This window comes from Zophobas morio, unplaced genomic scaffold, assembly GCF_036711695.1.
Source record: "Zophobas morio isolate AGI-343-1 ecotype UQ-CSIRO unplaced genomic scaffold, CSIRO_AGI_Zmor_V1 ptg000029l, whole genome shotgun sequence".
Taxonomy (NCBI): domain Eukaryota; kingdom Metazoa; phylum Arthropoda; class Insecta; order Coleoptera; family Tenebrionidae; genus Zophobas; species Zophobas morio.
Window position 1 is genome coordinate 8,569,309 of NW_026972134.1, and position 144,179 is coordinate 8,713,487.

General features: G+C 35.0%; 7 protein-coding genes and 1 long non-coding RNA gene across 12 annotated transcripts; 2 read left to right on the forward strand and 6 right to left on the reverse strand.

Annotated features, from left to right (window-relative positions):
* The first annotated feature begins 4,448 nt into the window (after nt 1-4,448).
* LOC135137560 (DNA repair protein RAD50-like) lies at nt 4,449-13,044 on the forward strand. The gene is made up of 4 exons (XM_064067253.1): nt 4,449-4,543; nt 10,251-10,541; nt 10,588-10,989; nt 11,039-13,044. Exons 2-4 carry the CDS (start codon nt 10,253-10,255, stop codon nt 12,925-12,927), a joined length of 2,580 nt encoding a protein of 859 aa, XP_063923323.1. The 5' UTR covers nt 4,449-4,543; nt 10,251-10,252; the 3' UTR covers nt 12,928-13,044.
* Nucleotides 13,045-20,722: 7,678 nt separating this feature from the next.
* On the forward strand, nt 20,723-25,729 carry LOC135137366 (protein tolkin-like). Its single transcript, XM_064066991.1, has 9 exons — nt 20,723-20,822; nt 22,597-22,748; nt 22,805-23,022; nt 23,072-23,250; nt 23,299-23,526; nt 23,580-24,365; nt 24,413-24,775; nt 24,824-25,542; nt 25,595-25,729. The coding sequence occupies exons 1-9, from the start codon at nt 20,723-20,725 to the stop codon at nt 25,727-25,729; spliced, it is 2,880 nt and encodes a 959-aa protein (XP_063923061.1).
* Nucleotides 25,730-30,557: 4,828 nt separating this feature from the next.
* LOC135137367 (odorant receptor 46a-like) lies at nt 30,558-34,019 on the reverse strand. Its single transcript, XM_064066992.1, has 6 exons — nt 33,864-34,019; nt 33,297-33,808; nt 33,144-33,243; nt 32,980-33,087; nt 32,775-32,930; nt 30,558-32,726 (listed from the first exon to the last, which is right to left on the reverse strand). Exons 1-6 carry the CDS (start codon nt 34,017-34,019, stop codon nt 32,658-32,660), a joined length of 1,101 nt encoding a protein of 366 aa, XP_063923062.1. The 3' UTR covers nt 30,558-32,657.
* Nucleotides 34,020-44,041: 10,022 nt separating this feature from the next.
* On the reverse strand, nt 44,042-46,349 carry LOC135137507 (uncharacterized). The gene is made up of 2 exons (XM_064067192.1): nt 46,171-46,349; nt 44,042-45,587 (listed from the first exon to the last, which is right to left on the reverse strand). The coding sequence occupies exon 2, from the start codon at nt 45,485-45,487 to the stop codon at nt 44,120-44,122; it is 1,368 nt and encodes a 455-aa protein (XP_063923262.1). The 5' UTR covers nt 45,488-45,587; nt 46,171-46,349; the 3' UTR covers nt 44,042-44,119.
* Nucleotides 46,350-49,659: 3,310 nt separating this feature from the next.
* On the reverse strand, nt 49,660-58,979 carry LOC135137470 (uncharacterized). Of its 2 annotated transcripts, XM_064067135.1 has the most exons (4): nt 58,880-58,979; nt 56,872-57,000; nt 49,864-54,698; nt 49,660-49,810 (listed from the first exon to the last, which is right to left on the reverse strand). In XM_064067135.1, the coding sequence occupies exons 1-3, from the start codon at nt 58,889-58,891 to the stop codon at nt 49,899-49,901; spliced, it is 4,941 nt and encodes a 1,646-aa protein (XP_063923205.1). In that variant the 5' UTR covers nt 58,892-58,979; the 3' UTR covers nt 49,660-49,810; nt 49,864-49,898. The 2 variants fall into 2 exon arrangements, with proteins under 2 accessions (XP_063923205.1, XP_063923206.1); XM_064067136.1 differs by lacking the exon at nt 56,872-57,000.
* A 1,631-nt stretch (nt 58,980-60,610) lies between these two features.
* LOC135137506 (uncharacterized) lies at nt 60,611-94,185 on the reverse strand. Of its 3 annotated transcripts, XR_010281825.1 has the most exons (4): nt 94,059-94,185; nt 61,349-61,432; nt 60,777-61,295; nt 60,615-60,713 (listed from the first exon to the last, which is right to left on the reverse strand). XR_010281825.1 is itself a non-coding variant. In XM_064067191.1 (3 exons), the coding sequence occupies exons 2-3, from the start codon at nt 61,397-61,399 to the stop codon at nt 60,891-60,893; spliced, it is 456 nt and encodes a 151-aa protein (XP_063923261.1). In that variant the 5' UTR covers nt 61,400-61,432; nt 94,073-94,181; the 3' UTR covers nt 60,611-60,890. The 3 variants fall into 3 exon arrangements, 2 of the variants coding, with proteins under 2 accessions (XP_063923261.1, XP_063923259.1); XM_064067191.1 differs by having other exon boundaries at nt 60,611-61,295; nt 94,073-94,181; XM_064067189.1 differs by having other exon boundaries at nt 60,612-61,295.
* LOC135137749 (uncharacterized) lies at nt 67,704-68,054 on the reverse strand. Its single transcript, XR_010281920.1, has 2 exons — nt 67,946-68,054; nt 67,704-67,876 (listed from the first exon to the last, which is right to left on the reverse strand). It is a non-coding gene; the product is annotated as an uncharacterized LOC135137749 (long non-coding RNA).
* A 14,541-nt stretch (nt 94,186-108,726) lies between the features above and the next one.
* Nucleotides 108,727-111,651, reverse strand: LOC135137547 (transient receptor potential cation channel protein painless-like). Of its 2 annotated transcripts, none has more exons than XM_064067241.1 (2): nt 111,394-111,651; nt 108,727-111,343 (listed from the first exon to the last, which is right to left on the reverse strand). In XM_064067241.1, exons 1-2 carry the CDS (start codon nt 111,446-111,448, stop codon nt 108,996-108,998), a joined length of 2,403 nt encoding a protein of 800 aa, XP_063923311.1. In that variant the 5' UTR covers nt 111,449-111,651; the 3' UTR covers nt 108,727-108,995. The 2 variants fall into 2 exon arrangements, with proteins under 2 accessions (XP_063923311.1, XP_063923310.1); XM_064067240.1 differs by having other exon boundaries at nt 108,727-111,346.
* Nucleotides 111,652-144,179: the final 32,528 nt, after the last annotated feature.

Consider the following 144,179-nt stretch of genomic DNA (forward strand, 5'->3'; position numbering starts at 1 on the left):
AATAATTATCTCATAAGTAGTCCGTATCATTGCAAAAGATCAAGAGGTACTCGAAGCAAGCCCTAACAAATTTATTAGCGGCGCCAGCGTAGTCTATCTCCGAGTGGCTACGGTATGACCATGGACACTCGCGTAACTTCCTCTCCGGAGTTGTCAAAATGACGCTGCCAAAAGTGCCAAAGTCAAAGCAATCATGGATTAGGCCTTTCATTTTAAATTCAGTTAGTATCAAGTGGTACACGTTATTAGTATTTTGGGTTGCCTAAAAATAATTTTCAGAAATAATTTTCTCGTGACTAACCCTGTATATATAATAATTTCGCGTACGATGGAGTTTGCCATGCCTTTGGCGGTCTATTTTTTTGTTTGTTGATACACTTTGTAAGTAAACTGGTAAAGCCACTTCGTCTCCATTACCCGCTCCACAGGATATCGAAATTGGCCCCCGGTATCCTATTTTCATTGCCATTGTTTCTTTGTGTTGTTTGTTCTTTTTTTAGTCGTTAACCTTTAATAATGAAATATCTTTCTGGCCCTGACGTTTTCGTCAGTTTGGTAACTTTTTCTGATAGGCCTTTAACTGTGATTGCTTTTTAGCTATAACCTACAACCATTTGTTTACATTTGTATCTGGCAATTTTAATCCACCCTCCCCTTTTGAGGTGAGTGAAGCGCAGACGTGAAACCTATTGGAGAGCCAAAAAACTTTTCGAGACTATTCTAGTGGCTTTTTCTTGCAGAGAGCTAGAGCGATAGTATCGTATCTCGTGCCGTGAATTTTTCTCTGTGCCATAGAGGCATCTTCTCATTATCTCGCTAATTACCTCTGGAAAGAAGATCTCTCTCCCTCTCGTACCTAGACGGTTGGCACAAACCTGATCTCCTCGTTTGACCACGCTATTTTCGATTTTCGAAATCCTATCAATTTTCTCTTCCACTCTCGCCTGCCTCGTAGTTACTTTCTAGGCCTAGTGGCTCGGAACCCTTAATTGTTAAGGGTTCTTCTTCCGGACGATTCTTCTTCCGGACGATACTTTTTCCGGACGGTTCTTCTTCAGGACGGCTCTTCTCCCGGAAGGGTCTTTTCCTTTTGGAAGGTATCCCTTCATGTTGCTTTGATTATCTTTGGATGTCCCTGGATCGACTTTAAACACCTCCATAGCACCGGACGTTGGAGTTTCCGGTAGATAAGTACCATCTTGCGTCGCATTGCGTCTTGCTATTTTTATTATACCACCTAAGTCGACGTTTTCTGCCAAACTCCGTAGCCTTGTACCAACCCTATAATCTATATTTATACAGGGTGACTGCGAAATACCATGTTCTGGCATCAACTCAGAGTAACTCTGTTCTTGCTAGTCAGTTAGTTGACAAATTTTTTACATTTTACAGTCCCAAACCATCTTAGACGCACAATAGGTTGCCTCTAAAGTTCTTAATACAACCTGGCTGTCCGACATTATATGAATTTTAGTGCTTTTGAAAGGCTCTTCAAGGCACTCGTTTAAAGAAAGATTTGTAGTAGAAATATCTGTTTATAGAATCGTGAAAGTGTTACCTAAGCGTGCAGACATCCTGCATTCCAATCCGCTGGTCTTATTTTCACTCCTCTATATGTATACCAAACGACTGCATGCTTTAGTAATTAGGTGAGAATCGGTTCGACCTCTTGGTGGAGTATTGAGCCACTTCAACTGGCATCGAATTTTATTCAGAAACTTAATGTGACCTACCATGTCTCCCAATTTTAACTGTTTTGTCTGTACAATACTGATTTCCTCCTAAAGCATCATACCGTTGATACATAGGTCTAACAACCGTCAAGTAGAACTAATAGATCATTTTTGGCTCTAGAACGTTGTTGGCGGCATGTCCACAATGCCGCTGTTATTTTTGTAAGAATTCTTTTACGTGAGTATCCCAAGTGAGTCGTTTATCCAGGAATATTCCTAGAAATTTGACTTCTTCAGAACACTGTAATATTTTTTCCTGCAAAAGTGGTGCTGTTAACTTGAGCTTCCTTTTTTTTCGTAAAGAAAGAAAGAATAGTTTTGCTCTGGTTCATGCTAATCGCTTCCTCTCTGAGCACCACTTTGTCTATCTCTAAGTTGAATTATCAGTTCGCCAACAACAAATGTCCACAGCAGAAGTGACAAAACTCCGCCTTGCGAACATTCAGCTACTTAACATGGATTTTGTCCTTTTAATTGTTAAGGTTGAACTATTTGTTTCCTTTGACAAACTTCCGATAAAGCAATTTCAAGGCTGATTTTAGATGTCAAAGGTTTGTCTGAAGGACCTTGACTTAGGTTTCGTAATGATGCTCTCCTTTAACGTTTTCTTAAGTACCTGTTTGCCTTTAGAGTTTGCTTTGGGTGGCGACGTGATTTTTAAAGTCTTGGTCTTAGGGAGTTAAGGCAGATTTTGCCGCCTTTAACTTTTCGCGTTCGGTATTGTCAACAGATGATGGTAGCATCTTGGATTTGTTGGAGGTCCCTACTGCAGGCTATTCAGTTTCCTCCACTTGGTGAACCCTTTTGGTTTTGCCACTCCTTGACCTTAATCGAACTTTGGGATTCGAGTGAGTTTTAAAATTTTCGCATTTGAGTAGTCTTGACCACCGGGTATGTATACCACTATGATTTTGGTGTGAGGTATTTCTGCCTTCTCCACCACTCATAGTGATGCCCATGATGTATTTTATACATATATTATAGGGGTTTATTTAATCCCACCCCTTATGTTTCTCAGCCACTGTACGGTGACTTGGTCTGCACAGACACTATATAGTCATTGTGGTCTGTGCATTCAAAAGTGGGCTTTACTTCAGATTCTTTTTCCAGCTCCTCTATTTTGTCCACAATCACCTCCTGTACGGTCTTAAATTGGTCCGCTGGCAGAGACTTCTGTGGAAAGGCATTGGGCATGATTTATACCTTGACGGCAACGAGGGCTTGGCTGAAAGAAGGCTTGAAGGATTTAGCCTCTGCCCTTTGTGTCTTCTTTGCTTCATAGCCTTCAGGAGTATCACCCCCAGATTAGAAGCTTTTCGATCCTTGATTGTCCTTGGGCTCTTTAGAGAAGTTGTTTTGCCTTCTTTAAGTTATCTTCTTTGGAAAACCGCTTGTTTGCTGAGAAAAAGTTTCAACCTTTTCCTAGCAGCGTCGCTTATTCGGGGCCTCTGGTGTTTTAATTTAAGGCCTTGGGGGCTGTTATCACTACAATTTTACAAACAGCAATAGTCGTGCGAAAAGAAGGAAATAAACAAGTAAGGCAGATCACTTTGTGTATTTGTTACCCTGTAAAATGTGCAACCTAAGAGGACGACCTCCAAAAGTATCTTCAAGCTTTTGGAAAAGGAATGGCTCTAGAAACATCTCAGTGACTCAAATCTTGTCCATTCTGTTTTTTCAGAATCTTAGGAAAAAGAAGAAAACCCTCCACTGGCTAAAGAGTGTGAAAAGCCTCCTTCAAAAATTTTGTGAGGCAAATTATAAATCGAAACCCAGAAAACTATGAAGTTAAATTTCTCAACATATGGTCATGAATCATTTTGATAACACTACCGACGTTGCCTTGACCAGATTTGAAGAGATAGGCCTAAAACTATTTTAACCTATGATTAAAAGCGGAAAAGATACAGCATCATGAAGTACTGTTGTAACAGTGTAAATTTTCTGAAATACCAATGAAATGTTTACTCTTTTTAGAATAAATGGAATTTGATGATTCCACAAAATAACCTAATTTCTGTTATAAGTAATGTTTGTAGTGTCCTAATTATCCCCAGGCTATGTTCGTTCTTACCTTATAATTGATGATGAATTGCATAAAAGAATTGCTTTACCAATGTTGTAACAATTTTTTTATGTGCTTGGTGGTTTTGTTTATTCATAAGAAAAGAGCCGTTATTGAATTTATGATATAGGTGTGTTTTTCTGCAAATGAACGTGTTTACAAATTATAAACTTGACTTAAAAATGTGGATATAATAAAGGCTAACTAACGGGTGTACACAAAAAAATATATTTCGATCGGGCCTTGGAATTATTAATTGCCGTTTATTTATAACAGGGTAATTATTTTAGGACCGACTGTAAAAAAAAATACAATTTAAATTATAAACATAGAAAGCAGTTACTTTGAAATTTTGCAAATGTGTCAAAGTATTCATGTGTTCAATCATTCCAAAAACTTGATGACGTAGTATTAAAATTTTATTAAGTAAATCTGGTTTGAAATTTATCCTGTGATACGATTTTTATTTATGCTTTAATTAGGTGCGTAGGTGGGTCATCTAGTGATCGATAATATAAACTAATTTTATAATCGAACTAAAGATGACACAAAACCATATTCTACCTGATTTATGTTGGTAGCACTGTTGTAAAATCCCGAAATACATTTAAGATAAGTAGATACTTAGATATGTCCTAATACGATATAAATTAAGATACACTACTCTTTGGCAAGCCATTGCAGGTAAAAAATTGAGTGGTGACTTTGTTCCTTCGAAACAGTTACGTTTAAATAGTTCTGTCAGGTATGTAAATATTTATATAAAATGTTTTTATGTTAAGTGGTTAAATCAGTATTTTAATCAGTTTTTTTTTTGGCATATTTGTGTCATTCTCTGTGAATTGATGACTCTGCAATAGAATTTCGGTCTACTTAACCCTTATTGCATTAGAAATTATATCGATATATAAATTATAGTTGCTCTTTTGATTTTGATAAAAAGTGACAAAAATATAAAATTTTTGATAAATGCAACATTTTGCTCCCAATTCTTCTGCAATTTTTTTAACAAAAGATTATGTAAAGTTGTATGAAAAACGCTGCAATTTAATATTCTCGTACAAGCTGTTCAGCTTTTTCTGTGGTATTTGTTAAGGCAAGCATCGATTTGCTTATCTAGAAATATCGGTGAATTCCAGGAAAATATTGATAGCATTTATTGTGTAAGCTGCAAAAGTTTCAAAATATGTTACACGTGTAATCAATGAGACTTAAAAAAGAATGTTTAACACACACATTGTTTTTGAATATCAATGGCATTTTAGATTATTTAAAAATATATATTTTACAAAATTACAGTGAACATTATTTTTATATTAACGTTATAATTATCTTCATTTATTTTTGCTAAGATCTCCACCATAAGCGCAAGAATTTAATGATTTAAACAATTTATTAATCTCAAGAATGTTAGCTACTTTTTTCGAATATAGGGTTGGTATCAATGTCGCAATCGAACCAAATGACGTACATCTGAGATAAGTAAGTTAATACGTCCCATTTAAACTGATAAAAATTTGACTATCTGTTTAATCTAAACAAAAAAATTCGACAGTCTTCACACTATCTTTAAACAGTTAGAGCAGAAATGTATTGAGAAACCTTCAAATATTTACCATAAAAAAACATATATATCTGTTTTGGTGAAACAATATTGATCTAATGCTGCCTTTTTAAAACTGACATTTCGGCAGAATTGTTGCAAACTAATGTGATTTTGATATATAATGTACGGTGAAGAAAAAATGCTCCTAATATTTCATCTTTGTGTAAATTACCCGTGTAGGGGACACACGAATGGGCTGTTGTTTTGAATTTCTCAGGTTCTGCTTTTAATCTAAAAAGTTTATTTTCAAATAATTAAAACCAAGCAGATAACTACATTTTCTTTAATTTATTCAACTCAACAAGTCTTGTAAGCTTTGGGCATTTTTTTTTATATTTATTTATTTTTGTTCATTGCCTTTTTTGTCCAAGTCTGGATCTGCAGACCTTTCAGATTGTCTTCTTTAATTAATTCTTTGGGCCTTTACAAATGCGATACAACTGGGCTTTCTCATTTCTCTAATGCTTCTTTTTTCGTTTTGTCCAGCAGTCAGATTTCGCAGGCATATGTTACTGTAGGTCTTATCAAGGACTTATAGTAGTAGTATTAATTTATTATTTGCCTTACGGGCTCAATAAGATTCCCAGTAGAGGTACAAATTAACTTAATCTACACAATACAAATAAATCAGTCAAAATAAATAAAATAAATATTTGAGTTTTATATGGTAATAATTGTTCTATTCTTTCTGCTTGCCCACTCCTTGCCTTAGTTCCCTTATCTTCCGTACTTTTTTCATCCAGTCCAGTCCTCTTTCATCTTCGTTTAGCACTTCTTCCCTACTTTCCTCCGATTCTCTTAATCCTTCACATCCTTCCAGCATATACTCTATTGTTTCTCCCTCTTTCCTACATATCCTACACCTTCTGTCAGTTTCATTCATCCAAAAGTTATTCTCTTTCTCTTCATTTCCACACCTAAATCTCGCCATCATTCTTTTCTACTTTATACTCTCTCTCTGTGTGTACGTTGGTACTTCATCCTTTACTATTTTTCTATACTCCACATTATATCTAGACTCCGATATTCTCGATCTGCTTTCTTACTTATCTATATCCTTATCTCTTACACACAGTTCTTCTTTCATACTCCTTTCCATTTCTCTCATTCTCTCTATTTCTTCACATGCATATCCCTTTCCTTCATAATACTTGTCTCTTTCGTTCCAAATATATTTTTCTTTTTTCTTTTCAACATTCTTGCAATATTTTACAATTACGTCTATCACTAAACTTCTTTTCAAATCCAACCGCCCTTTTACTCGCTTCCACTCTCATTTTCTCCGTTTTTGTTTCATCTGTCACTATATACCCCGGCGTATACTTTTCCAATCCCAGTGTCAATTTTAAATATTTTTCTTGCACTCTCTCTATTTTTTCATATTCCCTCCATCCCCAAATCTCAGCTCCGTACATAAATACACTTTTGATCAAAGTATCAAACATCATCATTCTACTCTTATAATCCCAATGTCCAAATTTTCTCTCTCCTATTCGCCATACTATTCCTATCACTTTGTTGGCTTTTTGGACCATTTCTTGAATATGCGTTCTATCTGAGTTATTGCTCTCTAATGTATATCTTAAATACTGGAATTCTTTCAGCTGTTCAATCTTATTCCCTCTCCATGCCCACTCTTCCTTCTCCTTTCTTACTTTCTTCCCACACACCGCTATTTTTTGTTTTTCCACATCCACTTCCAATTTCTTTCTTTGTACGTACTTTTAAACATTGTTTTCATTTCTTCTCCTTTCTTTGCCACAATCACCAAATCATCTGCGTACGTCAACGATCACACTTTCTCTTTGCCCACTACCGCCCCTCCTGTCTGAACATTTCATCTATATCTCTTAGATAAGCTGCAAACAATGCGGGGCTGAGTGGACATCTCTGTCTCACTCCTCTATTAGTATAAAAACTCTCGCTCTCTATTGCATTCACTCTCACCTTACTTACTATTTCTTCATATGTTTCTTTCATTTTCGTTACCAGGTACACATCTACTCCCTTTGCGTATATTTGTCCACCCTCTTTCCTTATTACTCTTCCCACTAAATGTCGCAAGATATACACATTGTCCATAATACCTCTTCCTTTCCTAAACCCTGCCCGACCGTCTGGTAACATACCCCTAGCTTCCATCTCCTTTCGTAACCTCTCATCTAGTACCATTGCGTATATCTTGTACGCCGTATTGAGCAAGGTGAGCCCTCGGTAGTTCTTCACATCACTTTTTTGCCCCTTTTTAAATAATGAGCTTATTATACCTTCTCTCCACTGCCGAGGAAACACTTTTTCCTTCCAAACTCCATCTACCGCTTACCATATCCTTTCTTTCACTCCTTCTGTCCCGAAGATCCATGCTTCATTCTGGATGCCATCCCCTCCTTGTGCCTTTCCTCTTTTCAGTCTTTCAATTTGTCTTCCTTTTTCATCCATTTTGTTATTTCCGAACCGCTCCACATTTCTTCCCTCGTTGTGATTCTTTTATTTATTTTGCAGCATGTTTCCTCACAACCTCCTAATAATTCCATAAAGTGTCTTTTCCATTCATGTATTTTGATTTTCCTACTGACTTTAGTCTTCCTTCTCTGTTCCTTGTTTATATATCTTCATACTTCTTCTGTTTTCAGGGACTTTATTGTCATATCTTCTTCTTCTCGTTTCTCTCTTTCTTTCTTCACATTTTCTACTATAATTCTCTCTTGCTTTTAAGTACTCTTCCTTTCTTCCCCTGTTGTTCTTCCATTTTCTTAATTGTCCCTTTGCTTTTTCTTCAACTCACTACATTCTCCGTTCCATCCATTATTCCTCCTTTGCCATATGTATATCTTTCTTTTTTCCGTAGCTTCTACAAATAAGTTGATCAGCCCTGCTATCATAGCTTCTATATCTATATTTTTATTTCCACCCTTTCCCCCACCTTGAAACTCTCTATTTATTCCCACGCCTTTTCGTTGACAATCCCATAGTCTATAATTGATTTTCCCCTAGCCCCTACGTACGTCCATTCTCCTTCTTCATCTCCTCCCTTGTTTCCATTCAAAATTTCCCATCTCATTTCTTCTATTATCTTCCACAATATTTTCCCTTCTTTGTTATTTGCTTTGTCTTTTGATCTTCATTTCTCTCCCTTTTCTTTATCTATTGCTCTTGTGCTCTTATAGCCCAATCTTGCGTTAAAATTCCCTCCTATAAGTATATTTCATTTCCATTTTCTTTTGTTTCCTTTTCTATGTTTATCTTGGTTTCCTCCATTTTCTTGCTGCAAACGGTTATTATTTCCCATCGATTGTTATCCAGCTGTATTACTTTCTTCATTAGCTATCACGGGCTAATAATAATTCTTATTTTTACTTACTTGAACACATATTCGGATTTTATTAAGGTTCGTAAACGTACCAACTTTATACATCCTTTCGCAATTCTTGCTTTTAGCTCATGCCGTTGGTGCCCAAAATACAAAAATTTTTCTACTTTTTCGAATTTGTACGTTCCTCCCTTATTTTGTTTGCTATTACCGTCTACCACCGATGTATACATATTTTCTTTTCCTACTTTTGCGTTGTAATCTCCCATAACCAAAATGTCCGTTTTGTAACTCTCTAACTCCCCTTTTAATGGGGTTTCCTAACTTTAATCTAGCCCTATTTATGCTTTTTTATGTATTTCCTTCTCATTTCTTTGTTCTTCGTTGTTTTCGTCATTAGTGTGTTTCCCTATCTTATTTTCAACTAGTCTTTTTGTCGTGTTTTTCCTGTAATTTTTCGTAAATTGTCGCTGAGGTCCTATCCTCCCAGGGATATTCCTAGTGTAGTTATTATAATTTATATATATTTTTTGTCTTACTACTTCTTTCATTTCGGGGACCAAAATTTTTCGTTCATCTCTTATTGACTCAATATGATCTTTTTCTATAAAAATTTTTTAGAATGTTGTGTCCTTGTTCTTTACTTTTGCATCTTTACCAGTATTGATTTTTCTTGTTTTTCGACTCTTGTGGTTTATCAATGCATTCATATTTCTTAGAATTGTTTATACAAGGTAACACAAAACATTTAATGAATACTTAATTAGTATTTTTTTATCAAATCAAGAGCGGGTCGCCCTATTGTACCGAAAATGTGAGCATTGGTATCTTTAATTTAACTTATAGGGGTTATTATTTAACATAAAATTTGCAGAATTAAATTTTATAATTTTTCGAAACCGTATTTTTTGACTGTACTTAGGCGAGGGAAGTTCTGTCAAAGACAACATCGACCAATTTTTGTAATATTAAATAACCACTTTGGAACAGATGTCCAGGGTGTTCTTTCACAGTAACCGTGTAAGTTCTAAAGATTAATTTTATTAGTGTTTAAAATTGTTGTCAATCAAGATTGCTCCGATAAAACCTTGCAAGGCTAGATAAGCGTTGTTTGTTAAACTTACATAAAACAAAATTACCCAAAAAAGATATAATAATCTCTTATCTGCGTCGTAGACTGGCGTCAATGTTCTGGTTTTCCCCGAACAGCGAATTTAGATATCTTAAAATTTGTTAACGTTTAATAGCCTTTACATAAAAACATACCCATATGTTTGATCCACAAAATAGTTATGCTGGAGCTCATTTTTGTGTATACATTGATCAAAACAGTGTTTTGTATTTTGCCACATAACGGACGCGCATATAAAGTTTTAGTTTTGATAAACAAAATTAAATATTACAGAAAGGATTATAGAAAGTAACAATCCATATCTACACTCTACCTATAATTTGCATCTGAAAAAAGTTGTGATTAAAAATAACCTGTCTGACTCACGTATTAAGTGACCAAAACTTATTTTTGCCTTTTTCCAGCTATGGGTGCAACATTTTCAAAACTTGATGCTGACCTCATCCAGGCCATTGAATCAAATGTAATCGATCTATTGATCAAGTTAAAAGAAGCGGAACTCTATATCGACAATTTCGTAAAATTTTATACCCTAAGAGGTCTCGACTTCTACATCGGGCTGATCGATAGCGAAAGACAAAAAGGACACATATCGCACCATAAAGCGTTCAAACTAAAGGATCTAATTCATAGAGCAATAGATAAATTGAAGGAGATGCAAACATGTCCAAGCGTCACTTGTAATATACAACCTGGTAAGAACAACAGTTTTCTGTATAACATTTTGACATACTGTTTCAGAAAAAGGACCGGAAGAACTGAAGAACGAATTCTTAAAAGTTCAGAAAGATATGGAAAGCCATCAAATTCCAAGCGACAAGTGCGAACAAAGTTTAAACATTGTTCGGACGTACGTTCAAAATTTGGAAAACTCTGAAAGCGTTTCTACCCACGAAGAACAAAACTGTATTTCTGTTTTGGTTTTGAGACTATATTTGAAGTCTCCACCAACGAAAATTTCAGACATTCTTCAAGAAAACCTAGACGTTCTAGGACGCGTTATTGAAACTTTTGGACTATTGAACTGGGACAACGTTAGTATTTCTGAAACGGAAAATGTAAATTTAAAAGTACAAGAATTTAAATCGAAACTGGACACCCTCAACAAATTAGCTAACCAAAAATTGAGAATAAATACTTCCGGTAGGTATCTCACTTAGTGAAAACTACTGTTATGTTTGAGTTATTTCAGAAAGCGATTCTTCCTTCAAAAAACTTACCGACGACATCAATGAATACGAATTTCTCATCAACAAACTAGGATCGCCTTGTGGAGAAAATGCTTTAAATTGTATCCAAAACAAACTTAAGTTTTTGATAGATTGTCAACTTAGCGCGTTACCAACGATGAAAAAAGAAACAGAAACGAAAAAGAAATTTCTTTTGAACAAAAGAATACGGGTTTTACACAAAATAAACCGAATCAAGAAACGAAATGAAGAAGTAAACGAAAGTTTGAGGATTCTTGAAGAAATTGAGAGAAAGTTTCTAACTTCAGTCAATACGAATGAAGATTTTATCTCTAAGAAGGCTATCATAGAACAGTTTCAACAACAAGTTGACGACTTGAAAATTCGTAGTAATGAATTTCGTATACGAAAAATCGAAATTTCCAACAAATTAGACGGTTTTCTTATTCTGGAGGTGACACATGTGTTAAGAAACATCAAACAATTTATAGACACTTTTAAAGTGTATGCACAACAATTTAGTTTTATTAAAAATGTCGATGTGTACGAATTTAGAAAAAATGAAATCAAATCTGCTTTGAAACTCTTAGACGATCTCCCTCGAAGTATAGAATTTATAGATTTAAGGGTTCAGTCGATGCAAGATGAAATCCAAAATAATTTAGACATTTTGGAAAGAAAAGCCATCGATAATCAAAATTTCTTTACCATATTGGATCAGTTGGACCACATTAAGAACCACATTGAATTTATAAACTCGATTCCAAATTCGCTGTTATGGAAACTAAAAGAAATGAACAAAATCCGAAAAAGACTACTTATTATTGACAATTTTAACAATAGAATAACGACAAAGAAAGTTGAGATCTTTTTGCAACTCCACGAAGCTGAGGAGAAAATTTATTCGTCGGAAAGCTGTCAAAACCTACAAGACATTAAAGTGCTTTTGGATGGCTACGAAAAAAAAGTACAAGAATTTTCTGGGCAAATTGCCGACGAAGATTATTATAAACACAAAAATGAACTTGCGGCTGCTTTAAACGATATTCAGAAGTTATCCGACGCCAAAACGGAGAATCAAGAAGTTGCCTCCGTTTTAAAAAATACAGCAGATTTAATCTTGAACTTGTTGGACAAAGTTTCAACGGAAAACAAAGATCAAGATGATTGCCTTCGCAGTTTAAACAATATCGAAGAAAATATAGCAAGGGCAACCGATCTTACACCAGAACAAAGAAAGGAGACATTAGAAGAATATGAGGAGATTCTGCAACCAATTAAATGTAGTTCAAAGGAGCTAAAAACTCTAAACAAATTATGGAACGTTGAAAGACGCATTAAAATAGAAAAGGCTAAATTAGAGTTGCACGACTTGGACAAGCAGCTTGAAATTGTGAAGGAAGATTTGGTTCAAGTTCATCTCCCGTTAAAGTCCTCACTTTTTAAAGAATGTTTGGGCAAACTTCTGCTTTTGAAAGAAACGGCTGAGGACATGCCGGAAGGAGACTCGAAACTGGATTCTGAAAAAACCCTGTTTGTTCAAAAAGTGCTGGGTACGATTCAATCTTTAGATAAAAATTTCACAGAAAAGTTACGTGCGAAAAGGGCAGAGAAGATGTGTGAAATGAAACGCTTCTATGACGAAGTGGAATATGTGTCAGAAGACTCTAACGAAGTTATTCAAACAATTTTGAACAGAGCTAAAAATTGTGAAAATCACATTACATATTATTTGGGAGATGATAGTTCTTCTGATTATTGCGCTCTTCGTCAAAATTTGAAAGGGCTGTTGCATGAATTAGAAGGGTTAGATTGTGACGATGAAGAACTCTTACATCAAGTTAAGGAAGGAAAGAATTATATTAATGGGTTAATGCGTCGACTGGATTAAAAATCAAAGTGGGTTTAAACAAACAAATATAAATTATATTATGGTGTATTATGGGTAAATTGTTGACATAATGAATGTTGTGCTATTTTACTTGATTAATAAATGTTCTTAGAAGGACGAAGCACCCAGTTCTTTGTTTGTTAGGCGCAAAATACACACCAAAACTTCGTGAGGTACGCTTCACCACCACGCGCAACTTTTCTATTTTAGCGCTTAGAATATTTCGTTGCTTTTTCATATATTTGGTATTATTTTTTAGTTCCGTTAATTTGGACAAGTAATTGCGAATAATATAATTTTTACATTCAATTTTTGGATATGAAATTGTGGGCTATACGGAGATAATGACAGTAATTTATGGTAGACACCACTGTCTCCGTCGGCTATTATTTTGCCATAAATTAGGCTATACATAGCAACTGATTTTCTAAACCCTTCTAAAATAATGTCTGCTTCCATAGCGGTGGAACTTTTTAGACGAAACATTTAGTAAATAACTCTTATCTTAGAGTTTTCAGTTTGACAGAATCGCCATTAGGTTCGGCAGAATGTATACAGGCTGATTCATTCAAAAAGGTTGCGTGAAAATTCTATAGCGCGCTCTACAAGTAAAAATAAATAAAATAAACAAGCAATAATGCTTACTTTAAAAGTTACAGCTAAGTATTTATTGACAAAGTCAGTATTTATTGACAAAGTTAGCTTATCCCCTCCAATAATTGTTCGAAATGTCTTCCACAGGTTTCAATCATTTATACTCACAATCATTTGTGCTTATGTCACTTATTGCAGACGATTTTTTCAACATTTCGGTGAATTTTAATCCCATTTGACCTTTTGGCAATAAATTCTTTTTCCGTTAAACGAGCCATTATTATGCGACTTTGATAGAAGTATAGACAAACAAAAAACATATTTGTCTAAAATTCACGAACTACCGGATTACATACAGCCAAAAATTATTCTTGATTTTATTAAACCAACAAAAACTGATAAAAGCGATTGTCTTTGACAGATTTTTGTTTTAATTTTTAGATACTAGAAACAAAAAAAATAGACACTTCTTGAAACTTTGGCGAATAAGACAACTGATAACAAGTTTTTATTTATTTTTTAATAAATCTTTAGAATAAATTTTTCGAATGTGTTTCGCCTAAATTAATTTTGGATTATGGTTTATGGTTATGGTTATGGTATCAGATTTATTAGATTATTATCAGAGTTTTGGTAAGCAGATGATTGACTTGGTATTAGTCACAGAACACTACTAATGGGCTTTTTCTCTGTATTTTTGTATATGGAACCACCATCACCAACATGAAATTACAATCACAATAACTAAACTGCCAACTACTAAAGAAACGTAAAATAAAAAAGATGTATCTGTATCTGTGGCATGTATTTTTTATCTAGATACAGACATTTTGTGTTTAACTTTGACTTTGTCTATACTGTTACGAAATAAACCCATACGCCACCCCGGTCCGACGCCTATGGTTTCCCGAGTTTTCTGGCAATAATGACGCATCGTGGATGACGTCACCCAGACAAAGCTCGCACAAAGACAGGCCTCAAGCGGATTACCGGAAGTCTCGATTGCGGCGTCCACAAAAACTCTCGAAGCGGCGTTCGTTAAAGAAAGGCCTAGAAACGGAAGTCGCGATGAATTCCAGAAGGATTTCGATTGGGAAATATCGAGAAGGGAATACGAGTTTCATTAGAGCCAACCGTCGAGAGCGATTCATTTATTCAGCTAGGTAGTTGAGTCAAGAGCGTCCAGTGAAATTCGCCGGGATAATTTCTGTGCATAATCGTTGCAATAGTTAATCGTATAAGTTCGAGTAAGAAATAAATTGTTGAGTTTTAACCTAGGCTAATTTTAATCACCCGCCAAACGTAACAATATACACATAATAGATAAGCACTGATCATAACCCTGTATATATTTTTTGACTTGTATAGTACGAGTACCCCGTAGGATTTTTGCCAAACTTTTTACAATCATCCTGTATATTCATAATCCACACAATTATAATTTATATCCATCTAAATTTAAAATTATTCATTAAAACTCAAAACCCTAATACCATTTCGTTCTGTATATCACCGATCGTATCAAATCCTTCTTATCTAAATAACAAGAAAACGGTATTAATAACACATTTAAGCGAAGAAATTAATAGACGGGCTTGATAAGCCTCGTTTGCTCTACAGTGTCCAAATTGTGTTTGAATATAATAATAATCTTGATATTTTAAAAGTATACCGGAAATGATTATTCTGGGCTGAAGGAATGTTGTGGACAGCCGGTCATAAATTATCATTATTGTTCATTATCGGCTTACGATGTTTTTATGACCCATGTCCGGTAATCGTCTATCCCAGCGCGTCAGGTAGATTTAAAGAAGAATTGCTGCTTGCGTTTAAGGCAACAAATGGCGCCCATTTCAAACTTTTAAGTGTTATGTAAAATATTTCGAATACGCTCTGTTGTAATCCTTACTGATTCAGCTACACTTTCACTCTGCGGTCAGCCAAGACGATTTTATGATCTTTTTCTGTAATTTCTGGAGTGGTCACCTCAACACTCCACTCCGTGATTCATTATTTGGGGTGATTCGGCCCATTTTAAATTTAGCAACCCATCAATTAATTGTTGTATACGATGAAGAGGAGTTCCCAAAGTTGTATCCAACTCTTTTTTGATCTCTTTAAGCCCTTCAAAAAAAAAAAAATCACTGCCCGAAGTTCCACTTTTTCGAATTTGTTAAAATTGATGCATCTGATGGAGGATGAAATTATGGAATGCCATCATTATACTAATCTTATTACTTCCACATCTATGTGAGGCCCGGTACTTGTCACGCCACCCTCGTAACATAAGAGAGAAAGCCTTTTTTGGGGAGGCGCATCGCTAAAAAATGAAATTATAGTTATAGGGGAACAATTCCATCATACATGATTTTTACGTAACTTTAACTGCCCATTCACAATGGACATAAGGCATAACAAGTACATAAAGCTTACATAAATACGTAAAGTTGAAACGATGGAAAACGTGTACCCCTGTTCACAGTGGACGAACGTAATTCTTATGCTTATGAACGTTTTATGTAATCCTTGTGTGCGTACACAAAGTTGAAATAAGTTCAACTTTGTGCACGAATTATGTCAAAATTATGTTAAAATCTCGGGACTTTTGAATGCTGCTATTGAATTCCCTTTGACAGTTGGCGCTTGGCACTTCACACCTTTGATTATATTATATAAATTATAATCAAAGCTTCACACTGCGAGTCTGTTCTGTACTGTGAATTGTCAAGTTCGAATATCGTATGAAATTGTAGGTTAGATATTTTTTTTGAGTCAGTTTGAGGTTAGCCGTTTCTATGTTTAGCCGGGAGTTATTCCGTTCTGCGTTTGCGCAGTTTAACAATTCTTACAGAATTCACTCTGTCCACTGTGAACGTAGATAAGCATAAGCCAGACACAAACCAAAAACGTAAATTATGTTATGCGCTCGTTCTTATGTCTTATGTCCATTGTGAATGGGCAGTAAACGTTTAAGCAGCGTAAGCAACGCAAGCTGTCAAAGGAGGAATAATTTTCCCGTTTTTCCGATCTTTATATAGCCTATGGCCTTCCTCGATAAATGGACTATCCAACACAAACAGATTTTTTAAATTCCAACCAGTAGTTTCTGAGATTAGCGCGTTCAACCAAAGAAACTCTTCAGCTTTGTAATATCAGTACAGATTAACATAACAGACTTTGTATGAAATAATATACTTCTGTATTTGTGGTTTACGAACCTATCTTGATTTTGTTGTCATTATATGTATTGTTTATCCGCCTTGTTCTTTAGGAATATAGTATGCAATCGAGTTACAGCTGGCGTGTATCACTAGTAAAGTTTCTATTTCACACACCCAGGGTCAGCTGGTTGAAAATACCTGGCGGCATATCTGTTTTCTTTTTCTTCATAAAATAAAATAAATTTAATAAAATTAATTACTCTCTAATTTTTGTTGATCAAATTAAGAACCATTTTCTCGAAAATATGAGAATATGCACGTGTTTATTTCATAGTGGTTAAATAAGGATTATAATAATAATCAGAACATTTTGTTCGATTGTGGTTTAATTAATAATTTCTAAGTGACATTCTTCCGACATATAAAAGACATAAACACTTTAAGTTGTTCTTAATGCTGAGAGGCCATTATTTCTCGTTAGTTTTCTGCTTTCAATAAACAGGGTAGAAATAGAAAAAAATCAAAGACCAAAGTTGTGCGGTTCTTTGAGGAATATATTCTAAAATCATTTTTAACTATGTATATAGAGTGTTCCATTTTTAACGCAGCCACAAATTAGTTTTTTTAAGTGAAACATGCTATACATTTTTTATTTTTACATATTTTGATTGGCCTCTTCTTAGAGATTCACAATCACAGTTTCTTTTTGAAATTTCGATTCAACGTTGCCACGTTATTACAGTTTTCTTAAAACCACTGGAAGGATTCACAAAAAAGCGCAGTAGATATATTTTTACAGTCGGTCTTGCAATATTTTGCGGAGAAATAAAGAAAAGCACGCGCTTTGTTGTGTTATAAATGAGATTAAATTTTCGTATACAGGTGTTTATAAAAAAATGTTTTAATTATTATAATTTTCAAATATCGATATTTCAGTTTTTTTCAAATAGAACACACACTCTCTTTTACAACCGCATCTTATTGTATTTTTCGTTCTCTTCTTTTTTGCCGAATGTTAAAGTCGATAGTTACTGTGATTTTTATCTTTTTTAAGAGATGCATCATATATTAGAAAAATAAGGACAAAAAAAAGAAAACTTGAATGCAGTAATAAAATGCAGGATGGTCCTGAAATATTAATATTTGAAATTTGTAAAATTTTATATTTTTTATGAACACTTGTATACGAAAATTTGATTTAGTTGTTACCACAACAAAATTCGTACCTTTATTTATCCTTGCACAAAATATTCTAAATTTTAAAAATAGCCCTATGAAGTTTAGATAATAAAATTAAGTGATCAAGACAATCAAAAGCTTTCGCAAAATCTGTATACATGACCTCTACTTAGGACCCATTGTCAATAACTTCTGTCAGAAATTTGGAAAAACAAGCTAAATTGGTTATTGTTGAGCGCCCATGAACAAATCCATGCTGCTGCGGAGAGATATATTTTCGGACATGAGGATAGATAAACGAATACAGAACAATTTCAAAAACTTTTGAAATTTATGTATTTATTATTGAAACAGGACGGTATTTATCTATTTCAGCATTACTGCCTGATTTGAAGATTGGCGTGACTTTCGAAGTCTTCCACTTTTTGGCAATGTACCAGTAGTAAGGGCAACATTAAAAATTGCCAACAAAGGTTGAACAAAAATACTTTCACAATCGTGTATCACAAAACCTGGGATTTGGTCAGACCCAGCAGTAAAAGAATTTTTAATTTTATTCAGAGCAACTAAAATGCCATTCTGAGTAATGCTGGATATAGATAAAGAAAGATAATCAGACGAAGGCACTGAAAAATCTGTTGAATTCTGAGAGGAAACATAGGACGACTGAAAAAATTTGGCGAACGCGTTGACGATGTCTTCTGGAGAATTTAAAGAAATGTTATTAAAAGTCATTTTTCCGGGTATGCGTGTTTGACCTTTCATTGATTTTACATAGGACCAGAATTTTTTTAGGTCCTGGGATAGATTATTTTGAATGGAATTCAGATATTCTTGATAAGCTAGAGATATTTGATTTTTAGTGATAGTACGATAATGTATAAATTTGACGTAATAGAAGCTATCATTAGTAAACCTTTTAATTTAATGTTATTGATAATCACAGAATTGAACCATGGCGGAAATTGCATTTTATTCAATTTATTTTCATCAATTGGGACATGCTTATCAAAAATATGATACAGAGCGTAATAAAATTGATCTACCATGCTATCGACATCAACACAATTAAGTTAGAAAGAACCAATGTGTATTTAATAATTCCTGATATAAGGAAGGATAATCAGCTCTCTTAAAATTGTATAGTTTTACACCATTTGGTCTAGTGGAAGGGAAGTTACTAAATGGGTGTCTTCCGCAACCCCAGGACTGCAATCATGTACAACCCGACAATGGACATTGGAAAATACAAGATCCAGTCATTTGTTTGAGGCGTTTTTCACACAATTATATTGAATAAAATTCATAAGACTACAAAAATTATTGAGGGTATGTATGTACCAAGACATTATCATTATTTTGAATAAATTGTAGGATGTTAAAGTCTTATAAGACCAAAATATTACCTCCTTTTTTGAAAAACTCCTCAAAAAAGTTACAAAATATCAGAAAATCATCACATGTTGGAGTTCTTGAGAAATGTACAACAAATACATAAAATATCGAATTTTTAAGCCAACATTTACATCATATAATTTCAATTATGTCTAAATTATTACGTAATTGAGATAAGTCAACAACTTCGGCAATTATGTGAGATCGCAGTGCTAAAAGGACACCACCACCTCTAGATATATTTAACTCTTGACAATTACGACCGTTTCTAAAGATATTATACAGTTCGGAATAAACAATTTCAGAGTTTGAGATAGAACTATGTCATAACTTAAATCTAACGTGGCATTAAAACATTTATTTGATTTATTTCTTATACTACGCGCATTTTGGTAATATAATGATATAGACAAGTTGGACCCCATTTGTTTAAATTATTTGAATAATTATCTGTGTCACTGGAACCTTTGTTCACTAGTATAACAGACGGAATTCCCCTATTCGATTGCATTTTTAAGAAATAATATCTGAGTTTTAAGTTTCACCAAATTGAAGTAAGAAATTGTTTACGTAGTTCTCATCACTAACTTTTTTGTCTGCAGAGGACATATTAGAAGCCTGTTCAGGAACTCCAAACATAATCAAATTGGTTTTTCGAATTTGGCGGTGACTTCTTCAAATTTGATAGCAGATGACGTTTCTTTCACTTGCGATAGCTGTTTTTTTAATAATTCCACGGACTGTGATAACTTATCGATTATAATCTTTAATTGTGGGATAATTTCAGAACATTTGCATTTGGATGCATTGCTAGTAGTAGAGATGAGTCGACGACACTCCCGACATTTCGAGTCCAAGCCTGATATGGTTTTCATTAATTCAAACTGAGCCTTTGATATATCCAGGCATTTAATATGATTATGCACCTACATAACACAAATACAACATTTCAAGCTCGGAACTGTAGGCGTAATTGCTGTGTTAACTTTGCGCACGAGGACGGCATCTTTACAATTTATAATAATTAAATGCTTGTGCAAAAAGTCACTAATAAATGAGAAGCGAAGTGAATACGTCTGTCATTCTCGACTGTTCTTCTTTAACTAGATATGAAAAAAAAAAAGTACTTGGGAAACTATAACTAGATATAGGAACAGGTTACATTAATTACCTGTCTCTTTTATCGTATTAAATCACAGTCGTAATAAATAATTTTATTACAATAATATATAGTGGGTGCATTTACAAAGAAAATTTTAAAATCCGGAGAAAGTATCTTCTACATGTGATTTTATTTTGGTTGGTCGAAAGCTTTCCCCCAGAGTTTAGGCCTTGTTGGCTAATCCCTACAACTACCTGCTACTCATTATCATTCGGCAGTTTTTGTACATGGTTTGTTCTTTCTTGTAACGTTTCTTATTTTGTGTGCATGCAGCCACTCAAAATTGAACTTAACACTTGACAAGATGTTCTTTCTGATTTCTTTTACTTGTTGCTCCGTGCTTTTGAGTGTTGTGATTGGTGAGATATATCCTGGTGCTGTAAATCAAAATTTTTATTCAAATGGTGAGTAATAAATCAATGGATAATAGAAAATAGAAAACATTTTTCAAGTAGAATTTGTTGGGTACCAAGAATTAGGGTTGCATTCCCTCCTTACTCAGGTAGCGAAATTAGTCAGTAACTTGTAAGCATTCATCCACATACTGCATACAGTTCTAACAAAATACATTCTGTTACTCATCCAAATAAAACCATCCTGACCTATAACACTCAACAGAATAAAATTGTTGCCGCTTCTTTTTTCAATTTCCAGCAGTTTCAAAGATAGTTTACAATAGATATGTTGACTGAACCCAATTATTTTTTAGTTTTAGTTTAGTTACATTTTTTCTAGTTTAGTTAATAGTTTTTATTTTATTAAAATTAGAGTGATTTAGAACACTTCTTTGAAAAACAACACTAATTTCGTGCAGCAAACACACATTCGGTTTTATCTTATATGCTCGAAAGCGAGTTTGAAGTAGTTTTTTCACTTCCTGGGATTGAATTTTCATTCTTTGAACTCAAAAATTATTTTATTTGAGTTATAGTCTGTTAATAGTACAGTAGAAATCACTTGAAAACAGCATGCCGAGTCATCAAAAGCTGCGTGGAGAAATCGACCAGTGGCGTCGAGATTTTTGTTCTTTTAGGGGTCAATGAAAAATATTGTTGCGGACGTAAATGTTGAAAATTATAAAAAAAATATTCCAGTAGTTATTTACTGCACCTGCAAGTACAGTTGTTAGCGTGAAATATTTCAGAGCCTTATAAATTCCAATGAAATTTATATATATAACCTCACTTTTAAAATGTAAATATTTGACAATTTATGCTATTTTAAGATTTTCAGCAGATAATTAGCAATAGCAGTATTAAATTGTCTGTTCTGTGGTGTTTACAATGTCAAAGTGGTGAATAAATGCGAGAAAAACGAATTTTATTTGTTTATTTTATTATATATTTTTATTTTGAATACATTGTTTACAACTTACAACAAATATTTAATTATAAAGACATGGAAAAACTAATAGAGAATAAATAGTAAAATACAATACGAAAAAATTGAAACAGTACGGTTATGTTTAAAATATCAAAACTGAAATGTATTTTTAAATATTTCATCGAAAATAATGATTGATTCACTTACTCGCAAGTTATTCACTTACCTGTAGTGTAAATACGCAAAGAAACACAGTTTTATGATAATAATTTATTATTGTTAAATATATAGTGTCAAAATTTTTATCTTAATCATCACAATGTGTTGAAGAAATCCCCAACGAAATCGAAAACAGCAACGGCAAGCACACCACTGTAAAACAGCTGACATTTGAAAGTGGACTCGCCCGAACCAGAATTGGTCGTCTGCGCCACTTTATTAGTGTATTTACCTACTGTTTTCAAATGATTTGTACTATACCTAAAAGAATTATAAAATTTCGGAATATTAAATTGATCACAAAATTACAATTTTATTTAGAATTTCTTCATATACCGATAATATTATTATTATTATTAATGATATTATAATTAAACAAGTGTATAAATTTATTACAACAATTTTGTTGTCTCCAACGTAAATAACACCTAAAAACTTGTCGGTTATTTCTGATTAGTAAAATATTCAATATCCAGAGCAATTATGACACCTTGCTTATTGAGAGCCAAGTTGGGGACAAATTTAGACAATAAAGGAAAACAGTTAGTTCTTAGATTTTCTTAATATCACGGAAGAAGGAAACAATTTTGAAGCTTCCAATTTTTAACACGTACACCATTGAAAACACTTTTTTAGGAATAACGACCACCCCTCTCTTTCAACTGCACGAAACAAAAGATGTATTTATTCCGAAAAAAACTTCGGAATTTGGAAAAACGATTCACGAACATCAACCTCCTTATAAAAACCAACAGTTCAAACAAATCAAGAGACGAAACCAAAGGAAAGTGAGTCACGTTTCGTTCAATCACCACCAACAAAACAAACAAAAAGAAAATTTTAGATAAAAAAAAGAAGATTCAGACGAGCTGTCACCGCTCACGATGACAAGCTATGGGATTACGGAGTCATCCCTTACGAAATAGACGAAACGTTTACAGGCCGCAAGGACGTTCTAAAACAGGCAATGCGTCATTGGGAAAACTTCACTTGCATTAAGTTTGTTGAAAGAAACAACCAAGAACATCCTGATTACATTTACTTCGCGGAAATGTCCTGCGGGTATATTTCAATCTATAATTTGTTAGCAAAATCTGGAGTTTCGTTCCAGGTGTTGTTCATCCTACGTCGGGAGGAAAGGAGATGGAGGTCAAGCTATGAGTATCGGCCCTAATTGTAATTTTGGAAACATTTTACACGAGCTTGGCCATGCGATAGGTTTTTGGCATGAACATAGTAGACCAGATAGGGATAACCACGTCAAAATTATAAAAGAGAACATTAGAAGAGGTAAGTAGGCAACAAACTATACGAAAGAAAGTTTCAGTGTGGTTTCAGGTTGGGAGAACAATTTTAATAAACTGAAAGAAGAAGAAGTTACAACTCTGGGTTCTCTCTATGATTACGACTCGATTATGCACTACTCAAGAAACGGCTTTTCTAAAGGAGTCTATCTGGATACCATTCAACCCGTTGATTTGGAAAATGTAGTACACGATATTGGTCAAAGAATTCGACTGAGTGAAGGCGACATACAACAAACAAACCGTCTCTACAAGTGTCCAAGTAAGTTAAACACTGAAAAATCACTCCGAATATTTAATTTTCTAAAAATGTAGAATGTGGACAAACCTTTCAACAAAACTCGGGAACATTTTCTTCCACCAACAACAAAGAACAAAATTGCGAGTGGAGAATTACAACAACTAACGGTGAAAAAATTGTATTGACGATCCTTAAGCTAGATATAGGACAATCTCCTGATTGTAACAACTACATAGAAATAAGAGATGGTTACTGGTACAAGTCACCCCTACTGAAAAAACTCTGTGGCGGTAACAAAACTAAAACAGTTATTTCAACCGGAAGCAGGATGTTGATTAGTTCTTTCACAAAAGACCCAAAAAAATATTATAGTTTCACGTTGAAATATGAAGTTATATGTGGTGGGCAAATTTTCATCGAAAACGAAGAACATATTGAAAGTCCTAACTATCCAGATGATTACGAAGCAAATAAAAAGTGTACGTGGAAAATTACCGTCCCAAAGAATTATAAAGTCGCTTTAGAATTTTCTTTTTTCGAAATGGAAAATCACGGTGGTTGCTTATATGATTACGTAGAAATCAGAGATGGGTTTTCTACTGATAGTAAACTTTTGGGTTTATATTGTGGGCATACTTTACCACCGAATATTATATCAACTACTGAAAATTTACTTTTGAAATTTGTTTCTGATGCATCTATTCATAAGGGTGGTTTTGCGGCCACCGTTTTCAAAGAGTATGACAAATGTGCCATATTGGATCATGGTTGTGCCCACAATTGTGTCAATACTCTCGAAGGCTACGAGTGTGTTTGTAAAATCGGTTTTGAATTACAACCAGATGGAAAGAGTTGTAAAAGTAAGTTGTCTCTTCTTAAATGTGTGAGGTTTTATTGGAAATTTTAGGTACCTGCGGTGGAATATTGGAAGCTTCTTCCGGTAGTATTTCGTCACCTTCATTTCCTGAAACCTACCCTCCTAGTAAAAAATGTTTCTGGGAAATAGTTACCCAGAAAGACCATCGTGTCGTGCTAAATTTCACCCATTTTAATCTGGAGGGAAATAGTATAGACTATGTTCACCACATGTGCGACTATGACAAATTGGAAGTTTACAGTAAATTAAATGAAGGTGAAATCAAGAAACATGGCACGTTTTGTGGGTCTAAAATACCTCAACCAATCACATCAGAAAGTAATATTTTAAAAATAATCTTCAGCTCAGACGACAGCATGCAAAAGAGTGGCTTTTCTGCTTCTTTCTTCACTGGTGAGTAAAAAAATATGCAAAGACCTACCTTATAAACGAAAATTTTAGATTTAGATGAATGTTCTACCAACAACGGCAATTGCCAACACGGTTGCACCAACACTATAGGTTCCTACAGGTGTATATGTCCCGAAGGTTACACTCTCCACAAAAACAACCACAACTGTACCAAAGGCGACTGCTTTTACGAAATTTCATCCCCTTTCGGTAGGATACAAAGCCCCAAATATCCCGACGTGTACCCCAACAGGAAAACTTGCGTTTGGAAATTTACAACGCTTCCGGGTCACAGAGTTTGTGTGTCGTTTTTATTTTTTAGAGTGGAGTATCAAGAAGAATGTTTCTATGACCGTGTTGAACTCTATGATGGTCTTTCGTCAGGTGATCGTACTTTGGGCAAGTTTTGCGGAGACAGGTTACCTGAACCTTTAACTTCTTCCGGTACAGACCTGTATATGACTTTTAAAACTGACGCTTCCACTCAACGAAAAGGTTTCTGGGGTACTTACTCGACGGTGTGTGGTGGGGTCCTGCAGGCTGAAACGAGGGAAAAGTATATTTATTCGCATGTACAATTCGGTGTGGGTAATTATGGCAACGATATCGACTGCACTTGGATTGTTAAAGCTGACTATGGGTTTGGTGTAAGATTGGCGTTTTCAAGTTTTGATATAGAGGACGATGTGGATTGTCTGTATGATTATGTGGAGATATTTAGTGAAAAGAAGTCAAACAGTTTTGCGCGTGGGCGTTATTGCGGTAATGTGGTAAGTTAGTTTGTTTTGGTGGATTTCAGTAAATGTATATATTGTTTCGTAGAAGCCAACGGATTTGCTGTTCAATGATGTGGTTGTGCTGCGTTTTAGAACTGATGACTCCTTTGGAAGAACAGGGTTTAAATTAATTTATCAAAGTGATAAATCTGTTATGAAACACATTTTAAAGAAACAATAATTCTGTTCTGTGTAACAAGGAAGTAAAAAACTAAAAAACGATCTTCGCTCAATATGTCTAACAAATTAACTACCGTCATATGAATCACTTTTGCTTCAAAAGTACTAAATTGGCTTTAATCCATCTTAAACTTTATTGTTTATACGAGAGCAGTAAAATGGGATCTTTTACTTCACGGGAGAAATGATTTCATTGGATTAAATATTTTCGTTAAAAAAAATAATAAACACCGAAAAACAATGTTTTTCTTTTTAAGACAAAACTATAGCGTATTTTGCAATCTAAAAAGCCGACAGTGTGTGGAATAATAATAATAACTATTATTGCCCAACAGTGTAAAATACATCAATTACAGGTACAACTTATTTATGTAAAAATGCACAATTATAAATGAAAATTAAAATGCTAAATAACATAATAATGTCTAAACTTACTTAAAATAAAATCAGTTGGTGATATGATATCAATCACTCAAAAAATTAATAATAAAGCATTTGAAAATACTTGAGCAGTAAATTAATATTACTTATTTAAAAGCAATCTCAAGACAAATTTTTTAAATAACAAGTACCTATTCTAGATGGAGTATCTCAACGTCATCCCAAACTTCATTGTATAAAGATGACATCAGGTATAGCGTCGATCTTATAATTATATTTGTGCTGAGTACATTGCAGCTGAAATCTAAATGATGCCTGGCATCTACACGTGGAACCAGAAAGTTCATTTTTTCAAGCATTTGAGGTAGATTCAAGTGTGAGTGAAGCAATTTATACAGTAACATTCATTTGACGCCTAGTGAGGCGTCTTCTAGTAAGAAGAAGATTAAAATTAATACTCGTATATTCTCGAAAATTTTAGAAAAATTATGTGCTTGCAAATCAATTTTCGGCTTATTTTGAGCATAATGTTGTTCCTAGAATTATTATAATATCGTTTAGTTGTATTTTTATGTATAACTAAATTCTTATTTCCTTTAGCACTTCGATATTTGACGATAGGTCTTTTATCACTCTGGGAGGTCCCTTTTAAAATGGCACTGAACTTATTATTGGTTTCTTTTTTATTAAAATTAAATCGTCTTTCTCATATTTCACTGCAGATATGAATCTAAATTTAATTTTGATCAAAACTTTAGTAACTTATTCATCCCTTACATTGTGAAGGTCAGAACGAAAGACTGCAGTTTATCATAAATTTATAAATTTCCGCTAAGAATATGCTGTTTGTAGTTTGACAGTAAATCGCATTGGAAATCTTTAAAACCTGGTTTATATAAAGCGAATTAAAGTTAATTCGCGATTAACGTTTAACTGAGGTCCATTGCTAATCAACATGCATGTTTTAACCAATCACGGGCTCATATTCTATATTTTAGTCCTCTGTTCAATTAATCGAGGATTAAATATATAATTGGCTTTCTATCAACCGGCGTTAAATGTTGGTAATATTTTTCAGCACGTACTAATCTTTAAAAATTAATATTTCAATTATTATTTGCGGAAATTTTTGTACGCATTTATCACCAGTGTTTTCAGTTTATAAAACTATAAATACTCCAATAAACTTGATCGACTTTTTTAGTGCACAACAAATATTTGGAGCAGGCTTTGGAAATTTTACTTGTAGTTTATTTATAACACAGTAGATTGACAATCAAAACGAAAAGGGCCATCACATGGTTTGCGTAGTAAAACAAGTTAAGTTGGTTGAGTCTATTCATGGCTCTCGAGCATGGAAACATAAGGCAGTAGCGCCGTTAATTTATCTTACTTTTGTACTGCCTTCGTGTGTATGGTGTCAGCGTCTCGTGTTTCTTGTTTTTTTTTAAGTTATTATTAGTTATTTTGTCACTTTGTGTTTATTAGCATTAAGAATTTTTTTTAATAAAATCTTCAGAGCATTTATTATTTTAAGGACCTTTTGGATAAGTCAGTTACGCCACTGGTAACGGATAGGCGCGCATCTGAAGCTCCGCCCATGTCACCTTTCGTCCTGCTTGCCACACACGTAAAATAAGTTGCCTACGCAGAAATATTCAGGTGTGAACAAATAAAATGAACATCCTGTATATTTGAAACAAACATTTAATAATTTCTGAAGGCTAAGTAGGCAACCAAATATACTTCAGAGAATGGATGCATCGTCGCTATCCTGAATGTAGACGGGTTGACAGATAATTGACTTGACAATGGGAAAGGCTCAACAGCTCTTCTATTGTAAAAACTGTAAGAGCATTAAGTAATACTCCCTCTGACCCAAATTAAGTGTCCGATTTGGAAATTAATTTTTCACATACATATTTATTCCGTTATTCTGATTTCTAAACCATATAAATGCAACAATCACGAAAGAGACTTTTTTGAATTGTCATCTATGATAAATTGGATTAACAATTTTCATTAAAATCGAGTATTCTATAGCCCCAGATTGCACGGTTTCGAGTTTAATCTTTTCAGTTTACACTTACTTCAAGAAGAAACTGGTAGTTGACCCGACGAAGTTCTTCTATTGTTAAATTAGGCTTTTTTCTTTGAATTGGGGGCAACTGGATTTATTTCCATGCTGCCTCCACACCAGTTTGTTAAACAAAGTCTCTTTAAATTCGTTTAGAAACAAAGGACTATTCTTACCAAAGCGAACACATTCAATGTTTTTTTACACATTAAAATGTTGCATTTGACATATATGAAATAGTAACTTAATCTACATACTTAATACAAATAAATGTTTGTACAGTATTGGAAAAAGATGGCCGACAGTGCAAGTGTCGCTGAGACATTGTGCTCTGTGTGCACATATCTACTTGTTCATAATACGAAAATCTTCATGGAAATAGTTTTTATACTGCATTAAAAGCCTTCGTTTTTTTAATAAAAAATAAAAACAGAAAAACTTATTTTTCTTTTTTAAGCCAAAGCTATAACGTATTTTGGCTTAAAAAAATCTGACAATGTAGATAATATTATTGCTCACCTGGGAATAAAAATTATTTTTTCGTTAAACTATCCATTTTTTAGTTATTGTTGATTAAAGCAAGACCTAAAAAGGGCATTTTTTGTAAATGTAGGCAACCAAACATCTTCTTTCGTCAATAACGAGCCAAGAAAGTGTATGATTTACGATAGGGGTTGGCCACTATTGAGAGATTAGACTTAGATTTAAAACCCTTGTTGGGAAAGTATGCAAATGAGGTGACCGTAGTGTGTTCAACATGAAAGTTGTGGAATCGTATAATTATGTATTAGTATTATATTAATCCAATTTCAGAATAACAAATAAATGATCGAGTGTGAATTTTTTACAAAACTGCCTAACTTGTTTCAACAGCTATAATTATTGCTGATCCCAAATGTGATTTTAAAATTATCAATCACTGAAAAAGAAAAGAATAGAACAACTTTTTCCAAAGCACACTATCAAGATTCGATTATATGTGACACTAATAATCGAGTGTATGTGTTGACATGGCCGACTAGTATAAAGATTATGGCCTGTCCAAGAGGTACCATACGTGTTGCCATCTGTTAATAATTACACTTAATAATTTAGCAAAATTTTAATTTGATTTGACATTATGAGACTTCAAAACGTGTAATGGTGGTTTGTTTCGGTATGAATGCCTTTGTGCCTTTCAAAAAGTGTTAATAATTCTTTTGTCGTTTTTGAATTATTAATAGATGGCAGCACGTATGGTACCTCTTGGATAGGTCATAATCTTTATACTAGTGGGCCATGGTGTTGAATTACTTACATATCTTTATACATATTATAGCCTCTTCTAAATTTAAAAATGTATGTAAATTTTTTTGACTGAGATAGAATATAATAAATATAATGATATAAAAATAAATAATGGTCTGTAAATCATAAATCTTTTTTTATTATAAGACAAAGTTGCTGATTTGCCAAATAACTATTTTATCTTCATAATTTGCTTTGGATAAGTTTATTCTATTCTATTCATATTCATTGATTCATGATGATTTTGAAATTTGTCTAACTTGGGATCAGCAGTAATTATAGCTGTTGAAGCAGGTTAGTCAGTTTTATAAAATATCCAAACTCGCTTATTTATTTGTTATTCCGGAATTGGATTAATATAATACTCCTACATAATTGTACCATTCCACAACCTTCAGGTAGAACACACTACGATCACCTCATTAGCATACTTTCTCAACAAGGGTTTTAAATCCATCTAATCTCTCAATAGTGGCCAACCCTTATCGTAAATCATACACTTTCTTGGCTTGTTCTTGACGAAAGAAGATATTTGGTTGCCTACATTTACAAAAAATGCCCTTTTTAGGTCTTGCTCTAATCAACAATAACTAAAAAATGGATAGTTTAACGAAAAAATAATTTTTATTCCCAGGTGAGCAATAATATTATCTACATTGTCAGATTTTTTTAAGCCAAAATACGTTATAGCTTTGGCTCAAAAAAGAAAAATAAGTTTTTCTGTTTTTATTTTTTATTAAAAAAACGAAAGCTTTTAATGCAGTATAAAAACTATTTCCATGAAGATTTTCGTATTACGAACAAGTAGATATGTCGCACAAGTCTTCAAGTGCTATAGTAAGGATGATATTGGAAGTGGCGTTTTGCCGTATTTCGGCAGATTTTAATGACTGTAAGGAGGAGCCTTAAGAGACAATAATAGCTTACGATTGCCATTCTCAAGATTAGAAATCGGTAAACAACATCCAGATTATATGGGAATTTTATGCTACAATAAAATTAGGAAAATTATAGTAAATTGTGATAGGTTAAGCGTAGGTTTATTTAAGAGTAAGGTTAAGATGCACGTAAACCAAAATGCCTATTATAATATTGAGGAATTTTTTAATTCATAAATTTTATGTTGACGTTATTATTATTAATCAATAAATATAAATAAAATAAATATTCGAGCTTTATATACTAATAATTGTTCTATTATTTCTGCTTGTCTACACCGTGCCTTAGTTCCCTTATCTTCCGTACTTATTTCTTCCAGTCCAGTCCTCTTCCATCCTCGTTTAGCACTTCTTCTCTACTTTCCTCCGATTCTCTTAATCCTTCACATCCTTCCATCTTATGCTCCATTGTTTCTCCCTCGCTCCAACATATCCTACACCTTCTGTCAGTTTCATCCATCCAAAAATTATTCTCTTTCTCTTCGTTTCCACATCTAAATCTCGTCATCATTCTTTTCTCCTTTCTCTCTCTCTCTCCCCTAGCCCCCATGTACGTCTATTCTCCTTCTTCATCTCCTTCCTTGTTTCCATTCAAAATTTCACATTTGATCTCTTCTATTATCTTCCACAATATTTTCGCTTCTTTGTTATTTGCTTTGTCTTTTGATCCTCTTTTCTCTCCCTTTTCTTTATCTACTATTCTTGTCCCCTTATCGCCCAGTCTTGCGTTAAAATCCCCTCCTAAAAATATTGTTTCATCTCCTTTTTCTTTTGTTTCCTTTTCTATTTTTATCTTGGTTTCCTCCATTTTCTTGCTGTAAACGATTATTATTTCCCATCGATTGTTATCCAGCTGTATTATTTTCTTCATTAGTCCGTTTTTATTATTACTTCCCTTTTTCAGTTCTTGCATTTCCTTTCGAATTCCCATTACTATTCCCCCGCTTGCTCTCCCCTTTTTCTTTTGCTTTGTCGCCCCCAGTTTTCTCTTTGTACCCTACTTTGTCTCTACTAGCCCCACCACATCAAATTTTCTCACGTAGTCCCAGACGTTCTTTTCCTTTTTTCGCAACCTTTGGACATTTCAAAACAGTAGCTTCACCCCTTTTTCTCCTAATTTTGAACCAGTTTCCCTTTTTCCGATTTCTCTATCTGCATCCTTTATTCCTTTTCCTTTTCCTTCTTCCATTATTTCTCCATTTCTTCCTTTTCTTTTGGCTCATTACTAAAAATTTTCTACCTTCTTGAGTCTGCCTTCTTCTTCACTCCATTTAAAATTTCTGCCATCTACAGTTAACTTCTTATATCCCATTCTAACCATTTTTCCCTTATTTCTCTCTTTTGTTGCCTCTTCTTTTATTTTGATTTGAATTTTTCTTTCCGTTTTCGTCAGATCATAATTTATCTATGTAAATTGACGACCCTTTTAAGTTGCTCTTGCTTTTCGTTACGTTTATTTTTTTTTATCTATTTTCGAATTCACCACATATTTAGGTAAACTTTCTCTGCAATTTTGAATACACTTTTAATTTTACACCCTACTTTGGCTTTCTCTTCTAAAAATTTTGTCACCTTTTCAATTATTTGCTTCTGCTCTCCTGTTTTTATTTCCAATCGCATCATCACTACTTTGTTTCTTCTCTTGTCTCTCTCTATTCGGTCTAGTTGACTTTTTACTTCACCCTCTCTCTTTCCCGTTTCCTTCTTAGCTCGCTGACATACATGCAATACATATATATATATATGGTAAACAAAACCTTTTCATCTTTAAAAATAAAGGTGATATTTAGCAAAATACAGAAATCGGACAATTATTCTGGAACAGAGGGAGTAGTATATTGCAAACCCAGGTGGAAAGTGCTTCATTATTTTCGAGAGAAAAGATGACCGAGGGATGCCGAGAAAGGAATGAAATTTTCCCGAAATTTTATAAGTCCTATTTTGTTCACAGTTGACACATAACTTATCTACAAGCACTATAAATGTTTACGTTCTATAGTGGAAAGTATCATTCACTTCCATCTCATGAGCGGCAAGTGACATAGTGTTACTGCTCATTCATTTTCCACCTTTGAGGTGGAAGTGTAGGGTGAAATATCTCCCTTAATTATTCTTGTGCGCGTTTCTAACACAACTCTATACTAGTAGAAATGTTTAGACTTTTAAATTGGTGGGTGCAAATTAAAAAATATTGTTTGAATACTCATTTAAACAATAATTGTTACTGAAATAATCAATGTGCATTCCTATTTGTTTTCAGTAAAATCGCTCATTCGCCCCATTACGGCGGCAAACGAATATAGATTTCTGTAAATCTACAAATACTGCATATTAAACTTTATAGAAAAATGTACATAACTTACCTTCATCCCCAATTCGTAATTGCAAGCAACGTTGTCAGTAAACTGTAACTTTAGCGGATTCTGAACATTAACCAAAGTCACCAAGATAATTTTTCTGTTGCTTTTGTTAAACGAAACCCAACGGACCCCATAGATAGCATCGAAAATCAATTCAGTCTAAAAAAGTATGAAAATTTTACTAAACAAAAATTGTTTGTTCATGTACCTCATCTTCAATTTGCTGACCATAATAAACGTACACTACCAAGGTACTAAGAGAGGTAATGCACCACATAAAATTCTGGAGATAACAATAGTAACCGAAAAATTCCCCCTAAAACAGACGAAGCTTTAAGTTACTTCTGAAGAATTGTTGAAAAAAAAAATCACAAGATAAACAAAACTCATAACTCCAAGTCCCATCAAGACCCCAGACAAAGCCATTGTTGGTATGAAGTGTCCAGCTAAATCGCTGCCCATGTTTGTCAGTCTGCAATAAAAATGCTTTAACAAAAAAGGAAAAACCAACTTTAGTTTAAGTACTTTATCAACATAGTAATTCGGGTCACCATCTCTTGCAGTCTTTCCTTAACCACATTTTGATATGCTTCAGAGTTAAGTAATTCGCTGTCGTCGTTGTCGCTGTAATCATCGACTATACCTCTGATAAACTCGAGCAACATATAAATTTGAAATTTTGCGTGAGAAACAAAGTACATGATTGTGTAAGCTAAACGCACTGAGACGTAGGCAACTATTGGAAAACTCATGTAATAAAGTGCCTCTAGGACGTACAGGGGATAGTATTTTTCAAAAAGTAGTACAGCGAATTGCATTTCTCTTTCTTTACCGACGGGGATAAGCACGGCTCCGGTTATTAAAGTGAGCACTAAATGAAGTTTGACAAAATTTGTTTCGTATTTGCACTCTTTTAAAATGCGATCTTTGGAATTTGGTGTAATGTTGTGGAGACCGACCAAGTAAGACCGATTTGTCTTGACGAATTCTCGTACCGCAGATCTTTTCCACAATATAGTGGCAAAGTTAATATTTACCTAAAACACGAAAAACATACGGGATTTTTTTAAATCAGCGAGTTACAAAACTTACGGCGACTATGACCAAATATGTTGAGACATACTGAGTCAAAGATTCCACACTGAATTCCGTTATGAAGAAGTATGTATTAAACAGCATCAAAATTACATGCAGAACGAGTATAAAAACTTGAATGACCACAAATATCTTATTTTCAAATATTTCCATTCCTAGGAAACGTATGACCGACAAAACGTCATCTAAAAATGCAATTTATTATTGTATGTTGACGGAAGAAATTTCGTGTACATAACTTGATAATGTTAGTTGGAACAAAAACAGAACACAGATTTTGTGGAGTGTATTTTTCAAAAATCGATCAATATAGTGAATGGTAAGCATTTTTGTAACAATTTATAAACAGTATGGATAATAATGAAGAATTCTGTTCAGATTAATTCCAACAGATTATCTGCAACAATCTTATTTGAAGATTGTATTGTATGTCTGCCAATTCATCTAGAATTTTCGTTATTGACTATTTAAACAATAGTCAGTACAGAAAAAATACCAAATGAAATTAGACGTTGCTGTCGTCAACCCATAACATAAAAAAGTAAAGTAAAAAGAGAACGTATTTTTTAAAAATACACAAAAATTGACAGAATTTTTGGTAGAAATTTTCCCAATGTGGTAACTTGAGCAAGGATTTGTTACGCCTAAGTGAAGAACAACACATTTTTCTCTGTTAATTCTCGATTACTGTTAGGGTTGACATTTGTCAACCCTAACAGGCGACCTTAAAATATTTATTTTAAGGTCGCCAGCGTATGAAGGATAATCAGACCTTAAAAGAGTGTTTAGGTCCGATATGTGCAATACAAATAGAACAGGGCCGATAACGACCACACCAAATATGACGGGATAGATATTAGAAAAGGATTTTCCAGCTATGTCAAAAAAATATCGATCTGATAGAAATGTAGTCACTTCACTGGTTATACACAACTAACATCATTTTCACAACCGTAAATCAATACTTAGAATCAAATTTTATACCGTCTACATGACTCAAACTGAAATGTGCATTTTAAAATGAGAAAATTTGATCACATTCTAATAAATTTCCTGTTAAGAAAGTTAAAAGCAAAAAATGAAAAAGCATACTTACATACACATAAAATAGTGAAACTGAATGCAACTGGAGATATTTTATTATGCACTGAAAATCTTACCTGATGGGTTAACAGAAGTATGAAAAAGAAATTTGAACATGACTGCGTATAATGGGAAACGTTCGTTTAGTTACAGTAGCTAAAAGAGAAGTAAATCATTTTGAGTACGCACGCTATTGATCTGCGATTAAAAGAAGAAAAACCAGAAACTAATGATGATTATTCAAGTATCAAGTTTTACTCAAGTTGTGTATGAAATCAATGACGTGTACCAAATATCAACGAAAGTTTGTTTGTTATCTATTTGTTGATATTAATTATTCAGTTGATGTACCAAGTTTGTTTAGAAATCAAGCATTTTTACTGTGGACAAGTGACGTCAAAGCCAGTATGTATTTTATCCAGATTCTGATATACATTATTAAGCCCAAATACTACTTGAAGTTTTGCTTAACACTTTGTTAAAATTCGTTAATGGTGTTACGAGTTAAGGGTATTTAAAATGGATAAAATTTAAAACTCAACAATTTATTTCCCAATAGTGCTAATTTACACGAGTAACTATGCGGTAATTATGTACGGAATAATTCCGACTCTAATATTCTCCAGTTGACTGGACTAAAAAAACTGTCTTGTTTCCGACGGTGGTCCCTATTTAAATTATGTGTTCCTCTGGATGGTTTCCGAGCGCTGTTTCGAGGTTTTTGGTAATGCGGGAAGATATGGAAGGTATCGATAGCTCTGCCTCTACAAGTGTCGAAGCTTCAGTGCCTCAATGTACTGAAAGTTTGTTACACAAGTTTATTGTTTATTTGAAATTTATGCATTATGTTTCAGTGATGGACGGAAGTCAGGCAGAAAGTTCAAGTGTTGTTTGTCCAAGTGATCCTGACGTAAACATTGGAGAAGACATTACTGATACATCTAGCTTGGAGTTCACACTCAACACATCAACTCCTTCCAACAGAAAAAAAGTGGATCGCTCTTTAAAGAAAGGAACTTGGTTGGAGATGATTTAATTTATTAATAAACAATAATGGGAAAAAATCGAAAATTTTACAGGGTGTGCTAGTTATGCTAGAAATATGTCGGAGTATACTGAGAAAATTTTGGAAGACCAAAACAAAGTGTTTATGAATAATATTTCGACGCAATGGGAGATTCAAAGAGAATATGAAGAAGAACCCTTGCGACGTGAACAGGAATTCCAGAGTCGTATGATGCAAGGTATTATGTCGACATTTTTACAAGGTTTGCACCTTTCAATTTCACAAATGTTGGTACTTCAAGCGGAATGTTTGCACCCTACACTGCGGCCCAAACGTGTCCACCATTTCCCTCAACATCAACTGCTGATAACAGTGAAGAAAATAAACGTAATGAAAAAATTAGATGTATGAAATATGAATGGGTACCAAATAAAAAGCTTATAATCTAGTTTTATTTATATCTATAATCATTAACACAAATAAGTACTAAATAATAACAAAAAGATTAAACTTTATAACAAGTTTGTCGTAAAGAAAAATTAGAGATTAAATAATTAGAAAGGTTGTTTCTGATTTGAGTTCTTGTCAAGTCATCTCTTCTTCGATGACCAAGCTTTTCAGGCTGTGGAAAAATATGTTCCGCGACTTGTACCTCTTCTAATCATTAAAGGATTCTTGTTCTGCCATTACACCACCTGAGTAACCTTTCATCAACCATGACATGAGTGGGTAGGCGGGATCTCCTACAATCAGGAATGGTATGTTCGCTCCATGTATTTAATCAATGCCCCATGGAAAGGAAGACATTTTTGTGGAATAATTTTGTCGACATTTTTATATAATGATGACTCTTTAAGTACGGTTGCGTCATATGTATTTCGAGGATATTTTACAAATATGTCTCTGAATCTGAAAAACAAAATGTATGTCCAGGTTGTGGACTGCGTCTTCCCTAAATTCCCCGTGGAAAAGCCCTCGATCTTGCCCGTCTTCTTCCCGAGCTCCTCATTCGCCCTCGGCCCCGCTATCTTTCCCGTTCTTATCTCCTCTGTTTTCCGATAGCTCCCACCAACACTACGCGTGATAGACGCGTTCTTTCATTTCATGTGAAAGAATTTAAAATTAAATAAAAACCCGTTATAAACATACACCATAAAGTCCTTATGTTCAATCTGAAAAAAAAACCACATCAATGTATTAGAAGTCTGCAACCAATATCACATCAAACCTACGCGATTAATAAAAAAAAATTAAACTCGTTAACTTGTCATAATATAGTCTGGAAATTTGAGAAATGTGTACAACAAAATAAAAAGTACAAAAAATATTAAAAATGATACTATCCCCATGCAAGCATTCGAATTGTAGGTACGGCGTGCTATTTTTTGGGTCAATTGTTCTAAAAATTTCGTTTAAATAATGTAGTCCTGTAGTTTCCGATATTATGTTTCTAAAAAACAAAAATCGACACAGACGCGGTCCGACGGCAAACGGCAGACAGATACCTAGTTTTTCGTACTCTAGGGGTCTTGCACTGTCGAGAACACGTGAAAGTCGCCAGTTGCCCGATGGACAATATTTCCTTAGCTTACGTTCGGGAAGTAAAAAGTATCAGTCTATCTATTTACCACTTTCCGCAATTGTTTAAAGGCTACGATGAAGAAAGATTTTAAAACTCTGTATCTTGTTGTTTATAACGCATTATTTTTTTAAGTCAAGTGACCTAAGTTTTAATTAATTAACTTATTTATTTAATAAATTCTTAAAAGATTTGTTACTTATGATTTAACTGTCAAATATCTAGCTTTTGTAAATTAATTATTTCAAAAATTGCTAAGTATTTCTATATCAAAATTATATATTATTTGTATTATATTATTATATTTTGCCTTTTTTCTTAATATACGTAGTATTCTTTGAACAACACGATATTCAAAAACATATTTTTAACTTTTTGTAAAGAAATAATTATTTTGCAGTTAAGCTACACCTTCTTGGTTCAGGGCGAATAAAGAAAAATCATTACAATTAAGATAGGGCGGGTGGGCGGGTTTACATTTTGCCTTTTAGTTTTAATATGTGTGAACTTCTTTTCACAACATGAAACTTAAAACATGGTCAAAATGGAAAATTTGTATAAGGAAACATGGATTTTGCAATTAAGCTCCGCTATAACTATTTTAACCATGTTTTAAGTTTCTTGTTGTGAAAAGATGGCTATGTATACTAAGAAAAAAAACGCAAAACATAAGCCCCGCCCACCCACCCTATCTCAAATCTGATGATTTTGTTTATTCGTCGTAAGCCGAGGGGCGGAACTTAATTGTAAAATACTTATTTTTACTAATAGTATGTATATTAAGAAAAAAACAAGCCAAAAATTAAGGCTCACCCATATCCATCCCAAGCTCAATTGTGATGAATTTTTCATTCGTTGTGAGATTGAGGGGCGGAGCTTAATTGCAAAAGAAGGCTACGTATATTAAGAAAAAAATGCAAAATATAAAATAATATATGTGTTCTGTTTATTGGTACTGCTATGTTAGCAAAATTTTCTAAAGTTTTTTCTTTTCTTCGTTCCCTATTTTTTCTCACAACAATACGATGATTCCTTGTAGAGAAATATGGACTTTGCGGTTAAGCTCCACTCCTCGGTCTCACGACGAATAAAAAAAATTCATCACAATTGAAATGGGACGGGTGGGTGGGGCTTATCTATTTCTATAAGAAAATACTTAAAATATTAAATAATGAATTTGAAGTTATGTTTTAAGTATTATGTTATTAAAAACAAACTCTATACATTGAGGAAAAGAAGCCAACGATTAATAAATATAATTTATATTATTACTTTCCGAGCCTGAGCTAAGGAAGTACCTATTATAAAAGGGTCCATCCGACGAACTGCTACTTTCATGTTATCTATGATGTCCATGTTTGATACGTTACTATAATTTGAGAAATAAGCATCTGAAATAAAAAATATTCGTAAACTTCAATTCTTTTAGACTCAATTTTTGATAGAATATTTTGACCCTCTAATATTTGTGACTCTAGACGACGTTCGTTTTGTACCAAAATGCGGGTGTTGTTTTCGAATTTTTGAATAGAATCGTGCAAAAGTGTAATTTGTTCTTTAATAAGTGTTTTGAATTTTCGTTGATTGTCAGAGAGAGTAGTAATTGCCTTATCGTATCTTTCTGCGTCGACCTGCTGATCCAAATTTCCGGTTATGGATTTTATAATGGATCCTAATCCATCGATCAAGCCCCGTTTTGTCCGTTTATTAAATGTGGGATTAAGTTGATTAATTTTGAGTATTATTTTATCTTCGAGTAGTTTTATTAAGTGGTATGAATTATAACTTTCATTTTTATGTAAATTAAGTTTTTCGATTTCAGGCTTTAAAAGTTTAAATTGTTGGTGTAGCTTCGAAAACTCTTCTACTATTATCGTTATATCAAAAATTTGAATAAATGACCAAGAATCAATCATATTTTGGGCGTTGCCAATTTTAAGGGTAGCAATCTGGGATTTTCATTAAGGCTATGAAATTTGTGTGGTTCGAACCCATGACAGACGATTAATCTGAAAGAAGAGGAATTTTAAGTTCTTTAATATGTATAATTTCCGATTTGCCGGTTGATTCGTTCTGAATTTTCACTTTGTTGTGTTCCAAAATTTCTATTATTGTATAAGGACCTTTAAATTTATTTTCATTTTTATTTCTTTTTTCATTAATTTTATATACCGTCTGACCTAATTTAAACTGATATTGTTCTGGACCTCGGTAGTTTCTAGAGTCTAGAACGTTTTGTTTTTTTGTTTTATAACCTCTTATCTTCTTTTTACGCCGGTGCTACTTTCGGAGAGCGGGTTCTTCTCGTGGTGTTTGCACTTACCTTGGATTCAACTTCGTTGCTAAACTCTTCCTAACCAAAAATAATAGGGCGCCACTCAGTGGTTATGGTGGAAAGGAGGGTTGGGGGGACTGAGACCACCCAACTTCACCAATGCTCTTTTTATTTAATATAAAATAAATTAAATCGACTAATTAGGTACATTATGAAAAAACTATGACTTGAAATCAAAAAAATGTGGTGGGCAGGAGTTCGGTTGGTTGTAGCGTTTAGCAGTCCTTGAACGCGGTTAATTCACCTCCAGGTTGGCGGTTCGACAGACTTACCAGGATGACAGGATGACACCTCTCCTTGACACTAACTCTTCATCCCTTTTTAGTGAACAACGACACCCCAAAACTTCCGTGTCTTTTTCTCTCGACCTTCTCTCGTCGCCGTCTCAAAACCGAAAGCCACGCTCTTCTCGAACCTTCCATCTCCTACCCCCCTACTCTCTAAATGCGCGCGTTATTTAAATCGTGGTAACATTTTCATGTTACACTACCCCCCTCCTAAAAGAAAAAAATATATGGCGTGCAACGAATATATTTTTTAACAAAAAGAAAATTCCGGAAAAACCTCTAATGAAACAAAATTGCAACACCTTATTACAAAAAAAAATGTTGTCGGGAACACTTTCGCTTTCGTCTTTATAATTGGGTAACTGCGCGTACCGAACGGTTAATAACATAGAACGGGTATTAACTGAAAGTCATATGAATGACGCGGTAAGATGAAATGTCACAGCCGGGAAAAGTCACAAATTGGGTAAATCGCAAATCGGGTTTCGAAAATCATTCCAACAACAATGAAAACAAAAAGGGAAGAAAGAGAAGAAAAAAAAAACTAAACTGAAAAATGAAAGTTAACAAACCGAAACTAAAACTACTAACCTTGGGACTCGACATCGGAATCTTCGGCCGAAATAAAGGGCTTCAAGTTCTTTATGTGCCAAACACCTATATTTGCGTTGGATTCATCCACCAGCTCATAAGCAAGCTTAGACAACTTTCTCCGTACCGTACACGGAACATAACGCGGTGCTAGTTTCTGGGCGAACGCTTTGGATGCGTTGGACAGTACTTTATTCCGTTTCCACACTCGATCACCGACAAAGAATTCAACATCGCGCTTCCGTAAATTGTACGTTCTGCTGTTCCTAACATAAGCCTTATTCAAGCGCTTCATGACCCCCTGAAAAATACTTTGAAGACTCTCCAAGTCCCTAGCGTACTTCTCTCGGTCGTATGCTGTAAGAATATCGGGATTGGTACAGACTTTCCCGTAAAATTCTCCGGTACACGGGACCACGCGTCCGAAATTTAAAAACGCTGGACTGAAACCAGTAATTTCACTAACAGCGGTTCTAATGGCATATCCGATCTTCGCTATCTCGGCATCCCAGTTTTCGTGGTTACCCTTAATATAGCATCGAATCGCCGTCCCTATCACACGGTTGTAGCGCTCCACAGGGTTTGCTTGTGGATGATACTTGGCTGTAAACCAGATTTTTTGGACTTTATACTCCTTACAAACTCTAATAAAATTCTCTCCGATAAACTGCTTACCGTTATCTACCAATATGAATTGTGGTACTCCATATACTAAAAAGACTTCGTTTTCTAAAAAATTCACAATGCTAGGACTATTAGCTTTTCTAAGAGGACACATGACGACGTATTTAGAGAACCAATCCACTATTACGAACAAGTACGTGAATCCTTTCTTCGATCTTGGAAGTGGTCCAATTAAATCGACTGAGATAATTTGCCAAGGAAACTGAACGATCTTTTCTTTCCCCATAATCCCCGGACGACTTACATTTGGAGCTTTCTGAGCGCTGCAAACTTGACAACTCAAAACGTACTTACGCACGTCTCTATTGACTTTCGGCCAATAATAATGGATCTTAAGTCTCGATAGGGTCTTAAAATAGCCTAAATGAGAAGAAGTGGGCTCATCGTGACATAATCGCAATACCTTAACGCGTTGACTTTCTGGAACGAATAATTTTCACTCTGGGACATTGCTTGTCAGATTGATTTTGTTTGGAAAATATTTAAAAATAAATTTACCCTCGACTTTCCATGATAAGTATTTCTGCGGATCGCCAAGAATGGTCTTTCGGATAGTGGCGTACGCTTCTTCAGTATCATCCACGGTCACATCTAAATAGGTATCGGTATCGACAGAACTAATTTCGGCGGGAAGACGCGATAACGCATCCGGAACAACATTCAAACATCCTTTCCGGTGTACTAAGTCAAACGAGAACTGGTTTAGCCTAACGCTCCACCGAGCTAGTTTACCGACGGGGTCCTTCATTTTTTTCAGCCATAACAAGGAATAGTGATCAGTTATCACGGTGAAATGTACTCCTTCAACATAAGGGCGGAATTTTTCTAACGCAAAAACCACGGCAAGACATTCACGTTCGGTCACGCTGTAATTGCGTTCCGTTTTACTCAATGATCGACTGGCGTAAGCTATAACCTTTTCTTGGTCTTCGATGGTTTGGGTAAGCAAACCGCCCAAACCCGTATCTGAAGCATCGGTATGGATCGTAAAAGGTTCAGAGAAATTTGGACTGGCTAAAACAGGAGCTGATACGAGCGCTTCTTTAAGCTTACGGAAAGAGAGGTCAGCGTCTTCATCCCACTCGACTTTTTGACGTTTGCGCTTTCCCTTTAATAAACGATTCAACGGCGCTATCAACGACGAAAAATGCGGCACGAAGCGGCGGTACCAGGAACACATTCCTACAAATCGCTTTATTTCAGTAGACGTTTTCGGCACCGGATAATTGGCCATACTCTCAACCTTTTCGGGATTTGTACGGAGCCCTTGCTGGTCCACTATAAAACCCAAATATTTTAAAGACGGACGAAAAAATTTACACTTGTCTAGGTTAATCGAAAGATTCGCCTTCGACAGACGTCTCGCTACGTCGCGTAGTACGGACAAGTGCTCGTCAAACGTTTTCGACAATATAATTAGGTCATCTAAGTATACGAAAACTTGCGGCTCTAGTTCTGGACCGAATAATTCATCCATTAGCCTTTGCAAAGCTTGAGCTGCATTAGTGAGCCCGAAAGGCATCACCGTAAAATGGAAAAGACCACGCCCTGGTACGGCGAATGCTGTTTTTGGTTTCGACGATTCTTCCAACGGTATTTGCCAAAACGCTTGTTTCAAATCTACCGAACTGATATATTTCGCGTCACCTAGCATGCTCAATATCCTATCTACTAAAGGCAAAGGATAATTATCCCGCACGGTAACCGAATTTAACTTTCGTCCATCAAAACATACTCTAAATTCCCCAGTAGGTTTTTTAACTAAAAGAATCGGAGAGGACCATGAACTATTCGAAGGCTCTATAACCTTAAGCTTCAACATTTTATCAATCTCACGATTCAATTCCGATAACATATACGGAGACCACCAAAACTGTCTCTGCTTGAAGGGAGTCGCGTTTTTGGTGTCAATACGGTGTGGACTAACTGTAGCTCGACTCAGTTGATCGGTGTAATTCAACTTTTTAAATTCCCCTATTACTTCTTTTATTTTCTTTTGACTATCCGCATCAAAATCCGTAGATATTAACTGATCGATATCCGAATTTAACTCTGTTGATGCTTCTACTGCACCTACGTGCGATACTTTTGGCTGCTTTCGACCATTATTTAAACCCGCACTTGAAATTTCATAAGAAAATGTTCGAAAGTCCAACTTTAACGCAAAAAGTCTGCAAAAATCACTCCCCAAAACTATTTTATGTATCAAATCAGGTACTACATAGAAGAAAATTTTATGACGCCTTCCTTGCAACCCAATCTCCAGTTCCACTGCGCTTGCAACACAGTGAGATTTTCCATCTGCGGTGATCACGGCCTTTAGCTTGGAAGGAACCATATTTATATGACATCGCGGTTGTCTAAGTAAATCTAAACCACCACGTCCGATAATACTGCAATTAGAACCAGTATCTAATAACCCCTCGACAAATTTACCATTTAATTGAACCGAAATAAAGGGCCTGTTATCCCCATCCCTTTTCGAAAATGTAGGAGCGACTTCCCCCTTTTTAGGACTAATACTACTCTTATAAAATTGACGCACAAAATTAACCCATTTGTTCGAATCATCCCGAGTCTGAACAAAACTTTTTACTTTAGAATAGGTAGTACCGAAACGATTGCTCCGATCAGCGTTGACCTTGTGAAACTTTGGAAACGACGACCGGCCTAAAAATCGTGTTTCCGTTACTCGTTTCCCGAACGACATTTTGGACAAGATACTACAGTCACGTTCCGCAGACCACATTTGTAACAAAATTTCACGCGCTTGGCCACACAATTGCGGTAGCTATGATTTGGTTGTCGGCAATTCCAACAGATTAATAGGGTCCTCCGCGGATCTTCCTTGCCTTGTTTCACTTCACCCTCACCGAAAGGTTGTACATCTGCCCTCGACGGGACCACAAAATTAGAAATTTTCTCGTTACTAGATTTTTCCTTAAACGTATCCCGAACAGGTTGTGTTTGTACACCAGCCAACTCGGCTTCCAACAAACACGACTGCCGACACGGAACCTTAGATCTCTGTCTCAAACTAAGCATCTGCTCGATTTTCTTACCGATCTTAATTAATTCATCTAACGTTTTTGCCTCCGCGATCTCTAAATGATTCGAATATGCTAAACCCAGATTTCTTTGGATTACTTTGACTTTAGTGATTTCTAACGGAGCACGCGAAAGGCGCGAGAAAAGTGTTTCCATCACTGCTACGTAAATTGATATGGACTCGCCCTTGCCCTGCATTCTATTTTTAATATCATCCCATAAAATATCGTCACAATCACTAGGAAGAAATTCTTGCTTAATCGCGTTCACTAACGAATCCCAATCTACGTATTTATGTCTAACAGCTCGATACCATAATAACGCTTTTCCGCTAAACAAATCAACTGCTGAGTTATACAAATCATCCTTAGTGGCATGTCGGGCCTGACACAACTCGTCAACACGTTCAAGAAATTGATTAACCCCTACACCTTGGGCTTCACCGCTAAACGAAATCCCCCACTTGTAAATTGGTACTAATTTAGTATTGACAACTGGTGGAAGCGAAGGAACTACTGACGGAAAAATAACGGGAGCAACCGGAGAAGACACTTGCGGCGATGCGGTGGTCTCTACCTTATCATACAATTCGGCCTCGAGTAGCGCACACGTTGCATGAGATTCGTTACGGAACTCCACCATTTCTTTAGCGTCGTTTTCGGAAAGATTGTCAGGAATTTTAATTCTAAGAACCCGAAGAGTCGCATGAGCAATTCGCGTTCGCAACCGTTTAAATAAAGCATCTTGAGGAGAACCTTCAAATTCCGGCATCAACTGTTTAATACTATCAATCGTACTATTAATTGATTCTACTTCCTGCTCGTAATCAAACTGCGGGTCTTTATACGCCAAAATTAGTTCTAGTGGTCGACCGATGTCTTTATCAACCGAACGCTGCAACAACCTCCGTTTATCATCACTACCACGCTTGGTTACAATTCCCCTTATACGCAACTCATAATCGAGCTCACCTGCTAGTAAATACCTTGCCTTAAAAGTGTCGTCCATATTAATATCACCAATGTGAAATGGTTACAAGACATCCAAAGCCAAGACATACAAATTCGAGATGTACAAAGTCAGGATAACAAAGTCAGGATGACAAAGTCTGAAATGCAGAGTAATTAGAATTATGTTCGCACGATATCATCAACAAAATGTCTGTCACCACCTATTTCATTACTTGGGCTGCTAATTGCCACACCACCGTACCATACCTCAACAAACTGCTATGACCTTATAGAATTTCACAAGTAACGAAGTCGAACCAAGTCGTAAATACACCTACCACTGTCAATAACGCATCTGGCCCCACGTTGAGCGCCATTTTTTGTATAACCTCTTATCTTCTTTTTACGCCGGTGCTACTTTCGGAGAGCGGGTTCTTCTCGTGGTGTTTGCACTTACCTTGGATTCAACTTCGTTGCTAAACTCTTCCTAACCAAAAATAATAGGGCGCCACTCAGTCGTTATGGTGGAAAGGAGGGTTGGGGGGACTGAGACCACCCAACTTCACCAATGCTCTTTTTATTTAATATAAAATAAATTAAATCGACTAATTAGGTACATTATGAAAAAACTATGACTTGAAATCAAAAAAATGTGGTGGGCAGGAGTTCGGTTGGTTGTAGCGTTTAGCAGTCCTTGAACGCGGTTAATTCACCTCCAGGTTGGCGGTTCGACAGACTTACCAGGATGACAGGATGACACCTCTCCTTGACACTAACTCTTCACCCCTTTTTAGTGAACAACGACACCCCAAAACTTCCGTGTCTTTTTCTCTCGACCTTCTCTCGTCGCCGTCTCAAAACCGAAAGCCACGCTCTTCTCGAACCTTCCATCTCCTACCCCCCTACTCTCTAAATGCGCGCGTTATTTAAATCGTGGTAACATTTTCATGTTACAGTTTGCAACCTATCATTTTGGAGTCCGCGTAAAATATTATCCATAACACGCTGAAAAGTCGCTGGTGCATTTTTTAGTCCGAATGTCATACGTCTAAATTCATAGTGACCATTTTCAGTCGTAAATGCTGTTTTAGGAATGTCGTTCGGGTTCATTTCAATTTGATGAAACCCACTAGCTAGATCTAGCGTCGTAAAATATTGACTCTTCCCTAACTTATCCAAAATATCGCAAACATTCGGAAGAGGATACTTATCGTTAACAGTTTTTTCATTTAATTTGCGATAGTCAACAACCATACGCCATTTTTGAACACCGGAGAGGCGTCTAAACGTTTTGAAACTATCCAAATAGGGCTAGACCAAGGCGAGGTAGAATTTTGTATGATACCCTGTTTCAACATTTTTGAAATTTGATCACGGACCTCTGTTTTATGCACTTCCGGATATCTATAACTTTTAGTATATATGGGAGTGTTATTTGTCAGTTTAATTTCATGTTGGACTTTGTTAGTAAATGTTAGTGGAATTTTATCACAATAAAATATATCCCTAAATTCGTAACATAATTTACGAATGGCATTTTTCTCCTCACGATTACAATGATCAAGTTGCAGATTTTTTAAATTATTCTTTTGAAAGTGATCGTCCTCAGCGTCTGGCACTTCGTCAGTCTCCATTAGTTCACAAAAATTTACATCCCTAAATCCAAAGGTTCTATATCAAAAGGTTCGTGAATTTTAATTTTGACAGAACGTAGAATTGGAAAATATCGTTAAAGCAAAATGATTATTAACATTAACTAAAGCTTGAGGTGTTTCTAATTGATTACCGAAATTTTTGTATTTTAAAATTCCTACACCCTCTTTCATTTTCACTGGAATTCTTACAACTTGCTGACATCGAGGTGGTATAACTATCGAATGACAATCGATATTTTTGGAAACGGTTTTAAGTGAAGATTGGGCTTTTTCATAAATAATCGGGATTTTGGTCGAAGGTATTATTATTTCATGTTGATTAAAATCTGTACTAGCATTTGACTTCACCAAAAGATCAGCGCCTATTAATCCATTGAATTTGGGCGAAAAATTAAACAGATAAAATTTATGCAAATTATTCGTTTTAAAAATATTAAAAAGAGGTATTACAGCTGTTTGGGAGTGATTAAAAATTCCATGAGGGGTTTGTACATTGAAATTTTCATTTTGAATATGTGGTTGATAATAATGATATGCTAAATTTGGATTTAAAAAACTTTTTGAGCCACCAGTGTCTATTAAAAAATAAGAATTTAATTCGGGGATAGAGATATATGGAAGATTTTGACCGGTGTGATTGAACGTTATCATTTCGGGTACATTTCTGGAAAATTCTGGTAAAAATTTTGAGAATTCGAGTCAGCATTTTGTGTCGAATAAGTTTCATGATTGTGATAAGGATCTTCCTCAAACGCTTGGTAAGCTGAACCCAGGTCGTTGTATTGAGTTGAAGAACTTGATGCTTGGTTTCCGAATTCGTTACCGTAACACGTGTAGTACATGCTATTATCATCAAAACACTTGTTTTCTGCCGCATTCTCAGATAATAGTTCAGGGCCGGACTCAAATGGATTTTCAAATTCAATATTTTCGGTTCACTGAACGTTACCTACTTCTTGAGTGTACAGTTCTTCAAAAGTAAATTTAGGCTTTATTTTTATGGTTGAGGTTCTGGAAGTTGTATCCATTGGTTCGGGTTTTGATAACTTATTATTTCGCGTCATCGAACTCATCCGATTATTACCAAAAGGTTGTTGTTGCACAGGTCTAGGAGGAAAGAAATGTTGTTTTTGCGATCAAAATTTTTAAATGGCCGTGGTTAAAATGGCATGTTTGGCCTAAATTGATTTGTTCGATTTGGAATAAAATTTGGTCTTAACGGAAATGTTGGTTGCGAACTGAGGGATATGCGGAATTTCGAAACGCTATTTGGGGTCGATTAAAACTTGTATAAGTTGGATGAGCAAAATTTGGTGGAGATGATTTAAGATGTTGATTTTGATTTTGATAGTTTTGACTGCTTCGAGGTTGTGGTTTATAATTCTGTTGTTTTAAATTTTGATTACTTCCGGTATTAAAGTAAATAAAATTTTATTCTTCAACGACAAATGCTAGAGCTTGTTCTAATGAATTGGGATTTTTCAAACGCACTGGAAGTTGCATGAAATATGTCAACCCATTGATAAAAGTTTTTAAGGCAAATTCTTCATAATGATTGATTTTGATCTGTTTTTCTTGCGCATTTATATTGGAAGCATTCAATTTAGCAAATAACAAACTACGCGCGTCTTGTATTCTCATACCAAATTGCATTGGAAACGTTTTAAGTTAATCAGGTCCTGGATAAGACAGTCAATACTTCTCTGATCCGAAAAAGTTGAAGTCAAAGCATCTTTAATTTGTTGCCAACTGGTTAGTTCTGTACGGGAGCCTGTAAGTTCGCCTGCACGGTCTCTCAATTTTGAAAGTATCGTATCAAAAATTGACAAATTTATAGGATTATTCGGATTTTGAACATTTTGGAAGGCACGAATAAAATTCTCACATGCAGTTACAAATCTATTTAAAACTTTAGGATTACCGTCGAAAGACGGAATATTATCTGAGTAATACCGAAGTAGACCAACATTTAGTGGTGGCTGATCTGGCATATTGTCTAATTAATCAAATCGTCTAGATCTAAGTCAGAGTTTTGCATATATTATGTTTCAACGAATTGCTCGCGAAATTACAATTATTATTATTAAAGAAAATTATGATTAAAATGAAAGGAATGAGCACTCACAGTAACGAAGAAAAAAGGGTGATTTTCTTCATCTGCACTGCCTCTAGGAACCAGCGATGTCGTCCAGAATCCCAGGTCTTCGGTGATACGATCTCCCAATTTTCTAGGATTCCACTTTTTTGTTCAAATTGCCGGATTAATCGTAAAAAAGAAAATTATCAATGCCCGATGCAAGATAATTTCCAGCAATCCTACCGACTGCGCCACTTAAATTCGGGGGTCCACAAATTAGGTTTTTAAAAAACTAAAAAGCTTTATTACGACCGTTACACAAGTCCGAGTAAGAGTGTCCTACAATGTAGAAAATACATATTTATATTGTTAAGAAATACTGAGTCCGTCCGCCGTCTCGTCCTTGCATATAGGCCGGATGACCTAACTTACGAATTTCCCGACAAAATTGCATTAAAATGGAGGCTAGGTATATTATATATATAAAAAAAACTACTATTAATTATTACATTTTTACACTTATCGTTTATATAATATATACATTAAAAATTAAGGGAACTTCCAATTAAATACTTTCGGTTAACTCATAATATGTCCGTGGAATCATACGAAGACGAATCCCCAGTCCAGACATTTCAGGTTCCAGATTCTAAAAATGAAAGAACAAAATAAATTTTTTCATTTGATTGACAAAAGACTTACCAATGATGACGTCAACACTAACGGAATATTTCATTCTAACGCTGTTCATGCAAAAACAAAGCCTCAATAATACGTTGTTGGTTGTTCATGCGGGCTATATCTAGAGCTGTCTGATGATCTCCAGTTATTGCATTAATATTAGCCCCAGAGTTAAGAAGCATGGTCAAAATTTCTACATATCCTTTACAACAAGCCCAATGAATTGCACTCCATCCATAGCAATCGACCCCTTCAGTACTAACCCCCATGTTGAGCAACCGTTTGACACCCGCTACGTAATTTTTTTTGCAAAATACGTGAAGTGGTGTGGTAGTCGGAGTGTTTTTCAAAAAGGTGGCAGCACCTCTATCTTCCAAAAAATTCACAATTTCGTTATGTCCGTTGTGGTAAGCCGAACCAAAAGGTGTTAAACCGTTGAAATTTTTGGCTTCGACATCTGCTTCTTTGTCAACAAGTAATTCCACGATATTGAGATAACCCCAACAACAGGCTTCGATTAGCGGTGACGTGCCAAATTTGTTACAAATGTTGACATCGGCGTTAGATTCAATTAATAGTTGGGTTGTTTTGAAGTCTCCACTTTGAGCAGTGAAATACAGAGCAGTTTGTTTTTTGTTGTCACAAGCATCTTTGTCAGCGCCCCACTGAATCAACGTCTCTACACAACGGTGATTTCCTCGCCGACAAGCTAGGTGAAGAGGAGTTTGACCACTTGTGTCTTCACAGTCGACGTCACTTCCATTTGAAATAAGTAACTTAATAATGCTCACGTGACCATTCCGAGCAGCCAGGTGAAGAGGAGTTTGCCAAATTTTATCAACACTGTCAATTTTGGCACCAAATGTGATAAGTTGGGAAGCGACGTCAGAAAAATTTTCAGCTGATGCTAAATGAAGGGGGGTTTCACCGTTTATATTGCAACGATTTGCGTTAGCTCCCTGATTCAGAAGTGACTTGACAGTTTCATCGTGTCCATTCAGAGCTGCAAAGTGGAGAGGTGTCCAGTCATCTTTATCAAAAACGTTATGCGTCGCTCCACACTTCAATAAAATTTCGACGAGTTCAGTCATTCCAAACCGGCACGATATATGAAGAGGTGTTTGATTTTGCTTATCTGTCTTGTTGCAATCAGCTCCTGAATGAATGAGGAGTTCGACGATGTGCTGGTGTTGGTTAAAAATTGCAGAAAAAATGGGCGTTCTTCCATATTGATCTTCACAGTTGACGTCGGTTCCCAAATTTATTAGTAACTCGACAATTTCGTAAGCTCCTCTGCTACAACTAATAAACAAGGGGTTTTCGGAGTTATTGACAACGGGTTGTGCGCCGGCTTCTAAAAGAACTTCGACTACCTTAACTTTTCCACGAGAACAAGCCAGATATAAAGGTGTTGCGTTATCGTCATTAAGTTCGTCGATCCTTTCTTTATAAATATTCGTTGATAGTAGTTGTTTCACACATTCATCTTGACCGTGTGTCGAAGCTAGGTGCAGCAACGACTGTCCCTCTTTATTTCTAACATAAATCATACCCTCTTTCAATAAATATATTACACCGTCGTGTCCCAACAACACAGAATAGTACAGCAAACTGGCATGAAACTTATAATCTTCAGACCTTAAGGTCAGCGTGTGTTGTGTTTTCCCTATCATCGCAATGGCATATATGCAGCTACATCTTTCAGCGTAATCCAAACACGTTAACTCAAACAAATCGTTTCGTTCCTCAATAATACCTTCATCCAAAATATTAACTATGTACTCCAACATTAGTTTGTACTCCGGACTTTCGTTGTCAATGCAAGGAACGTTTTCGTCATCTATGACATAACCGCCATTTTCTTTTTCCACATTTAAAATCGGAAATCTTCCTCCCCACGAACTCGCTATTTGCAAAATATTTCGTCCCCCCGAATCTTTACTGTTGATGTCACAGTCCTCCAGGTCTTCTAGATTTGCATTTAAGGTTGCCAGATGTGCAGGGCTGTTTTTTGCTAGCAGCATGTCGAAGAAAAAGCGAACATTTAAATATTTTTCCTCAAATATAATATCTTTCAGAAAGTCTTTAAAACGATCGATTTGGCTTGAAAAATACATGGCAGCAAAATATTCAGCAAATGTGTGGTGTATGAACAGTATTTGCTGAGGGTCTTCGGGTATTTCGCTTATAAAACCAAATCGGTCTCCTTCCGTGGCAAGGTCTTTAAAAAATTTGTCGTTATTAATATACATACGCAGAAGTTTTTTCCCAAACAGAGTTTCTGCGGCTGCTTCACCATAATTTCTGATTCTTGATTCTTTTGCCATCTTGTTAATATTTTCGTCCCTGCTGCTAGTAGCTTTTTCATTGAATCGTTCACTAAACGTTTCGTTTATAAATAGTTCATAGAGATCCGTTATACACAGAGATTTGCTAAATAAAGAAGCAATATTGTCTTTATTTCGAAGCAACAGTTCACTAAATATGTAAAGATAAAGTGCATTTCCCAAAATATCACTCATTTTAACAAATCGTATGTTGGTTTGAATTCCTTTTGTTATTTCTTGCAGTTCATTGCTAGAACATACTTTTTCAAGTCGCTTTGTTACGTATTCGATTTCTTCCTGTTGACTAAAGGTGTCTATTTTTCTTGAAAGTGTCTTTAGTTTCGTTTCAATTTTTTTTTTCAAGTGGCTTCTACAGGTTATCCATTGCTCAAAATTCTCTTTCGTAAAATCTTTGATAATTTGTAGAATGTGTTCCAGATGCTCGTTCGATATTTCATCTAAAGCATCCCAAAGAAGAACTACTTGACCCTTCATAAAAGCAGCATTTACAAAATTCCTGTGAAAAGTTTTTAGACTGTATTTTGCTTCCAGTATAAAATTAATAAATGATTCGACATTTTTATTTATACTCGAATCTTTACAATACTCGGACATATCTTTACGTGTTATTATTAACCTCCAAAGGTTGTTAGTAAAATTCTTTTGAAAACTCCTCAGTAGTTCTGACTTGCCCATCCCCGGATCTGCGACGATTATGTTAATGTTATTAACAGATTCCACTGTATAAAATTCTGATTCGTCTGAAAAGTCCTGGCTTTCCAAGAGGAAATTCTGTATGTCGGTTACATTATTTTTGCTTTCGATCCACTCCAAATATTCATTGTTCATTCTAAGGTGATGACAACTTTTTGCGTCTGGATTTTTTTTACATATTTCGTTAAACTGGTGCATAGAACATTCCTTTTCATTAATAAAGACATTAATTTTTTCAGATTCGTTTCCATAGGAGTAAACATCTTCGGCGATCCTAAATCTTGTCTTTTTTATTCTGAAAATATTTGGCATCTTTTCTTTAACTATTTGTTTTTGGTTCGGATCTTTCAAGTAGTTTTCGGCAAAAACGTAACGAATCTTGCTGCTTCCAAGGTACTTTTTAATGTTCTTTACACACGCATTACTAATTACGACCAAAGTGTTTTTATCAATTGAATCAAGAAATTTGCAGTCTATGTAAATTTTCGACAATCGCCTATTAATATAAGGCTCAGCTAATGCCTGAGACTGTTCCTCGATTCTGTAAGAACCATTTACCATCTGTAACAATTCATTTGTGGTTACAATATTTTCAATCTCTTCGTTTTGTTGAATTAAGTGTTCCAAAGAATGTTCTCTAGACTGAAGACAACACTTTAAATTCGTCGTTAACTTTTCATTACGTTTTAGATCAGATAAATGTCTAAATATTGCAAAACCTGGGAGTAAGAATGGAGTTTTCTCAAGAACAATAAATTTTTTTCCTGGACATAATTTTATCGCTTCGGCTGCAAACTCGTTCTGGACCATAATTAAGGGGCATTGGTCACCCAGCCAAAACGTCACACTACGTGCAGTTTCATCGTTTTTCAGCTGAAATTTCTTTCGGGTCTTCAGTACTTCCTTTTTGGTTGCATCGTCTTCTTCTAGATCACCCCAAAGCTTCACTACTTCGTCCACAAAACAATCGTCAAAAACTGTTATGTCAAAACTGTTGATAGCTTCTTGCAAAAGCTTTGTTTTGTCGTTTGACGAATCTTTAACATATGGACGAATATGTGACTCCAGTAAATTTAGTGCTGTAAAAGTTTGCATTGTACTTTTGTTCAGTTTTTCCTTTGTGCCGGTTCCTTTACTCCACTCGGTAATATATTCCAGGAATTTTTTTGCATATGTGTCTTTACAATTAAATTTCTGGCAAAAGCGTTCCACTGTTTTCTTTTTTGCTCTTTCCACATTATCCTGATTCGTAAAAAGGAAAAATTTGTCGAAGAAAGATCGGTAACTGTCGAGCTCATCATTGGCAGGAAAGCTTCCATTATCCACAATTTTAAATTTGTAACAATTGGTTTCTTCTGGGTAGTCGAATATTAATTTCATGTCGTCTTTTTCATATTTTTCAATGTCCAGTTGAAGATTCAAACTATCAATGATAAGTAGTTCAGAACACGACCAATCTAATTTTAGGTTTGTCCATAAAATAAGCTTGTAGTCACCAAAATTTTGTTCCTTTTCTCTAAATGAGTCTAAATATTTCTTTATGCTGAAATCTCCTTTAGAGTCTGTTAAACGCTTTGGTATTAAAGTGCTTTTTTTTTCTGAATGCTTTAGCTGGACGGCATATTTCATTACGTCTTGATTCATCAATTTTGTTTCAATAATGACGTCGTCAAATTTACCGAAATTGTCATCATTGGAAGCGATTTGAAAATTTTCTACATCTTCATTTTGTATAAGATTTAGTGCAAGAGAAGCGGTGACGTAGTCTTCATACTCCTTTCCCCTATCTGTGGTGCCGGAGCGCTTATGAAAAGTCTGAAATAATAAGTTTTGATAACACTTATGTGCAGCGGTGTAACAATAGGATATATGAAATTATTAATGCACTTTTGTGTGATAAGATTAAATAATCTTTACACTAAAAGAAATTATTTTGTTCCATAAAAGGCTTGTTAACTTAAGTATTCGCTCGATTCATTATACAGGATGTCCCACCGATGCTTATTGTTTTCAAATATAGAGGATGTTTCTGAAAAAAGTTACACCATAGTTGAATGTTTCTAAACGTAACACCCAACATCAGAGCTGTTCAGTACTTCAAGTAAAAGTACTTGAAGTAATACTTCAAGTACTTTAAGTACTTCAAGTACTTTACTTGAAGTACTTTTATATTTAGGTACTTGGTACTTGGTACTTGAAGTATTTCTAAAATGTACTTGAGTTTAGTACTTGATTTTGCCAAGTACTTTAATCCAAGTACTTCACTCAGTATTTTAAATACTCTTGAATTACTTGAAGTATGAAAGTGGAATTTCAAATACTTTAGTCTCTATTTTACGAAGTTTTCACATCTCAAAATAGGGTCTGTTAAATACTTGAAGTTATTAATTCAATTATTTGATTAGATGTATTTTTATAGTAAAATCGTGTTTGTTTCCTGTGAGGTTATATTTTGATCTGTGTAGACAGCGGATTTCTGTCGGGCTACGTCACGATTTTAGTGGGGACGCGCTGCATCGCCGGGACTCAGTAGCGGGTGATAGGTAATCACTGAATTTAATTGCCACTTGATTCCATAAATACAATTAACGATTTATTAATCAAACGGCTAACTAAATGAGAACTGGAATTAACAGCAGAGTGCAACGAAGCAGCGTTATTCTAATCTCAAATAAACGAAGTGCAGCCGGTAAATGCAATGAATTCCCATCCCGTACGAGCCGTACCGAGTTTGGCCTTGTCTAGCCCGACAGAAATCCGCTCTCTAGTGATTGTGGATATCTTATCCACAATATGACGTACATTTCATAGGTACTTGCATAATGCCGATAGATCGGTAGGTAAGAAAATTAATGTCATAAATATGTCATTTGAAAGTGGATGACGACAGCAGAAGGGTCGGAGATCTGTGTAAAATTTTCAGCGATGTAAAGTTGTGAATCTATGAATTTTGTCTTTTTTGTATTTTGGTCTGGAACTTAACTTTGCGGGTAGTTTTTCAGTACCTTCCCGGTATCCCAAAGGGAATCGGGTTTGGATTTGAAAATATTTGAGAAATGATTCAATACTCGTTCGAAAAGATATTTATTCTTTCATTAGTTTCTTAACCCCGCCGTGTATTTGTCAGTAAGAAGTCTGGTCATTGCGGAGAACTCGGCAGGGGATTATCCCTTTTATTATAATAGCAATAGCTGATGGCAGGTACAGAGTTTCATATTCGCCTCTTCCTCGTAGAATTTAAACACAATTTTATGTTAAATAAGTATTTTGCAGTTTAATTTTCTTTATCATGTTAGACACTCGTTTTTTACCAAATTTTCTTTTTTTGTTTATACATGTTTCAGCCATATAAACTTAGTTTGTTATTACTAACTACTTATATTTTCTCACATTACAGTTTCAAATAATCTGTTAAATTGTATGAATTATTTGAACACCAACAATTTAAAAAGACGTAATACAGAAAAACAATGATTTTAAAAGTCACACTAATTAGTGTCATTTATCTTTCCTGTGCGGATTTTATTTATTACCGTACAACAACTTTACGTATTAGATTGCATCGCTTATTACATAAACCCAATATTGTTCAAAATGAAATATGTTTTGTGCAACTCGGCTCGTAGTACCAATGTTTTTGTACTCCAGTTGATACAACCATGTATGGTTTTGATGAGTACCGAATTGTACTTTGATATTGCTCGAAGGACCTTTGTTTTGTTGTGTACGAAATAATAGACAGCGTTCGGTTTCGATGTTTAAATACAGCAGGACGGTTACAGAAGTACTGAATTTACATTTGTATTTACAATATCAGGTAAAGAGACCCAAAAGGGTCAGTGGCCGCTTCCGGAAATGGAACAAAATACATATTCACATTATAAAAAAATACATACATTAATGAAACTCGCGATTAGTTAGTATAATTGCCTAGATAAATACACCCCTACGAAATATTTTAACAATAATAAATTTAGTACATATTTACCTGAATTTTCGCAAAAGCCGTTGTTAGGCATTCCCTGAAGTCATTGTAGTATTCAGTTACTAATGTCATCTTCTTTGGGTTTTCAGGTAAAAATAAAAAATACGCCAATCGAAAATGTAAAGGAAAATTCTGAAAGTATTGTGGCATTAGAGGAACAAAATTTTGTATAAATGGACGGAACAGCATTACGAACCTATTATTTGTGATTTGTCAGTGTAAAGTTACATACTTAGTGTTTACTATTTAGTCACTGTAGTATTTAGGTTAATTTAATAATTTTCAGAATAGTAAATACGTAAGTGGTAGACAGATATATTCAGGAATATGGGGCATTCATTCCAAGAAAATTCTCAGCATTTTTGGTAACCGCAAAAGTAAAAAACGACTAATTACTTTGATCACCTTGATATATGAGTTATAGTTTTCGCTGAAAATGGACTCTCGTTTTAGGCATTTTATTTTTTATTTAAAAAATTCATACGTTTTTTTTGAAAATGCAACATAGTGTCTTAAACATTTTTATGTCACGAGCATGTATATGTATCGCAGTGCTCTTAAAATTTGTTTCTGAAAAATTTCAGTTTCACAAATCCGGCCCTGTGCACTTTCACAATGGGTAATGATTAAGGGTGCTGTAAACTACCCACAAACTTAAACACGGAACCGGTTCATAAAATTCATATATTTTTAACACAACTTTATTAAAAAATCAGAACGTTTTGGTGGTGAACCAAAATTCAAAATATTAAAAAAAGGCAACAGAAGCCTGAGAAAATACCATACAGCGCCGATGTTTTTGTTATAAATTAATAGTAGACATACATAGACAACGCCGTCATGTATTTTATTTTAAATTTTAAATTAGAAATAGACGTTAATTTTGTCGAAGGCATTGTGTCGACAGAAAGATGTAAATGTATTTCAGAAGAATATTGTTTATAAATAACATAGTATTATTAATAAGTGAGCTACCATTCTGCATTTAAGTTGATGCTTATGCAATTTTTTATGTGGCGAAATATGTAGGTATTATTGTATACTTAAATTCTGAGTATTAAAAAATTCAGTTCTAAAATATATTAAGCTTTTTTAAAAAAACAGGAAAAGTTATCTAGTTCTACAGTATTTCAAATAATTAGAAAGTATTTGAAGCATTTTCAGTACTTCAAGTATTTGTAAGTACTTGAAGTATACCTCCAGTACTTCAAGTACTCGTAAGTACTTGAAGTAATGCACTTGGCTTGTACTTCAAGTACATCTGAAAAGTACTTGATACTTGAAATACTCTTGCTGAAAGTAAGTACTTGGTACTTTACTTGAACACTATTTCAAGTAGTACTTTGTACTTGGTACTTCAAGTACTTTTTTTGAGTACTTTGAACAGCTCTGCCCAACATATTTTTACAGTTGAGGTTCCCTACTGAACAAGGAGAAACATTACATTAACGCAAATATTTTCAAAATATTTGGATATCTGCGCAAAAAAGAGGTTTCAAATTTTAAAATTTTCAACTCGGCCGTATTTAAAAATGGTGATTTGGGATTTTGCACAAAACTTTTTTGTGCCTTGATATATTTAAAAACTGCAGGAACATTTTAACCTATTCTCAGAGAGTAGGTACAGATATTTGCATTTAGTCTGTTATCGCTGTTTGTCAAAAAGAACACCGTGAATTTTATAAGTTTTCTGATTCTTTCTAAACAAGCTTTCATTTGATACCACATTTATTGTGTTCATTTTTTACGGATTTTTTTTTGGAATTACAAACCTGTAGTCAAAAGAAAATTTACTTAGAGCGTTCAATCAAATTTTAATAAAATAGTTTGTTTTCTAAAAGCTGACCTCTAGGAGTATCAAGTTTTATTTGTTATTGGAATTCGTAAACAGATGGAGACTTGTCACCTGTACATCTTAAGACAATATAACGTTTCACTAACAATAAATTATCACAATACACCAGTGATTGCAGTGATAAAAATTTACTGCCAATAACGAAGGAATACTCACCGTCGCCTCCATCGTCCAGTTCCATAGAAAACAGGTTAATACAACTGTAAACACTTTTTAGATATTTTTTAGGAAAATCGTCGACTGTAACTTAACTAGGCACGAGAATTTTAAAAACAATTATAAGAATGTGATAAGTCCATATCATAAAACAATAATTTAACTTGCAATAAATTACTTAGAGTTATCAGATAAACTTAGATATTAAGACGTCAAATCTTTATCTCAAAAATTAATATATTTTACATTATATGACTAAAGAGTCGAACTATTTTGACAGTTTTACGAGTTGATAAGAATTTTGTTCTACTTTTATTAAAATTCGTTTCGAAATTTCTGTTAATTATATCAGGTGACAAATTCTCTTTAGGAAAATATTGATAATATATTTAATCTATGTAAAAGTTTCTGTTGATCGATAATATAATATATAGACTTCAAGATTAAAATTTAGAACAGGTTTCACAATTATGTTTGCGGTATGCGATAATGAAAATTAATTTTAATAAATTATAAATTACTTAATGGAAACGAATTATTCGAAAATGTGATAAAATGTAATCTTTAGAATAATTCAAAATACTCTAATGAAGATCACATAATTTCTTTAAATCTCAGCAATAGCAACAACGGGTGTTTAACCGAAACAGACGTTATTTTTCCCGAGCGTCAGCTAAGGAAGTATTTTAATCGAGTCTATCGGGCGACTGGCTACTTTCATACTTTTTCGATGTCATGACCTTACAGTACAAAAACATGGGTCTCCCGATTTCGTCTGTCTGTCCGCCGTCTGTATCGATTTTTGGCAGATAATCTCTGAAATTACTAAACCGATTGTTTTCCATTGTGGCTCCAACTGCATATGCTGTGCCTATCTTGTTGAAAATACCCGAGCGTCAATTTATCACCATGAAGTGAATTTATAAAAGTTATCAAACTGTCGAAACACATAAAATTTATGATTGGATAGATAAACTAACTACCTGAAAAAAGTGGCCTTGTTATGCGTCGTCGACTAAAAATACCGTTGTTTCCACAATTTTATCCATACCATTTAAGGTAAGGATGTGCACTTGCAGCTACGCTGTCATGGATGACTTGATTACAATCAGTATTAATCACCTCATCCAATGAGTTGCGCGGAGGGCCGCAATTCCTAAGATCCGGAAGTTCGATACATGAGCTGTACTTATTTGCATTAATAAATATTTCTTGTATAAGCCCTACAACATTAAATTAAATTTGTTTCTTATTTTGTACAAAATACTTCTACATAATATTATTGCGCAAAAAAATCGACTGTATTTTCTCGACTGCTAATAGTGACTACCTATTGTATTATAACATGACACATAAGCTAATAAAAATAAACAGTTTTATTGCCGATTTACTGTGTTTAATTTGTTTTATTAGACGAACGAGTTTTTTCGGGGTACCTAATTTTGGGGAAAACCTCTGCTTATCCATAGTTCAGTCACTGAATAAAAATTCCTGCAAAATCAATAACTTTATCCCGATATGTTATCATTGTTATTATTAGACTTTCAGAGTTTGAAAAATCTAACAAACGTAGGTTTTATAGTAAACATTTCGGGATTATTTTCTTATTCAGATTATTCCCATCAGCAATAAAAAAATAGCCTATTAATAATAAAATTTTCGAATGACGTCACCAACTATTTACTAGGGATAAATAAAACAACAGAATTTGGAAAAAATATCTACACCTTTTTTTAATTAATAAAATAACCAATAAAGTTAATTGGTCTATTCATAAAAAATTGTGGACGCGTTTCAGTTCAGTTGAGTTTTTTTTGTTTTAGGTGATGTTGACCTAAAAAAAAACAATTGCAAGATAGATTACATATTAAACCACTAATAAACAAACATGTCTCACATTATAAATTTCAAACAAGATTCTCTGCATAAAATTTTGGGACGATCATCAAGTTTCTAAAAGGGGTGAATAGAACAAAGCAAACATTTTATTTTTGTGTAAAATATGCTATTTTTACAAAACCCCAATCTTAATTTGAAATGGTATACTTAAAATTTGTGGTTCATAAACACCCACAGTAAAAATACTGTATCCACCATTATAATGTAAAATTCCAGGCCATGAATTCATTTCAGGTTGCAACACTTCATCGAACTTATAAATGTCCTCTTTGATTAATAGATTTTTTTCTTCGGCTTCTTTATTATCTACTTGAGCGTTCACGTTATCCTTGAGAAAATCAGTTTTGGAAGATGTACTGATTTCGTTACTAGATTTATCACGATCGGTGTTAAACATTTTTTCTGGTCTAATTTTGCTTGAAACGAGTTCTGTAGATTTACCCATAAATTTTGCAGGAGAAAATACTGCATTTTCGTGGTTCTTGGAAATTCTAGGAGCAGCCTGGACGTGCGTATTCTGCAAGTAATAAGTTTTGCGTTTAAGTGATCGGTATTTTTTTAATCGCTTACCCCTAATAAGAGTGCAGAAACGGAAACTCCAAAAAATATAAACCACAACATTGTTTCTATTTAAACATGCGCCTTACTAGGAACCTACAAATAAAGACAAAATTTTAGTAAGAGTTAAATAAAAATAAAAGTACACAAATATTAAAAATTCTTCACCGAGCAAATAAAACAATGTAAAACAGCACACTTTCATATCCGCTATGACCGTAAACGTTGTCAAGGTGAAAATACCGTAACATCCCTGTTAAAAATGCCCAATCAAATCCAATCTAAATTATTTTGGGATCGCCCAATATAAATTAAATTGGGTACGCCCAATCAAATCCAATCTGCGAGTAGTCCGCACGCCAATCGCACAAAGAAGGTAACAAAAGGCCACCACAATGGTCACGTGGTACGCAAGCAAACATATTATCACTATTATAGCGAACAATAAAACTTTTTTAAAAAACAACCCTTTTACGCGGGTTTAAGTGTTAATATTATCCGAGAGGAGTATATTTTTGGGAAAAAATTCTTTGTTCGACACGATAAGATTTATGACGATAAGCGTAATCAAAAAAATTGCATAAATATTTTCCTGCGTATTAGCAACCCCCATAAGGAGGTCGACGAAGAACGTAACCACCCACTTCGATGAGAAGTCGTAAAGAAACACATTACGCAACCATTATGCATCCTACGGCAACGATACGGACCGTAGGTGCCTCAATATTACGTTTAAACGACAGTCACAGTGTCGCCCAATCTGGCCCAATCAAATACAATCCCAAATTGGGGGCGCCCAATCTCGCCCAATCTGCGAATAATTCGCACGCCAATCGCACAAAGCAGGTAAAAAATGACCACCACAATGGTCACGTGGTACGCAAGCAAACATATTATCACTATTATAGCGAACAATAAACCTTTTTTAAAAGACAACCCTTTTACGCGGGTGTAAGTGTTAATACTGACCAGAGTATATTTTTGGGAAAAAATTCTGTGTTCGACACGATAACGTTTACAGCGATAAGCATACCAAAAAAAATGCATACATATTGTCTGCGTATTAGCAACCCCCATAAGGGGGTCGACGGAGAACGTAACCACCCACTTCGATGAGAAGTCGTAAAGAAACACATTACGCAACCATTTTGCATCCTACGGCAACGATACGGACCGTAGGTGCCTCAATATTACGTTTAAACGACGGTCACAGTGTCGCCCAATCTGGCCCAATCAAATCCAATCCCAAATTGGGGGCGCCCAATCAAATCCAATCTGCGAATAATTCGCACGCCAATCGCACAAAGAAGATAAAAAATGACCACCACAATGGTCACGTGGTGCGCAAGCAAACATATTATCACTATTATAGCGAACAATAAACCTTTTTTAAAAAACAACCCTTTTACGCGGGTTTAAGTGTTAATATTATCCGAGAGAAGTATATTTTTGGGAAAAAATTCTGTGTTCGACACGATAACGTTTACAGCGATAAGCATACCAAAAAAAAAATGCATACATATTGTCTGCGTATTAGCAACCCCCATAAGGGGGTCGACGGAGAACGTAACCACCCACTTCGATGAGAAGACGTAAAGAAACACATTACGCAACCATTTTGCATCCTACGGCAACGATACGGACCGTAGGTGCCTCAATTTCACGTTTAAACGACGGTCACAGTGTCGCCCAATCTGGCCCAATCAAATCCAATCCCAAATTGGGGGCGCCCAATCAAATCCAATCTGCGAATAATTCGCACGCCAATCGCACAAAGAAGATAAAAAATGACCACCACAATGGTCACGTGGTGCGCAAGCAAACATATTATCACTATTATAGCGAACAATAAAACTTTTTTAAAAAACAACCCTTTTACGCGGGTTTAAGTGTTAATATTATCCGAGAGAAGTATATTTTTGGGAAAAAATTCTGTGTTCGACACGATAACGTTTACAGCGATAAGCATACCAAAAAAAAATTGCATAATATTTTCTACAAATTACCAACCCCAATAAGGGGGTCAACGGAGAACGTAACCACCCACTTCGATGAGAAGACGTAAAGAAACACATTACGCAACCATTTTGCATCCTACGGCAACGATACGGACCGCACGTGCCTCAATATTACGTTTAAACGACGTTCACAGTGTCGCCCAATCTCGCCCAATCTGCGAATAATTCGCACGCCAATCGCACAAAGCAGGTAAAAAATGACCTCCACAATGGTCACGTGGTACGCGAGCAAACATATTATCACTATTATAGCGAACAATAAAACTTTTTTAAAAAACAACCCTTTTACGCGGGTTTAAGTGTTAATATTATCCGAGAGAAGTATATTTTTGGGAAAAAATTCTGTGTTCGACACGATAACGTTTACAGCGATAAGCATACCAAAAAAAAATTGCATAATATTTTCTACAAATTACCAACCCCAATAAGGGGGTCAACGGAGAACGTAACCACCCACTTCGATGAGAAGACGTAAAGAAACACATTACGCAACCATTTTGCATCCTACGGCAACGATACGGACCGTAGGTGCCTCAATTTCACGTTTAAACGACGGTCACAGTGTCGCCCAATCTGGCCCAATCAAATCCAATCCCAAATTGGGGGCGCCCAATCAAATCCAATCTGCGAATAATTCGCACGCCAATCGCACAAAGAAGGTAAAAAATGACCACCACAATGGTCACGTGGTACGCAAGCAAACATATTATCACCATTATAGCGAACAATAAAACTTTTTTAAAAAACAACCCTTTTACGCGGGTTTAAGTGTTAATATTATCCGACAGGAGTATATTTTTGGGAAAAAATTCTGTGTTCGACACGATAGGATTTATGACGATAAGCATACTCAAAAAAAAATGTATAAATATTTTCCTGCGTATTAGCAACCCCCATAAGGAGGTCGACGGAGAACGTAACCACCCACTTCGATGAGAAGTCGTAAAGAAACACATTACGCAACCATTTTGCATCCTACGGCAACGATACGGACCGTAGGTGCCTCAATATTACGTTTAAACGACGGTCACAGTGTCGCCCAATCTGGCCCAATCAAATCCAATCCCAAATTGGGGGCTCCCAATCAAATCCAATCTGCGAATAATTCGCACGCCAATCGCACAAAGAAGATAAAAAATGACCACCACAATGGTCACGTGGTGCGCAAGCAAACATATTATCACTATTATAGCGAACAATAAACCTTTTTTAAAAAACAACCCTTTTACGCGGGTTTAAGTGTTAATATTATCCGAGAGAAGTATATTTTTGGGAAAAAATTCTGTGTTCGACACGATAACGTTTACAGCGATAAGCATACCAAAAAAAAAATTGCATAATATTTTCTACAAATTACCAACCCCAATAAGGGGGTCAACGGAGAACGTAACCACCCACTTCGATGAGAAGACGTAAAGAAACACATTACGCAACCATTTTGCATCCTACGGCAACGATACGGACCGTAGGTGCCTCAATTTCACGTTTAAACGACGGTCACAGTGTCGCCCAATCTGGCCCAATCAAATCCAATCCCAAATTGGGGGCGCCCAATCAAATCCAATCTGCGAATAATTCGCACGCCAATCGCACAAAGAAGATAAAAAATGACCACCACAATGGTCACGTGGTGCGCAAGCAAACATATTATCACTATTATAGCGAACAATAAAACTTTTTTAAAAAACAACCCTTTTACGCGGGTTTAAGTGTTAATATTATCCGAGAGAAGTATATTTTTGGGAAAAAATTCTGTGTTCGACACGATAACGTTTACAGCGATAAGCATACCAAAAAAAAATTGCATAATATTTTCTACAAATTACCAACCCCAATAAGGGGGTCAACGGAGAACGTAACCACCCACTTCGATGAGAAGACGTAAAGAAACACATTACGCAACCATTTTGCATCCTACGGCAACGATACGGACCGTAGGTGCCTCAATTTCACGTTTAAACGACGGTCACAGTGTCGCCCAATCTGGCCCAATCAAATCCAATCCCAAATTGGGGGCGCCCAATCAAATCCAATCTGCGAATAATTCGCACGCCAATCGCACAAAGAAGGTAAAAAATGACCACCACAATGGTCACGTGGTACGCAAGCAAACATATTATCACCATTATAGCGAACAATAAAACTTTTTTAAAAAACAACCCTTTTACGCGGGTTTAAGTGTTAATATTATCCGACAGGAGTATATTTTTGGGAAAAAATTCTGTGTTCGACACGATAGGATTTATGACGATAAGCATACTCAAAAAAAAATGTATAAATATTTTCCTGCGTATTAGCAACCCCCATAAGGAGGTCGACGGAGAACGTAACCACCCCCTTCGATGAGAAGTCGTAAAGAAACACATTACGCAACCATTTTGCATCCTACGGCAACGATACGGACCGTAGGTGCCTCAATATTACGTTTAAACGACGGTCACAGTGTCGCCCAATCTGGCCCAATCAAATCCAATCCCAAATTGGGGGCGCCCAATCAAATCCAATCTGCGAATAATTCGCACGCCAATCGCACAAAGAAGATAAAAAATGACCACCACAATGGTCACGTGGTGCGCAAGCAAACATATTATCACTATTATAGCGAACAATAAACCTTTTTTAAAAAACAACCCTTTTACGCGGGTTTAAGTGTTAATATTATCCGAGAGAAGTATATTTTTGGGAAAAAATTCTGTGTTCGACACGATAACGTTTACAGCGATAAGCATACCAAAAAAAAAATTGCATAATATTTTCTACAAATTACCAACCCCAATAAGGGGGTCAACGGAGAACGTAACCACCCACTTCGATGAGAAGACGTAAAGAAACACATTACGCAACCATTTTGCATCCTACGGCAACGATACGGACCGTAGGTGCCTCAATTTCACGTTTAAACGACGGTCACAGTGTCGCCCAATCTGGCCCAATCAAATCCAATCCCAAATTGGGGGCGCCCAATCAAATCCAATCTGCGAATAATTCGCACGCCAATCGCACAAAGAAGATAAAAAATGACCACCACAATGGTCACGTGGTGCGCAAGCAAACATATTATCACTATTATAGCGAACAATAAAACTTTTTTAAAAAACAACCCTTTTACGCGGGTTTAAGTGTTAATATTATCCGAGAGAAGTATATTTTTGGGAAAAAATTCTGTGTTCGACACGATAACGTTTACAGCGATAAGCATACCAAAAAAAAATTGCATAATATTTTCTACAAATTACCAACCCCAATAAGGGGGTCAACGGAGAACGTAACCACCCACTTCGATGAGAAGACGTAAAGAAACACATTACGCAACCATTTTGCATCCTACGGCAACGATACGGACCGCACGTGCCTCAATATTACGTTTAAACGACGGTCACAGTGTCGCCCAATCTGGCCCAATCAAATCCAATCCCAAATTGGGGGCGCCCAATCAAATCCAATCTGCGAATAATTCGCACGCCAATCGCACAAAGAAGATAAAAAATGACCACCACAATGGTCACGTGGTGCGCAAGCAAACATATTATCACTATTATAGCGAACAATAAACCTTTTTTAAAAAACAACCCTTTTACGCGGGTTTAAGTGTTAATATTAATAATAATAATAATAATATGGTTTATTTGCCCAACAGAAAATATTTTCCAATAATAGGAAATATTATCCGAGAGAAGTATATTTTTGGGAAAAAATTCTGTGTTCGACACGATAACGTTTACAGCGATAAGCATACCAAAAAAAAATTGCATAATATTTTCTACAAATTACCAACCCCAATAAGGGGGTCAACGGAGAACGTAACCACCCACTTCGATGAGAAGACGTAAAGAAACACATTACGCAACCATTTTGCATCCTACGGCAACGATACGGACCGTAGGTGCCTCAATTTCACGTTTAAACGACGGTCACAGTGTCGCCCAATCTGGCCCAATCAAATCCAATCCCAAATTGGGGGCGCCCAATTTCAAATCCAATCTGCGAATAATTCGCACGCCAATCGCACAAAGAAGATAAAAAATGACCACCACAATGGTCACGTGGTGCGCAAGCAAACATACAGGGTTAGTCACGAGAGAATTACTTCTGAAAATTATTTTTACGCAACCCAAAATACGAATATCATGTACCATTTGATACTAACTGAATTTAAAATGAAATGCTTAATCCATGATTGCTTTGAGTTTGGCAATCTCATTTTGACAATTGTGGAAAATGAGGTTACGCGAGTGTTCATGGTGGTACCGCAGCCAGTCGGAAATCTCCTCCGGCGCCGCTAATAAATTTGTCAGTGTGCCTCTTGATCTTTTACAACCGATTAATCACGAAAAAATTATTTCTAAAAATTCCTTTTACGGCATTTTATTCAAAGGTTACAACACAAACTCAAACAAGTAAGTAAATAACTTAACTACTAATCTGTTGAAAATGTTGGGCATTTTGGGGGGATGCTACGGCTTTTTTGTAAATGGATGGCTGAAGAAGTCCAGAGGTTGCAGATTTGCACTTCAAAGGGACTCTAGGTGACGCAGAGATGGCGAATTAACACATACACATTAGCGGCGAACAACATTGGTAGAGCACTTACGGCTTCAGTATAGCCCAGATTGATCTGACTGTATGTCGTCGATCCAATGGGGCTCTAGAGGCGAGTCAACGATGAAAAAAAAAAAATGTTAAAAATTAATTAACGTCAAAGTGACAATGCCAAGTCAAAGCAATCATGGATTAGGCATTTCATTTTAAATTTAGATAATATCAAGCGGTACAGGGTATTAGTATTTTGGGTTGCGTAAAAATAATTTTCAGAAGTAATTCTCTCGTGACTAACCCTGTATTATCACTATTATAGCGAACAATAAACCTTTTTTAAAAAACAACCCTTTTACGCGGGTTTAAGTGTTAATATTATCCGAGAGAAGTATATTTTTGGGAAAAAATTCTGTGTTCGACACAATGAAATGTATAACTGTAATCATGATTAAAAAAGTTATATAAATATTTTGTATAAATTAGCAACCCCTGTAAGGGGGTTGACGCTGAACGTAACGACCCACTTTGATAAGAAAACGTAAAGGGACACATAACAATTATTTTTTATTCTACGGGAATGGTCCTGACCAGACTTGGCTCAATATTGCGTTTAAACGACATTCATAGTGTCGCCCAATCAAATACAATCTGCGAATAATCCGCACACCCATCTCACACAGAAGGTACACACAGGGTGGTAATCTGGTACGCAAGCAAGCATATTATCACCATTTTAACGAATAATAAAACTTTTTTAGAAAACAACCCTGTTACGGGGTTTTAAGGGTTAATACTGCACCACCGGAGTATACTATTGGAAAAAAATTCTGTGTTCGACACAATAAAATGTATAACTATAAACATGAGAAGTTAGATATTTTGTATAAATTAGCAACCCCTGTATGAGGGTTGACGCAGAACGTACTGACTCACTTAATAATAATAATAATAATAATCGTAATTTATTATCCAACAGACAAAGATCTATGTGGATACTTGTACATAACTCCGGATAAGTATACACAAATACATATAACAAAAAAAGAAAGAAATCAATACAAAACAATTATATAACTAAACACTAATCACTAAAAAATTATATAACTCAACATGCAGGAATGTCAACTACAGTGGCGTAAGAACTGCATTTTTACACAGATAAGTGAAATGTTTGATATTCTGTAAAAAGATGTCAGCAAGAGGAGCAATATTATTGTAACTTCTGCACATATTATATAACGGCGAATAGAAATGTTGATTAGTTCTACACCAATCTATTGCAAATGTTCCAGCATATCTACAATTTAAGCGCGGTATGTGAAAACTAAGATTACCAAGCAGATTTTGTGAAAAAATTTTCCCGTGAATCAGCTGATGTAAAAATATAATATTTGCCACCGTTCTTCTATCCTTCAACGAGTATAGATTAAATTCATTGAAAAGAACTACGCTCGAACAAGTTCTTACGGGATATCTGCCGAATTTAACATAAAATAAATGTTTACAAAATTTTCTTTGAATACGCTCTATTGAAGATATATGAATTTTGTAGTATGGATCCCATACGACGGATGAATATTCCAGTTTAGAACGAATAAATGAATAATATAATACAAGCAAAGAATCAACATTGGTAAAACCGACAGTATTTCTTATAATAAACCCTAACATTCTATTAGCATGATCACAAATATGTTGAAAATGGGGTATAAATGACAATTTTGAATCAACCACAACACCAAGGTCTTTAATTTGGAATATTCTATCTATTTCTGTATCGTTTAATTCATACTTAAATTGTGTAGTATCAGGTGATCTAGAAAAGGTTATTACTTTACATTTGGCTACATTAATATTTTGTTTATTATTGTGACACCATATAATAAAATTATTAAGATCATTTTGAAGCGAGTAACAATCATCAAGCGTGGTAATAGTTTTAGCCACCTTCATGTCATCAGCGCACACAAAGATAGGACACTTAAATTCTAAAAGTGCGTCATTGAAGTATATAATAAATAAAATAGGTCCAAGGTTTGACCCTTGCGTTACACCACTCGTAGTTACATAAGTTTGAGAGCGAAAACCACGGTACTCAACATACTGAATGCGATTACACAAAAAGGATTGAAATAACTTTATTAAATTACTACACAGGCCAAATTTGCTCAACTTATCAAGCAAAATCGAGTGATTAACCACATCGAAAGCTTTAGATAAATCTGTGTAAATAACATCAACTTGTTTTTTACTTTCAAGAGAATCAGATATGTATTGGATGTATTCACACAGATTTGTTGAAGTTGACTTTCCTTTTATAAAGCCATGTTGACTGGGGCTAAGTTGATTAGATACATGACTATATAAATTATTAGCTACAATTCTTTCAAAGATCTTACTAAAATTTGAAACTATTGCAATGGGCCTATAATTCTCGATGTTATTACGTACGCCAGATTTGAAGACCGGGATAACTTTAGTAGACTTCCACTTATTAGGATATGCAGCCTCAGCAATAATTAAATTAAACAAGTAGCAAAGGGGTTCACATAAACAAGAAATACAGTCTTTTACAAGGAAAGCAGGCACATTGTCAGGACCCATAGTAAAATTAGAATTGACTTTTTTGACGGCATCCAAAATATCACAGGTATTTATTACGAAATTGTGTAAGACGCTCACTATATCACTTTCTCTATCATAGACTGGGAAACTATCACAGATATTATCACTACTAAAGACGTCACTGAAATGAATCGCGAAATGATTGACAATTTCTTGTGGATCAGTTAGTTCAATACCATTATTGAACACATGGCCTGGGATACTCGAGACATTTTTCTTTTGATTAATATATGCCCATAAATGAGATGAGAACTCGTGAAGAGACGCATAACACAACTGTTTTGTATTCTACGGCAATGATCCTGACCAGACGTGGGTCAAAATTACGTTTAAACGACGTTCACAATGTCATTAGTCAATTCAATTTTGAAACATTGTTTGTAATCCAGGTTCAGGTGGAATCGGTATTTTGGGTTGCCTATTTTAAAAACATAAATGGATCATCTTAGCTGAATAACCCTGTATATGCAATAATTTTAAACACGGTTCCCCACCCTGGTAGTATCGAAATATAGAAAAAACAAATTGAAAATCGAATGGGGCAAAACCTCCGTGAACCACCTTCGATACGAAGACGCTCAGCCACCTCGTAAACAGAGTTGGAAAAACGTTCGAATAAAAACGACGTAAACACTTTCAGTTTCAATTAAAAGTAAAACCGACTTTTTGCTGCTTATCACTCATTCGTGGATTCATTCATCGTTAATGGTCAGTGCTAAAGTTTTTTTGGTAATGCTTCATGACGATCGACTTTTGATTTTAACGGATGTTTGGTCCTTGCCACAACGATTTTACATTGTTTATTGGAACAAAAATAAGAGTAACTTAGAATGCTACAAGAAGTGTTGAAAATGTTGTCCCTGAGTAGCAATACAGGCGTCAGAGCGTCGCAAGATGTTTGTTGATAAATATCACTTGTTCTTGAAGCTCTACGATATTGTCTGGACACTGTTGATTTCCACAAACTAACTGTTGCATCCAACCGATACACGTTTATCGAAAACGGTCTCTTGAACTGGTACTTGTTGACGAGCATGTGGAGTCTCATCGGACAAAAAATGAGTGTTGTCGCTATTGAACTAGTAAGTTGCATGGTTCGAAAAAAACGTTTTTTAGGAATCATGATAAAACAATATCGTAAATGGCGTTGGCATGGCACTAACGAAGAAAAACAATTCCGTGAAATCTACGTTGAATGGTTTCATTAACGTATGTTTGTATTACATACACCATTGTCTTTTCAAATTTATGATCCGGTCTTCCCCATCGTAGCAGTGTTTAAAGTTCCTATCCAGTGTTTCTACCAAATCCGAAAACACCAAACTAACACTAGGCTTATTCTTTATTTGAATATCAGAGTGTAGGTCCTATTAACAGAAATCAGTCTCTAAACGTGGAATCATATTACCTATCTCTTGGTGTGCGAAAAAGACGAGGATACAAGCTAGAGCTGGTCGCCCATCAAACGTCTTTTAATCTATCGTCTTCGACGTACCATATGAAATGCGAAAAAGGACCATTAACTATATAGACGATTCTTGCCGTCAGCCTTCGTGTCATTACTAACAGGATAGTGATACAAATGGTATAATTTGTTGTCAGCTTAACCAAAATATCATCAGTATTCATCAGTGATATTACTGACTACCTGTGTAGGTACTTTTAAAAACGAGATACCGTCGCGAGCAAAAAATTCTGGTCGTCAGTATCAGCGTGTGCCATTTAATTCGGTGCACAAAAATGACATTGACGACTAGAATTTTTTGCTCACGATGATAGGTGCGATTTTAATGTCGGCCTTTCCATGTGAAACAGCATGTGTGAATAAACATGTGTTCGCATGATTGATGAAACAATTGAGGACGCTCGTTTAGGTAACCAATTTGAAAAACCGTCGTCATTTATTGGTTTGGGTTCTTCACTTCCGATCGGCACCTATTATAGGTCTAAAGTTCAAACTTCTATTATGGGCTGTAACACGTTTCTACATATAAAACGCTGTGGTGTCCAAATGTGGATTCAAATTTGGCGAAAAAAAAAAAAACAACGGGACGAAATCGCATTTGAATAATTTGAATAAAAGAAATTAAGAAAATCGTTAAATCTTGGCAACCAAGTGTAACGTTTCATCCATGTGTGAATTTAGGGCGACATGTTTGGGTTATCACAAGGCATTGAAATGATTATAATTTTATTTATTTGCTTAAAAGGTGGCTTTCATACGTACATACTTACTAGAAAGCTCTCGAGAAAACCCAAGGCGTCGTACCGAGGCGGCGTATGAGTTTATTTCGTAACAATAATAAAAATAATAATAATGTTAAGCGGGTATTACGGACATCAATGCGAATATTGTATTAGTATTTATCTTCCCTTGTCCATGAATGAGGTTGTCAATGTATTAAATGAAATATAGCACTAAAAACAGATTCACTCTCATTGATCGAATATGTATTAGTGTCGGTGTTACAAAAATTTATCAGGAATCTTTGCCGCAAAAAGTACAATCGTTTAATTGTGTCGGCTAGAAGTTTCAACATTCAGGCGTGGTGCTTATTATAAAAACATCGAGAATTAACCGATTAGGTATTTTTGTATGCTTGTAACGTACGTTAAAGCAAAACGAATTACGATATTCAATGTTCAGTTATTCCTAATGTAGTTAAGTCTTTTACTATTATATCATCAATATTGATGTTCCTCATTCCTCTCTATTGTAATTGTCGCTAAATGCTTTGCTTACTTTCATAACCTCAGTCATTGGGATATTGTCGAATTTGGAAATGTATTTCCTATTTGACAATACATCTTATTAATATTATGGTAGGACTCATCACTGACCCGGATATGACCGGCATTTACGGATACTAAAACCTATTAATGTTATGCATTGATTAGATGAATAAAAAAATTTGGCAATCCCAGACTTACAAAATACACATTCGTCAGCTATTATTCTCTAATTTCACCCCATCCCAGGCGTTTCTAATTTGCAGTTTATCTTGCAGACTGGGGGTTAAAAATCCTCCAATCAAGTCAAAACTCGACATTTGCTTATTTCTCAATGCGAAGATTGTTGATACAAAATATCAACCCGTTCGAAGAAATCGTTAAAAACTACCCCCACAACAACCTTGCAGACTGGGGCCTAAAAATACTCTAATCAAGTTAAAATTTGATATTCGCTACTTTTTCAATACGAGGATTATTGATGTAAAATTTCAGCCCATTCGGAGAAACCCTCAACAATCACCCCCAAAACAACCTTGCAGACTGGGGGTTAAAAATGCTCCAACCAAGTCAAAACTCGATATTTGCTTATTTCTCAATGCGAAGATTCTTGATACAAAATTTCAAGCCGTTCGGAAAAACTTTTAAAAACCACCCTTAAAACAGATTTGCAGACTGGGTGTTAAAAATACTCCAATCAAGTCAAAACTCGACATTTGCTTATTTACTAATACGAAGATTGTTAATACAAGATTTCAATCCGTTCGGAGAAACAGTTAAAAACCACCCCAAAAACAACTTTGCAGACTGAGACTTAAAAATACTCTAATCAAGTTAAAATTTGACATTCGCTATTTTTTCAATACGAGGATTACTGATGCAAAATTTCAGCCTATTCCGGAGAAACCCTCAACAATCACCCCCAAAACAACCTTGCAGACTGGGGGTTAAAAATGCTCCAATCAAGTCAAAACTCGATATTTGCTTATTTCTCAATACGAAGATTGTTAATACAAAAATTCAACCCGTTCGGAGAAACGGTTAAAAACTACCCCTAAAACAACCTTGCATACTGGGGGTTAAAACTATTTTAATCAAGTCAAAATTTCACAATCGCTAGTTTTTCAATACGACGATTTTTGGTGCAAAATTTCAGCCCATTTGGAGCAACCCTCAAAAACCACCCCCAAAACAACCTTGCAGACTGGGGGTTGAAAAATGCTCCAATCAAAACTATATTTGCTTATTTCTCAATACGAAGATTGTTGATACAAAATTTCAGTACATTCGTAGAAATCCTTAAAAGAAACAGACTAGGGATTAAAACAGCCCGGCTACCCAGCGATCGCCTTAAAAGCTCCCTAAACGAATCACTCCAAAAAATTATTTTATTATTTAAATTTAATTTAGTTTTTTTAATTTATTTTTTTATTATTTTATTGTTAATTATTAATTAATTTATTAATATTTAAATTTAAATTTACAAAATATGTAAATTACGAATATAGGAGTATTTGTTATAGATACGTGAATTGCGATAATTTGAGTTTATGTTTATCGCTGTTAGATAATAATCAGTTGCTACTATGTAAGGATGCATAAGTTCGGCATTTTTTCGTTCATTCTCTCAATTTGGGGTGTGTTTTTACACGTCATTTTTGCTGTTAACTTGGTTCATTCAGTACATACTATATGCTGGTTTTAAGTTCTTTGGGGTATCTATTATTAAACTTTCATCATCAGTCAAAAAATACAAAGTGGTGTCCAGAAGAGAAAATTTAAAATTCAGAGGAAACAAAATCTTAAAGACATTATTTTAAAGCACATTAGACATTTTTAATTTTTGAGAAACCTAACGTAAAGAAAACGTTTTGAGAGAAAGTTTAAAGTAATAATAGGAAGCTCAAACTTAATTTTATTTGAATTTCATAAAGAACCCAGAAAAGTGCTAATTTCTTAATTAATTATTATTAATAGGAAAACAGATAAAGATCCATTATATTCAATACGACGCAAAATTGTCTTCATAGATCTTACAGCCTTTGGATAGTGTCCACGTCCATTTTTCTAACTTTCTGGTAGATTGTGCTTATTAATTGTTCTTCTAAATTGGCTTCCCAGCCGTTGTTGTAAACCTTTCTACCTAGTATTGCCCAAATGTTGTTTTCGATTGTTCGCACTGGGGGCATTATGGGGGGGATTATCTTTTCTTAGGTACAAAATTTATATTATTTCTTTCTAACCAATCCCTGGACATTCTATTATAATGGCAGCTTGCAAAATCTGGCCAAAATATTACATCGTTGTTATTATCGTGTTGTCATATATTGTTATGTATTGACCGCGTCACCACTAATACGACCAATGAATGGTGCTGAAGCGCCAGCCGGAGATATAGCCCATCAAATCAAAATTTTATCTTCAAATTTTGCTTTCGACTTAAATTTTATTTGAAATTTCTTCTATATTGTTTGTATAAAATCCATCGTTACCTTCCATCTCGGAATAGGCAAACGTAAACTATTTTTCATCGCATAGCATAACCACACGATTATCCAGAAAATGATGAATTCTCAATAGCCGGGAACATCTGAAAATTCTCTCTAACTGCGATGCTGTATGTTTAACATTTAGCTTTTTTGCTGTATTTTAAGTTGTTTTTGTCTATTTCTTTAGAAACTGTTATATGGGAACTCTAAACAATCGAGCTAATCAATCTTCTTGTTGATGTTCCAGATTCTTGTCTTTACTATTTCTTCTTAATCTTTCTAAACTTATTTCACTGAAAATTCGTGGCCTATCACTTTTTGGCAAATTAATACCAGGTGGTATTGCTACCTCGCAGTCTTTAATTGTTGTGTGCATACTTAGTTGCGAGTACCTATAACATATTTGGTCCAAAATATATTCACAATTTCACTTTTAGGTACTTCGGTAATTAACTGATATATGGCTTTTTGCAATTCTATTTTGTATGACATTGTTTAAGCGTTAATTGACATATGACATAAATTGTATAAAATGGGAAACAAGAAAGGTTGCTTGGTTTAAAAAAAAATTTAGTAGTTTTTCTCTCTTTTTTTACGTACTAGCGGTGAAAGTGACTTAAAATTGGAAAATCTTAGTAAAAGTAAAGACGGCTAATCTAGTTGAGTGCATGTATTTAGGAACATTTTAGTTGTATTGAAATAACGATATAGATGTGAAAATTCAAGAAAAAAAAAAGTAGAATTTGAAAATATACATGATTTTAATCTTTCCAATCCAATGGCACTACATACCTTATTTATAAAGCTAAGTCCTAATGTACCCTTGAATACTAAATTATCTACCCACCAATTTTGGAAATAAAAATTACCATTAGACTCCAGAAAAAGTATATTTAGGAGTTTTATTTTGGTAGAGAAAATTAACAGAAAATGGGTTTCATATTCTGTTGGTTTTGAAAAAATATTTTGTTGCAATACTCTTATCAAGTCAAAACTCGATATTTTGTTACTTACGATAATCCCCGTATTGAGAAACTAGCAAATGTCAAATTTTGACTTGATTAGAGTATTTTTAAGCCCCAGTCTGCAAGCTTGTTGTGGGGGTAGTCTTTAACGATTTCTCCGAACGGGTTGAAATTTTGTATCAAGAATCTTCGTATTGAAAAATTATGAAATATCAAGTTTTGACTTGATTGAACCATTTTAAACCCCCACTCTGCAAGGTTGTTTTGGGGGTGATTTTTAAGGGTTTCTTCGAATAGGCTGAAATTTTGTATCGATAATCCTCGTATTGAAAAACTAGCGAATGTCAAATTTTAACTTGATTAGAGTATTTTTAAGCCCCAGTCTGCAAGCTTTTTGTGGGGGTAGTTTTTAACGATTTCTCCGAACGAGTTGAAATTTTGTATCAAGAATCTTCGTATTAAAAAATTAAGAAATATCGAGTTTTGACTTGATTGGAGCATTTTTGACCTCCAGTCTGCAAGGTTGTTTTGGGGGTGATTTTTAAAGGTTTCTCCGAATGGCTTGAACTTTTGTATGAACAATCTTCGTATTGAGAAATAAGCGTCTGTCGAGTTTTGACTTGATTGGAATATTTTTAACCCCCAGTCTGCAAGGTTGTTTTGGGGGTGATTTTTGAGGGTTCCTTCGAATAGGCTGAAATTTTGTATCGATAATGCTCGTATCGAGAAACTAGCAAATATCAAATTTTGACTTGATTGGAGTATTTTTAAGCCTCAGTCTGCAAGGTTGTTTTGGGGGTGGTTTGTAAGGGTTTCTCCGAACGGTTTGAAATTTTGTATCAACAATTTTCGTATTGAGCAATAAGCAAATGTCGAGTTTTGACTTGATTGCAGCATTTTTAACCCCCAGTCTGCAAGATAAACTGTGGTCTGCAAATTAGGCACGCCCCCCCATCCCTAAGAGCCTAGCGTAACTACCGGTTATTTATCCACGCATCACTTGAAAAGTGACCTACACTACTCTGACCTACTGCTGCTAACCTTTTCTTTTTATTTCAACGGTCTACGTAAACTAGATAGATATGACATTATGAATTAGTTATTTATTGTGAAGAGCTGCTGCTGGAAATACGATGCAGATATTTTGTCTCTTCAGGTACTACAAATTACGCATATTTAAGAAGTGTGTGTACTAATACAAAAACCGAACTATAAAACAAAGTTCAAGTTCACGATAGTAGCTCATTCATTGCGGCATTATGCAGATTAATCTGAGTGTTTTTTTTATAAAAACGTATTGATGAAAAACTTAAGTGATAAGACGTATCCAGTCTGCCAGGTAAATCATGGGAATGACCTCGCTTATTTACGTTGACTAATGCTTTGGCGCTCTAGGATTCAGTCGCATAGTTCCGATGTTTGTTAATGAATATAATCAATTAATCATATGTATTGTTTAACTATCTCTCTTTTCTTATCTGCATGTTGGGGTATTCTATCGTCATCTTTAACTTACTTGTAAGCAATACATACAGATATGTGGGCAATTAATTGTGTCGAAAAGCACCGTTATACCGGGTGTCGGAAAATGGTAGATTAACTCTCTGCTACGCTCTTAACAATCAACTGGTGAGTTTGGAAATAGTAAAATAGCTATTTATGGTATAAATGACTAAAAACGAACTTTGTCTAACGAAAAAACAGTTTAGCACACGAGGCGAAGCCGCGTGTGATAATGTCTTATAGTGGATATTATTCGTTTATTCACGTGTTTCATAGAAGATTGTTTCCAATTTCGCAAAATTAAAAAATTAAAATCTTTAGGTACAGTATTTACATAAATATTAATTGTACTCCTACTAGTATGATGAGCATTTAAAGAAGGTAAATTGCCTAAGTTGCCTATACTTTCGTCACGGTCAAATTCAAAGGATGTTCCTGGCCTTTCATTAGGATTGTTTTACAGAAGGTGGACCATCAAGCGTTGCAAATTTTAGTTGAATATGTTTACACATCCATAGCAACGAAAATTTCAGTGGTAGTGCAAATTTGTAGTTTTTTTTACTTTATTCGTGTGAATAAAGTGTTGCTATGAACATTTTATTCATCCTTTCGATTAAACTATGGTTTTAATAGCGAGATTTAACATATAGTCCGGTCATAATAGACATTTTAAATAACAAACACTCCTACAGAGCTGAATTTTGGTACAAACCTTGGGTTCACCCGTAGAAATAAAGGGACAAAAGTCCCCATAGATCCCATGTGTGCTAAAAAGTTATTCAAGGTCAAAGGTCAACATTTTTGGTTTGGATTTTTCTCGGAAACAGTAAGTTTTATCAAAAACATAGCACAGACAAAAATTGTAGATCCTAAAATTGTCTACAAAAATGATCCTTATACTTTTTTCCTAAGAATCACCATTCCCAAGATATCGCCGTTATAACAGCTGAAGGAGTTTCATTCTACATGATGCACACAAATGCCATGTATACAGGTGTCTCTTTTATTTGATACAACGTCTGTAATTTTTTTATTCTTAAAGATAAACATGTAGTTCTTTGAGAAAATTTGTCTCATGTTAAAAGATCTATGTGGTGGCAACCTCACATTTTTATTATCACTTCCGGTAGAAACGGAAATGACGTCAACTTATTTTTTTTTAATGGAACACTAGGTATATTTTGTCATAAATGGAAAGATTGATTTTTTGTAGTGTACTACAAAAAATGAAAAGCAATTAATAGTCTAAAATCAATACTTTAAAAGTTATTCAATAAAATTGACGAAAAATTCATATTTATTGATGACAATCTAGTAGCTTGAAAAATTGACACTCATGTCATTTATTTACGTAGGTTCACTGCATTTCAATGAAAATTTTAACAACAACCAAGAATGTAATTTTTGAATAACTAACTAATAACAATTGTATACGTTTTTATCACAATAAATTTTCAAAAATATCTCCGTTTTGTTGGATGTACATTTCAGCACGTCTACGAATGCCTTGTGTGGCATTTGTTATAAACTGTGGGTTTAATGATATGCAAATTTCTCTGACGCGTTCTTTCAAGGGCTCTTTATCTCTCCATTCTTCAAAGTAAACATTGTCTTTTACGAAACCCCTAAGAAAATAATCTAGGGGTTTCATATCTGGCGATCTTGGAGGCCATCTTATTGGACCCGTGTTCTCCATCCAACGGTCTTGAAATGTTTCTGTTAAGAAATTATCCACGTTCCTCACGTTGTGAGTTGGTGCCTCATCCTGCTGGAAATACAAGTTTTGAACTTGCTTGAGAGGTAAGTTATCTAAATAATCGTCTTCCATCTGCCGCAGAATACGTAGATACTGCTCGGCATTTAAGTTGTTGTCAAAAAAGTATGGTTCAATTATCGTGTTGTTGATAATACCAATCCATGCAATGAATTTCCCCGCCCTCTGATTGCCTCTTGGTTTAAATAAATGCTAATTTTCAGTAGACCAATAATAGGTATTCCGTCTGTTAAAAATGCCTTTATTAGTAAACGATGCTTCGTCGCTGAAAATGATATTTTGAAGGAATAGTGGTTCTTCTTGGTCTCTTATTACCAGCCACTCTGCAAACTTTTGTCGCCTTAAGAAAGCACCTGCTTCAAGATGTTGATGCTTTGCGTATTTAAAAGGACGCCGACTGAGCAATTCCAAACGTTGATCTAATCTCTCGAATAGAAATGTCTTTACTTTCAATAACGGCTAGCCAAACATTGAGTACCGTCTCATAATCTTCGGTGATATTTGCAGGTCTTTTCGTTTTCACATTAAACTGACCTTGGTTTTTTAAATTTTCAATTATTTGTTTCAGTTTTGTTCGATACAACTTTCTCCTGTTGGGATATAATTCGTTGAACTTTCGGCAAGTGCCGTTTAAACTTTCTTCGCATTTCCCATAGAGTACGATCATACGAAAATAGTCTTCGTTATTAAAATTTTCTACAATTTCTATAATGTTATCGTTATGAGCCACTAAAATAACACTCATCAAACTTCAAAAATTATGATCAAATTATTGTTAGAAACGCCGAACTGACAGATTAAACTACTATCGTTTTTCAAACAACTAGATTTTGAATTAAATGGAAATTTTTTTAAATATTTTACTACATTTCTGGTTCTACCGGAAGTGATAATAAAAATGTGAGGTTGCCACCACATAGATCTTTTAAAATGATACAGATTTCCTCAAAAAAAACCTACAGGTTTATATTTCAGAATAAAAAAGTTACACGGGTTGTATTAAATAAATGTAAATGCCATTCGTGTCTCTTAAATGTACAAAATACGTAACTACGAACAATATAATAAATAACTACTAACTAATTCTGAGAATATACACTCAACAGAAACTCAGTCCTTAAACAGTCCCTTCTACCATAAATTGATAAAATTATTTACTGTTAAAAACCTGGAAAGGGTCAACAGCGAACAGAAATATATTCTTGAAGAAGTTTATCTGCTTATCCAAAATGCCAAAACCACGTTTTATTGTTACATGCAATAACCGGCTGCGATAGTGTTCAGAAGAGGTTAAACATCAGCAATTATTTGAAAAAAAGAACGTGATTGCGCTAAAGGATTTGAAGAAATTGACTCGTCTCCCCAAACGATGATCACAAAAGGAATTCGCTTTCTCCTTGCTGTTTGTGGAGCTCCAAAAAAATTAATTGTATCGACACGTATAGATATTTAACGTTTGTAAAAAAAAAACAAATAAGAAACAAGTACAACTATTGTGTCTTCCTTCAACATCGGCTTCTGCTCATCAACACTTGTACCGAGTATAGTATCAAGTCTAGACATGGCTAGGCTAACAACTGAACCTCGAAGACTGGGGTTGGAAACTAACAGATAATACTTTGGATTCAAACTATACTCCGAAAAAACTCCTAAACACTATTTTTTGCAATTGCAAAAAAGGTTGTTGTACTAGATGTGGCTGTAGAAGAGTAGGGTTTTGTGTTCACCAGCGTGCACTAATTGCCAAGGCCACTCTTGCTCGAATGTCCAACAGAATTCAACAGACGAAGATTCATGTGATATCGATGAAGACAACTGATTTATCTTCAGTTGAACAATTTATGGACATCCAGCAAGAAAAAGAGGAAGAAGAAGAAGAAGAAACTGAAGAAGACATGACTGTTGAGGTCGAATTTGAAGAGCATGAATCAGATTAAAATGTTAACGGAAATTAGAACTATAGTTGATTGATTTAAATCAACTATATCAATATCAAAATCAATAATCATCATGCAGTAAATACAGTATTTTCCCATAAAACTCCGTCATAACAGATCGTAGGCCTACTGGGGAAACCACGTTAAAAAAAACCACGCCAGTACACTACCCCACAGGTGATGTGGAAATGTGTGCATATCATGTAGAATGTAACTCCTTCAACTTTTAGAACGGCGATAACTTAGGAATGGTGATTTTTTGTGAAAAAAGTATAAGGACCATTTTTGTAGATAATTTTATGCTCTATAATTTTTGTATAAAGCTTACCGTTTTCGAGAAAAATCCAAAAAACCAAAAATTTTACCTTTGACCTTGAATAACTTTTTTAGCACACATGGGATCTATGAGGACGTTTGGGACTTTATTTCTACTAGGGTATCCAAGGTCTCTACCAAAATTCAGCTCTGTCGGAGTTTTTGTTATTGGATCACTATTTTTATGCCTATTTTGACCGGACCTTCAATGGTTTCAATTAGATGGGGGTCGAATCCATTTTTCTACTGCAATGCACTAAATTCGGTCAAAATAGATATACAAATAGTGTTCAAATCACAAAAACTCGGACAGAGCTGAATTTTGGGAGACACCTTGGGTACACCCGTAGAGATAAAGTGCCAAAAGTTCCAGAAGATCCCATGTGTGCTTCAAAAATGTCAAAAGTCAAAATTTTTGTTTTTTGAATTTTTCTCGAACGGTAGGTAAGTGTTATCAAAAATATAGTTCAGACAAACGTTATAGAGCATAAAATTATCTACAAAAATGGTCCTTATACTTTGTTTCTTAAGAATCACCATTCCTAAGACATTGCCGTTCTAAAAGTTGAAGGAGTTACATTCTATATGATATGCATACATTTCCACACCACCTCTGAGGTAGGGACATTTTACTGCGGTTCATAACTATCCTCTCATAGATAGTTGCCAATAGAATGATTGTAATATTTAAAATATCAAGCACCCCACGCTTTTTACTCTGAATTGAATTATTCTGTTAATAACTTAAATTTTATTATAATTTTAATTTGAGGTGATTTATTATGATTGATTGTTTGATCTTCTACTACTGTAATATTAAACTCTGTCATTAAAAATTATTTTCTAGTTTTTAGTTCGATTAGCAATAAAAGCGTGTTTTTTTAGTTTTTTAAACTATTATTTATTATTACTCTATTGAAATATGGGTAAGCTGGTAAGGAAAATAATGATTATGCGAAAATTCTTGAATGCTATTGTTGTAGAAAATAGCGACACCATAATAATTAATAAATAGTTTTTCATACCAAATGAAAACTCGTAGTAACCATATTCTTGTATTATGTCACAGTGTTAACTTTATAATGAATTATAAATTTAAAAATCCGAATAACGAATGCTGAAAATAAGTAATGCATTTATTATTAAAGTACGTATGTGACATATGTGTATTTTTCTATTATTTATTACATATTTGTTTCATAAAGTGAATGCTCCGTTAAATGTAGCAGTGTCAACAAAAGTTAAATATATATATACTATTATTAATTTATTATTTAATTCAGACAATCCACACAGTTTTGTTACGCACTTCGCTCTAGGATGGGCAAACCCACCCTGAGAATCGGACGTACTTGGCATGGTTCGTCGTAGACACGACTCAATTGAATTCAGTCAGATCAGAGACTGCCTTGTGCATTTAATTATAAAATGCAGCTTATTCAAATTACCAAACGGTTAGGCGGGTATCAAAGTAGGTAATTTTTAGATTTTTTTTTTTAATGGCAAATTCGACTGTAAGCTGTGCAAATAATACTAGAGAAGTGGTAAAGCATGTAAAGACATTGAGTTTTTTTGTTTTTATAAATAAATTCAGTAGCATGGAACTTGATGTTTATGAACTATTTGTTTATACATTAAGACCATGTCCTGAAATGAAACAATCAGGCATCACAAACTCTCTTGGCAGTAATAAAGGCTTTAATCAAAATTAGAACAATTAATATTATTGGCTGATCGGTAGTGAAACAACAAACTATACTGTTGGAATTGTCTGTTATTTAACGAAAAATTACGAACATGATCAATCTGAAAAAATGAAAATGACTTGGAAAACGAAGTGAAACTATAGAAAATTCTCTTAACAGCCGAATTTGTTGTGAAAACATATACAACATAATGAAACAGGTAAAAAAAGATAGATTCAATATTAAACTTTTATTCAATGTACTAATTTTCTTGGCTACGCACAAATAAATATTTCAGGGAACAGATTAATCGCAAATTTCTCTAAATGAAAGTAATTTCAAAGCATTAACACATTTGTTAATAACATTCGATGATAAATTTTAAAGTTTTTGTAAAAGTCTTTAATATTTAGTGATCTTTCTAAAACCAATCAGAGCGATTATTTTGGAATTATTTTTATTTTATTTGTTAGTGTTAATTTTGTTAGTATTTTGAGCATTTATTTTTTGTTTCATTTGACATTTTGAATTTTGCTTTTATAATAATTTTTGAAATTATTACTTTTTCTAAGTGTAGATTATCTCAAAGATTTAAAATTTAACGTTTTCTCGTTGTTATTTCCACATCTTTATGTGCTGAACTTTTTTTTACACCCCTTTCCTCATTTGCCAAGAATCTTCGACGTTCTCGTTGGTTCTTGCAACGACATTGTAAGTAATATTTATAAAATAATATATATGTAGTATACATAACATATTTGTTATGTTATATTGACTGACATGCAACACCAAAATAAAAACACTTTCTCACAAAGATGATTATATACATATGTATATATATATATATTTTTTTTAATACATGTTATAATCTACCTATAATGCTTTGGCCACCCATCAAAAATCACCACGAGCCGCCACTGGGTCTATGTCAAATAGATAGACGATGACATTTGGAATTATTTATGTATTGTGAACCACATACGTAAAGAGCTGCTGGTGGAAATACGATGCAGATATTTTGCCTCTTGAAGTACTACAACTTAATTTATATGTGGAAGCTGACAGCACGCATATTTACGTACACTTTAATACAAAAACCGAAATACATATAAAAACAAAGGTCAAGTTTACGGTAGCAGTTCATTCAATGCGATATAATGCAGATTAATCTTAGTGTTTTTTATAAAAACCTATTGACGAAACACTTAAGTGAAAGACTTATCCAGTTTGTCAGAGCGGGTGTTTACGGAAGACAACTTCTTACACCGAGAAAAAATTTTTTAGGCGATGCCACATTTGAAATATTATTAATTTTAAAAGCTTCTTTAAAAAATAAGTAAAAACTTGTTATCAGATGTTGTATTGACCAAAGTTTAAAAGAGTATCCGTTGTTTGTATCTATTATTATCGAGATACATTTCGAAAAACGTAAAAATCTGTATCTAGATAATTTTAAAAGTATGTGTCCCCAACACTGGTGATCATGTTATTTTAACAGCGTGTCTTCAGGTTTGTATTAAACATATATATATATATATATATTAGGGTGATTCAAAAAAAAAAAATATTTTTTTTTTTCGTGCAAAGAGGTTCAAAAGTTTCTTTTCAACGTAAAAAAATACCAGTTAAAATTTGAGCTCTTAATATTAATATTAAGACCGTCCGCATCGCGTTTTTCTATTTCCCATAAGAATAACATGGGAAAATTTTTTTTTGCACCTTCTGATTTTTATTGCTAGCCCGTCGTGTGTCGTGAAAAAAATTCAATCACATATTTTTATAGAGAATTGAACGCTCTACAAAAAGTGGCTCCTATGATTGTGCGAGAAACCTGATAGTTGAAGAGTTATTTTAGGCTAAAGTTAAATTTATCGCAAATTTTGACGTTTTTGATGCATTACAATAAATTTGATGGTCTTATTGGAATAAATCACCACAAAAATTTATACACATTTTAAATTTAGTTTTTTAAACAGTAATTGTTTATAATTTTATGCTATAATAAGGCCAGTAAAACTCTTTCCGAACATTTTCAGCATCAGTGGGTTAAAAAATCATAGTCAGGTTTCTCGCAAAATCATAGGAGACACTTTTTGTAGAGCGTTCAATTCTCTATAAAAATATGTGATTGAATTTTTTTCACGACACACAACGGGCTAGCAATAAAAATCAGAAGGTGCAAACAAAAATTTTCCCATGTTATTCTTATGGGAAATAGAAAAACGCGATGCGGACGGTCTTAATATTAATATTAAGAGCTCAACTTTTAACTGGTATTTTTTACGTTGAAAAGAAACTTTTGAACCTCTTTGACACGAAAAAAAAATTATTTTTTTTTTTGAATCACCCTAATATATATATATTATTGAAATTGTACCTCAATACCCTTCAAGATAAGTACTTTTTCACACATTAATTATATTGTAGTTATTACTTGTACCTTACATTGAATAAAACATTTTTTAGTGTCGTACATTTTCTTAAGTTGGAAATACTTGTGTATGTTTACGGTGACTTATACAAAGAGCCCCACAATGCCCCACCTTGTGTGAATGTGATATGAATCTGTCACGTTTGGCGACAAATCTCCCAAACTTTGAAATGCTCCTTTTGTCTCTTTTTCAAAATATTTGACACTATATCTGAAGTCGATTTATCGGTTCAGCACCTTAATAAAAATTGGTCGAACGTTGTGTCGACAGAAATGTCCTCGCTCCTGAAGTAACAATGAAACATATCCGGGATTCTCGCGTGTTTATTTATGTTTAAACATCGGGCGAATGTCACGTAGAAATTAGTTTGATTTGAATTAAACCACAATTGAACAAAATTCTCTGAAAATTATAAGTCTTATTTTATCATCGTTATTATAAAGACGTGTTTTTCACATTTTCGAGGAAATGGGGTGACTCGTTCTTCATTTGACCAATACAAAATCTGTTATGACGTCATCAATATACTAGTAGATAATACTAGTCACAGCACGAAAGAAAAATAGTCACAGCGTATTACCAATATAAGACAAAAGACGGCCACATTCAGCATCGAACCACTTTCCGCCTGTCGCACGGCTGCGTTGAACGTCTCGGTGTTCCGCCTTTGCCGCAGCGCCACCGCGACTCCTGTCCGGTGTTAGTAATATCATGGCCGACTAGTATAAAGATTATGGCCTGTCCAAAGGAATGTCAAAGGTACATTACGTGCTGCCATCTATTAATAATTCAAAAACGACAAAAGAATTATTAACACCTTTTGAAAGGCACAAAGGCATTCATACCGAAACAAACCACCATTACACGTTTTGAAGTCCCATAATGTCAAGTCAAATTAAAATTTTGCTAAATTATTAAGTGTAATTATTAATAGATGGCAACACGTATCGTACCTCTTGGACAGGCCATAATCTTTATACTAGTCGGCCATGGTAATATAACCGTATTGCGTTGGGTAATGTTTTTTGCAAAAATGTGAACGTTTAGGGAAAAACTGACAGCGAATTCGTACACTACAAGTATAGGAGTATATTTTTATATAACATTAAAATCATTTTTCTGTTTATACATCGAACAAATGTTACGTAGAAATTTGTTTAATTTAATTGAATAAGTTGTCTCCTCAAAACAAAAGACTAAAATTATTATTATATTATAATGCTTATTTTATTAGGTATTATTATAAAAAGATGTGCGTGGTCTTTACATTTTCGAGAAAATGAGGTGACTCGTTCATGATGTTTTCAATAACAGAATTTGTGATGACGTCATCAACATGCATAATTCTAATCGCAGCACAAAAGAGAAGTAGTCACAGCGTTATACTCTGGTTATACCAATGAAAGTAAATAAAAAGTAAGCGGCCAAGTTCGGCAACGAACCCACAATCACAGTCCCGCAGGTCGCCGTTCTCTCTGATACCCACCCACTGCGCTTAGGAGACGTACATACATACAACCCTTGTTGGAAATACGAAAAAACATAAAAGTGACCCATCGTCTGATGGACTCGATTACTACACTTCCTTAGCTTACGCTCGGGAACTAAAACACAAATTAAAAATCGAATGGGCAAAACCGCCATGAACCAACCTCGATGCGATGCCATTGATCCACCTTTTAAAGAGTAAGTGGAAAAACGTTCCAATAAAAACGATGTAAACACTTTCAGTTTCAATTAAAAGTAAAACCAACTTTTTGCTGGTTATCATTCATTCATTCATCGTTAGAGGTCAATGCGGAAGGTTATTTGTTATAGAAATAAATGGTTGACCTGAAAAGGACCGATTTTTGATAATGCTTCATCGTGATCGACTTTTTATTCTGACGGAAGTTTGGTCCTTGTCACAACGATTCCACTTTGTTTATTAGAATACAAATAAGAGCAACTTACAGTGCTACTACCTCTTTACAATACATGTCGAAAATGTTGCCCATAACTAGCAATAAACGCTTCAGAACGTCGCAACATAAACGACCTAAAAAAAACACCGGGAATTCCATCAACTTTGGCGGCTGCCACTTCCACTCGTTGTGGAAGCTCTTTGATAGTTTCTACTGGACACGGTTGATTTTCATAAAATATATGTTTCATCCAAGCGACATCGGCCCACACATTTATTGAAAAGCGTCGTTCGCACATTATGTCAGTGGCATTGCCGTAGGAGGCAAAATGGTTACGATATGTGTTTCTTTACGACTTCTCATCGAAGTGGGTGGTTACGTTCTCCGTCGACACCCTTATGGGGGTTGCTAATACGCAGACAATATTTATGCATTTTTTTTGGTATGCTTATCGATGTAAACGTTATCGTGTCGAACACAGAATTTTTGCCCAAAAATGTACTCCGGTCGGATAGTATTAACACTTAAACCCGCGTAAAAGGGTTGTTTTTTAAAAAAGGTTTATTGTTCGCTATAATGGTGATAATATGTTTGCTTGCGTACCACGTGACCATTGTGGTGGTAATTTTTTACCTTCTTTGTGCGATTGGCGTGCGAATTATTCGCAGATTGGATTTGATTGGGCGCCCCCAATTTGGGATTGGATTTGATTGGGCCAGATTGGGCGACACTGTGACCGTCGTTTAAACGTAATATTGAGGCACCCACGGTCCGTATCGTTGCCGTAGGATGCAAAATGGTTGCGTAATGTGTTTCTTTACGACTTCTCATCGAAGTGGGTGGTTACGTTCCCCGTCGACCCCCTTATGGGGGTTGCTAATACGCAGACAATATTTATGCATTTTTTTTGGTATGCTTATCGCTGTAAACGTTATCGTGTCGAACACAGAATTTTTTCCCAAAAATATACTCCGGTCGGACAGTATTAACACTTAAACCCGCGTAAAAGGGTTGTTTTTTAAAAAAGTTTTATTGTTCGCTATAATGGTGATAATATGTTTGCTTGCGTACCACGTGACCATTGTGGTGGTCATTTTTTACCTTCTTTGTGCGATTGGCGTGCGAATTATTCGCAGATTGGATTTGATTGGGCGCCCCCAATTTGGGATTGGATTTGATTGGGCCAGATTGGGCGACACTGTGACCGTCGTTTAAACGTAATATTGAGGCACCTACGGTCATTATCGTTGCCGTACGATGCAAAATGGTTGCGTAATGTGTTTCTTTACGACTTCTCATCGAAGTGGGTGGTTACGTTCTCCGTCGACTCCCTTATGGGGGTTGCTAATACGCAGGAAAATATTTATGCCATTTTTTTGATTATGCTTATCGTCATAAATCTTACCGTGTCGAACACAGAATTTTTTCCCAAAAATATACTCCGGTCGGACAGTATTAACACTTAAACCCGCGTAAAAGGGTTGTTTTTTAAAAAAGTTTTATTGTTCGCTATAATAGTGATAATATGTTTGCTTGCGTACCACGTGACCATTGTGGTGATCATTTTTTACCTTCTTTGTACGATTGGCGTGCGAATTATTCGCAGATTGGATTTGATTGGGCGCCCCCAATTTGGGATTGGATTTGATTGGGCCAGATTGGGCGACACTGTGACCGTCGTTTAAACGTAATATTGAGGCACCTACGGTCATTATCGTTGCCGTACGATGCAAAATGGTTGCGTAATGTGTTTCTTTACGACTTCTCATCGAAGTGGGTGGTTACGTTCTCCGTCGACTCCCTTATGGGGGTTGCTAATACGCAGACAATATTTATGCATTTTTTTTGGTATGCTTATCGCTGTAAACGTTATCGTGTCGAACACAGAATTTTTTCCCAAAAATATACTCTGGTCGGACAGTATTAACACTTAAACCCGCGTAAAAGGGTTGTTTTTTAAAAAAGTTTTATTGTTCGCTATAATGGTGATAATATGTTTGCTTGCGTACCACGTGACCATTGTGGTGGTCATTTTTTACCTTCTTTGTGCGATTGGCGTGCGAATTATTCGCAGATTGGATTTGATTGGGCGCCCCCAATTTGGGATTGGATATGATTGGGCCAGATTGGGCGACACTGTGACCGTCGTTTAAACGTGAAATTGAGGCACCTATCGTTGCCGTAGGTGCCCAAAATGGTTGCGAAATGTGTTTCTTTACGACTTCTCATCGAAGTGGGTGGTGACGTTCTCCGTCGACCCCCTTATGGGGGTTGCTAATACGCAGACAATATTTATGCATTTTTTTTGGTATGCTTATCGCTGTAAACGTTATCGTGTCGAACACAGAATTTTTTCCCAAAAATATACTCTGGTCGGACAGTATTAACACTTAAACCCGCGTAAAAGGGTTATTTTTTAAAAAAGTTTTATTGTTCGCTATAATAGTGATAATATGTTTGCTTGCGTACCACGTGACCATTGTGGTGGTCATTTTTTACCTTCTTTGTGCGATTGGCGTGCGAATTATTCGCAGATTGGATTTGATTGGGCGCCCCCAATTTGGGATTGGATTTGATTGGGCCAGATTGGGCGACACTGTGACCGTCGTTTAAACGTAATATTGAGGTACCTACGGTCCGTATCGTTGCCGTAGGATGCAAAATGGTTGCGAAATGTGTTTCTTTACGACTTCTCATCGAAGTGGGTGGTGACGTTCTCCGTCGACCCCCTTATGGGGGTTGCTAATACGCAGACAATATGTATGCATTTTTTTTGGTATGCTTATCGCTGTAAATGTTATCGTGTCGAACACAGAATTTTTTCCCAAAAATATACTCTGGTCGGACAGTATTAACACTTAAACCCGCGTAAAAGGGTTGTTTTTTAAAAAAGTTTTATTTTTCGTTATAATAGTGATAATATGTTTGCTTGCGTACCACGTGACCATTGTGGTGGTCATTTTTTACCTTCTTTGTGCGATTGGCGTGCGAATTATTCGCAGATTGGATTTGATTGGGCGCCCCCAATTTGGGATTGGACATGATTGGGCCAGATTGGGCGACACTGTGACCGTCGTTTAAACGTGAAATTGAGGCACCTATCGTTGCCGTAGGTGCCCAAAATGGTTGCGAAATGTGTTTCTTTACGACTTCTCATCGAAGTGGGTGGTGACGTTCTCCGTCGACCCCCTTATGGGGGTTGCTAATACGCAGACAATATTTATGCATTTTTTTTGGTATGCTTATCGCTGTAAACGTTATCGTGTCGAACACAGAATTTTTTCCCAAAAATATACTCTGGTCGGACAGTATTAACACTTAAACCCGCGTAAAAGGGTTATTTTTTAAAAAAGTTTTATTGTTCGCTATAATAGTGATAATATGTTTGCTTGCGTACCACGTGACCATTGTGGTGGTCATTTTTTACCTTCTTTGTGCGATTGGCGTGCGAATTATTCGCAGATTGGATTTGATTGGGCGCCCCCAATTTGGGATTGGATTTGATTGGGCCAGATTGGGCGACACTGTGACCGTCGTTTAAACGTAATATTGAGGCACCCACGGTCCGTATCGTTGCCGTAGGATGCAAAATGGTTGCGTAATGTGTTTCTTTACGACTTCTCATCGAAGTGGGTGGTTACGTTCTCCGTCGACCTCCTTATGAGGGTTGCTAATACGCAGAAAATATTTATGCCATTTTTTTGAGTATAGTTATCGTCATAAATCCTATCGTGTCGAACACAGAATTTTTTCCCAAAAATATACTCCTGTCGGATAATATTAACACTTAAACCCGCGTAAAAGGGTTGTTTATTAAAAACAAATTATTTTTCGCTATAATAGTGATAATATGTTTGCTTGCGTACCACGTGACCATTGTGGTGGTCATTTTTTACCTGCTTTGTGCGATTGGCGAGCGAATTATTATTCGCAGATTGGGCGAGATTGGGCGACACTGTGAACGTCGTTCAAACGTAATATTGAGGCACGTGCGGTCCGTATCGTTGCCGTAGGATGCAAAATGGTTGCGTAATGTGTTTCTTTACGACTTCTCATCGAAGTGGGTGGTTACGTTCTCCGTCGACACCCTTATGGGGGTTGCTAATACGCAGACAATATTTATGCATATTTTTTGGTATGCTTATCGATGTAAACGTTATCGTGTCGAACACAGAATTTTTGCCCAAAAATGTACTCCGGTCGGATAGTATTAACACTTAAACCCGCGTAAAAGGGTTGTTTTTTAAAAAAGGTTTATTGTTCGCTATAATGGTGATAATATGTTTGCTTGCGTACCACGTGACCATTGTGATAGTCATTTTTTACCTTCTTTGTGCGATTGGCGTGCGAATTATTCGCAGATTGGATTTGATTGGGCGCCCCCAATTTGGGATTGGATTTGATTGGGCCAGATTGGGCGACACTGTGACCGTCGTTTAAACGTGAAATTGAGGCACCTACGGTCCGTATCGTTGCCGTAGGATGCAAAATGGTTGCGTAATGTGTTTCTTTACGACTTCTCATCGAAGTGGGTGGTTACGTTCTCCGTCGACCCCCTTATGGGGGTTGCTAATACGCAGACAATATTTATGCATTTTTTTTGAGTATGCTTATCGTCATAAATCCTATCGTGTCGAACACAGAATTTTTTCCCAAAAATATACTCCTGTCGGATAATATTAACACTCAAACCCGCGTAAAAGGGTTGTTTATTAAAAACAAATTATTTTTCGCTATAATAGTGATAATATGTTTGCTTGCGTACCACGTGACCATTGTGGTGGTCATTTTTTACCTTCTTTGTGCGATTGGCGTGCGAATTATTCGCAGATTGGGTTTGATTGGGCGCCCCCAATTTGGGATTGGATTTGATTGGGCCAGATTGGGCGACACTGTGACCGTCGTTTAAACGTGAAATTGAGCACCTACGGTCCGTATCGTTGCCGTAGGATGCAAAATGGTTGCGTAATGTGTTTCTTGACGACTTCTCATCGAAGTGGGTGGTTACGTTCCCCGTCGACCCCCCTATGGGGGTTGCTAATACGCAGAACATATTTATGCAATTTTTTTGAATATGCATATAGATGTATATTCTTGTGATCGATTCAGAATTCTTTCGAGCCTTGTTCTCGGGTAATAAAATGTTAACAACTTATTCTATTCGTGAAGGGGGTGCTTTTTTCAAATAATTGTATTTTTCGTTATAATCGTTTCAATAAGCGTTTTATTTCCATAATAAATAATTATCTTTTACGGCATTTTATTGTAAATGATAACTCAAAGCCATTTTGGGAATCTAAACGAAAGCAACAAAATTATTTATATTAGGGACATCAATGTTAGTGATAAAATAAAATAAAATGTTCCATTTGCACGTTCTAGCACACTCCAAACCTAAATTGTATTTATTACATCACATTTTGCTTTTTAGATGTTTTTATTGGTAATACACAATTATTTCCAATTTTCACAATCAAATCCAATCAAATCCAATCAAAGCCCTTAATTGTGTTTGCCCAATCAAATCCAATATAAGTTCAAATTGAATCCCAATTAACCCAATCAAACACAATCTGGTCCAATCTAACTTAGATTGGGTTATATTGGATTTGATTGGGCATTTTTAACAGGGATGTATTACCATTTATATTAATTGTGTGTACTTAATTTTATTTTGCTATTAAAAGACCCTAGCACTGAAAAATAGTTATACGTTTCTAACACTGTTAATAATTTTTTAAGAGTCTAATCGCAATGACAATGATTTAAATACGATTAAAAGAAGTTTTGTTCGTAAAATAATAGTTACCTTTAGTTTTGTACCTTCCTTACAATAAACTAACAAAACTGAAACTTTTATGTATTTATACTGGAATTCGTTATTTCGAGCTACACAAAATAACTACTCGCAGCGGAATGAAATTTAATAATAAAGAGATAGTTGCGAGGTAACAACGAGAAGGTTCTTGACCAAGGTCTGCTGCAACGTTTGTTCTATATCGAGAACTGAGAAAATGTGGAAAAAATGCACACTTTGTAAAATGTTTAAACTTTTTTTAAAACGAAGACACTGTTTAAAAGATATTGCGACTTTCCCCAGTCACAACTGGGGAAAGTCGCAATATCTTTTAAACAGTGTCTTCGTTTTAAAAAAAGTTTAAACATTTTACAAAGTGTGCATTTACTGTGGTAAATTCCTTAATTTTTTGACGTACGCCACTTACGTCATGGTTTTAATGTATTTGTTTAGTGTCGTCAAAGGAACACATTGCATTATAGTCAGTCACTGTATCAATCAAGGTGTATTTACTGATAAAAGTTAACAGCGTCAGTTTCGGTCTCATCTTTATAAATAAAAAACGTACGTACTTACGTTAGTATACAGTTCGTAATTTAGAAACAAAAATGTGATTGGGATGATTGGGATTTAAATTTCTTAATTTCTTCTTTCAGCTATGTGTTTATGTTTGCAGATTTTTCTTTAATCTCAAAATTGTTTAAATCAGATTTAATATCCACAAAATATACGAAAGTTACTCATTAGTTAGTTATTGACAATAGTAATTTACCCAACTAGTTCGGAATAGCCTGCTTCCCGAATGAACAGTTGCAGGAATGAGGGAAGCAGGCTTCACAAACGTGTTGTGTACAATATTTTTCGCAACGAATAAACTTATAAACTGAAAAGATTAACTGTGAGTTATTTATAAACAACGACGTTAACAACGGCGTAAATAATTAGCAATTTGACGTTTCCGGGCTATTTTAAGGTTACCATGGCAACGGAAAGCAAAAAGCACGTGTGCGGAAAGTTCGAACAGCCGCATCCTGGTGAATGCCCAAAAGTCATCAAAAAAGGTCATGAGTGCAAAAATATATTTACAGCACATTATCAACACGAATAAAGCTATCTGAGCAATATGCGTAGTATTGAAAATGTGAATGTTTATATATCGGAAGAATGTCACGTAGACATTTTTTCCGCCTCAAAACAGATGACTAAAATTATTATATATTTATTGTTATTAATTAAAAATAAAGGGCAGAGGGCAGGCCCTGTTATGTCCACGGAACTGTACAACTACAAATAATATGTTAACAATTTATAAACTGTCAAATCTAGATTTAAAAATATTAACATCAAGACTCTGGACGACTCCCTCCGGCAGCTTGTTCCAAGTGTCAAACACACTATTTGTTACAAAATGATGTCTTACAGTTGTGTGAAAGTTTTCTTTCTTCAGTTTGACGCAATGACTTCTAGTTCTGGAGTATGGGCATAAGGTAAATAAATTCTGCATCAATGGATTCTCAAGCCTTAACGATTTGAAGGTGAAAATTACATCCCCTTGAATTCTTCTGTTTTTCAATGTGGGTAGCGACATAATGATAAGACGCTCAGAATAAAACGGTCGGAAAAGGTCATTATCAGAGATAGGCACAGCCGAAGTGATGGGGAATCAATCATACAAATATTAAAAACGACGGCGCGACGTCAGGCAATAAATTTGGCTGGCCGACTGTGCAGTCTCAACCACAGTGGCGTTTGATGCAATTCAGGTTTTATCTGATCAATATTATCACGAAAATTGTGATGTTGAACAATCATTTTTATTTTTTAAAGCATTTTAATATCTAGGAGAACTTGTATAAATGAGAAAACTTAGTAAAAAAGGAGTCATTGTTATTAAGAATTCCCAAAGTTGTAGGCCACGACTGCGATAGCGCTGGCGATCGGATGGCAATGAGCATCACTTCCGCTTTGCCGAAATCTGGTCATTACCACAGGGAAATTATTCGTTAACCTCAACTGAACAAAATATTCTGAATATTATTGTTATAATTCTTACCTGATTCTATTGTTATAAAGACGATCGTATTCTCACATTTTCGAGAAAATGTGAGAGCTCGTTCTTAATTTGATCAATAATAAATTGACTGACTCATTAATTTTTCTGCTACCCTGTGTAAGCAAATCTAAAAAATATGAATGCAATGATAAGTCACAAGTATGGTATATATATGTATATTTTGCACATTTTCGAAAGAATTTATTCGGCAAAATTTTGAAATGACGTAATAAATTTTTTGGGCTTGATAAACAGAAATATTTTGACTAAAATGTTACCATGCTTACAATAACTTCAAAGTGTCAAGATTTCAAAATATTCAGTTTTGCAGTTCTTGATTTAATCAATAAAATAAATTGACTCAGTGATTAATTTTTTTCAGACACCCTGTATAAGCAAATCTAAAAAATATTAATGCAGTAATAAATCACAAGGATAGACTCATCATACTTCGCACATTTAAGATAAGATTTATTCAGCAATATTTTGAGGTAACGTCAGCAATATTTTTTGTTTATGGTAACTTTAAAACATCTCCATGATTGCATGGTTGCGGTTTTGCAGTTCTTGATTAAATTAATAAAATAAATTTACTCATTCATTAATTTTTTTGACATACCCTGTACCTGCACATCCAAAACATATAAATGGAATGGTAAATCACAAATATAGACTCATCATATTTTGTACACTTTAAATAGGATTTATTCGACAAACTTTTGAGCTGACGTCAACATTTTTTTGGAGGGGAAAAGTAAATATATTTGGATCAAACATTTTTCATGTTTATCATAACTGTAAACTATCTGCAATATTTCAAAGCACGCGGTTTTGCAGATTCCAAATTAAATTGCTAAATTCCATAATTTTTATTTTTTTCCAAAAATCTGGACTTTTCGTCGTAAACTACATGTGTAGAACTGTTATGCTATACAATTTAAAACCCATTTACTATGTACAATTTTGAAATGACGTCATCACATTATTGGTGGTGATAATATAGACAAATATAAATACAAAATTTGACAACAATCGGTCCAGTACTTTCGGAGATTATCTACCTAATAAAAATCCGGTACAGCAGACAGACGGATAGACGGACAGACCGACAGACAGACAGACAGACAGACAGACAGACAGACAGACAGACGGAAACGGGAGTCCTATTTCTTCGTACTGTAGGGGTCATGGAAGGTCGAGAGTCGGCCGACGGACTCGATTACAATACTTCCTTTGCTTAGGCTCGGGAAGTAAAAAGTCCAGACGAGATTAAACTCGACATGTCGAGTTTTTTCTCAACTTGTCGAGTTTTTTTCGACATGCAGAGTTTAAAAAAAAATTCCACCTGACCTTTCTACGCTTCCGTACATTAGATAAGTATTTTATATAACTCCAATATTCTCATAATGAGTGACTTTAGTATCCCAGAATTTGCTCTTTCTTCTTTGAACTGTATATCTTCCTGCCAATGCGCTCTAATGAAACAATTTATGAACTCCTTTAATTGTCAGCAATGTAATAAAATATTGACCTCCAAAGATGGACTCTTGGATCTTGTCTTCACCAACAGAAATCATAATTGTTCCGTTAGTAGATCTCCATTTCCGTTTGTTGCAGAAGTGAATATAAAACATCTCTTAGTGCCATCGATCCAGAATACAATTTTCGCAAATGTAATTTTCACCTTTTATATGTTGCTCTGTCTGAAATTATAGTAGCTTCCATAGATATAGTAGCCATCCATAAAGTCGAAATTTGCGAATAAAAATAAAATAAAACCAGCTCAAACGGAGCCGACGATGTGGCATGCGTCACGTCGCACAGGAGTGTATTAAATCTTACGGTCACTGTAATCTTACTATTTTCTATTTACGACAAACGATTTGTCACACAGCTACGAAATCGACGATCTAGAGAAAGATGGAAATTTGAAAATGTATTTCAACAAATATAATAACCGTTTGGTGCAACACAATTGGTTCAAGCAAATTAAAATATGACAGGAAACAAGCACTCCACGTGGACTAATTTATAGCCGTCTTTGCTGCTAAGATGACTAGGTTTTTCACTCCACCCACCTCCGCAACGATGAATATACCACACCTGTGTACAGTGAACAAAGTTTCGTTTTTATTGACGAGATTGAGCTCAGAAATTAAAATAGTAGATTGTTTTATTAGGATTAAAAGTGCCATTTTTTGCGACGAGCAAATTTTGCATTTGCGAGGCGGAGCGAAGCGAAGCCGAGCGGATGCAAAATTGCGAGTCAAAAACTGACTTTTAATCCGAATGAAACATACTACTTTTTCGCCAGCCAAAAAGTAAATCTCAAAAAAAAATTAACTTTTTAAGGCTAGGATTAAAAAAAAAATTAATGCTAGGATTAAAAAGGCAAAATTGACCTTGTTACTTTAGTAACGCAACTTTTTTTTACTCTCACAAAAACGTCAAGTTTTCCGTCCAAACTTGACGTTAAAAGTGACATCTTTTAAGACGGCTGGCGAAAAAGATTATATTATAACGGAAGTGATGACATTTAATATTAAACACGTCTCTGTGCAACGCGTGCCATAGTGACGTCCGAATTTGCAGCCACGGTCGGCTCCGTTTGAACCGGTTTTATTTTATTTTTATTCGCAAATTTCGACTCTATGTACGGCTACTATATCTATGCAAGGTACTATAATTGGGCTTATCTTTAGCAACATAAATGATGCTATCTCTATTACGTATAAAACCTTAAATCATGTCTTTGAAATACACTTGCCTGAGAAGAAAGTTAACAATTATTAATACCCTCCATGGTTCAATGAAAGTATAATCATGAATTTAAAGCGGAAGCATAATGCTTGAAAATGTTATATTAAGACTAGATTACGAGATGATTATGTATTATTTAAATCTTTACGGGTCCATGCTAAATAAGAAATATATCATGCTTATAAATCCTATGTAAACATCACCAATAGTAATCTAAAATCAAACCCTAATAAATGTTGGCCTTTTATAAAATTAAAAATTGATTCGGGTACGATACCTTCTATTCCTCCCCAAGTCTGATTAGTAATACCCTGTACATCAAGTCTGTGTCCGAATCGGAAGTTTTAATCGTTAGTAAAGAGTGGACCTGATCAGATACCTGTCTTTATTATTAGGGATTGCATGTATGTCTTTTGTCAGCCGCTACGCATTATCTGTAATTTAATACTAAAAACTAATTTATTTCCTAGTCAATAGAAGATTTCTCAGATCTGTCCTGTATATAAAAAGGTAACAAACCGGATTTGAAAAATTATCGTTCCGTTGCTCATATTTCCAACTTTGCTAAGATCTTTGAAACTCTTCTACACGTCCGTCTTTACCGCCATACAATGCAAGCATTGAGTCAATATCAGCCTGTGTTCGTGAAAGGACGATCGACTGAAGCGGGTCTGTTAACTTGGCACCACCAAGTTAATGAATTTTACTCAAAAGCTAGCACCTTGTTGTTCTAACCTAGCACCAGCTAGCACCACCAATCAAAAAGCTAGCACCACCTAATTATTGAAATAAAAGCCTTTTACTTTCGGGGGGGGTGGGCAAGTTAACGCTAGCCCCCCGACATTACTTAATTCTCATGAAAAGTTGGTTCGAGGTAGCTTAGACCTAGCACCAGCTAGCACCATTAGTCTCATAGCTAGCACCACTCTGCAAGTATTAAAAAAAAATAAAAACCAACCAATAGTTTAAAGCTAGCACCAACTAGCACCATTAGTCTTATAGCTAGCACCATTAAACAAACTAAGTAAAATAATTGAAAAGCCCTGAAAAAATAACTCGCATCTATAATTCCCAATCGTGGCCGGAAATAAACTATCTTTGAAAATTAATACATTATAATCATCCATTACTTATAAAAAGTCATGTTTTCTGCATTGAACAGAACTTAATATCTACATTATCGACATATTTAATTAAATTATATCACTTGCGTTCAAATCGTTTTTCATTTATTTCAACACACTAAAAATTAGGCCATGATAAATGCGATCATTTAATTTTTTTCCACAGTCATACATTTGACTGACATTACGTAAGTAACAAATTTGAAATAACAAGCGAGACTATAAAATTTGAGTCATTCGTAATTTATAAATTCGAGGTTAATGACGAAAACCCTTGTAAACGCTAAATTCCTAAAAATATTTTTAGAATAATTTAAAATCCTAGAAAGTTATCAAAAATTGTGTCTAGAAGTCAAGTACAAACTATGAATGTTTACTATCCGTAATAATAATCCCTATTTTGGGGCAAGCGTCTATTCTTTAGTTTCGAAATAGACGAAATATAGTGTCTATTGGTTAAAATGCAAATTATTTTCTAACATGTATCATAGTTAATATATATTAACTAACAAATTATGTTGACCAACATATTGTACAACAATGATGTGGTTCATGTAAAACCAGAAATTTATAAAGAATTATAGATTTAAAAAGTCCATATTTATTAATCTAACCATTAAGTGTACATACTCACACAAATGAACTGACGTCACGTTTACCGGATATTCTTAAACAAATTTCCACAAAAATGCGGTGTTACTGGATACCGAGGGAGTCGAAACCCAGCTCTTCTGGACCTTTTGCAGGATATGCATTTCTTCACAACGAAAACTGGAAGATGCTTGACATTCATTATGTTGCATGTTGCTTTTTTTATACATTATAGTTTTATAAAGGCATCACGAATGTTGTTTTTATAAGTGCATTTTTTTTGTTATGCTGTACCCAGTATTTTCCTGTTTTCTTTCTATCTCTTTTTTAAATCACAAATATTATTCAAGTGGTAACCTCTATTACATTAGATGAGCAAGTTGGAACTAGTAAATTTGTATTACTTTATAGCTGCCGTAAAACAAATTTAAGTTAAAATGTGATTATTTTATCTGTTCACACCTGGATAAGTCTGAATAGGCAACACATTTTACTTTTCCATAAGTAACTTCCTCTTAAATTTCTTGTAGCGGTCAAATTATTTTCAACTTTTGCTAATAACGTTTTTGAATTCCGAAAAAAACCAAAATGCTTTTAACTTTGGCAAAATGTGATGGAAATTTTGAGGCTGTCGTTCATCTATATGCCAGGCGATACAATTCCTTCTAACCAAACATTTATTAAACTCGAAAAAAGCTTAAGAGAAGTTGATCAATTTAAGAAAATTAAAGTTAGGCATCTTACAGTAACAATGCCAGAAAATGAAGCTGCCTTGTTTGAAATTATAGAGAAAATCCTCACGTGAGTCAAAAGCAGATCGGAAGACAAATGCAGATTACTCAGAGTTCGGTTTTTAACGTCCTGAGGGCAAACTGATTTCATCCATACCACTTCAGCCCTTCCAATTCAAAATGAAGATCATTTGCGCAAAAGGATCGTGTGGTGTCGTACAGATCTTAACTTAACATCCGAGATTCTAAATAGACTACGTAGAAATTTTGAACACAGGATAGCCCTGTGTGAAGATAGAAAAGGCGGGCTGTTTTAACCATACCACCCTATTATTAAGAAACATATTATTTATTTTCTTTTCTTTATATTCGTCAAAGGATTGAATAAATTATGTTCTATTTTGTTTGAATTTTCCATTATTAGTTGTCCGACATCTTTGTTGTCATTTATGACATAGTATGATTTTTGTGTTGTTGTTTTGTGCTGTAATTATTAGTTTAAAAAGATTAACAGATTGATCAAAGATGCTTCTGATGTGTATTACATGTTGCCTACATCAAAGTATTCAGGCACAGTATAGACACAGGATAGATAACAATCAGTAGGGACAGCTCGTGTCGGCGCCTTTGTTCTTTCTGACCCGAATTTTAAGCCGTCATGGATGGTCGTTGCCTAAACTATTCCTAGATGTCGCCACCCAATTTAAAAAGTATCACTTCATTTAAAATTTCAAAAATTGATTCGTGTACGCAATATTGCAAACTGTGTAGTTTGCTCAAATCGTATAATCATGAATCGCAATAAGAAAAAAAAAGTCGATATTTAAATTATAAACACGATGATTTGTTACAGTTTTTATTTTATTACTTATACAGTCATAAATGTTAATCCGGAAATGGTACACTTTGTAATGGACCGTAGGTAAAGGAGTATTTTATGAGGACTAAATATTTTTCGAGAATAGACTCTTTTAGTTATTAAAGAAAGTATTCATATTATTTATATATGTAGAAAGCTAAAAAAAAGTAGAGAAATAAACAGACAGGCATGATAATGTAATTATGGTAATTACTTTATACAAGAATAAATATAAAAATAAGAACAGCACCTGTTAAATTGTTTAATAATTTCAAAAATTTTACGAAAAAAAACGCATTTTACCTAACAACTTAACCCGTAAGCGTAATATCATATAAAGTAAAATTTTTATTTAAAAAAAAATATTACAAAAAAAAATACATATTTGTCGACTCGCATAAAGTGCAGGTAATTGGTATGGGTCGACGCAGGTAAGAATAATTAAGGAATTCATGAAACCGGAAGTCCATAGGGATTAAGCGAAAAAAGATATTTGACAAAATGTACGGCTTGGGTCATTTTTACCCACGCGCGACTGCTTATGGGTTAAGCAACGTCTCAAAATAAAACTCAAGATTGTGTAGGTCAAAAAAAATATATATATACATGATGAATAAAAAAATTGTTTATTGAGTGAAGGTCTGCTTATATAATTTTTTGTTACGTGTAGTTTGTTTCTTATTACTTTTATATTTAATTTTACCACAACAACGGAATCATATATAATAAATTTTTTATATTTATTTCATAACCACCGTTGTTGTTCGTTTGCGACGACTTTTTAAACAAAAAGTGTGTTATGTTTACTATCTTTTCCAAGAATTCCAAACACGAGGGAGAGAATAAGGAAGGCCCACAACAGGGATACTGTATGAAAATTCATCGGACGAAGATTTTACCTTTTATTGTGAAAATTACATTTTTATACTATTTGTACAATTCTACTGGAAAAGCAGTCTTAAACAAGCAAAACCGGCAAAAATATTGTAACAAAACTGCCAAATTTCAAATATTTTAGACGTCAGTTGGGCGCCCTCATTCGGTCATAAAGCGAACGACCATCCACGAAAACGGGTCACGAAAAACGGCGAGCCGTCCCTACTGATTGTTATCTCTACTGTGGTATAGATATCTATACTGTGATTCAGGCGTGAACAGATAAAATAATGACCCTATATTTACTTAAAAGAAAAAAATGGAGTTACAGTTAAGTCGAATTTATTTTTAAATATTTACCTACAATATATGTTTTCTGGAAATTATTTATTTTATTTACTGTCCCATAGTCATAGTAGAAAAGTACCGACAGTATGCAGTGTCTGTAATTAGGGATATCCGACCCGGCATTGAGGGGAGTAGATGTCTGATTACGCTCTGAAAGAAGCATGTCTTCACAATCCCTTTCTGAAAACTAATACGAACTTTAATGTTAATTAGAACCATCCATAGTTATGACTACTAGAAATAAAAATCCGGTTTTTAAATTCACAGCTCGTTGGCTGTACCATTTTCCAATTCCGCATCACTAAACGCGCGCTCCTCACTATCTCATTAATTATATTATTATTACTATTAGTGATTGAAAAAAAAATCAAACACAAAGGTTGTACAGTTATTTGAGATATCGAGGAGCACCCGTTTAGTGACTCACCGTGTATATCGGCACGGAGTAGAACTAATATAAGAATTACAGTTTCCTTGATTAAGAAGAGTCCGTTTTGACGACGACAGTTTGCACTACAAGACTACTACAGGACAATATGATGCCAATTTTACGATCTTATAAAAATATTACCGTCGCAACAACAAAGTTAGAGCTTCTTTATTACAAATTTGTAATAAAATTTGTTATAAAGGAACTATGGTTAAAGTGTTAACTCCAATAAACCACTATCGATACAAAAAACTAAATTCGTTCTTATTAAAATGAATAATGTGTTTGTTAGTAATAAGTAATGAATTTGCATTAACTTGAAAATAAGCTGCTTCTAAAGCGTGTTATTCAAACAAATATTCATTGTATAAGTGTAGTAGGGATCTACAAGGCCCACCAAACTGTTCACAAATGCTATTTTGTCCGTATACCTGAAGTATTACTAAGCGCGAAACTAAAGAATCGACGCTTACCCCAAAATAGGAATTATTACTACGGATAGTAAAACTTCATAATTTGTACTTGACTTCTAGACACATTGTCTGTTAAGTTTCTAGGATTTTAAGTTATTTTAATAATATTTTTAGGAATTTAGAGTTTACAAAGATTTTCGTCATTAACCTTGGATTTATAAATTACAAATGACTTCAATTTTATAGTCTCGCTTGTTATTTCAAATTTGTTATTTACGTAGTGTCAGTCAAATGTATGACTGTAAAAAAAAATTAAATGATCACATTTATCATGGCCTAATTTTTAGTGTGTTGAAATAAATGAAGAACAATTTGAACGCAAGTGATGTAATTTAATTAAATATGTAGATAATGTAGATATTAAGTTCTGTTCAATGCAGAAAACATGACTTTTTATAAGTAATGGATGATTGTAATGTATTAATTTTCAAAGATAGTTTATTTCCGGCCACGATTGGGAATTATAAATGCGAGTTATTTTTTCAGGTCTTTTCAATTATTTTATTTAGTTTGTTTAATGGTGCTAGCTATAAGACTAATGGTGCTAGTTGGTGCTAGCTGTAAACTATTAGGTTTTAGCTTTTCATTTTCTTTAAATTATATTGCGAGGCTAGCGTTAACTTAGCCCCCCCCCCCCCCCCCCGAAAATAACCCTTTATTACATGGCTTTATTGAATAAAAACACACTTTTTTTAATGGATCCAGCGAGTGCTAGCTCTAGACTATTAACCTACTGATTTTTACCATTAAAGAAAAAAAAGTGTGGGCTACTTTCTTTTGGTTTTTAATTTTTTTTTAATACTTGCAGAGTGGTGCTAGCTATGAGACTAATGGTGCTAGCTGGTGGTAGGTCTAAACTACCTCGGACCAACTTTTCATGAGAATTAAATAATGTCGGGGGGCTAGCGTTAACTTGCCCCCCCCCCCCCGAAAGTAAAAGGCTTTTATTTCAATAATTAGGTGGTGCTAGCTTTTTGATTGGTGGTGCTAGCTGGTGCTAGGTTAGAACAACGAGTTGAGTAAAATTCATTAACTTAGTGGTGCCAAGTTAATGGACCCGACTGAAACTAATTTAGTTTCAATAACTCAAACCCTCTGCGAGGCAATAGATACCTGTCAGCAGGTTGGCGTTATCTATACCGATTTTTCCAAAGCGTTTGACCGTATCGATCATAGCCTCTTTTTCGGCAAACTGGAACACTTTTGTTTTTCAGACAGGATAAGCAAACACTTAGGTGCTATTGACATGATAGGTATTCGTTTATCTATGTCAGGGGTTTCAAATCCAAAAGCTTCAAACAGGAGACCGATATAGATCCCTTAGGGATCCATATTGGGTTCCCTGCTCTTTAACATCGTTATTGATGATGTGTCAGATGTTCTAGTCCTTTCTTATCTCATGTTTGTAGATGATCTTAAGATCTATAGTACAATTAATTCCATTTCTGACTTGTTGAAATTACAAAGAAACTTAGACGCTGTGGATAACTGGTTCTTTTAAAAACAAGTTTTATCTCAATTCTGACAAATGTAAAATGATATCATTCACCAGCAAAAGTCGAACTATATCCTGTGACTACTACATACCCGATGGTTCTTGTCAAACCTAATGTTATTTGCGACCTGGCGGTTTTCTTTGACCCAAAACTTTCCTTCAATTACTACGTAAATCAGTTAGTAGATTCGGCTTACAAGACACTAGGTTTTGTCATTCGCAGTGGTCATTTTTCTTTATAGGATACCCCGCGGCCTTTATGACTGTCCCTACTTACTTTCTAAAATCTCTTTATAGGCTAATTCGGCGAATATTTGGAGCAAAACTCTTTTTCATATTCCAACGTCACGTATAAATGTTGGGGTTGCTTCACCAATTACTCAGATGATACGTAATTATGCCGATATAGAAGGTTTCATTGCTATCTTTTCTTGCAGTCCTGCTGATATTCGTAATCATCTCATAAGCTCTTCTAACTAATTATGCTCTTAGATCATATAATAAATAGATACCAATACTCAAACTAAAAGCTGTGACTAAACATGAAGCTATCTGTTGTCGTTTTCTACGTCAAGGGGAGTAGTATAATGCTATCCTTGTGTGATCACCACATCTTCATCTTTGTTATATGCATTTCATCTGTATATGTCTATTTCACTTCCATCCTTGTACCGCACAAGCGCAACAAATTGCTTTTGACAGATGTTTCTTCTAACCTCTCTTTCGAGTTGTTGTACCAAAAACAATTTTAGAATTTAGAACAAAGATCCTATTTTAAGTGATGTAGTCATAAAGGATCACAATTGCTGCCCAATAATTTACTATTCCTTTCGTTATCTACTGTGAATTATTTATAAAATCAAGCTGTCAACATCTTTCTTCCGAAGTTAGTTCAGACATACTTCCTGAAATTTAGGCGCGCAAAATTCAAATAGCGATCAGGCAAGGATAGCTTCATTGTAATCCCTCCATGCACGAGAGAGATGTGTGACAGGAGGATGTCGTCACAGGCTGTCCTAGGGAAAGAACACGGCATGGTGGTATCTATTTATTATATGATCTAAGATTATGCTATACCCTATGCTCTGCAATTGGCTTCCGTCCTGTAGAGTATGGTTTACTAAATAAATAAATATTTAAACAAATTGCTGATTTTAAAAAATGCATCGTTGCAACGACGTCATCAAATTGTTGGTGGGGATGATTGACAACATTTTGGTTAGCATTTAACCATCTACATGACATTTCTAATATACATACAAAATTATACAGACACCATATGGACAGACAGGCAAAAAGACGGAAACGGTAGAATACTTTCTTCGTACTGTAAGGGTCATGAAATGAAAAAAATGTACCATTTCATCCAAACATTTCCTCCTTTATGAGATTATTAAAAGACAGAAAACAACACACCGTTTATAAATCTTAATCTTATACGAGTAGAAGGAATTTGGGCGAAGAACAAATTTTCATTCATACAGTTTAATGAAATTTGAAAAAAATGTGTGTAACTGCGTAAACTTATCGAAAACAATTATTTTATTAATAAGCGTCAATTGGTAGTAAAGATGCTGATTTCGAATTTGGCATTAGATTATGCATATGACTAAAAAAGATGGTACACTGTTATTCATTCACAGATAAATCACAAATATAGACTCAAAAAAATTTATAACCGAGTCAATTTATTTTTTTGATTAAATCAAGAATTCCAAAACTGAATAGTTTGAACTCTTGCGACGTTTTGAAGTTACTGTGAGCATAGTAAGTCGTTAATCAAAATGTATCTGTTTATCAACCCCAAAAAATTAATAACGTTATCTCAAAATGTTGTCGAATAAATCCTATCTAAAATATGGAAAATATGATCAGTCTATACTTGTAATTTATCATGGCATTCACAATTTTTAGATCTGCCTATACAGGGTGATTCGAAAAAATTAATGAATCAGCCAATTTATTTTGTTGAATAAAACAAAAATTTCAAAACTGAATACTTTGATATCTTGCAGACGTTTTAATGTCATTGTAATTATAGCAAATTGTTAATCAAAACAAATCTGTTTATTCCTTCCAAAAAATTGATGACGTCGTCTTAAAATTTTGCCTAATAAATTCTATCCAAAATGTGCAAAATAAGACGAGTTTTTACCTGTGTTTAAATAGGTGTTTCAAAAAAGTAAACGAATTAGTCGATTTGTGTTGTTGATTAAATCACGGACGACTCACTCCATTTTCCCAGAAAATTTTGGGAATAGAATACGATTGTTTTACATTGCACCAATCCAAGATGATATATTTGTCTTTGCAAAAATGTTGATGACGTCATCACAAAATAATGTAAAGAAAAACTCAACTAGAAACTTTCGACTAATTTTTTCTTCGTAAGTATTGTTTAATTAATAAGACTTAAAAAAAATCATCCGTTAAGCTAAATTTACTCTACACAAGGTGTGTGAAAGCGCTTTCATTTGCTCACATTTCAGTGATAGTGTGTTTAAACAGATGTGATAGTAGGAAAAATAAATTGCGAGACAGATAAGATAAACTTACATGTTTTTCAATGTATTTAGTTAAACAAATATTTTTAATTTTGGTAACTGCAAAATCTGTCGCCGAACAAAGATTTAAAATAACGCTCATATTAGATAACCGATCAATAATAGTAATCTTCACATCGGCTTTGCTTTTGTTTTTATAATTAAGACATTTTTTACGTATAAATTTTTACTTTTTATGAAATTATTTTGATAATAAAAAAATATTGGTCAAAATGCAGTAGATAGGTATTAATTAAAAGTCTTAAATAAATCGAGCCTGGGCTGCCCTACTCACCGGATAATAATGAATGAAAACGATCGGGGTGGTATTAGGGAATTCAGATATAAGTATTCAGTTCGTTTTGGTTTTTTTGTAACTGCAGAGGAAAGGAAAATCTACTCGAAAAAATTGTTTATTTCGATTTTTGCTGATGTTTTTTTAATTTAAATTTGTAAACATACAGTTATATTCATTATTAAAGTACTAAACTAGCAGAGACGCACTTAAAAATACACACTCTTACACATACTATAAATTAAAAAAAATAAATTAATTATAACACAGTTCTTATCCATCTTTGATTCTTTCACTCTGTCAACTATTTTTTATGTTTGTTTTCATTATAACTTTCCTTCCACTTTTCTAACTTTCTCAAAATGCGTTTATCACTTGAAGTGTCGCTTCGACTTACTCCAGAACGCCTTAATTTTAATAATACAGTCCTCCGTCAATCTGCCCGGTAAAGTCTTATCGTTTCCAAATTGATTTTTTTTGTTCATGTAAAAATCGATTTCGTACTTTTTATTGTTATTGGTAAAAATATAAGGGCTTGGTAAAAATATTCGCATAAAGTTGCAATAAAAATCAGTCTCAATATAGTTTATAAAAGTTATAACATTCTTGAACGCGTTAATTTCAGCATTATTTTCGACAGTGTTTGCTGTATTAATGGCAACGGTTATCCAGAAGTTAACCATAACCATAACTATGAAGATGGTGAAGACAAAAAAGATGCAACCCAAGACAACATGAAAATAAAAATTTCCATCGTAGCCAGATTCACCCGTCGTTTGCGTCTCAAAAAGTAACTTGCTGATGCTTTCAAAACAATTATACTTTTTGTCCTTGGCGAGCAAATTGAAAGACATAACAAGGGCTGCTATTACTAAGGAGAAAAACGCTAACTGAATGGCTAAGATTTTGAACGATTGTTTCAAGATGACAGTCCATTTGGCAATCTTCGGGTGATAGCCGGCTGTTAGTAGTAGCAAGATTGACATTTCCGCAAAAGCAAAGATCCGTAAGATGTGTAAGAAAATCCCTACCACAAGCGTTGATATAAGAATTAATTCCAAGATATAGTGACAGTTCAACCGCCTAGTTTTAATGAGCGAAATTATGATGAATATAAGTTTCAACACGGTATTAAGCGTTAAAAAGAATACACAAAAACACAAATTGTTCATTGAATCGGTTAACAAATAAAAATATGCACTCAAATTTAGAAACAAATAAAATTGCAGTACCAGAATTACCCAATAGTACAATTCCACCTTAAACCATTTCAGTTCTAAAAAAATATTAATTAGTGGATGCGTCACCAGTCGTTCTAAGTTCTTGTTTTCTGAAATGTTCAAGAGAACTCCAACTTCGTTGCTTCGGTTATTTTGCGTCGAAATCAAAGACTTGAAACAGAAACGCATCTTACAGTTCTCTAGGGCAAAATCGGTGCGTCTTTCCAGAACTAAACAGTCATCGAAATGTGCCTCTAGAGCTTTATCCGAAACTATATCTAAAACACTCTGGCCAGTTTCGTTTCGAGCAAGCAACAGATTTTCGGGACGGTTGAGTATCTTGTGAATTGACTTTCTGCAGTTGAAGTACGCAGCGTAATGTAACGGAGTATTTCCTGAACCTCCATTAAAATATGAATCAAGTTTATCCGATTCTAAAAGCATTTCAAAATATTTGAATATCAAAGCTTTCGATCCCCATCTCACAAATTGGTTAAATATTTCTTCCGTGATTACGAGTTTCTTGTTCTTTAAGATTTCCATGAAGATCTGTTTGTGTCTGTGTTGTGCTGCTATTTCTAGAGGATGTTGGTGGTACAATTTTGTGGTTTGATTTGGGTCGGCGCCATTCTTTAACAGAAACTTAACTACTGGATACATTTTTCCTGACTTTTTGCAAGCAAACTGTAACAGCGTGAATTCCCCGTTGTCGCAACCGACATTTTCACGAATGTTCTTAAACTGTAAAAACTCGCGTATCTTTTCTCCACCAATCCAGTAAAAAAGTTGATTGACGGTATTCGATTTATTAAGATTTTCATCCTGTGCTGTTTCCAACTTAGGATAGTTTTCTTTACTGATTTCCTCAATAACGGTTTTCGTTTGTTCGTCTAGAAAGTTCCAACATACCCCCTTCTGCATGAATTTTTTAATCAATGTTTCGAGCTTGCTTCTCAACTTTGCTTCTTTAGACGCCTTCCACATGAAAATAGCACGATGGAGGGCGATTTTGCCATTAAAATCTGGCTTGTTTATATCTACTTCCGCGTCGATTAACCGACCTATGCAGTCAAAAAATTTTTCTCCTGAAGCGTTTCCGTATTTGAGCGTAAAAACTAGAACAGAGTCACAGTATCTTGGTTGATTGAGAATCTCACCGCTACTAGTGCTAATTATTTCGATTAATTTTTTCTCCTGACAACTTGCTGCCGCGAAAAACAGCAAATCGCTTTTATCACTTTCACACTGTTCACATATTTCATAAAACTTGTTCAACAATCCAAGTCGAACTTCTTCTATGAACTGCTTCTTACCACTTGCCGATTCGAGATTTCGGATATATTCTTTATCTGCGACATCCAAAACTTGCACCGACTTAAGAACTCCATATTTTTGTTTCAGAAATTCGATTTTGTTGAAGTCGATGTTGTTCGGTCTACAGGCGCTCATGACTTTCCGTAAAATTTTGAAATATTTTCGATTATCTTGAGTATTAATTTCTGCTGTAAATTTATGAGTAATATCTTGTGTTAATGGCATGTTCACGTACCTTTTGGTGGTGAGATTTCTTCCATTTCTAGAAGTACTCCTTCTTGATCGCTCATTTTGATTTTTTCTGTTTGTTGCCAAAAATCGCAGTTGGTTTACTGTCTATTCAAAGTTTTAGTTGTCGACTAATCATGGTAGATAAGAGATGACTCAGTGGTAACGTTATAGATTTTTGCTGCAATGTTTGTACACAGATTAGTGTAATACTGATAACCGATAACAGCAAATGCAGGGACGGCCTCTCAAATTGTTGCCTTACTAGTCATACTGTTAGAAATTAATAAAAAATTGTTACAGTAAAAAATGTTACAATATGCTGTAATTCTAGTAACAATTAAACAACGCAAATTAAAATCAAGGAAGAAAGATCGAAATTTAATTCAGGAAATACATAGTTCAAGAAAAAATTTGCAATCTGACGCGAGAACTAGAACTTCTTCAATGAGAGAATACCATACTTCACTAACACTATGATATTGCGCAAACACAACCTTGAATGCGATAACGATATGTCAGTGCCGACCAAACTTTTAATCAAGCCGCACGTAAAATGTGGATATTTGGTGGTAGAAAGGCGTTTGATATAATATAAACGCTGACCAAATAAAATGTCGTTTAAGCTCCAACTGACCAGATAGGTGTTCTCTCATACGAGGGTATGATATGTATGGATGTATATTTTTTTCTTATGTAAGTTTTTACTCTTCTGGATTTAAAATTTAATTATTCGATATTTGGGAAAGATAATTTTATTGTACATATTTTAGAAACCCCACAACTCTAACGGTGATTACTGATTATTATGTATCGACGTAAAATTTTGACCGAGGAGATCCCGTTTTTACTTTTATTGAATGTATTTTTATATTTATTTCCGTCACACAATTTCGTCTATTAATTGGTAACAACAACCTATTTTATATCTTCATATTTAACTCATCAATCAAATTGTGTTCCCCTATTGCAAAAGGTCACGAGCCGCCACTGCATTAACTATAAAACCACAAAAGACTTTAATAATTGCCTATGAAATCCAATTGGTGTTAAAAACATGAATAGACAGTCAGTACTTACATGATTGAGAGATAATTTTTTATCAAAATGTAAATAACGCCATTAAAAGCTTTGTAAATATAAAGAGCGATGCGATTGACAAAGCAGTAAATAAAATCCAATGATTTTTTAAGACTCGAAGGCGGAACTAATTTCAGAGACCCCACACTGACGAAAAGGTCAGACAAGTAATTTAGAAAACCATTTTCACTTCTCTAGCGTAAGCTAAGGAAATACGGTAATCGGGTCCATCGGACGAATGGTTACTTTTATATTTTCTCAACATTTCATGACCCTCCCGTTTACGTCCGTCTGTCTGTCTGTCTGCCTATTGTCTGTATCCGTTTTTATTAGACACGTAAAATTCTGACAGTCATCCCCACCAATAATTTGATGACGTCATTTCAAATAATTCTATGTTTATTTGATTTAACTGTTGCACAGCAATATACCCCTATATGTGTAATGTACGAATCCGCATTGAATTTTTTCCCTAATTCCAAATTATAATACATACTACAATAACAGTTTACCATTAACGTAGGACATACCGACCGTGGTGTAGTGGATAAGATTTGGGAAGGCGGACCGGATGTCCCGGGTTCGATGCCAAACTTGGCCTTCCTTCTTTTTACTCTTTTATGTAGGTATTGTAGATCAGAAACCAGATTAAGCCACAATATTCTAGAGATGAGCTGACGAGAGAATTAAATAGGCTAATAAGTGAGTGTGTGTTCGAAAAGTCAAGAGAGTGACGATATATGAAACCATATATTTTATACGCTTTGGAAATACATTCAGCAATGCGATTATAAAAGTAGAATTTATTATCAAAAACAACGCTTAAATCTTTGTACCTATCTAAAAGAGTTAAGACTACGCCTTACATATAATAGTCAAACTTAACAATAGAAGCTTTTCTCGAGTAAGAGACAACGAAGCACTTAGATTGATTAATTGAGAGACGATTACACTTTTCCCAGTAAATTAGACGATTTAAATCTAATTGAAGTTGTTGATAATCGCTCAAAGATTTGACCTCCAAGAAAAGTTTTAAGTCGTCAGCAGACAACAGTTTATTGAAGTTCAGCCCATCAACTATATCGTTAATAAACAACATAAACAGCAAGGGACCCAGATTAGACCCTTGCGGCACACCGGATCTTGGGGTGCAAGGCTGAGACATAAGGTTACGGTATTTCACGACCAACTCTGTTAAAGAGGTAGGATTTAATAAGAGTTAAAAGCGGTTTGGAAAAGCCAAAGCACTGGAGTTTTTTGAGAAGCAGAAAATGATAAATATGATCAAAGGCTTTGGTAATGTCTGTGTATACAACATCTAGCTGATTTTGGTGATCTATAGGCTCAGCAGCGTATTGACAGAAAGAAACTAAGTTAGTGACAGTTGATGTTTTTTCTACAAACTTTTGATGTTAGAATATATCCTTTCATAAAGAATATTTTCAAAGATTTTGACAAAATTACACACTAAACATATGGGTCTGTAGTTTTGTATCATAGAAGGGTCGCCTTTCTTAAAAATTGGTGTAACCGTTGCCTTTTTCCATTTCTCAGGAAAAGAAGATGTCCTTAAACTAAAGTAAAATAAAGAATGCAGCAGTTTGACTAATACATAAGCGCAGTATTTCAGTATAAAACTGGGTGTTAAGTCGGTAGCTGAAGTGAGAGATGGTTTAGATCGTTTCAACGCTAGCAAAATTTCTTCTTCCGTTATGTCTGACACTGAAACAAGTGCATTAGGAATGTCCTTTCCAGTGAAGTTACGAGAGTTATCAATACTTGGATTTGAACTAATGAAAACACTGCTAAAATAAGCACTAAAAGCATTTACAATTTCAGTCGGTGATGATAACTCTAATTCCTGATATGACATGGTTCCCGGAATTCTAGTAGACCCTCTTTTATTATGTAAAAAAGACCAGAAAGTTTTTAGATCCTTCTGAATTCTATTTTCGATCTTGTGAATATATGCCGTGTAAGCGTTGTCAGTAAGTGTTTTGCACAATGACCTATAGTATTTAAACTCAATTAGATCGTTATTGATTTTATAACGTTTATATTTTTGATTTAAATATTTCTTTTGTCGAACACAAGTAATAACTTCATTACTAAACCAAGGTGAATATTTGGGATTTGTATACTCGAATTTCAGGATAGGCATTGAGGCATCAAATTTGGTATAATATATCATAGAATGCGGTAACATCGACATTGACATCATTTGTTTTGTTTAATTTCGACCAGTCTACAGTTAATAATGATTCGTATAATTGAATAAAGTTTGCTATTTTAAAATTATATTGTCTTGACTCAGTATTTAAATGGAATTTATTTTTATGTACTTGATCAGCCTGAAATTCCAGTTCTAAGGCTGGATAGTGGCTGTGCTCATCAACTAAGGGATTTATTGACTTTTCGACTGTAATTACTAAATTTGAGAAAACCAGATCTAAGATACGGTCGTTTGCATTACGAATACAATTGTATTAAGTCAGATCAATAAAATTACCAAATTCACTAATAAGGCGGACAATTTGTCGGTTAAGTTGAAGACAAAGTCTGGAATACAGAAGTCACCCACAATAATTAATTTGTTTGTGTGAATAGCTTCTAAATTGGTTAACAAATCCGTAAAAAGTTCATAATCTTCGAATGAAGTGGAAGGAGGAATATAAACTGTTACTACAAAGATATAATTTTTGTTTATAGTTGGTAATGCTCTAATAATGGATGTTAGATCAACTTGAGTACAAGTATCATCAAGGGAATGAATTAAGTTCGATATGTTTTGTTTGTCATTTGCGAGACGTTCCAGTTTAGATATAGAAGCAGGATGTTCTGGTAAATTATAAAGTATGATGTTGGAACCACGTTTCTGACGTTCTAGTATTTCCTGAACGACCGTTTCAAAGTCTGGAGTGGATGAAGATTTCCGTTCGTTTAGTGAGGATTGTATTGTGTTTATTTGTTTTTGTACTTCAAGCTTCAGATTATTAATAGCTGTGTTCCATTCGTTGCGGAGATCATTTATCAAAGATTTGAGGTCGTATTCGATCTTAAAATGATATTGCAGTTGGCACACTTAATTATATCGTATAAAATTAGACTAATGAAATGACGTAGGGTTGATCAAATAATAATGTTGCAAATCAATGGAAGGCTAGATACAGGGATACAGATTAATGACTGACCTCAACAGACACTGGTAGGCCAGGGTTAAGGTGACAATAAAGAAAGGAAGGTGCGAGTTGATGTTGATAAGCCTGTATAAAGTAACAGTAAATTACTGTAATATTTTTTTGATGGGTCATTCTCAAAGTATTTCCACTCTAATAACAGCTAATGACGGTTTAGTTGAAAGGCGAAACTTGGAATTTTGACATTTGAGACGATTTTGTTAAGGGTTGACATTCCATAAGTTTGTCTGGTACTTTTTTTTAATCACTGATTGAATGTATACGAAAGATCGTATACAGGGTTAGTCACGAGAGAATTACTTCTGAAAATTATTTTTACGCAACTCAAAATACTAATACCCTGTACCACTTGATATTATCTGAATTTAAAATGAAATGCCTAATCCATGATTGCTTTGACGTTGGCAGTGTCACTTTGACGTTAATTAATTTTTAACATTTTTTTTCATCGTTGACTCGCCTCTAGAGCCCCATTCGATCGACGACATACAGTCAGATCAATCTAGGCTATACTGAAGCCGTAAGTGCTCTACCAATGTTGTTCGCCGCTAATGTGCATGTGTTAATTCGCCATCTCTGCGGGGTCCGTTAACTTGGCACCACCAAGTTAATGAATTTTACTCAAAAGCTAGCACCTCGTTGTTCTAACCTAGCACCAGCTAGCACCACCAATCAAAAAGCTAGCACCACCTAATTATTGAAATAAAAGCCTTTTACTTTCGGGGGGGGCCAAGTTAACGCTAGCCCCCCGACATTATTTAATTCTCATGAAAAGTTGGTCCGAGGTAGTTTAGACCTAGCACCAGCTAGCACCACTAGTCTCATAGCTAGCACCACTCTGCAAGTATTAAAAAAAAATTAAAAACCAAAAAAAAAGTAGCCCCCACTTTTTTTTCTTTAATGGTAAAAATCAGTAGGTTAATAGTCTAGAGCTAGCACTCGCTGGATCCATTAAAAAAAAGTGTATTTTTATTCAATAAAGCCATGTAATAAAGGGTTATTTTCGGGGGGGGCTAAGTTAACGCTAGCCCCGCAATATAATTTAAAGACAATGAAAAGCTAGCACCTAATAGTTTAGAGCTAGCACCAACTAGCACCATTAGTCTTATAGCTAGCACCATTAAACAAACTAAATAAAATAATTGAAAAACACTGAAAAAATAACTCACATCTATAATTCCCAATCGTGGCCGGAAATAAACTATCTTTGAAAATTAATACATTACAATCATCCATTACTTATAAAAAGTCATGTTTTCTGCATTGAACAGAACTTAATATCTACATTATCTACATATTTAATTAAATTACATCACTTGCGTTCAAATCGTTCTTCATTTATTTCAACACACTAATAAAAATTAGGCCATGATAAATGTGATCATTTAATTTTTTTCCACAGTCATACATTTGACTGACATTACGTACCTAAATAACAAATTTGAAATAACAAGCGAGACTATAAAATTGAAGTCATTTGTAATTTATAAATCCGAGGTTAATGACGAAAACCTTTGTAAACTCTAAATTCCTAAAAATATTATTAAAATAATTTAAAATCCTAGAAACTTAACAGACAATGTGTCTAGAAGTCAAGTACAAACTATGAATTTTTACTATCCGTAATAATAATCCCTATTTTGGGGCAACTATCTATTCTTTAGTTTCGAAATAGACGAAATATAGTGTGTATTGGTTAAAATGCAAATTATTTTCTAACATATATCATAGTTAATATATATTAACTAACAAATTATGTGGACCAACATATTGTACAACAATGATGTGGTTCATGTAAAACCAGAAATTTATAAAGAATTATATATTTAAAAAGTCCATATTTATTAGTCTAACCATTAAGTGTACATACTCACACAAATGAACTGACGCCACGTTTACCGGATATTCTTAAACAAATATTCCACAAAAATCAAAATTATAATTAATGTGGTGTTACTGGATACCGAGGGAGTCTAAACCCAGCTCTTCTGGACCTTTTGTAGGATATGCATTTCTTCACAACGAAAACTTGAAGATGTTTGACATTTATTATGTTGCATGTTGCTTTTTTTTATACATTATAGTTTTGTAAAGGAATCACGAATGTTGTTTTTATAAGTGCATTTTTTTTTTGTTATGCTGTACCCAGTATTTTCCTATTTTCTTTCTATCTCTTTTTTAAATCACAAGTATTATTAAAGTGGTAACCTCTATTACATTAGATGAGCAAGTTGGAACTAGTTGTAAATTTGTATTACTTTATAGCTGCCGTAAAACAAATTTAAGTTAAAGTGTGATTATTTTATCTGTTCACACCTGGATAAGTCTGAATAGGCAACACATTTTACTTTTCATAAATAACTTCCTCTTAAATTTCTTGTAGCAGTCAAATTATTTTCAACTTTTGGTAATAACGTTTTTGAATTCCGAAAAAAACCAATATGCTTTTAACTTTGGCAAAATGTTATGGAAATTTTGAGGCTGTCGTTCATCTATATGCTAGGCGATACAATTCCTTCTAACCAAACATTTATTAAACTCGAAAAAAGCTTAAGAGAAGTTGATCAATTTAAGAAAACTAAAGTTAGGCATCTTACAGTAACAATGCTAGAAAATGAAGCTGCCTTGTTTGAAATTATAGAGAAAATCCTCACGTGAGTCAAAAGCAGATCGGAAGAAAAATGCAGATTACTCAGAGTTCGGTTTTTAACGTCCTGAGGGCAAACTGATTTCATCCATACCACTTCAGCCCTTCCAATTCAAAATGAAGATCATTTGCGCAAAAGGATCGTGTGGTGTCGTACAGATCTTAATTTAACACCCGAGATTCTAAATAGACTACGTAGAAATTTTGAACACAGGATAGCGCTGTGTGAAGATAGAAAAGGCGCGCAGTTTTAACCATACCACCGTATTATTAAGAAACATATTATTTATTTTCTTTTCTTTATATTCGTCAAAGGATTGAATAAATTACGTTCTATTTTGTTTGAATTTTCCATTATTAGTTGTCCGACATCTTTGTTGTCATTTATGACATAGTATGATTTTTGTGTTGTTGTTTTGTGCTGTAATTATTAGTTTAAAAAGATTAACAGATTGATCAAAGATGCTTCTGATGTGTATTACATGTTGCCTACATCAAAGTATTCAGGCACAGTATAGATATCTATACTGTGATACAGGCGTGAACAGATAAAAATAATGACCCTATATTTACTTAAAAGAAAAAAATGGAGTTACAGTTAAGTCGAACTTATTTTTAAATATTTACCTACAATATATGTTTTCTGGAAATTATTTATTTTATTTACTGTCCCATAGTCATAGTAGAAAAGTACCGACAGTATGCAGTGTCTGCAATTAGAGATATCCGACCCGGCATTGAGGGGAGTAGATGTCTGACTACGCTCTGAAAGAAGCGTGTCTTCACAATCCCTTTCTGAAAACTAATACGAACTTTAATGTTAATTAGAACCATCCATAGTTATCACTATGTGGAAATGACTAACACCAGGTAGGGTTTCTCTATAGTTTATTTACACATTCGAATATCTTACACGTGGAACAGGAGACGATGCCAGTCTTCTTCGTTTCGATGTCGGCGGCAGAAGAGAGTACTTGCCGTACTCGCGCCTCCTTGTGTCCCCAGTTGGTCTCTGCGTCGGCGCCAGGTTCACCAATCACGAGTGGTGTTCGGTGAGCATATTGAGTTGCCTACTCGTAGGCGAGAGGAAGTAGTACGTGTGCGTTGTGTTGCCTACATCAACATCACAGCAACGCCACATACCCCCCCCCCAAGTAACGGGTGACAGCTGTCAAAACGGCTGTCAGTTGTCATTCTCTGAAACGTGCGGGGAGTGTTGACCTGCGGCCTGACCTGGTAGTTTGAGTAACTTCCTGTGTTCGTACTGGGGATGGAGCCGGTGGTGGTTCTGGTTCTTGGAGAATAAAAGCGGGTTTTACTCTGTCGATATTCACTGTTGTTTCCCTACCGCCTACATTGACCTTTATTATCTTAGCAGTACGAGACAGAACAAGGTGTGGACCGGTGTAGGGCTGTTGGAGCGGTCTTCGCACGGTGTCGTCTCTTAGGAAAACATGGCTACATTTACTGAGCTCTGTGTGGACGAAGGTGCTTTGCCTAATGTGGTGCGACGCTGGAGTTGGGCGAAGTTTCCTCATGTGGTCCCGTAGTTTTTCTACAAAAGTAGTGGGTTCTACGGATCTGTCGATACTGCTGAAAAAGAATTCGCCTGGGACTTTCAGTTGCGTTCCGTAGGTCAGCTCTGCTGGTGAGTGTCCGATGTCTTCTTTGATGGCTGTACGTAACCCTAATAATACTGTAGGTAGAACGTCTAGCCAACTTTCCGCTTCATGGCACATGATGGCTGCCTTCATGGTTCGATGCCATCTCTCGATAAGGCCGTTGCTCTGGGGCCTATATGGCGTCGTCCGAGAGCGCTGAATGCCCAAAATTTTCGCCAAGGCATTCATGGTGGATGCTTCAAATTGTCGCCCTTGGTCGGTTGTAATTTGTCTTGGGCAACCGAATCTTGAAATCCATGTTTCGTAGAATGTCTTGGCGACTGTCTCTGCGGTCATGTCGGTCATGGGTGCGATCTCTGGCCACCTGGTGAAACGGTCAGACATAGTGAGGCAATACCTGTAGCTTTGAGAGGGAGGTAGCGGACCTACTATGTCGATGTGCACATGTTGGAACCGTTCTGTGACGTCATCGAAATGCTGTAATGGGGCTTTGGTGTGTCGGCCAACTTTGGATCGCTGGCAAGGGATGCAGCTTCGTGCCCACTTCATTATGTGACTCTCCATAAATGGCCACACAAATCGCTTCTTGATGAGCTTACTGGTCGCTCGGCCGCTGGGGTGTGAGAGGTTGTGAAATCCTTCAAAAATTACTTTTCTCGAATCTTGTGGAACGTATGGTCTGACCACCCCCGTTGACGTGTCACACCAGATAGCCTTCTGGCCGGCCTGTGGGGTGAGTTTTTCTAACTGCAGGCTTGTTGTATCAGAGTTTAAAAGTGTTTTTAGTTCGGCGTCTTTTTCTTGTTCCTTGGCTAAGTCGTCGGTGTCAATGAACGTAGGAATTGTGATTTCATTGACCCTTGAAAGTGTGTCTGCAACTGTGTTTTGTTCACCTGAAATGTGGATAATGTTGGTAGAAAACTGGCCGATGAAATCTAGCTGCCTGACTTGTCTTGGGGATGCTTTGCCTGCTTTCTGCTGAAACGCGTAGACGAGGGGTTTGTGGTCGGTGAGTATGCAAAAGTCTCTGCCTTCCACCATGTGCCTGAAGAATTTTATGGTTTCGTAGACTGCAAGCAGCTCACGATCGTATGCGCTGTAGTTGCGCTGCTCCTTGCTAAGTTTTCTGGAGAAGAAACCTAAAGGTTGCCAGGTCCCATTGGAGTGCTGCTCTAGTACGCCCCCGATTGCGTAATCAGAAGCATCGGTGATAATTCTGAGCGGCAGATTTTCGGCGGGATGTGCCAGAAGCGCGGCGTTGGCTAACTCTGTCTTGCACGTTTCAAAAGCAGCTTCAGCTTCCTCTGTCCATTCGACTATTGTTTTGTCATTCTTCCGCGCGCTGTTCAGATATTGGTGAAGTGGTGTTTGGGTCTGGGCTGCGTGGGGAATGAAACGTCGGTAGAAGTTGATCATGCCAAGGAACCGTCGCAGATCTTGAACTGTCTTTGGTTTGGGGAATTCGCGGATTGCACTGACCGACGTCTCAAGTGGTTTGGTTCCACTCCCGGAAATCGTATGTCCTAAATATTTCACTTCGGCTTCACCAAACACGCACTTGGTCGGGTTAATCACTATGTGATGCTCCCGTAACCGAGAAAATAACATTTTTAGATGTTCGACGTGCTCTGCTTCATCTCGGGAGAACACTAAGATGTCGTCTATATACACATAGCAGAAATCAAGGTCACTTATTAGAGAGTTCAGGTGTCTTTGGAAAGTCTGCGCGGCATTACGTAGTCCGAACGTCATAACTGTAAACTCGAAGAGCCCAAACGGAGTGCACACGGCTGTTTTAGGAATGTCTTCTTCAGCCACGGGAATTTGATGGTATGCGCGCACTAGGTCTATGGTGGAGAACACACTCTTACCCTCGAGTCTGTAGGTGAAGTCCTGTATATGAGGGATGGGGTAGCTGTCAGGCACTGTCACGTTGTTTAGGCGCCTATAGTCGCCACATGGACGCCATTCACCAGGGAGTTTCTTTGGGACAAGGTGAAGCGGACTAGCCCAGGGGCTCTTGGATGGTCGGCACCAGCCCTGTTCCATCATGTATTGGAATTCGGCTTTCGCCACTCTCAACTTCTCGGGTGCAAGCCTGCGGGGAGCTTCTGCGACCGGGGGACCTCTGGTGATGATGTGGTGGAACACGTTTCCCCTGTGCTTCGTTCCAGGTGGCGGTGGGCGTGTAATTTCTGCGAAATCCGCTAGCAGTGCGTGATATGGCGTCGTCTTGGCCACTGTCGTGATCTGAGGCGATTTGCATATAGCGAGGGTTCCGCGAGTTGATAAGAGGGTGGCTGCGTCTACGAGGCGTCGGTTGCGGAGATCAGGTAGGAGGTTGTGATGCCTCAGGAAGTCTGCTCCGATGATGGGTTTGCCTACGTCTGCCACTATAAATACCCACTTGAACGGACGTTTCAACTTGAGATCAAGGAACATTAGCTTTTGGCCGTAGGTTCTGATCGCGCTGTCGTTGGCCGCGAAGAGCGTTGTCTCAGCTGGGCTGAGATGTTGTCTGCCTGAGAACAATCTCTTGGGTAACACGGAAACTTCTGCCCCCGTGTCGATTAAATATCGGGTACCTGATTTTGGGTCGGTGATGAAGAGGCGTTGTGTTTGCGCTGCGTCGTGGACCACCTCAATCGTCGACGGCGCCTCTAGTTTGACGGCCTTTTGTAGTCACAGGGTTTGGCGCATCTTCTGGCGTTTGCTCCAAACCGATTGTGATAATAGCAGATATTATCGTCCTGCGGATTCGACCTTGACCTAAATTTGGCGCGATTCCAGTTTTCGCCTTGCCCATGGCGCCTTCTGTCGTCTGCGAGTTGGTTTACTGTGGTCGATAAAGTTACGAACTGCTTCTGCAGTGCCGTAATGGCGGCAGCCATTCCATCTTCTTGCGCCGGTGTAACGGTTTGAGAGGCGTGCGCGGAGGTACCGCGATTTAGGGCACCAATATTTGCTGTGATGGCGCTGGTATGGTGGATTTCGGTCAATTTGTCCGCTATGGTCGCCATTTTGTCCAGCGTTTCTTTATCGTTTGCGGCGAGGATCATCTGTAGTTGTGGGGGTAAACGCTGCAACCACAGAGTCTTGAGGACGTCACCGCTGATCCCCTTACCCGCTAGGGCTTCCATTTCTCTTAGTAGTTGTGACGGCTGCTTGTCCTCTAACTCTATTTCGTACATGAGCTTCCGTAGTCGTTTTTCGGGGGTGTCTGCATAGGCGGCGATCAATCTGGATTTTATGCTTTCGTACTTTGTCTCTTCTGTTGGGGGGTTGGCGACCAAATCGGCAACCGGTTGGAGCGTCGCGCAGTCTAAGGCGGTTACTACGGTCCAGTACTTGGTCTGGTCGGACCTGATTCTCGCGCAATTAAATTGGGCTTCGACTTGTGCAAACCAAAGCACCGGGTCTCGCTGCCAGAATGTCGGTAGCTTCAGATTTGAACCACTTCTTACCTCATCAAGGGCTTGTTTGTTGGAGATGGTAGCCAGTTGTGTCTGGAACTGGCAAATTACTTCTTGTTGTTCCTGCAGTTTCTTTTGCATTTCTTCCATGGTGCTAGCTCTTCCTATTTTCTTTCCGGGGTCACCAATGTGGAAATGACTAACACCAGGTAGGGTTTCTCTATAGTTTATTTACACATTCGAATATCTTACACGTGGAACAGGAGACGATGCCAGTCTTCTTCGTTTCGATGTCGGCGGCAGAAGAGAGTACTTGCCGTACTCGCGCCTCCTTGTGTCCCCAGTTGGTCTCTGCGTCGGCGCCAGGTTCACCAATCACGAGTGGTGTTCGGTGAGCATATTGAGTTGCCTACTCGTAGGCGAGAGGAAGTAGTACGTGTGCGTTGTGTTGCCTACATCAACATCACAGCAACGCCACAACTACTAGAAATAAAAAGCCGGTTTTTAAATAAACAGCTGTACCATTTTCCAATTCCGAGTCACTAAACGCGCGATCCTCACTATCTCATTAATTATATTATTATTATTATTAATTATTAGTGATTGGAAAAAAAATCAAACACTAAGGTTGTACAGTTATTTGAGATATCGGCACGGAGTAGAACTAATGGAAGAATTACAGTTTCCTTGATTAAGAAGAGTCCGTTTTGACGACGACAGTTTGCACTACAAGACTACTACAGGACAATATGATGGTAATTTTACGATCTTATAAAAATATTACCGTCGCAACAACAAAGTTAGAGCTTCTTTATTACAAATTTGTAATAAAATTTGTAATAAAGGAACTACGGTTAAAGTGTTAACTCCAATAAACCACTATCGATACAAAAAACTAAATTAGTTCTTATTAAAATGAATAATGTGTTTGTTCGTAATAAGTAATGAATTTGCATTAACTTGAAAATAAGCTGCTTCTAAGGCGTGTTATTCAAACAAATATTCATTGTATAAGTGTAGTAGGGATCTACAAGGCCCACCAAACTGTTCACAAATGCTATTTTGTCCGTATACCTGAAGTATTACTAAGCGCGAAACTAAAGAATAGACGCTTGCCCCAAAATAGGGATTATTATTACGGATAGTAAAACTTCATAATTTGTACTTGACTTCTAGACACATTGTCTGTTAAGTTTCTAGGATTTTAAATTATTTTAATAATATTTTTAGGAATTTAGAGTTTACAAAGGTTTTCGTCATTAACCTCGGATTTATAAATTACAAATGACTTCAATTTTATAGTCTCGCTTGTTATTTCAAATTTGTTATTTAGGTACGTAATGTCAGTCAAATGTATGACTGTGGAAAAAAATTAAATGATCACATTTATCATGGCCTAATTTTTATTAGTGTGTTGAAATAAATGAAGAACGATTTGAACGCAAGTGATGTAATTTAATTAAATATGTAGATAATGTAGATATTAAGTTCTGTTCAATGCAGAAAACATGACTTTTTATAAGTAATGGATGATTGTAATGTATTAATTTTCAAAGATAGTTTATTTCCGGCCACGATTGGGAATTATAGATGCGAGTTATTTTTTCAGGGTTTTTCAATTATTTTATTTAGTTTGTTTAATGGTGCTAGCTATAAGACTAATGGTGCTAGTTGGTGCTAGCTCTAAACTATTAGGTGCTAGCTTTTCATTGTCTTTAAATTATATTGCGGGGCTAGCGTTAACTTAGCCCCCCCCGAAAATAACCCTTTATTACATGACTTTATTGAATAAAAATACACTTTTTTTTAATGGATCCAGCGAGTGCTAGCTCTAGACTATTAACCTACTGATTTTTACCATTAAAGAAAAAAAAGTGGGGGCTACTTTTTTTTTGGTTTTTAATTTTTTTTTAATACTTGCAGAGTGGTGCTAGCTATGAGACTAGTGGTGCTAGCTGGTGCTAGGTCTAAACTACCTCGGACCAACTTTTCATGAGAATTAAATAATGTCGGGGGGCTAGCGTTAACTTGGCCCCCCCCGAAAGTAAAAGGCTTTTATTCAATAATTAGGTGGTGCTAGCTTTTTGATTCGTGGTGCTAGCTGGTGCTAGGTTAGAACAACGGGGTGCTAGCTTTTGAGTAAAATTCATTAACTTGGTGGTGCCAAGTTAACGGACCCATCTCTGCGTCACCTAGAGCCTCTTCGAAGTGCAAATCTGCAATCTCTGAACTTCTTCGGCCATCTATTTACAAAAAAGCCGTAGCATCCCCCCAAAATGTCCAACATTTTCAACAGATTAGTAGTTAAATTATTTACTTACTTGTTTGAGTTTGTGTTGTAACCTTTGAATAAAATTCCGTAAAAGGAATTTTTAGAAATAATTTTCTCGTGATTAATCGGTTGCAAAAGATCAAGAGGCACACTGACAAATTTATTAGCGGCGCCGGAGGAGATTTCCAACTGGCTGCGGTACCACCATGGACACTCGCGTAACCTCTTTTTCCACAATTGTCAAAATGAGATTGCCAAACTCAAAGCAATCATGGATTAAGCATTTTATTTTAAATTCAGTTAGTATCAAATGGTACATGGTATTCGTATTTTGGGTTGCGTAAAAATAATTTTCAGAAGTAATTCTCTCGTGACTAACCCTGTATACAACTCAGAAACAATTGCTGGATATACGAAGAAACAGGACTTATCGTAAAAGTTGGTTCACTGATTGAATGTATACGAAAGATCGTATATACAACTCAGAAACAATTGCTGGATATACGAAGAAACAGGACTTATCGTAAAAGTTGGTTCACGAAATTTTTAAAAATAAAACTTAAAATTTTTCCGGTAATAAGTAATAATTACCTTTTAAAGGTTTTACTGTGCATCCCTACGTTTTCATTATTCCAAAGATTTCACCACGTTTAAAAAGCGTCACGTGCCCTGTTTATGGAGCAACTATCATTACCAGTAATAAGTATTTAGTTTTTTCCAGAGAGGCGATAAATTGATAATCGATATTTATTACGACAATCAATTTTAAATTATATATTGCAAACGTGAGGAAATTTACAGCGTCGCTCGTAACTTAATGTTGTAACAAGTTGCAAACATATTTAAAAGATATTTCGACACTTTTTGTGGATTAACCATAAAAGGACTTTGAAAAAAAAAACCGGTAATATCCTTTATTTTATGTCATCAGTGATCATTAGCGACCCATAGAAGTACTTAACTAAAAAAACGGCATTTACAAAGAGTATATGTAGTTACAAAATTAAAAAATTACCACCTGTTGAGTTATGTTGGCAAAAAACTAAGTCCCCAAAAAAGGAAAATCTGTAAGGATTGGCAATTATGTCACATAATACTTAGACAGAGCGCACTGCTGATCAGTCGTTAAATTATTATTTTTATATTTGTATTTTTCGTATTTTCCAGAAATGAGTATACTATAGTTTGTCGAAAAATGTAATACAATAATTTTCTAAATATGTTTTTCCCGTATATGGAATTAATTATTATTAAATGCGAATCACAACTAAATTATATACCGCGTGTCTGGAAAATGGCGGATTAACTCTTCAGTACGTTATATATCGGGGTTTCGAGAGTCCCAAAAAAATAATAAATAAATTCATTATGATGTAGATTACGAAAAAAACCTAATTTTATCAAAGTAAAATTGGCAACACCGCACACACCTAATGCCTGAATACCTCCGGCTTCCTTTCTGGTTTCTTAGTAACGATGGAGACCGAAATCCGCCTTCCGTTTAAATCAGGCAAACATTGTTGTCAAATGGATTTTTACCAAATTATTACAAAAACAACACATCCATATCTTTGTGCATACTAACTGAAATGGTAATTAAACATGGTCATGGGCGAGAAAAATATTAATTAAAAGTTTTATTACTAGTTATTGTGATAATGAATGAGGTGTTTAATTGTTAAACGTAGCAAACGAACCAATTTTAAAATTATTATAACTCCACCAAAATGTCAGAAGGATTTTTTTTACTATTTTTCCCAGACTCACCAGTTGATTGTTAAGAGCGTAGCGGAGAGTTAATCCGCCATTTTCCAGACATCCGGTATAATAAAAGAGTACTCCATCGTTGATAAACCCGAATGTCATTTTTTTTGTTCCCCCTAGTTTGCGGCCTCGCCGCTTTTACGTTATCTGTAAATTGCCACGTTGGTAGTTTTTTAATTTTGAGAGTTTGAACCGCTAATTTCATGTTTTCTCCACATTTCGTGATCCCTAGAGTCTATTCGTTTTGTGTAATTATTAGATAGATAATCACAAAACTACTGGACCGATTGTTATCAAATTTGATATGTATCTTAGAAATAACGTCAAGGTGGTAAAACGCCAACCAGAATTTGCCGAATCATCCCCACCAGCTAAGTGATAACGTCACCTTATCTTTCTACAGTAAATGTTATTTAAATTTTATAAAATAACATTCTTTTATAATTGTGATTTATGAATTAGTCTCGAGTTTTTAAGGAGAAGATTTTTGGAAAAAAAAACAAAAATTACGGCATTTTACAAATTAACTTAGAAAATGCAAACCCGAATGCTCTGAAATCTTGTAAACATTTTAAGCTCAAAGTAAACATGGTAAAACGTTGATTAAAATTTACTATCTGTCTGTTCGTCCTCTGTGTCAATTTTTCTTAACCAGATAACCTCCAAAACTACTATAAAAAAATATGTTTCGGAAAATCAAGAAAAATCGCAAAATTTGGTCAAGTAGGTACGTTTTGTATTTATATGTAGGTATATAGACAGAAATTTTTATGCATATTGTAATAACCCAAACCTGCCGCCGAATATTGCACCTGCGCGCTCTGAATACAAGAAAACCGCGCAAATTCAAATGACTATAAGAAAGATGGTGGACCGGTGCGTGTGTTGTGTTTTGGTGCTCCAGTAATCTCGACGATTTTTTGAGGTTATTTGTTCACTTAAATTTTTAACTATTAGGTGTCATCCCTGGTCTGATTTCTGCATTCCTGTGGTGGTGAGTTCGTTCCAAAAGGGTATTTCGGTATGGGTCTCTTTTGAATGTGGCTCGTATACCCCAGTACTTAAGATCGTTTATTGAATACACCATTTTCTTATAAAGTTCTTATAAACGTATTTTCTGGTACAGTTTTTGCGAATTCCCCCTTTTGGGGGGATTATACCTTGCAATGGCGGTTAAATGTAAAATGTGCAACAAGTATATAAATAGAAATGACGTTTATACAGCATGTCGTAAGGGATGTAGCGCTAATTACCACCTGTGTTGTGCCAACTTAAACAAAAATGATGTTATTTCTATGGAAGAGACAGGCTTAATAAAATCTTGGAGTTGTGATTACTGCAGTTCAACTTCGACCTCTGTAACAAACATGGAAAATATTCTAACTCCTGTACCATCCATGTCACTTTTTGATAGTGCCGCAATAGGGAAGCTTCCAGATTGTCTGAGAGATATTTTTGTTGATTTTACACACACAGTTAATAAAAACTTTACTTTCTTCAGTCAGCAAATCGATGATTTAAAACACGAAAACACACTATTACGCGAAGAAATTAAAATGATGAATCAACACTATCATAATCGTGAATTATGTACAAATTCCCACAGAATCAGTTGCATCGTATGCTGCTACCCTCAAAAACGCGTCTGCCATTGTAGTCAAACCAAAAAATGGAGATCAAAATATTGCTCACACTAAATCTGACATTCTAACATCAATCAGCCCTGCAATTTCTGATGAAATCGAAATTGCGAAAATCAAACCCATAAAAAATGGTGGTGTATTTTTAAAATGCCAAAACCCTGGTGAATTTAAAAAACTTGCACATGATAACAATTTAAACGAAAAATATGACATTCGTGATGTCAAGACACCCTTACCAAGAATTTGTATTTCAGGTATATCAGAGGATATAAGTGAAGAAATGATAGTACCTTACCTATTGAAACAAAATAAACATATATTTTCAGATAATTCGCAGTGTACTCTCTTAAAATATTTGCCTATAAAAAGACGACGAAATCTACATCAAATAATACATACTGCAAGTTGACATTTCCTCATACAAAAAAGCACTGAACCTACGCCACTGTCTAATTGATTTGGACGGCTGCAATATTTACGATGCTGTAGATGTTTTGCGTTGTTACAAGTGCAATGGTTTTAACCACTCTGTAAAAACTTGGAAGAAAACTCTTTCTTGTCCAAAATGCTCTAAAGAACATGAGTTAAAAGAGTGTAAAGCTCAAAATGATCAATAGAAATGCATCAACTGCTCTAGTATTCAGGCTAGGGATACCTTAAATACAGAACAGATCTCTCATGCTAGCTGGGACGGGAATACGACATAATATTAAAGCAATTAATTTAGATGTCTATAGTATTTGTAATGATATCCATAAAGTTCCGACTATCGATGTATTACTGGTAAAGATATTTAATAACTGTCGTTGCACATATATATGTGTTTTATATATTCCGCCATCGTGTCCTACCACCAGTTACTCCATCTTATTCGACTCGCTTATGTCAATGCACGAACTATATGATTCCGACCTGCTCGTCTGAGGTGACTTCAATATCCCGGAATTTATTGACTGGTCACATCACCAACCGAGCTCTTCTATCCATGCATCCTATTCGTCATTTACATCTTTCTTCAACTTAAATCAACTAAATCAAGTGTTACAAATAAAATGAATAGATTGCTAGACCTCGTGTTGTGTAGCAAGCAATGTAAAGTCTCGAAGGCAAACGATTTAATTCTCGCTGAAAATGATCATCATCCAGCTCTCGAAATTGTAGTAGAATCGCTCAAGGCAAAAACAACTAAATATTCATCTACTGGTGTTCTTGAGTACAATTTTAGAAAAGCTAGACTACATAACTTGTACAATGAATTGGCACTGGTTAATTGGTCGTTTCTTCTAAATATTTCTGACCCGAACATTTTGGTTTCTTCCTTTAACAATATGTTGTATAATTTATTTAACAAAAGTGTTCCTAAAAAATCGCCGTCACTTGGAGCCTATCCAGCCTGGTTTGACAAAAATATTATTTTGCTCATAAAACAAAAACATGCAGTCTGGCGAAAGTTTAAAAAATATAACAAAAATGACGATTACAATGAGTTTAAACGATTAAGGAGTAAAATAAAAGCTGATATTAAGACTGCCCACTCAGCCTATATTAAAAAATTGAACAACGATATCAAATTTAATCCGAAACGTTTCTGGAACTACATAAACTCGATTAACAATAGTACATCCATCCCCTCTGTTATGAAATCTGGTGATGAAATAATTACCCAGCCACAACAAATCGTTGACGCATTTGCGGATTGTTTTTCGGATTCGTTCTCGGAGAATAACTCTTCTGTTATCTCTGATAATATTACGCTATATCCAAAAACCTTACATATCAAAAATAATATAACAGAAGAAGAAATTTTGATGTCTATTTCTAAAATAAAACCTAATTTAATAACTGGACCAGATTTAATTCCAGCCTTTATTGTCTCAGACTGTAAATCGGCTTTAGCTTATCCTCTAAAAATAATTTTTAATCAAATACTCAAAACAAGTACCTTTCCCTCTGACTGGAAAATTGCTCGTGTTTGTCCAATTTTCAAAAAGGGTAATAGGTCCCAAGTAAAAAATTACAGACCTATATCTATAATTAATAACTTTAGTAAAGTCTTTGAACTTATAATGCATGAAAGGATGTCCCGTCACATTTTTAATCAGGTTTCTTTATGTCAGCATGGTTTTGTGGCGAAAAGATCAACGGTCACAAATTTAATATCTATCACGCAATTTCTTTGTGAACATATCGATCAGGGAAAACAGGTTGATGTATTGTATGCCGATTTGTCGAAGGCTTTTGATCGAGTCGATCACAATTTGCTTATAGCTAAATTGGAACACTTCGGGCTGTCACAGGATTTATTGAACCTGATATCATCATATCTGTATGATAGATCTTCATATGTACAGTACCGGGGGTATAAATCTAAATTATTTAAACAAATTTCGGGCGTTCCTCAAGGATCTGTTTTGGGACCTTTGTTTTTCATTGTGTATATAGACGACTTATCTTCGAGACTAAACATTCCTAATTTACTTTATGCGGATGATTTGAAAATATATTGTCAAGTTGATACGCTGGAAGACTGCATTAAACTGCAGGGTAACATCGATATACTTCAACGGTGGTGTACTGACAACAATTTGCTTTTAAATGCAGAAAAATGTTTTACTATAAGCTTTACTAAGAAAACTGATGTTCTACTTTTTGATTATTCTGTAGATGGTACAATAATTAATCGTTCCGACACTTTTAAAGATTTGGGCGTAATTTATGACAATAAGCTCACATTTAGGTATCACATAGAAAATACAGTTTCTTCAGCTTGTAAAGCTCTTGGTTTTATATTACGCAATGGTAAATATTTAAACAGCGTCGATACTCTTGTTGTATTATACAAAGCATTGGTTCGATCTCGCCTGGAGAATGCCAGTGTTGTGTGGTCGCCTATCCATCAAATACATATCTCTAGTCTTGAAAAAGTTCAGCGACGGTTTGCTAAATTCATCTTCTTCGTTTCTAACAACCAATATCCCGAGAGAGGTTATCCACATGATATTTTACTACAAGAAGTTCAACTGCCTCAGCTAATTAAAAGAAGAAAATATTTTTCGCTAAAATTTTTAACTCAAATCTTAACGAATAAAATCGATAGTCCTTATTTATTGCCAAAAATCTTATTCAAAACCCCATCATTCAACAGCAGGAAATTTAACACGTTCGAAATTCCAACGCCCCGAACAAATCCACTGCTAATGTTTCCAATATATCAGATGATTCTGAACTATCATGATGTTAATGACAACATAGACATATTCACAGTAAACGATTGTGTGTTAAGAGCAGCTATCCTAACTTGATATACAACATACAAATGTTTACAAAGTTTAATATCATTGTGGTTACAAATTGGTAAAAAGTAAGGTTCGGGTCCAAACCTCCCAGAAAGACACCGAAGAGGCCCATTAAATAACCTCTTTTCTAACAATAAACCTTACGAATAATTTTTTGCGTGCGGAACAATGACTCCCATTCGCATCTTCACCGTGAAAAACAGAAAAAAACCGTAGCGCTTCGCCAGTGGAAGAACAGGGGGGTTATTTGACGTGCAAGGTGAGAGAGAGAGAGAGAGAGAGAGAGAGAGAAAGTTAGGGCCGGGGGAAACGCCCCCCCATCCAAAAATTTCCTGTCCGGACTACCGGCCGTTCCACGAGAAGCTGCTGTCTCCGAATACAGCTGCCACCTCGTCTACAAGGTCCGATAGCCCCGCACTAACCAGGTCTCTGCTTAGTAGCATCTGTGTACCGTCCGACCAGCGACGGGATTAAAGACGGCGGTACATTGCGCATCGATCACCCGCGAAACGGAGAAGAAAAAGGAATCGGACCTATCAATCTTGCCTTGTACTAACGTGCAAAGAGGAAAAGTCAACTACAAAAAGACACACAAAAAAAAGACCCGCGTTCAAGGCAGACGACAACACACAAATTCAAAAATAATGGGTGGGGGATTTCCCCTGGGGTACTTCCCCTTGTTTGGTTTCAATATTTCCCTTTTGGCTTTTGGCGTGTACATGTTGGAAATTCAGCTGTAGGAACTAATAGTCACGTGCGCATACATAAATCATTAGGTACATTTACACACAAAAAGAAAGAGAGAGAGAGAGAGAGAGAGAGAGAGAGAGAGAGAGAGAGAAGAAAGTTCTGCGCCACGGGTCGTAGTTGAGTGCAAGCACATGTTATCTCTTTCTAACTAACACAAATAACAAAGATAGATAAACGCCACCATCGCGTCGGTCGCGGTTTCCGCTTTGTGCGCAGCATCATTCGGTTTCTCTTTCTGGCTAAGAAAATGACAAAGACAACAAAACGCCAACACCGCGTCGGTCGCCATTTTACTTTTCGTGAAGCGTCACAGGCTACGCTAACCCAAAACTAAGCAATGCTATTTACCCACGTTCTACGTTCGTCTTAAAAGTATCCCTTCCGTTCTTAGCCCGCTTTGATACAACTTTCCGACACCTGACCGAGCGAACAAAGAATTTATTATTATACCAACACCGCTTCCGCATGCATGCACACATCTTACAATAGTTCGCCTCTAGCATCAGATGTGATCGTCAAGCCTACCAATAAGCCACCGAGTTGGGAAAGGGTTAATCCAATTGGCGTCCTTTCGGCTTCGGCACTTAAGTCACAATCGCAGTCCGTACGCTGCACCAAATTTCACCACAGTGTGTAGGAAAAAGCTTATTGGTACACCGCACTCGTTACAAATGTCTCGGAGAGTCGATTGTTTCCTATTTCCAGACGAAAAACTGCAGAAAAGCACAAAAATTGACGCCAGTAATTTGTTCGATCACGCATCCTTAGAGGTAGTACTCTGACTGCCTTCTCTCCCTTCCTTTTCACCTCGTATCTCCGCATCCCCCGGTACGTCTCGTATGTACCACCTAACAGATGCCGTACCAAGTATCGTTCTGGGATAAATTCAGATGTTGCTTTGGCGCCGATTTTGTTTCGATTCAAATTTAAAGCGGGATATTTCAATATGTACATGTTTCATAATACCTATTGTTACGATGTACGGGCGAATAAAAAAATCGGCGTGGGTAAAACTCAACCATTTATTTCTTACTAACTAGATTTTACACGACTAACAACGATAAAATAATTCCGGCGCAACTTCTCTTCACTGAACTAGCTGAATAATAATTGCGTTCCCGAAGATAGCCTCTATTTAAACCCATACTTCGGTGATCCAGGTCTTTCTAGAATTCCTTTAGTGAATGCCGTGTCGCATACCACATTCGAGAAAAAACGCATACATACTAGAAGACCCATAGGCATTGTACCGGGGCGGCGTATGGGTTTATTTCGTAACAATACTTTACAGCAGCATTTGTTAATTTCTTTTAAAAAATATTACTTACTTATTTATTAATGGATTCGTATCGTTGTTAGAGCAACCACTTTACAAACTTGAACAACAGCCATTAAATTCTGTTGCAATTTCTTATTCAGCGACATTCTACTCTAGTTGTGCCATTGCCATTGTAAAGTGCGTGATATTTCAAATGATTATTCAAAAAATGTTCTTCCTGTTTTGTTTTATTTATATTTTCTGCTGTGGTTTTCTGGAAAGTGTTTCCGACAAGATAGATCATTTTGAAATCAATTATGAAGTAAGTTATGAAAATTTTACGAACACTTTCGAACGATCCCCTACCATTACGATTTCGGGTGACACAGATCTGGTGCTTGTTTCTGAAACAAGTTTGGGAAAATTAATGTGTGAATTTCTCGACATTCGACATCGGTTAGGTGATCTGAATCTCGGCTATAGTGAAATTGAAGATGTCGAAGAGCAATGCTTCTCTGAACGTTTACAGAATATATATCATGGACTTTCATTACAAGGAAACAAACTCAAATTCATAAAGAAAGGCACTTTTAGAAACATTAATGTACAATTTCTATCGCTACAAGGAAATCTAATAACCACGATTGAAAACGATGCCTTCGTGAATTTGTCTTACCTGGAATCCTTGGTTATCGCAGAAAATCAGCTGTATGTGTTGAATCCCAACGCTGTTGTGTGGACGCCGAAACTCACAAATTTAGATGTGTCCATGAATTATATAACATCACTCGTGGAAAATCAGTTTGCCTTTTTAATGTCCAAAAATTTAATTTCTTTACGGTTTATATCTAACAACATAACAATTATCAGTGACAAAGCTTTCAACAAAATGAGGACAATTAATCTGAAGCTGGATTTGTCTAAAAACTTTATAGAAATTCTACCAGCAGCGATTTTCAGGAATATATTGGAGCTGTATTTGGCAAAAAATCCGATAAAAAAAATAACAGGTCGCCTTTGTGAAAGTGAATGCAAAATAGAACAATTAAACATTGAATGCCATAATATGGATGCAGTAACAATTCAAGGATTTGTAAACTGGGTGCACAAAAATAACATTATATTTGTGGACAAATTGGGCTGTGAAAGCTCTGGTAGTCGAATCGGGTTGAATTATATTACATTACTTTCGTTCTTCTCACTTCTATTATATTAGGTATATTTCGATCTCGTTCACCTAGTTGTTAACTGTTTACATTCAATTCAGATATGACAATCTTCACAGACTGTTTCGAATTTTTGCAAATAATTGCGTATTTGTTAATGTACGTGTATGTTTCTCGATAAAATAATAGTTTGTTTTTGTTGTTAATAAAATATTTCATAGTCAGAAGTTGCTCCTTTTGACAACCCAGATATTTTTTATTGATATAGTTCCTTCTCAATAAGATCTTTTTCTTTCAAAATATTAATTAAAATGTCATTAGCGGACAGTATGAAAATTAAAATAAAGTAAAATTTTGTTCTCGACATTATTTAATTTATGGTTTTTATTGTTTCTATTTCTGGATTTGCTCACTTGAGATCTAGTATTTTTCTAAAATTAGGTACATAACTTGTAGCCCTTGATCCAATTTCTGTAAATGAACATCGATTTGATTGGGATATTTGAGTATAAATTCTTCACCATTTTCTTGCTGCACTCTCTCCGTTTCCAAAAAAAAAAATACTAATAAAAACGATTTTTCTTCAAGAGTATTGTAAATTTGTAACATCTGTTTAATTCAAATTCAACTGAATCATCCGTGTTATGTACCAACGTAACCAAGATACGCTTATCCTCTTTTCATTCACTTTCCAAGCGCAAGCTGAGGAAGTATTGTAATCGAATCCATCGCAGTCAGTTTTCAAGTTTTCTCAACGTTTCATGACCCCTACTACAGAAAAATAGGTCTCCCGTTTTCATCTATCCGCCTGCCGTCAATCCGGATTTATATTAGAGAGATAACCTCCGAAACTACAGGACCGATTGTTGTCAAATTTTGAAATGTATCGAGAATATCGTGTAGATGGTAAAACGCTAACCAAAATTTGGCCATTCATTCGCACCAATAACAGGATGACGTCGCCTCCAAATATACATTAAGAAAGGTTATTTAAATTTTATAATAACATACTCCTGGATATGTCGTTATGAATTCATGTTAAGTTTCTGACCTACACATCCAAATTTTTGAAAAAAAAAATGTAAATTATATAATAATATTTTTCCAATTTAGCTTTAAAACTTCAAAGCCGAATGCTCTGAAATTTTGCAAACGTTTTAAGGTGTCGTAAGCATGGTAAATCGTTAATAAATGTTTTCGTTTTTGTCTCTCTCCTAAAAAACGGCGACATCACTTTACAATTTTACCGAACAAATGTTTTAAAATTTTATAAAATTACATATTCCTGCATGAGTGGTTTATGAATCCGTGTTAATTTTTTACACTAGACACCCAACTATAACGTTTACCCCCATTAATTCTAGTTCATAGAGTTAATCAGCTAGAAAAAAATTAAATAAAAATCTCGAAGTTAAATTTTATAATTTTCCGAAGCTGTATGTGTTGGACTGTACTTTATGGGACAGAAAATCGAAATAACCTTCGATCAATTTTTTCGATTATTTATGGTTATGTAAACATTATTTTATGTTTTATCGATTCATTATTGGTCTATATAATGACCTGGATTTGAGGTATCTTATTGACCAAATAATACCCTAGGAGTGTACACAACACCTTGTCTACGTAAAAATTTTGCTCATCTCATAAGCATAAGTATGTTCTTTGCTTGTCATGGAGACAATGATTTCGTAAAATACAACTACTAAATGTATAACCCTAAAACACTTTTCATTCCTCTTAGAGTAAAAATAACACTCTTACCGGCATATGAACGTTTTTTTTAGAGACTCAGTTGAATAGTAAATGATATTTGGAAAATGAATATTCCAATTTTAGAAAGCAAACCCTATGCAAAAAAGATTTTGAGTCGTCCCAATCTCAAACTGAGGCATATGATGAACTGATGACTGCCGTATCACTTGTGTTCTGTATTTTGAAAATAAATTTCCTTAGGTTAGTGATAATTAATATCTGTCCGTAAAGACCTGGATGCATAACACTCATCATGAATCACCAAAAACGGAACAAAACGTTGTTAGGTTAAACCACAAAACAAACCGACGAACGCCGTTAGTCGTAAGATCTACAGTTTCCTTCAACTCGATTTGCAAGAGGAACTGTCCGGATCATTGTACATCTACTGCAACCTTCTTCTCAAAATATTTCCAGTGTAAGAAATAATGAATCCCCTTTTACTTAATACACTCCTTATTGAGCGTTGAAAGTTTTTCAGTACTGAACTGGTTCATCTGGTATTTTATTAAAAATTCAAAGAAAGAATTATTGTATGCGCAAACAAATGAAGCTTCTTGTGAAAGTCGGTTCACTAAAAGCTTGTAATTAAAAAACGTTTTTTTTGTAATTAATGACCTTATATATTTATTGTTAAAGCTTCCACTACGCTTTGCTACATTTATATTATTCCAAAGATTGACCACGTCTGAAAATGCCACGTGCCTTTCCTTTATAGGAACAGCGGATAAATTCATAATCGATATTTATTAGAATTGATTTCAAATTATTTCAAACGTCATGCAATTTGTAGTATACACTCCTAACTTGATATTGTAACACGCAGCAAATTTGTTTAACAAATATTTCAACATCTTTTTCATCAATCCCACAAAAAGACTGAACGAAAAAAAGCCGATTTATCGGTACCAATTGCTAAATTTTAAGCAAAATCAACAGGTGGTGTTTCAATAGAAATGGCAAAGACATTAGTTATGAATTAATTTCCACATAAATCTAGCGTTTAAAATATTTCTTCTTTCAATTAGAGACTTAAAATTATGTTGATCTAGCAACAACTGATAATCAATAGTTCTAGAAGGACTCCATCACGTTTGAAAGAAAGAAATTTCAAAAATCGTCTCTGAATACGTTCTATCTGTAATTGACGGTTTGTATAATGTGGTTGCAAAACAATACATGCATATTCCAATTTACTAACAATAAACGCAAAATACAAGGATTTTAATAAGAATGATTAGAAATTAGACAAGTTTGAAGTTAAAGTATCAATATGTTGTGAAAAAGTAAGATTTACATCAAATATCACACCTAGATCTTTTATGTTGCCAACAAGTGTCAAAGCATTACCATTTACAGTGTAAGCAGATGCAATATACCTCATTTTACGAGTAAATCTAACATAATAACATTTATTCCAATTGATCTTTAAACTATTGAGTGAACAATACATGGTTATCTTATTTAAGTTTTGCTGCAATTTTATTAGATCTTCAAAATCCTTGATGATGGAAAAATTTTTAGATCATCAGCAAAACCAAAAATATTGCAAGTAATAGAAGAAACCAGGTCATCAATATACAACACAAATAACAAGGGGCCCAGGTTTGATCCTTCTGGGACCCCGGATGTTGACATGTATTCACTAAATTTAAAGCCATTGTAAAAGACATAGTTAATCCTATTAGAAAGATATGATTCCATAAGCCTCACAAGAGAAGGAACAAGACCGAAAACACTAAGTTTATTTAACAATAAATTGTGGTCCACCGTGTCAAAGGCACTACTGAAATTAGTATAAATAACATCTGTTTGTCCTCTTTTGTCCATGTCTTCAGCAATGTATTGTGTAACATTTAATAAATTAGTTGTAGTGGATCTCCGAGGTAAGAAGCCATGTTGATTAGGTGAAATATAACGATGAGTACCATTAAAAATGCAAGTATAAATGGCCTGCTCAAATAATTTTGCGAAGTTTGAAAGAATAGCAATCGGTCGATACTTTTCGGTATTATTTTGAAATACGAAAACCACCCGACAGCGAACTTTACGGTTTAGTTTAACTGTTTACGTTTTACCCAAGCATTGTCCATTTTTCTCTGTAATTTTTTGAAAAGTACGAAATATTTCTTGTTTCTTTTCCTTTAAAATGGGCTTTCTCGTTACTACTTTTGTGGAAATTGTTTCCATGCTGTATTTAAGGATTTTCTTGAAACGAAGCGTTTTGAAATTAGAAAAACTTTGTTTTTTTCCACACAATTCAGATTTGGCATTTGAATTAGAAAATTAGACAGTTGATGCCAATCTTTAATTTCTACTGATCTCAAGATTACAACTTAACCACAGAAAAATTTCTTTCAGCTACTTCTACCGAATGTGAATGCTTATTAAGTTAGGCTCTGTGACGTCTTTTGTTTTTTTGAAAGATGAGGGGAAATAGGTAAACGTCAAATGTCATGTCAAACGCCAGTCGGTAGTGCAGATCCTTATAACTAGTAACATTTATTATGACGCTTAAAGCCGGATTTATAGCTATTCCGGATACGCAAACGGGCCCGCATGACGCAACGGAAAAAAGTTCAACATCAGGTTTTGTTCACATGGATTCATAACAACTCCGCATCCGGAAGCGGGTATGTAACCGACGCAAGTGTCTTGCGGTGCTTACGCTCGACCAATACAAGTGAATGTTGTGCCGAAAGGATCCGGATAAATGCGACGAAAATCGAATCAAATTGCATTGGCTGATTATGCGTTTATTAGAAACTCGGCTTACCAAAACCAAAAATAGTATCTGTATTATACACCAAGAGACTAAAGTGCATGATGTAATCCCGAAAATGGAGATTACACACATAACCACATGAGGGATTACATCGCATTTTAGTCTTGTGGTGTATATACTATTTTTTGCCCTCTCGGGACGACAGATACTAAATTTTAAATTGGAAGAATATATTCGAAATTACCTATCATCAATGGCGATACTAAGCCTTGTCGGCTAACCAAGGCTATAGAAGTAAATAAGACGAGCCATTTTAAATTTTTCCATGTGTTTATATTACCAATTTAAGTTAAAAAGTGTTTTGGTTGTCATGGAAACATTTTTTATCCCTAGGGTCACAAAGAGCCACTTTAGTTCCGATTTATTATTATTATTATTATTAATATTATTATTAATGATATTATTGTGTAGGTATGTTTATCGAAGAAATGGTCATAATATTGCTATGAAATGTGAGCAAACCGATCTCTGATAAAAGACCGCGTGACACGGTAAAAAGCACAGCGTGTTACGACGAAGTGTATATTTAGACGAGCATAGAAAAGCCCAACAGATGTCGCTCGGTGTAGCTTTGGAGCATTAAATGATTTGCTGTCGTGTTCACATTACGGCCACACTTACGTGTGGCGCTTTAGTTCATCGTTTAGTTAGTTGCATACGAGTCAACATTACGAATTGTTTAATAGTCAGTGTTTTATTCGGCGTTTACATAAAGGATATGTCATTTTTAGATGAAAAAAGTTACGCTCGCCTAAAATGCATTTTAAGATTAAATGTCATGTACAAATTTTTCGTTCATAACTAAAATTTATGACCACAAACAGGTGTTAAAGAACGAAGTTTTGTTTTTATAGCGGGTTATATTTATAGTTTTATTCATTGCATTGTTATAACATTTTCATTTACTTTTATTTTAAATTAAATAAAATGTTTGCGGAGAAAAGTAATTAAAAATCTATTTACAGTAATTTCATCCAGAAAATTGTAAGAAAACAAAACAGTTGTTTTTTCTGAAATGAAAACAAAATTTCGTACTGTTTCAAATAATTGTGTTCTGAAATATAAGCTAATTTTACAAATGGTAAGTTTAGTTTTAATTTCGACTGCATAGTTGACAGTCAACATACAAATTTATAGATTTCAAATTTTAATTATGCTAACTTCTTCAAATAATGTGCAATTCATGAATTTCGGTTTGTTATTATGTAGTCACTTTACGAGAACACTGATCACAATATTTAGCCAAGACATATTTTACCACAGACATGTTACCACTGTAAATATCTTTTTTTAGTTGAATGGTAATTTAATTGTCCATTATAATTTCAGTAAATTTGCACATACATATGCTCGTCTAATTATCTAATGTTACCGTTATTTTAGGCGGGCACTGACTATATTATGGTTACTTTGCTCGGGCATTGACTATATTACGGTTACTTTGCGTGAGCATTAACTATATTGGTTATTTTGAGCGCACATTCATTATATTAGTGTTACTTTGCTCGGGCATTAAAGACATTACGGTTATTTTAATCGAACACTGACAATATTACGATTACTGTGGCCGGGTATTGAGTATATTGAGTAAATTACAGCAACTTTGGGGCGGCACTGAATTATATGTAACATTCTGTTTCATACCAAACTATCAATCAATAAAAAAATTTTAATGTTTTTTCTACGCTACAAACTAATTGCTTTTAAAATCTAAGATTTATCATTTATAAATAAATTTACTGACATTAAGTCATAAATCACGCATTTAATAAGGCGTTTAGCGATATCTGATTGGCGCATCACTTTAATGGCGCGTTTAAAATTTAATCACCATCAGATATTTAATTGAGCTTCTGTAAACCGGCTCATAGTGTCATTAGTCTCATTAGGCTAACACGTAATCATGAATCCATGATACATATATTTAATCTATAATTTAAATTTTATTTCCTCGATTATGCACAAGCTGAGACAAATTTTTGGCAGAAGGTTCGGAATTTCAAACTTCAGTTGTATTAAATTCAAAATACTCAAACATTTTTAAATAATGACATTGATTTCGTTATTAAACGGCTATCTTACGAGAGTACGTATCTTTTTTTAAGTTAAATGGGTAATTTAATTGTACAATTATTGTTTGATTAAATTTACACGGATATGTGCTCATCTAATTAGGTTTGTTACAGATATTTCACGCAGGCATTGCCTATAATACGGTTACTTTGCAGGAGCATTGATGACATTACAGTTACTTTGCGCGGGCACTGATTAAGACATTCTGTTTTATACCAAACTCTCAATTTATATATATATTTATATATTTCTTTTTCGCTAGAAGCAAGTTGGTTCAGAAATGTAACATTTCGTCTAATGGTTAAATGAATCAATGAAATACCTAACGTAAAAATTAAAAGTTAATTTCATCGAATCAGGCACAATTGAGATAAGGCACTTTCCGAAGAAGGTTCGGGTTTTCAACGTCAATTGTGTTAAATTCGAAAAAATGTACATGTCTTAAATTACGGCCTTAACGAATCTGTAATTAAACGGTTATATTACGACAGCGCCTATGAGTAAAACCTTTGATTAAGTCCTCCAAATTACTCGAAATGAATATAACATCTAATTAATATTGGTCTGTCTTTTCAGTTGAACTGGTAATTTAATTGTAGCAGTATAGTTTGATTGAATTTGCTTGATATGTGCTCACATAACTCGCCATATTACCGTCAATTTACGCGAGCATAGATTGTATAACAGTTACTTTGTGCGAGCATTGACTATAATTCTGTTACTTTGGACGAGCATAGCCTTAAAATATTGTCTTTCATACCAAACTGTCAATTAAGAGAAAAATATTAGCTCGTGTTTCACACATCGTAAGTGTTGTTAAATTCAAAATATATACTGCGAAAGTTTAAAATTTTGATCTTCATTTAGTTATTAAACGGTTACTTTACCAGATCGTCGATTAATAAAACACTTTATTAAGACATGACCTACTAACTGGGGGAATGAATATAACATCTAATTTAAATGGGTGCTTTTTTTAAGTAGAATGATAATTTAATTTTAGTTTGGTCAATTGGTACCCACGTATGCTCACCTTATAACCATATTACCGTTAGTTTGCGCGAGCATTGACCATATTAAGGTTACCGTGTGTGAGCATTGACTGTCATATTGTTACTTTGGACGAGCATTGATTTATTCTGTTTCATACCAAATTGTCAATTAAAAGAAAACTGTTAGTTCGGTTTTTATGACGTTAGTTATGTTAAATTTCCAAAACTGTTAAAGTTTTAATTTATGATGTCCGTATCGTGATTAAACGGTTACTTTACGAGAGTGCCGATTAATTAAACTTTTTCTGAAGACATGAATTAGTAATTGGGGGTAATGATATAACATCTAATTTAAATGGGTCTTGTTTATTTAAGTAGAATGATAATTTAATTTTAATTTGATCAAATTGACACCCACGTATGCTCAACTAATAAACAAATTACCGTTAGTTTGCGCGAGCATTGAACATATTAAGGTTACCGTGTGCGAGCATTGACTGTAATACTGTTATTTTGGACGAGCATTGATTTATTCTGTTTCATACCAAATTGTAAATTAAAAGAAAACTATTAGTTCGGTTTTTATGACGTTAGTTATGTTAAATTTCCAATACTGTTAAAGTTTTAATTTATGGTATCCGTTTCGTGATTAAACGGTTACTTTACGAGAGTGCCGATTAATTGAACTTTTTCTGAAGACATGAATTAGTAATTGGGGGTAATGATATAACATGTAATTTAAATGGGTCTTGTTTTTTTAAGTACAATGATAATTTAATTTTAGTTTGATCAAATTGACACCCCGTATGCTCGACTAATAAACAAATTACCGTTAGTTTGCGCGAGCATTGATCATATTAAGGTTACCTTGTGCGAGCATTGACTGTAATACTGTTACTTTAGATGAGCATTGATTTATTCTGTTTCATACCAAATTGTCAATTAAAAGAAAACTATTAGTTCGGTTTTTGTGACGTTAGTTGTGTGAAATTTAATTTATGATATCCGTTTCGTGATTAAACGGTTACTTTACGTGAGTGCCGATTAACTAAACTTTTTCTAAAGACATGAATTAGTAAT

Coding starts and splice junctions, on each gene's coding strand:
- LOC135137560 (XM_064067253.1), top strand. CDS start 10,253: ATGGGTGCAACATTTTCAAAACTTGATGCTGACCTCATCCAGGCCATT. Junction 10,542..10,587: donor CACTTGTAATATACAACCTG/GTAAGAACAACA, acceptor ATACTGTTTCAG/AAAAAGGACCGGAAGAACTG. Junction 10,990..11,038: donor ATTGAGAATAAATACTTCCG/GTAGGTATCTCA, acceptor GAGTTATTTCAG/AAAGCGATTCTTCCTTCAAA.
- LOC135137366 (XM_064066991.1), top strand. CDS start 20,723: ATGTTCTTTCTGATTTCTTTTACTTGTTGCTCCGTGCTTTTGAGTGTT. Junction 24,776..24,823: donor TTCTGCTTCTTTCTTCACTG/GTGAGTAAAAAA, acceptor CGAAAATTTTAG/ATTTAGATGAATGTTCTACC. Junction 25,543..25,594: donor GGCGTTATTGCGGTAATGTG/GTAAGTTAGTTT, acceptor ATTGTTTCGTAG/AAGCCAACGGATTTGCTGTT.
- LOC135137367 (XM_064066992.1), bottom strand. CDS start 34,019: ATGGAAATATTTGAAAATAAGATATTTGTGGTCATTCAAGTTTTTATA. Junction 33,809..33,863: donor CATATTTGGTCATAGTCGCC/GTAAGTTTTGTA, acceptor TTCGTGTTTTAG/GTAAATATTAACTTTGCCAC. Junction 32,727..32,774: donor ATTACGAATTGGGGATGAAG/GTAAGTTATGTA, acceptor CAGTATTTGTAG/ATTTACAGAAATCTATATTC.
- LOC135137507 (XM_064067192.1), bottom strand. CDS start 45,487: ATGGACGACACTTTTAAGGCAAGGTATTTACTAGCAGGTGAGCTCGAT.
- LOC135137470 (XM_064067135.1), bottom strand. Junction 54,699..56,871: donor CGGCTTTTGCGAAAATTCAG/GTAAATATGTAC, acceptor TTATTATTTCAG/ACTTTTCATAAGCGCTCCGG.
- LOC135137506 (XM_064067191.1), bottom strand. CDS start 61,399: ATGTTGTGGTTTATATTTTTTGGAGTTTCCGTTTCTGCACTCTTATTA. Junction 61,296..61,348: donor TTTCTGCACTCTTATTAGGG/GTAAGCGATTAA, acceptor TATTACTTGCAG/AATACGCACGTCCAGGCTGC.
- LOC135137547 (XM_064067240.1), bottom strand. CDS start 111,448: ATGAGCGATCAAGAAGGAGTACTTCTAGAAATGGAAGAAATCTCACCA. Junction 111,347..111,393: donor AGAAATCTCACCACCAAAAG/GTACGTGAACAT, acceptor ATAAATTTACAG/CAGAAATTAATACTCAAGAT.